The sequence below is a fragment of the Dendrobates tinctorius genome, unplaced genomic scaffold (genome assembly GCF_039654945.1).
Source record: "Dendrobates tinctorius isolate UK_male_01 unplaced genomic scaffold, ASM3965494v1 ptg000202l, whole genome shotgun sequence".
Lineage (NCBI taxonomy): Eukaryota > Metazoa > Chordata > Amphibia > Anura > Dendrobatidae > Dendrobates > Dendrobates tinctorius.
Window position 1 is genome coordinate 7,127,234 of NW_027361869.1, and position 144,179 is coordinate 7,271,412.

Below are 144,179 nucleotides of genomic sequence, written 5' to 3' on the forward strand. Positions count from 1 at the left end.
CCCCACGGCTACTGCTAGTTGTGTTGATAGGTTCAGGGGTCTGCAGTCTGATAGTTGCCAACTTCTCTGGTTTTCTGGACGTAGCTTCTATTTTTGTGTCTGCCTCCTCCTACCGCAGATCCTTGGGTACTCAATAGCAGGAAAGAATTGTAAAAAAAAAAAAAAAAAAGTGTGTATATTTTTTCCTCTATATCTCTGAGGCCGTAGGGGGATTTTTTTTTTTTCTCTCAATGGAGATAAAGCAATTGTCTGATCGTGTGGAGCAGCTCGCTGCGGAAGTGCGGGGAATTTCCGCCTACCTTGCTCATTCACATGCTGCTGAACCAATGATTCCTACACCTGATGTATTTTTTGGGGATCGGTCTAAATTTTTGAATTTCAAAAATAATTGTAAATTATTTTTTGCCTTGAAGCCTAACTCGTCAGGGAGCTCCGCGCAGCAGGTTAAAATTGTCATCTCTTTGCTGCGTGGCGATCCCCAGGATTGGGCGTTTTCTTTGAAACCAGATGATCCTTTTCTGACTAATGTGAACGCATTTTTTCAAGCCTTGGGGTTGTTGTATGACAAACCTAATGCCATTGATCAGGCTGAAAAGACCCTGCTGGCATTGAACCAGGGTCGAGATTCTGCAGAATTGTACTGTTAAAAATTCTGAAAATGGGCAGTACTTACTACCTGGAATGATAATGTCTTGGCTGCTCTCTTTCGGAAGGGGTTGTCAGAAGCCGTAAAAGATACTATGGTGGGATTTCCTGTTCCCTCTGGTCTTGACGATTCTATGTCATTAGCGATTCAGGTTGATCGGCGTTTGCGCGAACGCAAAACTGCACGAGAGGTGTTGCCACCTGTTGAACAAATGTCTGAACCTATGCAATGTGATAGAGTTTTGTCCAGAGAGCAGCGTCAGGAGTTCAGAAGGCGTAATAAGTTGTGTTTTTTTTTCTGTGGAGATGCCTCGCATATTATTTCTGTCTGCCCTAAACGAGAGAAACGCTTTGCACACACGTTTTCTGTTGGTAGTGTTCAACCTAAGTTTCTTCTGGCTATTACTCTGATCTGCTCCCTGTCCACATTTTCCGCCAAGGCTTTTGTGGATTCGGGAGCAGCCCTAAACCTAATGGACTTGGATTTTGCTAAACGTTGTGGATTTCCGATGACACCTCTGCAGACGCCTATCCCTTTGAGGGGGATTGATGCTACTCCTTTGGCTAAAAATAAACCTCAGTTTTGGACCCAGTTGGTAATGCGGGTCGCCCCAGACCATCAAGAAAATTGCAGATTTTTGGTGTTGCATAATCTGCATGATACTATTGTTCTGGGGTTTCCCTGGTTACAAATTCATAATCCAGTTTTGGATTGGAAATCTGTGTCTGTGGTGAGTTGGGGGTTGTCGGTGTGCCTTTAGTGAGGCTCCGGTGTTTTCCACCTCTCCTCAGTCGCATGATGTTCCTGATTATTTGGCGGACTTTTATGATGTATTTAGTGAGAATGAGTCTGCGTCTCTGCCTCCTCATAGGAGTTATGACTGTGCAATTGAACTGAGCCCGGGGTGTAAATTTCCCAAGGGTCGGCTCTTCAATTTATCTGTACCCGAGCACGAGGCTATGCGATCCTATATTAAGGAGGCGTTGGAGAAGGGTCATATTAGACCATCCTCGTCACCCTTAGGTGCCGGGTTTTTTTTTGTAGCCAAAAAGGATGGATCATTAAGACCTTGTATTGATTATCGTGCCCTCAACAAAATTACTGTTAAATATCAGTATCCGTTACCCCTGATTTCTGATCTATTCTCCAGAGTTAAAGGTGCTTGCTGGTTTACCAAGCTTGACCTCAGGGGGGCGTATAATCTTATTCGCATTAAGCATGGGGATGAATGGAAGACGGCGTTTAATACTCCGGAGGGACATTTTGAGTACCTGGTGATGCCTTTTGGGCTCACTAATGCCCCTTCTGTCTTCCAGTGCTTCATGAACGATATTTTCCGAGATTTTGTCGATAAATTTTTGATTATCTATCTGGATGATATTTTGATCTTCTCCAAGGACTGGGATTCTCATGTGGAACATATTCGGACTGTGTTCCGGATCTTGAGGGAGAATTCCCTGTATGTTAAAGGATCTAAATGCCTTTTTGGAGTACAGAGGATTTCTTTTTTGGGATTTATTTTGTCCCCGTCAACTATTGAAATGGACCCGGCCAAGGTACAGGCCATTTACGATTGGGTTCAGCCCACTTCTTTGAAGGCCCTCAGAAGTTTTTGGGTTTTGCTAATTTTTATCGGAAATTTATAGCAAAATTTTCTAGTATTGCCAAGCCATTGACTGATCTGACTAAAAAGGGTGCTGATGTGTTAAATTGGTCTCCGGAGGCTGTTTCTTCCTTTCAGGAGCTGAAGCGAAGATTCACCTCCGCCCCGGTTTTGCGGCAACCTGATGTCTCACTTCCGTTCCAGGTAGAGGTGGATGCTTCTGAGATTGGTGCAGGAGCTGTTTTATCCCAAAAGGATCCTGTAACATCTAAAATGAATCCCTGTGCTTTCTTTTCCCGAAAGTTCTCTCCATCTGAACGTAACTATGATGTGGGGAATCGGGAACTGTTGGCCATGAAAGGGGCATTTGAGGAGTGGAGACATTGGTTGGAGGGAGCTAAGCATCAAGTCGTGGTCCTCACTGACCACAAGAATTTGATTTACCTAGAGTCGGCTAAGCGCTTGAACCCTAGACAGGCTAGGTGGGCCTTGTTTTTTACACGTTTTGATTTTGTGGTTTCTTTTCTTCCTGGAACTAAGAATGTCAAGGCAGACGCCCTCTCTAGGAGCTTCTTTGCTGATTCTTCTGTGGTGACCAAGCCTGCTACCATCTTAGGCGAAGGGGTAGTTCTTTCTGCCATCTTGCCCGATTTGAGACGTGCTCTGGAAGAGTTCCAGGAGGACAAACCTGAGCGTTGTCCCAGTGGAAAGTTGTATGTTCCTGACCAGTGGAAGAAGAGAGTGATGTCTGAAGTTCATTGCTCTGCTTTGGCTGGTCATCCAGGTATTTTTTTTACTAGAGATCTGGTGAGTCGATCTTTTTGGTGGCCCTCCTTGTCTCGTGATGTCAGGAATTTTGTGCAGTCCTGTGGGACGTGCTCCCGGTCTAAATCGTGTTCTCGCTCTAGTGGGTTGTTGATGCCTTTGCCTGTCCCCAAGAGGCCATGGACCCATATTTCAATGGATTTCATCTCTGATATGCCTGTCTCTCAAAGGATGACTGTTATTTGGGTGATTTGTGATAGGTTCTCTAAGATGGTTCATCTTGTACCACTCCCTAAGTTGCCGTCTTCCTCTGAGTTGGTGCCCCTGTTTTTGCAACAGGTGGTTCGCTTGCAAGGGATTCCTGAGAACATTGTATCTGACAGAGGAGTTCAGTTTGTGTCTAGATTTTGGAGAACTTTCTGTTCCAAGCTGGGAATTCAGTTGTCCTTCTCCACTGCTTTTCACCATCAGACCAATGGGCAGACAGAGAGAACAAACCAGACCTTTGAGTCATATTTGAGATGTTTTATTTCTGCTGATCAGGATGATTGGGTTTCATTTTTGCCCTTGGCCAAATTTGCTTTAAATAATGGAGCTAGTTCTGCCACTTTGATGTCACCTTTTTTTGTAACTTTGGGTTTCATCCTCGATTTTCTTCAGGGCAGGTGGAGCCCTCTGCCTGCCCAGGTGTTGACACTGTGGTGGAGAGAATGCACCAGATCTGGGACCAAGTGGTGGATAAGTTATCTCTCTCCCAGGAAAAGGCCCAGCGGTTTTCCAACCGACATAGGACCATTGGTCCCCAGTTTAAGGTTGGTGATATGGTGTGGCTATCATCAAAAAATATTGCTATGAAGGTGGCTCCTCCTAAGTTTAAGCCTAGATTTATTGGACCTTACAAGATTTTGGAGATTATTAATCCGGTCTCTTTTCGTTTGGCTCTTCCTGTCACATTTAAAATCCATAATGTGTTCCATAAATCTTTGTTGAAGAGGTTTGTTGAACCTGTTGTTCCGGGGGTGGCACCTCCAGACCCTGTATTGGTTGAAGGTAACATGGAATATGAGGTAGAAAAATACTGGATTCCCGTCTGGCTAGACGGAGACTCCAGTATTTGGTTAAGTGGAAGGGTTATGGTCAGGAGGATAATTCCTGGGTCTCTGCCTCTGATATTCATGCCAAAAGATTGGTGCGTGCCTTTCATCGGTCTCACCCGGATCGCCCTGGTGGCATGGATGAGGGTTCGGTGACCCCTCCTCAAGGGGGAGGTACTGTTGTGAGTTCATTTTCCCCTTCACTACTGAGGCCCGATGAACTCCCTCTTCTGGTAAAGAAAGGTAGTGAGCCGGATTATCAAGCACCTGAGCCTAATGATGATGACTGGCTGAGTGGAGTTACTGACTGGATATAAGGCCGCCGACGCCCTTCTGCCCTGCGGGTGAATTCTCTGTGGGATCCTTGGAGACCAGTCTGAATTCCTGCTCTTCTAAAGCTAAGTTTTCTGCTCGGCTTTTTGCATTTGTGCTTTGACTTTGTTTTGCTTTGTTTTTCTGGATTTCTGCCATTCCCTGCTGGGGTGAGCTGAATTCCTTTAGCTCTGTCTTCTGAAAATACCTGAGTGCTGATTTAGTTTTTGAAGCCTAGCTGCTTCAGGGTCTTTTTCCATATCAGCTTGTTGGCTTATGTCTTTGATAGGGTTTTGGCAGATTGCAGACAGCAACCTTTCTTTCCTGTTCTGTTTAGTTAGCTTGGGCCCCATCGTTTGCTCAGCCTATATTTCTATCTGTGTGAGTGTTTTTTCATCTTGCTTCAGCGTCATTATATGTTGGGGGCTGCCTTTTACTTTGGGGTCTGCTCTGGGGCAGTTTAGATTTCCTTTTCTGTCTTTAGCCTAATTAGCTCTCTGGCTGTGATCGAGGGGTCTAGGGCACCGTAGGAACCCCCCACGGCTACTGCTAGTTGTGTTGATAGGTTCAGGGGTCTTCAATCTGATAGTTGCCAACTTCTCTTTTTTTCTGGACGTAGCTTCTATTTTTGTGTCTGCCTCCTACGGTGACTCAATCACACCAGTTGGCACTGATCATACAGCTCAGCAGGGAGTAGGTGGTGGCACTGATCATACAGCTCTGCGGGGACAAAGTGGTGGCACTTATGTTACAGCTTTGCGGGGACAAGGTGGTGGCACTGATCATACAGCTCTGCAGGGAGGAGTTGGTGGCACTGAACATACAGCTCAGCGTGGACAAAGTGGTGGCACTGATCTTAAAGCTCTACAAGGATGAGGTGGTGGTACTAATCATACAGCTCTGCAGGGAGGAGGTGGTGGCACTGATCATACAGCTCTGCGGGGACAAGATGGAGGCACTGATGATAAGGCTCTGCAGGGATGATGTGGTGGCACTGATCGTACAGGTCTGCAGGGATGAGGTGGTAGCACTCATCATACAGCTTTGCGTGGACAAGGTGGTGGCACTGATCATATAGCTCTGAGGGGATGACGTGGTGGCACTGATCAAATAGCTCTGCAGGGATTAGGTGGTGGCACTGATCATACAGCTCTGCAAGGAGTAGGCGGTGGCACTGATTCAACAGCTGTGCGAGGAGTAGGTAGTGGTACTGATCATACAGCTCTGTGCTGACCAACTGGTGGCACTGTTCATGCGGTGACAAGGTGGTAGCACTGATTATACAGTTCTGCGGCGACAAGGTGGGGGCACTGATCATACATGTCTGCAGGGAAAAGGTGGTGGCACTGAACATACAGATCAGCGCGGACAAGGTGGTGGCACTGATCAGACAGCTCTACAGGGAGGAGGTTGTGGCACTAAACTGGTTTGCAGGGATGAGGTAGTGGCACTGATTATACAGCTCTGCAGTGAGAGGTGGTGGCACTGAAGATACAGCTGTGCAGGGATGAGGTGGTTGCACTGATCATACAGCTCTGCAGGGAGTAGGCGGTGGCACTGATCATACAGCTCTGCGGGGACTTGGTGGTGGTACTGATCATACAGCTCTGTGCTGACCAACTGGTGGCACTGATCATACAACTTTGTGGTGACAAGGTGGTGGCACTGATTATACAGTTCTGCAGTGACAAGGTGGTGACACTGATCATACACCTCTGCGGCGATAAGGTGGTGGTACTGATCATACAGCTCTTCAAGGACCAGGTGGTGGCACTGATCATACAGCTTTGCGGGGACAATGTGTTTGCACTGATTATACATCTCTTAAGGTATAAGTTGGAGGCACTGATCATGCGGTTCTTCAGGGATGAGGTTGTGGCACTGATCATACAGCTCTGCAGGGATGAGGTAGTGGCACAGATCATACAGCTCTTCAGGAATGAGGTAGTGGCACAGATCATACAGCTCTGCAGAGAGGAGGTGGTGGCACTGATTAAACAGCTTTGCAGGGATGAGGTAGTGGCACAGATCCTACAGACCTGCAGGGACAAGGTGGTGGCACTGATCATACAGCTCTGCAGGGACAAGGTGGTGACACTGATCATACACCTCTGCGGCAATAAGGTGGTGGTACTGATCATACAGCTCTGCAAGGACCAGGTGGTGGCACTAATCAAACAGCTCTGCAGAGACGAGGTGGTGGCACTGATTATACAGCTCTGCAGGGAGGAGATGGTGGCACTGATCATACAGCTCTGCAGGAAGTAGGAGGTGGCACTGATTATACAGCTCTGTGTGGATAAGATGGTGGCACTGATCATACAGCTCTGCAGGGAGGAGTTGGTGGCACAGATCACACAGCTCTGCAGGGATGAGGAGGTGGCACTGATCATGCAGCTCTATAGGTAAGAGGTGATGTCACTGATCATACTGCTCTGCAGGGAAGAGGTGGTGACACTGATCAAACAGCTTTGCGGGGACAAAGTGGTTGCACTGATTATACATCTCTTAAGGTATAAGTTGGAGGCACTGATCATGCGGTTCCTCAGGGATGAGGTTGTGGCACTGATCATACAGCTCTTTAGGGATGAGGTAGTGGCACAGATCATACAGCTCTGCAGAGAGGAGGTGGTGGCACTGATTATACAGCTTTGCAGGTAGGAGATGGTGGCACTGATCATAAAGCTCTGCAGGGAGTAGGTGGAGGCACTGATCATACAGCTCTGCGGGGAGAATTTGATTGCACTGATCGTACAGCTCTGCTCGGACAAAGTGGTGGCACTTATGATACAGCTTTGTGGGGACAAGGTTGTGGCACTGATCATACAGCTCTTTAGGGATGAGGTAGTGGCACAGATCATACAGCTCTTCAGAGAGGAGGTGGTGGCACTGATTATACAGCTTTGCAGGTAGGAGATGGTGGCACTGATCATAAAGCTCTGCAGGGAGTAGGTGGAGGCACTGATCATACAGCTCTGCGGGGAGAATTTGATTGCACTGATCATACAGCTCTGCGGGGAGAATTTGATTGCACTGATCGTACAGCTCTGCTCGGACAAAGTGGTGGCACTTATGATACAGCTTTGTGGGGACAAGGTGGTGGCACTGATCATACAGCTCTGCAGTGACTAGGTTGTGGCACTGATCATGCAGTTCTGCAGGGATGAGGTGGTGGCACTGATCATACAGCTCTGCAGGGAAAATTTGGTGACACTGATCATACACCTCTGCGTCGACAAGGTGGTGGTACTGATCATACAGCTGTGCAAGGACCAGGTGGTGGCACTGATCATAAAGCTCTGCAGAGAGGAGGTGGTGGCACTGATTATACAGCTTTGCAGGGAGGAGATGGTGGCACTGATCATACAGCTCTGTGGGGACAATTTGATGGCACTGATCAAACAGCTCTGCTCAGATAAAGTGGTGGCACTTATGATACAGCTTTGCGGGGACAAGGTGGTGGCACTGAACATATAGCTCAGCGTGGACAAGGTGGTGGCTCTGATCTTAAAGCTCCACAAGGATGAGGTGTAGGTACTAATCATACTGCTCTGCAGGGAGGAGATGGTGGCACTGATCATACAGCTCTGCGGGGACAAGATGGTGGCACTGATCATGAAGATCTGCAGGGATGATGTGGTGGCACTGATGATACAGGTCTGCAGAGATGAGGTGGTAGCACTCCTCATACAGCTTTGCAGGGACGAGGTGGTGGCACTGATCATACAGCTTTTCATGGACAAGGTGGTGGCACTGATCAAACAGCTCTGCAAGGACGAGGTGTTGGCACTGATCATACAGCTTTGCGGGGACAATGTGGTTGCACTGTTTCTACATCTCTTTAGGTATAAGTTGGATGCACTGATCAGGGATGATGTTGTGGCACAGATCATACAGCTCTGCAGAGAGGAGGTGGTGGCACTGATTACACAGCTTTGCAAGGAGGAGATGGTGGCACTGATCATACAGCTCTGCTCGGACAAAGTGGTGGCACTTATGATACAGCTTTGTGGGGACAAGGTGGTGGCACTGATCATACAGCTCTGAAGTGACGAGGTTGTGGCACTGATCATGCAGTTCTGCAGGGATGAGGTAGTGGCAGCGATCATACAGCTCTGCAGGGATGATTCAGTAGCACAGATCATACAGCCCCGCAGGGATGAGGTGGTGGCACTGATCATACAGCTCTGCAGTGAAAAGTTGGTGACACTGATCATACACCTCTGCGGCGACAAGGTGTTGGTACTGATCATACAGCTCTGCAAGGACCAGGTGGTGGCATTGATCATAAAGCTCTGCAGAGAGGAGGTGGTGGCACTAATTATTCAGCTTTGCAGGGAGCAGATGGTGGCACTGATCATACAGTTCTGTGGGGACAATTTGATGGCACTGATCATACAGCTATGCTCGGACAAAGTGGTGGCACTTATGATACAGCTTTGCGGGGACAAGGTGGTGGCACTGAACATATAGCTCAGCGTGGACAAGGTGGTGGCTCTGATCTTAAAGCTCTACAAGGATGAGGTGGAGGTACTAATCGTACAGCTCTGCAAGGAGGAGGTTGTGGCACTGAGCAAACAGCTCTGCATGGAAAGGTGGTGGCACTGAACATACAGCTCAGCGTGTACAAGGTGGTGGCACTGAACATACAGCTCAGCGTGTACAAGGTGGTGGCACTGATCAGACAGCTCTACAGGGAGGAGGTAGTGGCACTGATCATACAGCTCTGCCGGTATGAGGTGATGGCACTGAAGATACAGCTCTGCAGGGATGAGGTGGTTGAACTGATCTTGCAGCTCTGCAGGGAGTAGGTGGTGGCACTGATCTTAAAGCTCTGCGGGGACAATTTGATGGCACTGATCATACAGCTCTGCTCACACAAAGTGGTGGCACTTATCATACAGCTTTGTGGGGACAAGGTGGTGGCACTGATCATGCACTTCTGCAGGGATGAGGTAGCGGCACCGATCATACAGCTCTGCAGGGATGATTCAGTAGCACAGATCATACAGCCTGCAGGGATGAGGTGGTGGCGTGTCACTGATCATACAGCTCTGCAGGGAAAAGTTGGTGACACTGATCATACACCTCTGCGGCGACAAGGTGGTGGTACTGATCATACAGCTCTGAAGGGAATAGGTGGTGGCACAGATCCTACAGACCTGCAGGGACAAGGTGGTGACACTGATCATACACCTCTGCGGCGACAAGGTGGTGGTACTGATCATACAGCTCTGCAAGGACCAGGTGGTGGCACTAATCATACAGCACTGCAGAGACGAGGTGGTGGCACTGATTATACAGCTCTGCAGGGATTAGATGGTGGCACTGATCATACAGCTCTGCAGGCAGTAGGAGGTGGCACTGATTATACAGCTCTGTGTGGATAAGGTGGTGGCACTGATCATACAGCTCTGCAGGGAGGAGTTGGTGGCACTGATCATACAGCTCTGCAGGTAAGAGGTGGTGTCACTGATCATACAGCTCTGCAGGGACAATGTGGTTGCACTGATTATACATCTCTTTAGGTATAAGTTGGAGGCACTGATCATGTGGTTCTGCAGGGATGAGGTTGTGGCACTGATCATACAGCTCTGCTCGGACAAAGTGGTGGCACTGATCATACAACTTTGCGGTGACAAGGTGGTGGCACTGATTTACAGTTCTGTGGCGACACGGTGGTGGCACTGATCATACAGGTCTGCAGGGAGGAGGTTGTCGCACTGAACATACTGGTTTTCAGGGATGAGGTGGTGGCACAGATCATACAGCTCTGCAGAGAGGAGGTGGTGGCACTGATTATACAGCTTTGCAGGGAGGAGATGGTGGCACTGATCATACAGCTCTGCAGAGAGTAGGTGGTGGCAATGATCATACAGCTCTGCGGGGACAATTTGATGGCACTGATCATACAGCTCTGCTCGGACAAAGTGGTGGCACTTATGATACAGCTTTGTGGGGACAAGATGGTGGCACTGATCATACAGCTCTGCAGTGACGAGGTTGTGGCACTGATCATGCAGTTCTGCTGGGATGAGGTAGTGGCACCGATCATACAGCTCTGCAGGGATGTTTCAGTAGCACAGATCATACAGCCCTGCAGGGATGAGGTGGTGGCACTGATCATACAGCTCTGCGGCGACAAGGTGGTGGTACTGATCATACAGCTCTGCAAGGACCAGGTGGTGGCACTGATCTTAAAGCTCTGCAGGGATGAGGTGGTGGCACTGATCATACAGCTCTGCAGAGAGGAGGTGGTGGCACTGATCATACACCTCTGCGGGGACAAGGTGGTGACACTGATTATACACGTCTGTGGCGACAAGGTGCTGGTACTGATCATACAGCTCTGCAGGGAGGAGGTGGTGGCACTGATCATACACCTCTGCAGCAACAATGTGGTGGTACTGATCATACAGCTCTGCAAGGACCAGGTGGTGGCACTGATCTTAAAGCTCTGCAGGGATGAGGTGGTGGCACTGATCATACAGCTCTGCAGAGAGGAGGTGGTGGCACTGATTATACAGCTTTGCAGGGAGGATATGGTAGCATTGATCATTCAGCTCTGTGTGGATAAGATGGTGGCACTGATCATACAGCTCTGCAGGGACAATGTGGTTGCACTGATTATACATCTCTTTAGGGATAAGTTGGAGCCACTGATCATGCAGCTCTGCAGGGATGAGGTTGTGGCACTGATCATACAGCTCTGCAGGGATGATTTAGTGGCTCAGATCATACAGCTCTGCAGGGATGAGGTAGTGGCACAGATCACACAGCTCTGCAGGGACGAGGAGGTGGCACTGATCATACAGCTCTGTGGTGAGGAGGCGGTGGCACTGATCTTACAGCTCTGCAGGGAGTAGGTGGTGGCATTGATCATTCAGCTCTGTGTGGATAAGATGGTGGCACTAATCATGCAGCTCTGCAGGTATGAGGTGGTGTCACTGATTATACAGCTCTGCAGGGAAGAGGTGGTGACACTGATCATACAGCTCTGCAAGGACGAGGTGTTGGCACTGATCATACAGCTTTGTGGGGACAATGTAGTTGCACTGATTATACATCTCTTTAGGGATAAGTTGGAGCCACTGATCATACAGCTCTGCAGGGACGAGGAGGTGGCACTGATCATACAGCTCTGTGGAGACAAGGTGGTGGCACTGATAATACACCTCTGCGGTGACAAGGTGGTGGTACTGATCATACAGCTCTGCAGAGAGGAGGTGGTGACACTGATCATACAGCTCTGAAGGGAATAGGTGGTGGCACTGATCATACAGCTCTGTAGGGATGAGGTGGTTGCACTGATCATACAGCTCTGTAGGGATGAGGTGGTTGCACTGATCATACAGCTCTATGGGGAGGAGGCGGTGGCACTGATCATAAGGCTCTGTAGGGACAAGGTTGTGTCACTGATCTTACAGCTCTGCAGGGGTGAGGTAGTGGCACAGATCACACAGCGCTGCAAGGACCAGGTGGTGGCACTGATCATACAGCTCTGCAGGTACGAGGAGGTGGCACTGATCATACAGCTCTGCAGGGACAAGGTGGTGACACTGATAATACACCTCTGAGGCGACAAGGTGGTGGTACTGATCATACAGCTCTGCAGAGAGGAGGTGGTGGCACTGATCATACAGCTCTGAAGGGAATATGTGGTGGCACTGATCATAAAGTTCTGCAGTGACGAGGTGGTGGCACTAATCATACTGTTTTGCAGGGAGGAGGTGGTGGCACTGATCATACAGCTCAGCAGGGAGGAGGTGGTGGCACTGATTATACAGCTCAGCAGGGACAAGGTGGTGGCACTGATCATACAGCTTTGCGGGGATAATGTGGTTGCACTGATTATACATCTCTTTAGGGATAAGTTGGAGGCACTGATCATGCAGTTCTGCAGGGATGAGATAGTGGCTCAGATCATACAGCTCTGCAGGGATGATTCAGTAGAACAGATCATACAGCCCTGTAGGGATGAGGTGATGGCACTGATCATACAGCTCTGCAGGGAAAAGTTGGTGACACTGATCATACAGCTCTGCTCGCACAAAGTGGTGGCACTTATGATACAGCTTTGTGGGGACAAGGTGGTGTCACTGATCATGCAGTTCTGCAGGGATGAGGTAGTGACACCGATCATACAGCTCTGCAGGTATGATTCAGTAGCACAGATCATACAGCCTGCAGGGATGAGGTGGTGGCACTGATCATACACCTCTGCGGCGACAAGGTGGTGTTAATGATCATACAGCTCTGCAAGGACCAGGTGGTGGCACTAATCATACAGCTCTGCAGAGACAAGGTGGTGGCACTGATTATACAGCTCTGCAGGGAGGAGGTTGTCGCACTGAACATACTGGTTTGCAGGGATGTGGTGGTGGCACAGATCATACAGCTCTGCAGAGAGGAGGTGGTGGCACTGATTATACAGCTTTGCAGGGAGGAGATGGTGGCACTGATCATACAGCTCTGCAGGGACAATTTGATGGCACTGATCATACAGCTCTGCTCGGACAAAGTGGTGGCACTTATGATACAGCTTTGTGGGGACAAGATGTTGGCACTGATCATACAGCTCTGCAGTGACGAGGTCGTGGCACTGATCATGCAGTTCTGCAGGGATGAGGTAGTGGCACCGATCATACAGCTCTGCAGGGATGTTTCATTAGCACAGATCATACAGCCCTGCAGGGATGAGGTGGTGGCACTGATCATACAGCTCTTCAGGGAAAAGTTGGTGACGCTGATCATACACCTCTGCGGCGACAAGGTGGTGGCACTGATTATACAGTTCTGCGGCGACAAGGTGGTGGCACTGATCACACAGGTCTGCAGGGAAAAGGTGGTGTTATTGAACATACAGCTCAGCGCGGACAAGGTGGTGGCACTGATCAGACAGCTCTACAGGGAGGAGGTTGTGGCACTAAACCTACTGGTTTGCAGGGATGAGGTTGTGGCACTGATCATACAGCTCTGCAGGGAATAGGTGGTGGCACTGATCGTGCAGCTCTGCTGGGACAAGATGGTGGTACTGATCATAAAGCTCTGCAGGGATGATGTAGTGGCACTGATCATACAGGTCTGCAGAGACGAGGTGGTGGCACTGATCATACAACTTTTCGTGGACAAGGTGGTGGCACTGATCAGACAGCTTTGCGTGTACAAGGTGGTGGCACTAATCAGGTAGCCCTGAGGGGATGACGTGGTGGCACTGATCAAAAAGCTCTGCAGGGATTAGGTGGTGGCACTGATCATACAGCTCTGCAAGGAGTAGGCGGTGGCACTGATCATACAGCTTGCGTTGACAATGTGGTGGCACTGATTATACAGTTCTGCGGCGAAAAGGTGGTGGCACTGATCATACAGCTCTGCATGTAAAGGTGGTGGCACTGAACATACAGCTCTGCAGGGAAAAGGTGGTGGCACTGAACATACAGGTCAGCAGGGACGAGGTGGTGGCACTCATTATAGAACTCTGCAGGGGTGAAGTGGTGGCACTGATCATACAGGCCAAAAATGGGGGACGGGGTATGGAGTATGGCATGCGGATGGAGAGCACATTGATGCTGGAACCAGCGCGTCGCCTATCACGCTCCCCCATCAGTACATAGGTTTTCATCTGTGCTTTTTTTTTTAGTAATTACAGAAAAGCAGGAGGATTTGTGGTTTATTGGCTTAATTAATTTTCTTCTGTTACATAATATTTGTTCAGTGAACCTGCGGATAATTACACTACACTAATGTGGGGTTAACCCTCTGTGTAGCTCTAGGACTTTTCACCAATGATGGCAATTAGCTCGATCTGCACGTGCCGCAATCTCCTCAGTCACTTACAGTATTATCGGGACTCCCAGCTGTTTCTGCACTGATTACAGGGGGCTATAAGCAGCAGATGTTCTCGAGGAGCCCGATGTGAGATGAAGGTGGCGCATCTGTGAACACTCTGGTAAATAAGAGGGGATCAGCAGGAACAAGGCAAGTAAGAGGTTAAACAGAGGAGGAAAGGCGTCTATGTACATCGCTGAAGGCTGAGGGCGGCGCTTAACCGAGGATTCCCGCTCATTGTCTGATCGCAGGATCCGTTTGGGGATTTGAACTTCCCGCTCTTCTTCCGCCGAGGATTATTAGCGGACATCACAATCCGGTCACACAGAGAACCGCGCAGAGTCCGGCCCTCCAGAGCCGCCATCACGGGATCGCCCTCCGGGAGGAGCAGCAGTCACTGATGTGGACAATCACCGGCCGCCATCCCCCGATACTCCGGGACGTGATAACCGCATGTAATCTCCACAGCGGAGTCAGGGGCCCGAGTATCAAGACATTCACTAATGAGGGACATTTCCTGTGACTATTCGAGGACTCCTCTCCCCACACAGGTCTGAGGCTTCATGTGATAACCCAGACATGGGCATCCTCAGTGTTTTGTGTTGAACCCCGGAATCAAGTGTGTATGGGCACCAACCTACAAACTGGTGGCGGCAGCCCGTGGTGTCTAACGTCAGTCCCATTATTATTATTATTATTTTTATTATTTATTGTTATAGCGCCATTTATTCCATGGCGCTTTACATGTGAGGAGGGGTATACATAAAAACAAGTACAATAATCTTAAACAATACAAGTCATAACTGGTACAGGAGGAGAGAGGACCCTGCCCGCGAGGGCTCACAATCTTCAAGGGATGGGTGATAATACAGTAGGCGAGGGTAGAGCTGGTCGTGCAGCGGTTTGGTCGATCGGTGGTTACTGCAGGTTATAGGCTTGTCGGAAGAGGTGGGTCTTCAGGCTCTTTTTGAAGGTTTCGATGGTAGGTGAGAGTCTGATATGTTGTGGTAGAGAGTTCCAGAGTAGGGGTGATGCGCGAGAGAAATCTTGTATGCGATTGTGGGAAGAGGAGATAAGAGGGGAGTAAAGAAGGAGATCTTGTGAGGATCGGAGGTTGCGTGCAGGAAAGTACCGGGAGACGAGGTCACAGATGTATGGAGGAGACAGGTTGTGGACTGCTTTGTATGTCATGGTTAGGGTTTTGTAATGGAGTCTCTGGGCAATTGGGAGCCAGTGAAGGGATTGACAGAGGGGAGAAGCTGGGGAATAGCGGGGGGACAGGTGGATTAGTCGGGCAGCAGAGTTTAGAATAGATTGGAGGGGTGTGAGAGTGTTTGAGGGGAGGCCACAGAGCATGAGGTTGCAGTAGTCAAGGCGAGAGATGATGAGGGCATGGACTAGGGTTTTTGCAGATTCTTGGGTGAGGAATGAACGGATGCGTGAAATATTTTTGAGTTGAAGTCGGCAGGAAGTGGAAAGGGTTTGGATATGTGGTTTGAAGGAGAGATCAGCGTCAAGGATTACTCCGAGGCAGCGAGCGTGTGGGACTGGGGAGAGTGGGCAGTCATTTACTGTAATTGATAGGTTCGTAGGGGGGGTCACGTGAGATGGGGGAAAGATGATGAATTCTGTTTTGTCCATGTTGAGTTTCAGATATCTAGTGGAGAAGAAGGATGAAATAGTGGACAGACATTGAGGGATTCTGGTTAGTAGGGAGGTGATATCTGGTCCAGAGATGTAGATCTGTGTGTCATCAGCATAAAGATGATACTGAAAGCCATGAGATTCTATGAGCTGTCCCAGGCCAAAGGTGTAAATAGAGAACAGCAGGGGCCCTAGGACTGAACCTTGTGGGACTCCGACAGATAGGGGGCGAGGTGAGGAGGTGGTGTGTGAGTGGGAGACGCTGAATGTCCGGTCTGTTAGGTATGATGAGATCCAGGAGAGGGCCAAGTCTGTGATGCCGAGGGATGAGAGGGTCTGTAATAATAGGGAATGGTCCACTGTGTCAAAGGCAGCCGACAGGTCCAGGAGGAGGAGGACAGAGTAGTGTCGCTTGCTCTTGGCAGTTAAGAGGTCATTGGTGACCTTAGTAAGGGCAGTTTCAGTGGAGTGGTGTGACCGGAAGCCAGATTGTAAGCGGTCGAAGAGGGAGCAAGAAGAGAGATGGGAGGACAGTTCAAGGTAGACGTGTTGTTCCAGTAGCTTGGAGGCGTATGGGAGAAGTGATATAGGGCGATAGCTAGATACAGAGAATGGGTCAAGAGAGGGCTTTTTGAGGATAGGTGTGATGGAGGCATGTTTAAAGCTTGAGGGGAAAACACCAGTTGTTAGTGACAGGTTGAAGAGATGGGTTAGGGTTGGGATGAAGACTGTGGTGAGGTTTGGGATGAAGTGGGATGGGATCGGGTCGAGTGCACAGGTGGTGAGATGTGATCTTGAGAGTAGAGTGGAGAGTCGATCTTCTGTAATGGTGGAGAAGTTGGTTTTGAAGGTGGAGGGCTGGGAAGTCGGGAGGAAGGGCTCTGGGGGTTGTTGACCAAAACTGTCCCTGATGTTATCAATTTTCTGCTTGAAAAATGAGGCAAAGTCTTCAGCTGAGATGAGTGGGGAGGGAGGAGGTGCTGGGGGGCGGAGGAGAGAATTGAAGGTGCTGAATAACTGTTTAGGGTTGTGAGACAGGGAGGATATGAGAGATGAGAAGTAGGTTTGTTTAGCTGTGGCGAGTGTGGTCTTGAAAGTAGTGAGGGACTGTTTGAATGCGATGAAGTGCTCGTTGGAGTGGGATCTTTTCCATCTGCGCTCAGCAGCCCTGGCAGCTCGCCTCAGCTCTTTGGTCAGGCTGGTGTGCCAGGGCTGTCTGTTGATTTTGCGAGTTTTGGTATGTGTAAGTGGGGCAGCGGATTCCAAAGCTACAGCTATTGTGGTGTTATATAGAGCGGCAGCGTCATCCGCATTGTGTAAGGAACTTATATCTGTAAGAGGGAGGAGGGATTCAGAGAATGAGTGTAGGTCAAGGTGTTTAAGATTCCTGCGAGGGTGTGAAAGTTTGTGGGGTGGGGATTGTAGACATGGAGTGAAGAGGGAAGAGAATGTGAGCAGGTTGTGGTCAGAGAGAGGAAGAGGTGAGTTAGAGAGGTTAGATAGGGAGCAGAGGCGGGTGAAGATGAGGTCCAGTGTGTGGCCATCTTTGTGGGTGGCTGTAGAAGACCATTGAGTGAGGCCGAAGGAGGAAGTGAGAGATAGAAGTTTAGTGGCAGCTGAGAGGGAAGTGTCGATGGGGATGTTGAAGTCGCCCATGATGATAGTAGGGATGTCCGCGGAAAGGAAATGAAGTAACCAGGTGGTGAAGTGGTCAAAGAAGGTGGTGGCTGGCCCTGGGGGGCGGTAGATGACAGCCAGTTGGAGGTTGGAGGGGGAGTAGATGCGCACAGAGTGCACCTCAAAGGAAGGGAGGGTAACAGAGGGTGGCAGTGGGATTGGGGCGAAGGAGCAGGTATCTGACAGGAGAAAACCAACTCCTCCACCATGTTTGCTGCTGGGGCGGGGGGTGTGAGAAAGGTGGAAGCCGCCATACGAAAGTGCAGCAGGAGAGGCTGTGTCAGAAGGAGTGAGCCAGGTTTCGGTAATGGCGAGGAAGGAGAGTTTGGTAGTAACAAAAAGATCATGGATGTAGGAAAGCTTGTTGCAGACAGAGCGAGCGTTCCACAGAGCTCCTGTTAGTGGGACTGGGGAAGCGGGGGCTGGGTGAATGGGTATAAGGTTGGAGAGGTTACGGAAGGTTGTGATAGAGTGTGGATGGGAGGTAGAAATGACTGTGGGAATGTGGTGAGGAGGACCAGGATTTGGGGAGATATCGCCAGCAGTGAGAAGGAGCAGAGAAAGTGTCACAGTCCCATGTGAGCACGCAGAGATCAGCGGCGTCAGCTCTTGTGGCGACGGTGTGGGTGGCTCTTAGAAGAGCCTTTGGTGTTGTGGACAGAGATCGGCGGCAGCGCTCACTTGCTCTTGCTCGCCTTGCTGCTCTCGGTCTTCTTGGGCAGCAGCACGGCCTGGATGTTGGGCAGGACGCCCCCCTGGGCAATGGTCACCCCACCCAGCAGCCTGTTGAGCTCCTCGTCATTGCGCACCGCCAGCTGCAGGTGACGGGGGATGATGCGGGTCTTCTTGTTGTCCCGGGCAGCATTGCCGACCAATTCCAGGATCTCAGCAGTCAGATACTCCAGCACAGCGGCCAGATACACCGGAGCGCCAGCGCCGACTCTCTCGGCATAATTGCCCTTGCGGAGAAGCCTGTGCACACGGCCGACTGGGAACTGGAGTCCTGCCCGGGATGAGCGGGTCTTGGCCTTAGCTCGGACCTTCCCTCCTTGTTTGCCGCGTCCAGACATGGTTGATAACAAACAATAAAGAATCTGGGCGAAATGAAGAACTAGCGGCGGCTGCTGTCGCTTTCATAATCGTCTGCCCCGCCCTCCTCTCCTGTCATTGGATGGATCTCAAGTTACCAATGGAAAACAGACTTGTGTAGCTACCAATCAGCTGCAGTGGGCGGAGCGATTGACGGTTCTGTTGGTCACATGACTTTGTCACCCAATAGCACGGCGATCTGACAACAGTGTCATTTGCATGGCGGGCCTATAAATATCGCCGCTCTGGGAGGCTTGGGATCATTATTCTTCTCTCTTTTGAGAACTTTGCTTTCGTTATGGCTGATCCCAAAACTGCGCCAGCGCCCAAAAAGGGCTCCAAGAAAGCCGTCACTAAGACTCAGAAGAAGGACGGCAAGAAACGTAGGAAGAGCAGAAAGGAGAGCTATGCCATCTACGTGTACAAGGTGCTGAAGCAGGTCCACCCCGACACCGGCATCTCCTCCAAGGCCATGGGCATCATGAACTCCTTCGTCAACGACATCTTCGAGCGCATCGCAGGGGAAGCCTCCCGCCTGGCTCACTACAACAAGCGCTCCACCATCACCTCCCGGGAGATTCAGACCGCCGTGCGCCTGCTGTTGCCTGGAGAGTTGGCCAAGCACGCCGTGTCCGAGGGCACCAAGGCCGTCACCAAGTACACCAGCGCCAAGTGATCTGCTCAGTCTGCTGCTCCGCCATCACCCCAAAGGCTCTTCTAAGAGCCACCACCCCATCTCCATCAGAGCTGTGGCTGCTCCTGTGTCCTTTCCCGTCTCCCCGAGTTGTCTGCTCCACCGCCTGGGTCTCTGCGTCTAGTGACGGGAAGTGACAGGTGAAGGAAGTAGGGATGATGAATGCTACCAAGGAGATTGTGAGAACCGAGGACCTTCTAAATAATAACCTGGTCACTTCTCCATAAGTTGCTCTGTGTTCAGGGACTACTCTTTAACCCCTTGCTCCACAGATCTTGATATTCTGGGGTCTCATTCATTTGGTATAACATGATTCGGTTTAGTTCATGATACACCATGATGACTAATAACACTTTCTAAGCCGGGATGCTTTGAGACTGAATTTTCTCCCCCATGCAGCACCAGACAGTGAGCTGACGATTTTCCTCTCTGCACTTAGTTCATGATTCTCGTGTTTTTCTCAAATAACAGGAGACATTTGTAGTCGGTGCAGTTTTATCTAGAGATTATGCTGGAGTCTTCACTGTAAAGGGAAGCGGTGACGACATTTTAGAAGCAGCGGGAAATTCAAACCCCCTAACCGTCCTGTGTTCAGCCAATCCGCAGAGGGAGGGGAGGAGCTAATGTTCCCAATGGTTGACACGTTTGCAGCTCCCGCTTTTTCTGTTCTTTGTCTCCATATAACGCGCGGTCCCAGGACGGAGCGATGTCGGGGAATCTGCAGGTGTTGAGAGGTCGCTGGTCGCTTACATCCCATACAGGAGTCTGCAGCTGTTCCTGGTTAGAGAATGAATCCGCGTTAGGCAGATGCTGTGATGCCCCGTGTGTCTGACCTGCAGGCGATCACATCTCCCTTTCTCGTCATAATCAGTATTGTGGAGACAATATATTGGCTAGAGATGTATCCTACAAGAGACATTTCAGGGGAGACCAATTCTGCTCTTCCAAGCAGATCCCACCTGCAGCTCCAGGCAGGAGGTCTGTGATGGGAAATGTGCGATCATGTAGAGAAGATTGCCGAGAGCTCAGTGCACAATACATTACACTGTGATGTCAGGATCCTCTAGGTCAGACATGTCATGACTAGTGTTGAGCATTCCGATACCGCAAGTATCGGGTATCGGCCGATACTTGCTGTATCGGAATTCCGATACCGACTTCCGATATTTTTTCAATATCGGAATTCGGCATCGGAATCGGAAGTTCAGTTGATTGACGGCCTGACGTCATCATGATGCGCGGTGTGTGCGCATCATGATGCGCCGTCATTTCGGGCCTTCCGGGGGTCTCTGCCGGCCTGCCGGGGGGCTGTGTGGACTGCCCGGGGTCTCTGCCGGCCTGCCGGGGGGCTGTGCCGGCCTGCCGGGGGGCTGTGCACCCTGTGGGGGTCTGTACCGGCCTGCCGGGGGGCTGTGCCGGCCTGCCGGGGGGCTGTGCTGATGTCCGGGGGTCTGTGCAAGCATCGTCCGATGGGACTACAAGTCCCATCGGGCGATGCCTGCTACCATGACAGTGATTGACACATTAGCCAATGATGGGACAGTAGTAGTCCCATCATCCGGCTAATGTGTTAAATGTTAAAAAAAAAATAAAAAAAAATACTACATACATACTACATGCTACATACATACTACATATATACTACATACATACTACATACATGCTACATACATACTACATGCATGCTACATACATACTACATATATACTACATACATACTGCATGCTACATACATACTACATACATACTACATATATACTACATGCATGCTACATATATACTACATGCTACATACATACTACATACATACTACATGCATGCTACATATATACTACATGCATGCTACATATATACTACATACATACTACATATATACTACATACATGCTACATACATACTACATACATACTACATATATACTACATGCATGCTACATATATACTACATGCTACATACATACCACATACATACTACATACATGCTACATATATACTACATGCATGCTACATACATACTACATATATACTACATGCATGCTACATACATACTACATGCTACATGCATGCTACATACATACTACATACATACTACATGCTACATACATACCACATATATACTACATACATACAATACATTCATACAATACATACATAGACATACAGTACATATAACATAGAGTAACATACTTACCAATACTTGTCACATTGTTCCCCGAAGCCATTGTCTTTCCGGAATAAATATTAACATAACAAACCACAAAAATACTCACCCACGATCCGAAGCAGTCCACGAGTGTGTCCCACGACGATCTTGGGTAGAGAACGGCAGCATCAGATGATGCTGCCGTTCTCTACGGGCTGCAGGAATCCAATGACGGAAGGTAGGTATCCTTCCGCACTGTATTCCTCCGCCACTTAAAAAAAAAAAAGTCCCTAGTCTCACTTTATGCCATTGCTGCGTGGGAAATTCCCACACAGCAATGGCATAAAGTGAGACTAGGGACTTTTTTTTTTTTTAAGTGGCGGAGGAATACAGTGCGGAAGGATACCTACCTTCCGTCATTGGATTCCTGCAGCCCGTAGAGAACGGCAGCATCAGCTGATGCTGCAGTTCTCTACCCAAGATCGTCGTGGGACACACTCGTGGACTGCTTCGGATCGTGGGTGAGTATTTTTGTGGTTTGTTATGTTAATATTTATTCCGTAGACGACAATGGCTTCGGGGAACAATGTGACAAGTATTGGTAAGTATGTTACTCTATGTTATATGTACTGTATGTCTATGTATGTATTGTATGAATGTATTGTATGTATGTAGTATATATGTGGTATGTATGTAGCATGTAGTATGTATGTAGTATGTATGTAGCATGCATGTAGCATGTAGTATGTATGTAGCATGCATGTAGTATATATGTAGTATGTATGTAGCATGCATGTAGTATATATGTAGCATGTATGTAGTATGTATGTGGTATGTATGTAGCATGTAGTATATATGTAGCATGCATGTAGTATATATGTAGTATGTATGTAGCATGTATGTAGTATATATGTAGTATGTATGTAGTATATATGTAGCATGCATGTAGTATATATGTAGTATGTATGTAGTATATATGTAGCATGCATGTAGTATATATGTAGTATGTATGTAGTATATATGTAGCATGTATGTAGTATGTATGTAGCATGCATGTAGCATGTAGTATGTATGTAGCATGCATGTAGTATATATGTAGTATGTATGTAGCATGCATGTAGTATATATGTAGCATGCATGTAGTATGTATGTGGTATGTATGTAGTATATATGTAGTATGTATGTGGTATGTATGTAGTATATATGTAGTATGTATGTAGTATATATGTAGTATGTATGTAGTATATATGTAGCATGTATGTAGTATGTATGTAGCATGCATGTAGCATGTAGTATGTATGTAGCATGCATGTAGTATATATGTAGTATGTATGTAGCATGCATGTAGTATATATGTAGTATGTATGTAGCATGCATGTAGTATATATGTAGCATGCATGTAGTATATATGTAGTATGTATGTAGTATATATGTAGCATGTATGTAGTATGTATGTAGCATGCATGTAGCATGTAGTATGTATGTAGCATGCATGTAGTATATATGTGGTATGTATGTAGCATGCATGTAGTATATATGTAGCATGCATGTAGTATATATGTAGTATGTATGTAGCATGCATGTAGTATATATGTAGCATGCATGTAGTATATATGTAGCATGCATGTAGTATATATGTAGTATGTATGTAGTATATATGTAGCATGTATGTAGTATGTATGTAGCATGCATGTAGCATGTAGTATGTATGTAGCATGCATGTAGTATATATGTAGTATGTATGTAGCATGCATGTAGTATATATGTAGTATGTATGTAGTATATATGTAGTATGTATGTTGCATGTAGTATGAATGTAGCATGTATGTAGTATGTATGTAGCATGCATGTAGCATGTAGTATGTATGTAGCATGCATGTAGTATATATGTAGTATGTATGTAGCATGCATGTAGTATATATGTAGCATGCATGTAGTATATATGTAGTATGTATGTTGCATGTAGTATGAATGTAGCATGTATGTAGTATGTAGTATGAATGTAGCATGTAATTTTTTTTTTTTTTTTTTTTTTTACATTTAACACATTAGCCGGATGATGGGACTACTACTGTCCCATCATTGGCTAATGTGTCAATCACTGTCATGGTAGCAGGCATCGCCCGATGGGACTTGTAGTCCCATCGGACGATGCCTGCACAGACCCCCGGAGCCTGCACAGACCACCGGCAGGCCGGCACAGCCCCCCGGCAGGCCGGCACAGCCCCCCGGAGCCTGCACAGACCACCGGCAGGCCGGCACAGACCACCGGAGCCTGCACAGACCCCCTGGCAGGCCGGCACAGCCCCCCGGCAGGCCGGCACAGCCCCCCGGAGCCTGCACAGACCCCCTGGCAGGCCGGCACAGCCCCCCGAAAGGCCCGTACAGACCCCAGAGAGGCTGTACAAGGGCAGGAAAGGGTTTTTCTTATTCCGATACCGGAAGACCCATAGACTTGAATGGGACTTCCGGTATCGGAATCGGCGATACCGATACTTTTTTTAAAGATCGGCCGATACCATCCGATACGATACTTTGAAGTATCGGATGGTATCGCTCAACTCTAGTCATGACATCATCTCCCATCACATCCTCCTCACAGATGTTTTTTAAATAATTACTGCAGGATATGGGGCGATATTGGCGGCTGGGATCAGTCAGGATCACTGCTGAGCTCTGATTTTCAGCCTTTTCTGTCATTATGTTAATAATTGTTTTTCCTAATTAATTGTAGCTGACAGCAGGTCCCTACTCTGCAGCAATGTGAGCTATGATGTGGTGGAAAAAAGAATCATTGCCAGGGGAAGAAGAAAACACAAATATAAGGACAGTAGTGTCATAATTGCCCGAAGTAATGATGACTCCTATCATAGCACAAATGTCCCTAATGCGGGAATATAAGACCTGAATAAAGGCAGAGAGGGCTTAGCCCTGGGGTTAATATAAATGTAATATTCTCTGTGAAAACCGGAGATCCTGTGATTACTGAGGACTGAGCCTTATATCAGGCAGTGTATCTACCGGTGTGAGATCCCCTGGGCGGCTGCCTGTAATATCTGTGGTTACAGTCTGTTCTGTCCTCCTGACATATACTGGGGCCGTGTCTGCTCCCCTCTATTTGTGCTGCCCATTTATCTATAGGCTGAATCTGGAATAATTCTCATCACAGGGGAAGAAGTGACATTATATTACAAGCTGGAAAGAAAAGGGAAACTGAACAATGAGCGGGAAATTCAAACTCTCCAACAGTTCTGTGCTCAGCCAAACAGCAGAGGAAGGGAGGAGCTCATGTGGATTCTGTAAGCCCCGCCCTGGGGCGCGTCATCTCTGCAGTTCTCTCTCTGGTCCGTCTCTCCTGTATATAAAGGAGGGGTCGTTCGGTTTTAGCATCAGTTACAGCTGACTACTTGGAAGATGTCTGGTCGCGGCAAAGGAGGAAAAGGTCTTGGGAAGGGCGGCGCTAAGCGGCACAGGAAGGTGCTCCGTGATAACATCCAGGGCATCACCAAGCCTGCCATCCGCCGTCTCGCTCGCAGAGGAGGCGTCAAGCGCATCTCCGGCCTCATCTATGAAGAGACTCGCGGGGTCCTGAAAGTCTTCCTGGAGAACGTGATCCGTGACGCCGTCACCTACACCGAGCACGCCAAGAGGAAGACCGTCACCGCTATGGACGTGGTGTACGCGCTCAAGCGCCAGGGCCGCACTCTCTACGGCTTCGGAGGTTAATTGTATTCTCTTCTGTGCTGACAACCCAAAGGCTCTTTTCAGAGCCACCCACATCTACCTGAGAGGCTACGATTTCCAATTCCTGCATTCTGGTGCCTGTAAGTATACTAGTTGTCACAGCCTGGCATGTGTCTTGCACTTTCCTCCTTCCATACTGGAGCTGGCACCGCGGACTTGGGGTGATGTGGTTTATTCTCCTTGATCTATAATATACAGCTGCCACGTTCTTGGGGCATACAGTATATCCGCACTGTGCAGCACAGACATCTCTGCACCACAGTACATACCTCGCTGTGATGTGGTCACTACAGAGCAGAAATCCAAGTTCTGCCGTGAGATGAACGTGATTCTGCTACAGGTCTTCCTGATCAGATCAGTGTGTGTGTCAGGAGGCAGCGAATACTCCCGGGGATTGTCGCTGGATAGATGCGCCTCCCCCAAAGGCTCCTATCAGAGCCGCACACATGTGTTCTGGAGAAGCTACAATTCCTGATATTTGATGACTGCGGTGATGGAGTCTGGTCAGATCCTATTTCTCAGGATTGGTGTAAATCCAGTGAGGAGCGGTCACATCCTGTACCGGTAACTGCTCCCCCTTGTTAGTGGCGGCTCCCCGGTATGTCCAGCGCCTGCATCTCATCACTACCACCCTCCTCATTTACCATCTACATGTGGCCACTGATTGTGACCTCCTGACTGCTCCTAATAACATGGACTGGAGCTACAGCCGGCAGCGGTCTCCTGTGCTCGGGCTGATGGATGAAGCCGCTCCCTCCCCGCAGCCGGACATTAGCGGCTCGTTCCCCTCATGACGGGGAGGTTTCTGGTGTCTTATCCTATTTATCAGTAGTCGGAGCCAGAAGAGAGAACAGAGTCCGCACCCCGAATGTACAGCGCCGTCATCCGAGCCCGGCGGACCATAGCGAGGACTGGAGATGAGGCGGCTCCGGAGCCTGTGTATTTCTGAGTGCGGAGAGCGCCATCCCTCCAGAGGAGAAAAAGTCTCGCATACAAGATAACTGCATAAATGTGGTTGGTGAGATAATGAGCAGCGGCCACCGTTCTGGGGATTGAGGGGTTAATACAATCTCACTTTACCACATGATCTGCAGGTATAATGGCCGCTTACTCCTGACAGTGATTGGGAAATGATGTCTCTTCCACAAGCAGAGAACAGTCACTGAAGGGTTAATGATCGAGGGCCGAGAGCACGACTGAGCGGGAGATTCAAATCATCAAACGGTTATAAAGCTCCGCCCACAGGAACCGACCATAGAATCATAGAATCATAGAATCATAGAATCGTAGAGTTGGAAGGGACCTCCTGGGCCATCTGGTCCAACCCCCTGCTCAAAGCAGGATTTGCTAAATCATCCCAGTCAGATGTCTGTCCAGCCTCTGTTTGAAGACTTCCATTGAAGGAGAACTCACCACTTCTCGTGGCAGCCTGTTCCACTCATTGATCACTCTAACTGTCAAAAAGTTTTTTCTAATATCTAATCTGTGTCTCCTCCCATTCAGTTTCATCCCATTGCTTCTAGTCTTTCCTTGTGCAAATGAGAATAAAGTTGATCCTTCTACAATGTGACAGCCCTTTAGATATTTGTAGACAGCAATTAAGTCTCCTCTCAGTCTTCTCTTTTGCAAACTAAACATTCCCAAATCCTGCAACCTTTCCTCATAAGACAGGGTTTGCAGACCGGTCACCATTCTGGTCGCTCTTTTCTGAACTTGCTCCAGTTTGTTGATGTCTTTTTTAAAATGTGGTGCCCAAAACTGGACACAATATTCCAGATGAGGTCTGACCAAAGAGGAGTAGAGGGAAATAATGACTTCACGTGATCTAGACTGTATGCTTCTGTTAATACATCCTAGAACTGCATTTGCCTTTTTTGCTGCTGCATCACACTGTTGACTCATATTCAGTCTGTGATCTATTAGTATACCCAAGTCTTTTTCACATGTGCTGTCACTTAGCCCTATTCCTCCCATTCTATATATGCTTTTTTCATTTTTATTGCCCAGATGTAGTACTTTGCATTTCTCCCTGTGAAAAACCATTCTGTTAGTTACTGCCCACTTCTCCAGTTTATTTAAATCTTTTTGAATCCTCTCTCTCTCTTCTCTAGTATTAGCTATCCCTCCTAGCTTTGTGTCATCAGCAAATTTAATCAGTTTACCCTCAATTCCTTCATCTAAATCATTGATAAAGATGTTGAACAATACAGGGCCCAGGACAGAGCCCTGTGGTACCCCACTTGAGACATTCTTCCAACTGGATGTGCAGCCATTTACGACCACTCTTTGGGTCCGATCACTAAGCCAGCTATGAATCCACCTAACAGTTGCCTTGTCCATTCCATACTTAGTCATTTTTTCAATAAGGATTGTATGAGAGACTTTGTCAAATGCTTTGCTGAAGTCAAGATATACTATATCTACAGCATTTCCTTGATCCACCCAATCAGTGATACCGTCATAGAAGGAAATTAAGTTAGTCTGACATGACTTATTAGTTACAAACCCATGCTGACTCTGTTTGATCACTTCATTCTTATCCAGGTATTGACTTACATGTTGTTTAATAATTTGTTCAAAGATCTTTCCTGGTATAGAAGTCAGACTCACCGGCCTATAGTTGCCTGGGTCCACCTTCTTCCCCTTTTTGAAGATAGGAACAACATTTGCTCTTCTCCAGTCTTCTGGCACTTCTCCTGTTCTCCAAGAATTTTCAAAGATTATGGAGAGTGGTTCAGAAATTTCTTCTGCTATCTCCTTCAGTACTCTGGGGTGTAATTCATCTGGACCTGGAGACTTGAATTCATTTAGGTTAGCTAAGTGTTTCCTCACTATCTTTCTGTTTATAGATATCCTGGATTCTTCTATTCCCTTAATAGGACAGTGAATAACAGTTGGTGTTACATTTCCTTTCTGAGAGAAAACAGATGCAAAATAGGAATTTAAAAGTTCAGCCTTCTCAACATCCTGTCTTACCATTTCATCATTTTCATCCTGTAAAAATCCTATAGCATCTTTGACTTTTCTTTTACTTTTGACATATCCCCAAAATCCTTTATTATTGCTTTTGACATCTCTTGCAAGCCTCAATTCATTTTCAGCTTTAGCTAATCTGATTTGTGCCCTGCAGATTCTGCAGACAGCATTATATTCTTCTTTAGATATGCCTCCCTCTTTCCATTTTATAAACATTTTTTTCTTCCTTTTTAGCATGTGCTTAAGTTCTGTGTTCACCCATCCTGGTTTCCTTAAATGCTTCCTATTCTTCCCTCTTTTCGGAATTGTTAACAACTGTGCTTTGAGAATTTCATTTTTCAAGGTTTCCCATCCTTCCTGGACATTTTTGTCTTTAAGGATATCCAGCCATTGGATCCCTCCAATTATCTTTCTGAATCCCTTAAAATCTGCCTTTCTGAAATCTAACCTTGACGTCTGAGTCTTCACAGGTCTTCCGCCTCTAGTTATCCAAAATTCTAAAATAGCATGGTCGCTACCTCCTAGGGTTCCAGCCACTTTTACCTCCTCAACCATTTCCTCCCTGTTTATAAGGATTAGATCCAAGGTAGCAGTTCCCCTTGTTTTCTCCCCTACCTTTTGGAAGATAAAGTTGTCAGCAAGAGAGGATAAGAATTTCCTTGACCTGTTAGTTTTGCCTGAGAGAGATTCCCAACAAATGTCTGGATAGTTGAAATCTCCCATGACAACTATGTCATATTTTTTGGAGAACTTGGCCATTTGATGCATAAAGAGTTCATCCATATCTTCAGCTTGCACAGGCGGCCTGTAGTAAATGCCTACAATGGTGTCCTTTCCATTGTTCTGTCCTTGTATTCTTACCCAAACAGTTTCCACAGAACTCCCAGTCTCTGAAGCTTCAATCTCTGTGCAGATATACGCGTTTCTAACATACAATGCAACACCTCCTCCTCGTTTATCAAGTCTGTTTCTTGCAAATAAGTTGTATCCTTCTAGTCTTGTATTCCAATCATGTGTATCGTCCCACCAAGTTTCAGTGATTCCAATGACATCATATTTCTTTTCCTGTGTTAGTAGTTCCAATTCTCCTTGTTTGTTGCCCATGCTTTGTGCATTAGTATAGAAACATTTTAGTTTGTGATTGGTTTCTCTTTCTCCAATATTTTTATTAATTAGATTCTTTCGTCTTTGTTCTTCCTTTCCACTTCTATTAGCAGAGTTCTCAATAGCATTTGTCAGGTGTATGGCTTTTTCTGGTCTTTTGCTTCCCTTCCCATGTTGTTCTAGTTTAAAGCTCTCCTTACAAGTGTAGCAAGGCGACTTCCAAATACATGCTTTCCAGTCTTCGTAAGGTGCACCCCATCTCTAGCAAGTAGTCCATCGTATAAGTAGTTCACTCCGTGATCCAGAAATCCAAATCGTTGCTGACGGCACCATCGACGTAGCCAGTTGTTCACCTGCAGAATCTTATTCCACCTCCTTGTTCCATGGCCATCCACTGGGAGGATGGAAGAGAAGACCACCTGCGCTCCCAGTTCTTTCACTTTCTTGCCTAAGTCTTCAAAGTCTCTGCAGATGGTTTCCAGGTCGTTTCTTGCGGTGTCATTTGTCCCCACATGTAGTAGCAGGAATGGGTAGTCATCTGAAGGTCTGAAGAGTCCTGATATCCTGTCAGACACATCTTTAATTTTTGCACCTGGAAGACAGCACATTTCTCTTGAAGTTATATCCGGTCTGCAGATAGCGGCCTCTGTTCCTCTCAACAGGGAATCCCCCATGACCACCACTCTCCGTTTCTTCTTCACAACATTTTTCTTTCTCCATCCAGGAGGACTCTGAAGGCGTACAAGGTTGCTGTTTGTTGGCAAAGTCTTATCCTGATGTATTTCTTCATCGTTTTCCTGCGTGAGAGCCTGGTACTGGTTTCTGAGCAGTATGGGTGCTGACTGCCTCCTGATCCTCCTGCTTCTCTGGGTCACATGTCTCCATTCCTCTGTTTCTTCAGGTGCACTTCGAATTTCTTCTCTTTCTGTAACATGAAGAGATAATTCTGCTCTGTCCAAGAACTCTTCACCTTCCTTAATGATCTTCAACGTAGCCAACCTCTCTTCGAGATTTTGCAACTTTTCCTCCAACAGGGACACAAGCTTGCATTTGTGGCATGTGAAATTTGGCTTTTCCACTGGTAAGTCTGTGAACATGTAGCAAGAAATGCAGCTCACCAAATGGCTCCTGGCCTCTTCCATCTTGAGATTTCTTAAAAAGATGAGCCAAAATTCGCGCGCCGATAGGCGCCGATAGGTTTTCCGATTTCCTCTTTTCAGCTGCAACGGCCAAAACCCAGTGATCGTAGAGCTCGCGGAGACTCTTCACTTATCCCAGAAGGCACTGGGAATATGCAAATGATCTCCTCAAGACTCTTCCCCTGGTTTTCCGATTTCCTCTTTTCAGCTGCAACGGCCAAAACCCAGTGATCGTAGAGCTCGCGGAGACTCTTCACTTATCCCAGAAGGCACTGGGAATATGCAAATGATCTCCTCAAGACTCTTCCCCTGGTTTTCCGATTTCCTCTTTTCAGCTGCAACGGCCAAAACCCAGTGATCGTAGAGCTCGCGGAGACTCTTCACTTATCCCAGAAGGCACTGGGAATATGCAAATGATCTCCTCAAGACTCTTCCCCTGGACCAATCGATAGACGTGCTTCCTCCTCCGTTTAACTCCTTATTGCCCTTCTACCTGCTGCTCCTCATGTACACGTGTTCTCCCGGCAGCGCTCAGCACATCGGGCTCCTCCTGGTAGAACATGTGCGGATTGTATCATCCGATCTGTGCTAGATGCGGCCTCCTGTGATCAGTGCGGACCCCACACGGAGACGCCCAGATATAACGTTACCGGGTCTCCGTGTGGCGTCCGCTCCGATCACTGCTGGAAGTGGAGTTGAGACTGATCAGCCCTGGAGCTGCAGGCAATGTATACACACCCCGTACGGTGCTGCACATCCTCCATACCACCTACTGGGTGGTATACAGCACTACAAAGCCTACGTGTGCTGTATACTCCCCATCTAGTGCTGCAGACACAAATCCGAGAGCATCTGTTTTATATAAGCCTGAATCATGGAATGTTCCAGCTCAGTGCAAGATTCATTAAATCCTCCCAGACGGATGTCTGTCCAGCCTCTGTTTGAAGACTTCCATAGAAGGAGAACTCACCACCTCCAGTGGCAGCCTGTTCCACTTATTGATCATCCTCACTGTCAAAAAGTTCTCTTTAATATCTAATCCGTGTCTCCTCCCATTCAGAATCATCTACAGAATACCCCCATATAGTGCTGTAAACCCCAAATAGCTATTGTATGTATAGGCTCACATAGTGCTGGTTACCCTCCATATAGTGACATGAGCATAAGGTAGTGCTGATACCTACATATTGCTGAATACTCTGCACAAAGTGCTGTGGGCCCTCCATATTGTTCTATATAACATCATATGTGGCTGTATACCCCCATATAGTGCTGTAAGCTGCCAAATACTGTTGTATACGGACACATTGTGCAGTATACCCTTCAAGTAGTATTATATACCTCCATATAGTGCTGATAATCCAACATATAGTATTTTATAGTTGAATATCCTGTATCCATACAGTGCTGTATACTCCCCATATATTCGTGCACACCCTCATGTATTGCTGTATACCCCCATAGAGTGACATGTATGCTCCTGAAAGGGCTGAATAATCCATATATCGGATATTCTGGACTCCGAGCTCCTGATCTACAATCCCCACAACACTGCGCACCACAGAGATGAAGTTACTGCGGGATCTCGTCACTTCTCCTCACGTTTTCTGACCTCATTATTGCGGGTCAGGATGATTTCGGATTAGTGATGGGCGAGCACTAAAATGCTCGGGTGCTCGTTGTTAAGGTCAAGCAAATTAGAATACTCGGGTACTCGGTCAGGACAACGAGCCCCATGTAAGTCTATGGGAGACCTGAGCATTTTTGCAGCGATTCCCCCCGGGGGTCCATTTAAGGTCTAAAAACATCTGAAAATGAAGGAAACACTGCTCAAATGACACGGGGACATAATGCGGATCGCTTCTGGAACCATTCCTGACTCCTAGGTCACAGTTTCAAACAATGTTGTCAGTTTCCTGCCATTGTTACCAGTGCACCAAATAATATACCAAAACGGATTTTGCTGGGATAAATTTTAAGGTACATCCTTTCCAGGTTAAAGACTAGTATATAAGGCAAAATAAATAACCCCAAGTCAAAATGTTCCTCCACCACTTGGTCTATGTTCAGACGCAGCGTTTTTGAAGCGTTTTGCAACTTTAACATTGCTTTCAATCAAAACTAATGCATTCACTTGGAAATGTCATTGTAACATTTAACAACCCTAGCTGGCCATGCGGTGTGTGACACATAAGCAGACACATCTTGTTTTATTTATGAAGGAGGGACTCGGTCACAGAGCCTATTTTTACAGGGGCCTCAGGCGGCATTAATCTACTTAAAGGGCCATTATTAAACAGTGGGTCTCCTAAATGGTTATTGTCTATGCAGTGACTGGATGGGCTACCAAGAATTACAACACACCCAATACCCCTTTCACGAGATGTCCAGGAGGGCCTCCATAAAAAATGTTGCATTGAATGCAAGGCCTGCCCTGCTACCAAGTCATGTGCACCCCAATAAGCCTTTGAACTCACATACTGGTTGGGCCCAGGACAATCCACTTCACATAGAATCAAAGAACATTATTACTTTCGTACTCCCATTCTGTTTTCTTATGGATTCACGGCAAGGCCTGCCCTGCTACCAAGTCATATGCACCCCAATAACTCCAATCCCCCCTTGGAATAAAATATAGAGGGCCTTTTAAAAAATGTCTCATTAAAAAAAGAACCGGATCTCCTAGACTTGTAATGCCCATACACTAAGTGTGTTGGCTGGCAAACATGTTGCCCTGTGGGTTACACCTCAACCTTTTCCATAACCAGTATTTTACGCCCAGCAAAACCACCCACCCTTGTTCGTGTGATTCCAACCCACCCTGGGCGAGCTGACCTGGTAAGGACCACCCAGGGATACAGGAAGCATCAGAACGCCCTGGGAAATAAAGTACCATGACTGCTGGAACCAGGTGGCAGGCTGGAAGGAGGCACAAGAGACAGTGTTTAGCAGGATGAAGTGGTGGATGATATAGTAACTGACCCAAGCTAGCAGGACATGCAAAGTGAGGACAGCAGCATAGGGGGAGGGAGGCATAGCGCCCCAACAGCCAGGAAGAAGCAGTGTGGTTGCCGCAGACAGAAGGCCGGCAACTATTAACAGTAACACCAACATGATGGAAGTTGCCTGTCCATCTGTTAGGCCTTCTCAAGTCTAGTTGTTTAATACTCTGCCCATAACCCCAAAAAAGGTCATTTACACCACCTGCCATGCCAGCATCAGCAGGGGTAGCAAAACTACCAGCCTCACCACCACGAGCATGATCAGGACCATGGTTGGTAGCAAAGCCAGCAGTATTAAAGGTCAGGAATTCGCTCTTCTTGAGGGAGGATTGGGTGGCTCTGAAAAGTCAGTTGCAGTCAGGTGGGCAGGACAGATCTAAGCTCTCTCCCCACGGATCCGGCGGGCCAGCTGGATATCTTTGGGCATGATGGTGACCCTCTTAGCGTGGATCGCGCACAAGTTTGTGTCCTCAAACAGCCCCACCAGATAAGCCTCGCTGGCCTCCTGCAGGGCCATGACAGCGGAGCTCTGGAAGCGGAGATCAGTCTTGAAGTCCTGGGCGATTTCTCTCACCAGGCGCTGGAAGGGAAGCTTACGGATCAGCAGCTCGGTGGACTTCTGGTAGCGGCGGATCTCACGGAGAGCAACTGTCCCTGGCCGGTATCTGTGCGGCTTCTTCACTCCGCCAGTGGCGGGAGCGCTTTTCCTGGCGGCTTTAGTGGCCAGCTGCTTGCGGGGCGCTTTCCCTCCGGTGGATTTCCGAGCGGTCTGCTTAGTTCTGGCCATAGCTCTGTATAGAAGAGAACAGAAGTGATGAGAGGAGCAGAGTGAGCGGCTATTTATACTCCTCTGCCCCTATTCACGCTTCATGAGGACACGCCCCCTGCATTCCATTGGTTATTTTGTAGAATGTGAGCAGCGAATAGCGTTTGATGTCCGCGACCAATCACTGTACAGAGAAGGCTCAACCTGACTCACAGTTCAGCTATCACCCACTGCTCTGATACACAGGGTCACATCCAATCTCCAGGCGGCTTCTACAGCGGAAGCTCCGATTCTATATTCCCAGTACCCAGAGCGGTACAGCAGCTCCTCTATAATCAGTCACTGACGCTCCAACTCTCACATCGGAGTTATAACCTCACACCACTCTTACTAAGATGCGGGTTACAGGTGGTGATAATTAGGATGATGGAAGTAACGTGATTTCTGCTGCACATCGGCCCCTTCCCTCCATTACACAGAACTGTCACCTGAAGGCACCGATCATACAGCTCTGCGGGGAGGAGGTGGAGGCACTGATCATACAGCTCTGCGGGGACAGGGTGGTGGCACTGATCATACAGCTCTGCGGGGAGGAGGTGGAGGCACTGATCATACAGCTCTGCGGGGACAGGGTGTTGGCACTGATCATACAGCTCTGCGGGGAGGAGGTGGAGGCACTAATCATACAGCTCTGCGGGGAGGAGGTGGAGGCACTGATCATACAGCTCTGCGGGGAGGAGGTGGTGGCACTGATCATACAGCTCTGCGGGGAGGAGGTGGAGGCACTGATCATACAGCTCTGCGGGGACAGGGTGGTGGCACTGATCATACAGCTCTGCGGGGAGGAGGTGGAGGCACTGATCATACAGCTCTGCGGGGACAGGGTGGTGGCACTGATCATACAGCTCTGCGGGGAGGAGGTGGTGGCACTAATCATACAGCTCTGCGAGGGACAAGGTGGTGGCACTAATCATACAGCTCTGCGAGGACAGGGTGGTGGCACTGATCATACAGCTCTGCGGGGACAGGGTGGTGGCACTAATCATACTGCTCTGCGGGGACAGGGTGGTGGCACTGATCATACAGCTCTACGAGGACAGGGTGGTGGCACTGATCATACAGCTCTGCGGGGACAGGGTGGTGGCTCAGATCATACAGCTCTGCGAGGACAGGGTGGTGGCACTGATCATACAGCTCTGCGGGGACAGGGTGGTGGCACTGATCATACAGCTCTACGAGGACAGGGTGGTGGCACTGATCATACAGCTCTGCGGGGACAGGGTGGTGGCTCAGATCATACAGCTCTGCGGGGACAGGGTGGTGGCACTGATCATACAGCTCTACGAGGACAGGGTGGTGGCACTGATCATACAGCTCTGCGGGGACAGGGTGGTGGCTCAGATCATACAGCTCTGCGAGGACAGGGTGCTGGCACTGATCATACAGCTCTGCGGGGACAGGGTGGTGGCTCAGATCATACAGCTCTGCGGGGACAGGGTGGTGGCACTGATCATACAGCTCTACGAGGACAGGGTGGTGGCACTGATCATACAGCTCTGCGGGGACAGGGTGGTGGCACTGATCATACAGCTCTACGAGGACAGGGTGGTGGCACTGATCATACAGCTCTGCGGGGACAGGGTGGTGGCTCAGATCATACAGCTCTGAGGGGACAGGGTGGTGGCACTGATCATACAGCTCTACGAGGACAGGGTGGTGGCACTGATCATACAGCTCTGCGGGGACAGGGTGGTGGCACTGATCATACAGCTCTGCGGGGACAGGGTGGTGGCACTGATCATACAGCTCTGCGGGGACAGGGTGGTGGCTCAGATCATACAGCTCTACGAGGACAGGGTGGTGGCACTGATCATACAGCTCTGCGGGGACAGGGTGGTGGCACTGATCATACAGCTCTACGAGGACAGGGTGGTGGCACTGATCATACAGCTCTGCGGGGACAGGGTGGTGGCACTGATCATACAGCTCTACGAGGACAGGGTGGTGGCACTGATCATACAGCTCTGCGGGGACAGGGTGGTGGCTCAGATCATACAGCTCTGAGGGGACAGGGTGGTGGCACTGATCATACAGCTCTACGAGGACAGGGTGGTGGCACTGATCATACAGCTCTGCGGGGACAGGGTGGTGGCACTGATCATACAGCTCTGCGGGGACAGGGTGGTGGCACTGATCATACAGCTCTGCGGGGACAGGGTGGTGGCTCAGATCATACAGCTCTACGAGGACAGGGTGGTGGCACTGATCATACAGCTCTGCGGGGACAGGGTGGTGGCACTGATCATACAGCTCTACGAGGACAGGGTGGTGGCACCGATCATACAGCTCTGCGGGGACAGGGTGGTGGCTCTGAAAAGAGCCTTTGTGTAAAATAACTGGGTCCGCAACTTATTTCTTGGCCGCGGGCTTCTTGGCTTTCTTAGCCGGACTCTTGGCAGCTTTAGGTTTGGCCGCCTTTTTAGCCGGACTCTTCGTCGCCTTCTTAGGCTTGGGAGCGGCTTTCGACTTCTTGGGGCTCTTGGCTGCTTTCTTGGCAGCTGCAGGCTTCTTGGCCTTTTTCGGGCTCTTCTTGGCCGTGGTCAGAGCCTTCTTGGGCTTCTTCGGAGATTTGGCGGCTTTCTTAGCAGCAACGGGTTTCTTGGGCTTGGCTGCTGACTTCTTGGCCACTTTAGTCTCCTGCTTCTTGTTGAGTTTGAAGGACCCGGAGGCGCCGCTGCCCTTCACCTGGAGGAGGGTGCCCTTGGTGACCAGAGACCTGACGGCCAGCTTCAGGCGGCTGTTGTTCTTCTCTACATCGTACCCTCCGGCAGACAGCGCCTTCTTCAGGGCGGCCAGAGACACCCCACTGCGCTCCTTAGAGGCTGACACGGCTTTCACGATCAGCTCGGAGACGCCAGGACCAGAGGATTTCTTGCTGCTCTTGGCGGCGGATTTCTTTGGCTGCTTCTTGGCTTTGGCAGCCGGTTCTGCGGGAGGGGGAGCGGCGGCTGGCGCGGTCTCTGCCATCCTTATGCTACGGAGCCAAAACACAAAAATCTCCCGATAGGAAAACACTAAGGCCGGAGCTGGAGGAGTCTGTTATATGTACAGGCTTACTGTGCACTGATTGGCTGCTGAGCTACAGGCTTACTGTGCACTGATTGGCTGCTGAGCTACACCGTCCTGAGCATCTATTGGCTGACACTGCATACATGCCCCGCCTCTTCCCAGCTGAGAACGAGTGAAGCTCCGCTCTCCCCTTGTGCTTCCCTGCCCGGAATAAAAGCCCTTTACCGGCTGACACCGGACAGCAGAGCGCGCTTCCTCCGCCGCTTCTTCTTCGCCATCTTCTCCACCGACCGTCTGTAGCTGTCACTAGCAGAGACGCCGGGGAAGAGCGGAGAGGAGGTCCCGGGATCATCGCCGTCGTCCTCCAGATCTGCACATCGCTGTGTATCCGGGAAGATACATCTGCTGGGGGAACTCGTTCCTCCTGTTCCCGGCTCCTGTCACCATCACAGGGATCTTTACTACAATGTCTATCGTACAGGACGCTGATTGTACGATGTGGGGACGACCTGGAGCTGCTGAGAGCCCAGAAGGGTAACACAGGCGATGGCTCCGCTGACTGCCGCCTCCCTGACCTGTGACCTCCCTGTACCCCGTATGTGCGGAGTATTGGGGGTGACAGATGCTCCACATCAGGAGATGATCCACATCGGCGGCTGATTGCAATGACCTGCTAAAATCTGGTCTCACCCATTGTGGAGCTGTGACCGCTGAGGCCTGTAATGGTGGAAGAGAACTGATAAGGGGCAGCTTCATAATGCGACTCACTCCCCAACCAGACGCATCTCCGGGGAGAAAACTGTGAGATATTCCTGGATTTATGTGACCCAACTATTGTGCAAAAGGGGAATATTGGGAGAAAAGAGGAGACACAAAATGCAATTTCTACACACAGAGCACAGCTGTATAGGGATGAGGTGGTGGCACTTATCATAAAGCTCTGCAGGGATGAAGTGGTGGCACTGATGATACAGGTGTGCAGGGACGAGGTGGTGGCACTGATCATACAGCTCTGCAGGGAGTAGGTGGTGGCACTGATCATACAGCTCTGTGTGGATAAGATGGTGGCACTGATCATGCAGCTCTGCAGGGATGAGGTTGTGGCACTGATCATACAGCTCTGCAGGGATGAGGTAGTGGCACAGATCACACAGCTCTGCAAGGACCAGGTGGTGGCACTGATCATACAGCTCTGCGGCGACAAGGTGGTGGTACTGATCATACAGCTCTGCAGAGAGGAGGTGGTGGCACTGATCATAAAGTTCTGCAGTGACGAGTTGGTAGCACTAATCATACTGCTTTTCAGGGAGGAGGTGGTGGCACTGATCATACAGCTCTGCAGGAATGAGGAGGTGGCACTGATCATACAGCTCTGCGGCGACAAGGTGGTGGCACTGATCATACAGCTCTGCGGGGACAAGGTGTTGGTACTGATCATACAGCTCTGCAAGGACCAGGTGGTGGCACTTATCATACAGCTCTGCAGAGAGGAAGTGGTGGCACTGATCATACACCTCTGCGGCGACAAGGTGTTGGTACTGATCATACAGCTCTGCAAGGACCAGGTGGTGGCACTTATCATACAGCTCTGCAGAGAGGAGGTGGTGGCACTGATCATGCAGCTCTGCTCGGACAAAGTGGTGGCACTTATGTTACAGCTTTGCAGGGACAAGGTGGTGGCAATGATAATACAGCTCTACAAGGATGAGGTGGTGGTACTAATCATACAGCTCTGCAGGGAGGAGGTGGTGGCACTGATCATACAGCTCTGCGGGGACAAGATGGTGGCACTGATCATAAAGCTCTGAGGGGATGACGTGGTGGCACTGATCAAATAGCTCTGCAGGGATTAGGTGGTGGCACTCATCGTACAGCTCTGCAAGGAGTAGGCGGTGGTACTGATCATACAACTTTGCGGCGACAAGGTGGTGGCACTGATCATACAGGTCTGCAGGTAAAAGGTGGTGGCACTGAACATACAGCTCAGCGCGGACAAGATGGTAGCACTGATCAGACAGCTCTACATGGAGGAGGTTGTGGCACTGAACATACTGGTTTGCAGGGATGAGGTAGTGGCACTGATCATACAGCTCTGCAGGTATGAGGAGGTGGCACTGAAGATACAGCTGTGCCTGGATGAGGTGGTTGCACCATATATATTTTATATATATATATATAATTGTGTGTGTGTGAAACAAACTGGGGCGTTCATCAGGCCCCCCTGTCATAGCCCCCATCAGCACCATGGGATCAAAAGGGCAAGAAAACAAGCAACTGGGAAAATACCCTTACCATAAATATTTGGCTGCGCTAAAGGAGAATTGGGCGCCTGCACCTGGCACCTACAGTGTATGGAGTGGGCTCAGCACCTGAGCCCGCTTCATACATCCACCCCCTCCTTAGTACGACCAGGAGAAGAGTCTTGAGGAGATCATTTGCATAGAATCATAGAATCATAGAGTTGGAAGGGACCTCCTGGGCCATCTGGTCCAACCCCCTGCTCAAAGCAGGATTCGCTAAATCATCCCAGTTAGATGTCTGTCCAGCCTCTGTTTGAAGACTTCCATTGAAGGAGAACTCACCACTTCTCGTGGCAGCCTGTTCCACTCATTGATCACTCTAACTGTCAAAAAGTTTTTTCTAATATCTAATCTGTGTCTCCTCCCATTCAGCTTCATCCCATTGCTTCTAGTCTTTCCTTGTGCAAATGAGAATAAAGTTGATCCTTCTACATTGTGACAGCCCTTTAGATATTTGTAGACAGCTATTAAGTCTCCTCTCAGTCTTCTCTTTTGCAAACTAAACATTCCCAAATCCTGCAACCTTTCCTCATAAGACAGGGTTTGCAGACCGGTCACCATTCTGGTCGCTCTTTTCTGAACTTGCTCCAGTTTGTTGATGTCTTTTTTAAAATGTGGTGCCCAAAATTGGACACAATATTCCAGATGAGGTCTGACCAAAGAGGAGTAGAGGGAAATAATTACTTCACGTGATCTAGACTGTATGCTTCTGTTAATACATCCTAGAATTGCATTTGCCTTTTTTGCTGCTGCATCACACTGTTGACTCATATTCAGTCTGTGATCTATTAGTATACCCAAGTCTTTTTCACATGTGCTGTCACTTAGCCCTATTCCTCCCATTCTATATATGCTTTTTTCATTTTTATTGCCCAGATGTAGTACTTTGCATTTCTCCCTGTTAAAAACTTATTATTATTTTTGGCTCATCTTTCATCGTTTTTAAGAGATCTCAACATGGAAGAGGCCAGGAGCCATTTGGTGAGCTGCATTTCTTGCTACATGTTCACAGACTTACCAGTGGAAAAGCCAAATTTCACATGCCACAAATGCAAGCTTGTATCCCTGTTGGAGGAAAAGTTTGGGAATTCCCATATTCCCAGTGCCTTCTGGGATAAGTGAAGAGTCTCCGCGAGCTCTACGATCACTGGGTTTTGGCCGTTGCAGCTGAAAAGAGGAAATCGGAAAACCAGTGGAAGAGTCTTGAGGAGATCATTTGCATATTCCCAGTGCCTTCTGGGATAAGTGAAGAGTCTCTACGATCACTGGGTTTTGGCCGTTGCAGCTGAAAAGAGGAAATCGGAAAACCAGGGGAAGAGTCTTGAGGAGATCATTTGCATATTCCCAGTGCCTTCTGGGATAAGTGAAGAGTCTCCGCGAGCTCTACGATCACTGGGTTTTGGCCGTTGCAGCTGAAAAGAGGAAATCGGAAAACCAGGGGAAGAGTCTTGAGGAGATCATTTGCATATTCCCAGTGCCTTCTGGGATAAGTGAAGAGTCTCCGCGAGCTCTACGATCACTGGGTTTTGGCCGTTGCAGCTGAAAAGAGGAAATCGGAAAACCAGGGGAAGAGTCTTGAGGAGATCATTTGCATATTCCCAGTGCCTTCTGGGATAAGTGAAGAGTCTCCGCGAGCTCTACGATCACTGGGTTTTGGCCGTTGCAGCTGAAAAGAGGAAATCGGAAAACCAGGGGAAGAGTCTTGAGGAGATCATTTGCATATTCCCAGTGCCTTCTGGGATAAGTGAAGAGTCTCCGCGAGCTCTACGATCACTGGGTTTTGGCCGTTGCAGCTGAAAAGAGGAAATCGGAAAACCAGGGGAAGAGTCTTGAGGAGATCACTTGCATATTCCCAGTGCCTTCTGGGATAAGTGAAGAGTCTCCGCGAGCTCTACGATCACTGGGTTTTGGCCGTTGCAGCTGAAAAGAGGAAATCGGAAAAACCGCGCGCCTATCGGCGCGCAAATTTTGGCTCATCTTTCATCGTTTTTAAGAGATCTCAACATGGAAGAGGCCAGGAGCCATTTGGTGAGCTGCATTTCTTGCTACATGTTCACAGACTTACCAGTGGAAAAGCCAAATTTCACATGCCACAAATGCAAGCTTGTGTCCCTGTTGGAGGAAAAGTTGCAAAATCTCGAAGAGAGGTTGAAGATCATTAAGGAAGGTGAAGAGTTCTTGGACAGAGCAGAATTATCTCTTCATGTTACAGAAAGAGAAGAAATTCGAAGTGCACCTGAAGAAACCAGTACCAGGCTCTCACGCAGGAAAACGATGAAGAAATACATCAGGATAAGACTTTGCCAACAAACAGCAACCTTGTACGCCCTCAGAGTCCTCCTGGATGGAGAAAGAAAAATGTTGTGAAGAAGAAACGGAGAGTGGTGGTCATGGGGGATTCCCTGCTGAGAGGAACAGAGGCCGCTATCTGCAGACCGGATATAACTACAAGAGAAATGTGCTGTCTTCCAGGTGCAAAAATTAAAGATGTGTCTGACAGGATATCAGGACTCTTCAGACCTACAGATGACTACCCATTCCTGCTACTACATGTGGGGACAAATGACACCGCAAGAAACGACCTGGAAACATCTGCAGAGACTTTGAAGACTTAGGCAAGAAAGTGAAAGAACTGGGAGCGCAGGTGGTCTTCTCTTCCATCCTCCCAGTGGATGGCCATGGAACAAGGAGGTGGAATAAGATTCTGCAGGTGAACAACTGGCTACGTCGATGGTGCCGTCAGCAACGATTTGGATTTCTGGATCACGGAGTGAACTACTTATACGATGGACTACTTGCTAGAGATGGGGTGCACCTTACGAAGACTGGAAAGCATGTATTTGGAAGTCGCCTTGCTACACTTGTAAGGAGAGCTTTAAACTAGAACAACATGGGAAGGGAAGCAAAAGACCAGAAAAAGCCATACACCTGACAAATGCTATTGAGAACTCTGCTATTAGAAGTGGAAAGGAAGAACAAAGACGAAAGAATCTAATTAATAAAAATATTGGAGAAAGAGAAACCAATCACAAACTAAAATGTTTCTATACTAATGCACAAAGCATGGGCAACAAACAAGGAGAATTGGAACTACTAACACAGGAAAAGAAATATGATGTCATTGGAATCACTGAAACTTGGTGGGACGATACACATGATTGGAATACAAGACTAGAAGGATACAACTTATTTGCAAGAAACAGACTTGATAAACGAGGAGGAGGTGTTGCATTGTATGTTAGAAACGCGTATATCTGCACAGAGATTGAAGCTTCAGAGACTGGGAGATCTGTGGAAACTGTTTGGGTAAGAATACAAGGACAGAACAATGGAAAGGACACCATTGTAGGCATTTACTACAGGCCGCCTGTGCAAGCTGAAGATATGGATGAACTCTTTATGCATCAAATGGCCAAGTTCTCCAAAAAATATGACATAGTTGTCATGGGAGATTTCAACTATCCAGACATTTGTTGGGAATCTCTCTCAGGCAAAACTAACAGGTCAAGGAAATTCTTATCCTCTCTTGCTGACAACTTTATCTTCCAAAAGGTAGGGGAGAAAACAAGGGGAACTGCTACCTTGGATCTAATCCTTATAAACAGGGAGGAAATGGTTGAGGAGGTAAAAGTGGCTGGAACCCTAGGAGGTAGCGACCATGCTATTTTAGAATTTTGGATAACTAGAGGCGGAAGACCTGTGAAGACTCAGACGTCAAGGTTAGATTTCAGAAAGGCAGATTTTAAGGGATTCAGAAAGATAATTGGAGGGATCCAATGGCTGGATATCCTTAAAGACAAAAATGTCCAGGAAGGATAGGAAATCTTGAAAAATGAAATTCTCAAAGCACAGTTGTTAACAATTCCGAAAAGAGGGAAGAATAGGAAGCATTTAAGGAAACCAGGATGGGTGAACACAGAACTAAAGCACATGCTAAAAAGGAAGAAAAAAATGTTTATAAAATGGAAAGAGGGAGGCATATCTAAAGAAGAATATAATGCTGTCTGCAGAATCTGCAGGGCACAAATCAGATTAGCTAAAGCTAAAAATGAATTGAGGCTTGCAAGAGATGTCAAAAGCAATAATAAAGGATTTTGGGGATATGTCAAAAGTAAAAGAAAAGTCAAAGATGCTATAGGATTTTTACAGGATGAAAATGATGAAATGGTAAGACAGGATGTTGAGAAGGCTGAACTTTTAAATTCCTATTTTGCATCTGTTTTCTCTCAGAAAGGAAATGTAACACCAACTGTTATTCACTGTCCTATTAAGGGAATAGAAGAATCCAGGATATCTATAAACAGAAAGATAGTGAGGAAACACTTAGCTAACCTAAATGAATTCAAGTCTCCAGGTCCAGATGAATTACACCCCAGAGTACTGAAGGAGATAGCAGATGAAATTTCTGAACCACTCTCCATAATCTTTGAAAATTCTTGGAGAACAGGAGAAGTGCCAGAAGACTGGAGAAGAGCAAATGTTGTTCCTATCTTCAAAAAGGGGAAGAAGGTGGACCCAGGCAACTATAGGCCGGTGAGTCTGACTTCTATACCAGGAAAGATCTTTGAACAAATTATTAAACAACATGTAAGTCAATACCTGGATAAGAATGAAGTGATCAAACAGAGTCAGCATGGGTTTGTAACTAATAAGTCATGTCAGACTAACTTAATTTCCTTCTATGACGGTATCACTGATTGGGTGGATCAAGGAAATGCTGTAGATATAGTATATCTTGACTTCAGCAAAGCATTTGACAAAGTCTCTCATACAATCCTTATTGAAAAAATGACTAAGTATGGAATGGACAAGGCAACTGTTAGGTGGATTCATAGCTGGCTTAGTGATCGGACCCAAAGAGTGGTCGTAAATGGCTGCACATCCAGTTGGAAGAATGTCTCAAGTGGGGTACCACAGGGCTCTGTCCTCTGCCCTGTATTGTTCAACATCTTTATCAACGATTTAGATGAAGGAATTGAGGGTAAACTGATTAAATTTGCTGATGACACAAAGCTAGGAGGGATAGCTAATACTAGAGAAGAGAGAGAGAGGATTCAAAAAGATTTAAATAAACTGGAGAAGTGGGCAGTAACTAACAGAATGGTTTTTAACAGGGAGAAATGCAAAGTACTACATCTGGGCAATAAAAATGAAAAAAGCATATATAGAATGGGAGGAATAGGGCTAAGTGACAGCACATGTGAAAAAGACTTGGGTATACTAATAGATCACAGACTGAATATGAGTCAACAGTGTGATGCAGCAGCAAAAAAGGCAAATGCAGTTCTAGGATGTATTAACAGAAGCATACAGTCTAGATCACGTGAAGTCATTATTTCCCTCTACTCCTCTTTGGTCAGACCTCATCTGGAATATTGTGTCCAGTTTTGGGCACCACATTTTAAAAAAGACATCAACAAACTGGAGCAAGTTCAGAAAAGAGCGACCAGAATGGTGACCGGTCTGCAAACCCTGTCTTATGAGGAAAGGTTGCAGGATTTGGGAATGTTTAGTTTGCAAAAGAGAAGACTGAGAGGAGACTTAATTGCTGTCTACAAATATCTAAAGGGCTGTCACATTGTAGAAGGATCAACTTTATTCTCATTTGCACAAGGAAAGACTAGAAGCAATGGGATGAAACTGAATGGGAGGAGACAAAGATTAGATATTAGAAAAAACTTTTTGACAGTTAGAGTGATCAATGAGTGGAACAGGCTGCCACGAGAAGTGGTGAGTTCTCCTTCAATGGAAGTCTTCAAACAGAGGCTGGACAGACATCTGACTGGGATGATTTAGCGAATCCTGCTTTGAGCAGGGGGTTGGACCAGATGGCCCAGGAGGTCCCTTCCAACTCTACGATTCTATGATTCTATGATTGCATCACTCTATGATTTGTTACAAAGGGAAGCATTGATGTAACGAGCCATATATGTTGTATTGGTGAATATTTTTCTTTCTATTCACAGGGGTGACAGCGGGACCCAGTATGTAACTGGTGGAACCAGTATGAGATGATGAAGAGTGCCCAGGATTCAAGGATAAACCTAGAGGAGCAAATGCAGAGCTCGGTGTGGACCCAGATCCGGTCCCTATTCCCTTCTAACCTCGATGAGTTTCTGCATCAGCTGGGCCCGGAGGTGGACGGGGCCATTGTCATGTGTGTGAACGAGGCAGCAGCCTGCGTCTATACGTGTGATCTGGGCCGGTGTGGACACCTGGGGGAGATGATTATGGACTATAGCTGGGAGAAGCTGAATGGCCGTAACTGGAGGGACATGTCCCGGGACTGGAGGATTGCGTATTCTTATGGCTGCCTGTTTAAAGTGGTCGGGCATTGTGGGGAGCCGGTATTCAGTAAGGACGAGGTTCTGCGGGTGTGTGACATGTCATTGCTCCTGGGAGCTGAGATCATGGACAATGTGATAAGTAAAATAATCCAAATATTGAGGGATTCGCTCTCCAAGGACTCTGTGCGGCCTCCAAAGTCCACAACAGGTAATTCATCCATGGGTAATGTGGAGTCAGTGGGAAGCACCTAGCTGCATGCCGTCACCTACTCAGATGGGAAGCCTTTGTAAAGAATTATCCCTAATAATTGAGGGTCCCGTCTCTGAAACCCTTTTCCGTTTGAAGAACATAAGTCCCAGAGCAGGCGCTCTTACCATGTGGATCCATGGGGAGTGCGAACTCTTTACATAACAGTAGTCAATATGGATGACCACAGCTATGGCGGAGCCTTTGCAACTTGACTTATCAGCAGCCATGTAAGAGTTGGGGCCCCCAATTTTTTAGGTGGGATGTACTGTGCTGCCATGCCATGAACGCTAGTGATATGATTATTCTTTTCTAACCCCCCCCCCAGAGGCCACTTTCCAAGAGCCAAGTACATTTTTATTTAATTTTTTTAATTTCATGTAATTTTTTTTTATCCGTCAATACAAATATATGAGGGCATGATTTTTTTTGCAGGACAAATTGAAGTTTTAAATGACACCGGAAAAAAAGGAAAAAAAAAAGTGTAATGGTAGCGGAGAGGAAACAAAAAATCCACCATTGGTTTTATTTTTACAGCATTCATTTTGCGGTGATATGATTCTCCGTGTGACTGTGGCGATACCATCCTTCTAAGTGGAATATATTATTTATTTTATTTCTTTTGAAATTTCTGACTTTGTAAGGTTGGATTGTGTCGCCATTTTCTGACCAGTAACTTTTGTTCCTATGGATGGAGCTGCAGGACAACTTGCTTTTTGCGTGACGAGCTGTAATTTTTATGGGTGACATTTTAGGGTACATAAACCATTGTTATCTTTTTTGGGCAGGGACGAGTGCAGCGACTGGCGCTGATTCTGGGTTAAAAGCATTGTGTGATGGGCCGACGTGCGGCTGATCGGAAGCCCGCACACTGTTCAAACTGTTTTAAATGCCGTTGTTGGAAATTAGTAACGGCATTTAAGGGGTTAAACAGCAGCGAACGGAGCTAGTTTGTTCGCTGCTTTTAGCGGCTCGTGGGTGATTAAGGGGTTAAAGGAGCATGCCTATCTGATACATGAAGACCTATGACAACCAGTGGGACCCACAGCTCCGTCCTGAAAAATAAAAGGGCATACAGCTCTAAATAGGTACTATTGCCGCTCAACCGGTTTTCCCGCTGCAGTATTATGGCCACACACTCTGCAGGGGAGCGGAAGCATAGCTTTATTCAAGGGGAAGGGGGCTGCAATTCTCTGCACGGCAAGTGCAGTAACTCCCCTTCATCCTCTTTTGGAGGGGATCTCAGAGGTCCAGCCCCCTTCAATCATAAATAGATGGCATTTTCTGGTATGTCCACTATGACACCCCATGATTTCTAGTTACGTCCTTAGACAACCCTGGATGTAATTGGTCCCCATGGCCATAAACTTTTTTTTTTTTTGAAAAGTTAAATGGTACAGTTGAAAAAATACACGTTTATTAACAGCGTCGGACTGGTGCACCTTGGAACCCAAGAAGGATTTTCTATGGTGTGCCGACTATGTAGCTGCATAAAAATAAATACAAAACCACCAATTGTGCGGTAAAACACGCTAATATCAGGGTATAATATAAGGTAGTACACATCTTAATGATATAGCAGCTGTTGGAGTAGCCCCCTCATAGAATATAATGCAGCCCTCATAAGGTATAATGTAGCCATCCCCATATAATATAATGCAGCCCCACTAATATAGTATAAAGCAGCCACCTCACAGGGTATAATGAAGTTTCTCCCCCCTAGAATATAATGTAGACCTCTCATACACTATAAAGCAGCGCCAGAGAATATAATGTAGCCCCCCTCTATAAAATGTAATGTAGCCCCTTCATATAGTATAATGCAGCCTCCCCATAGATTATAATGTAGCCCCCTCATTGGGTATAATGCAGCCTCCCCATAGCATATAATGTAGCCCCCTCCATAGAATATAATGCAGCCTCCCCATAGAATATAATTGAATATAATGCAGCCCCCCACCATAGAATATAATATAGCCCCCTCATAGGGTATAACGCATCCCCCCCCTCCATAGAATGTAATGTAGCCCCCTCATAGAGTATAATGCAGCCTCCCCCTCCATAGAATATAATGCAGCCCCCCTTCTATAGAATATAATATAGCCCCCTGCACAGTATTATGACCATCAGTACTCACTCACTAGTTTATATAGCAAACAATAGGTTCAATACTCATCTCTCCTCCTCGTTCCCCCCGCTGATCCCGGTCTGTTTCCGTCTCAGCAGCTGTACTGTAGTCTGCCCGACACACAGCGGTTACACGATGAAGGGACGTGATCGCGCATCAGCTGTGTCAGAGGGGAATGATGGGAGAGGGGAGCGTTATCTGACGCGCTCTCCTCCATTATTGCTTTCAGTTGTATTGGCATCTGCCGATATAGTGGAATGCTGGGGAGCAGCAGCGGGTGGCAGGAGGCAGGCGCGTGAAAAGGAGAGAATATTCACTGCTCTTGAGCATCGGGCACAGGCTTTAGCCGCAGCAATCTGCCCCTGTCACCTTTTGCTCCAACGGCAGCGGGTTCTCCTGACTCGTGCCTTATTGCAGCTGTGTAGTGTGCCGCTATTGGAGACAAGCCACTGACTGGGGCAGCGGGGGTCCTAGGCAGCTGCCGACCTTGTATGCCAGCAAATGTCAGTGCCTGGGCCCACCGGAGAATCCTCTTGTTCTCCGATGAGCCAGTCCGAACCTCTTTATTAATTTCAGTTGAGGGATGGGAAAGAAAAAAGGGAAGGGGTTACGGTGCATAAATAAATGGGGTTATCCTGGACTTTCTATTTATTTTTTCTATTGTGAAGCTAAGATCTTGCAGGTAGTTGCTGATTACCTGCCTGTTCAGTCTGCTGGAAATCTTTGCCGTCTCAGAGTGGTCCGTTACCGCTATGAGCCGGCGCCGGGTAGAACAGGCCTGTTACTACTTACACTCATAGTACAAAAAAGAAATGAAACAGACTTTGATAACCCCTTTAATGCAGCATGGTCCAGGCAGAAGTGCCCCCTTGTGGTGTCTTATTTATTTACATCATATTTTCCTTCTCTTCTCAAGACTTAAATTATTTTAATCTTTCATCATAGTTAATATCCCCCATGCCTCTTATCAGTTTTGTGGCTCTTCTTTTTTTACCTTGGCTATTCTTTCTCTGAACTGGCGCTAAAGGCTATGCTCACACATTGTATTTTTTACAGGATTTTTTTTTTTTTTTAATGGAAATTAAGATCTTCACAGTACTAGCAAAAGCTATGAAATCTCAGAAATCTTATGCACACACTTGCTTTTTTTTTTGCCCTGACTCAATTGGAAAACTGCCGCTTTAAAAAAAAAAAAAAATCTGTAGCGTGTCAATTCTTTTTACCATAGAAAGCAACAAGAGAGTGCAAAAAAGACACAACCGTGTGTTTTTGGTGAATAAAACTAACTTTATGAAACATGTACTGTAGACAAATGACAGCTGTAATGTGCAGCAAGAATGCATCAGAAACACACCAAATCCTGCCTTTTGTAAGAAGTGTCTTTGCTGCCAAGAGATCTTATTTTGCCTGCAGAAAGAAAACACAGCAAAAGCATGCGATCATAGTCTAAAACCTAGTAAACTTGTGATATCCTGTCCCTGTCTCGCGAGTCCATGCCCCCTTTAATACATGACAATATAATGCTACTTGACATTGCAAGTTATATAGCCTGTGATCCACAAATAAATCCAGATCCTTCTCTTCCAGTGACTCTCCTAATTTTACTGTCCCATACATTCAGATCCTTCTGTACCAGAGATTCTCCTAGTCTTAAGCTGGAGTCACACATAGCGACTTACCAGCGATCCCGACAACGATATCAACGTGTCAGGATCGCTGGTGAGTCGCTATGTGATCGCTGGTGATCTGTCAGACAGCTTCACCAGCGATTAGCACAGCGACGCCGAGCGCGCGGCATCACTGTGTTCGTTAGAGCTGATGAAATATTCATGTCAAAAATAAATTAAAATAAAAAAATATTGTTATTCTCACCTTCCGACGTCCCGCGCAGCCTTCCCGTCTCTCTCCACGCTCCGGTCCCAGTAATCCTTTGCGAGAATTATCGCGATGACGTCCGTTCTCGCTGGATGGCAAAGTCTCACGGTCATTCTTGCAAAGGATTACTGGGACCGGAGCGTGGAGAGAGGCGGGAAGACTGCGCGGGACGCCGGAAGGTGAGAATAACAATATTTTTTAATTTTTTTTCATTTCACCTGATCGCTGGTCTCCCGCCTGTCACACGCAGCGATGCGTGCTGGCCAGCAGGAGATCAGCGACGAAAAAAATGTCCAGAGGTTTCTTGCAGCGATCAGCGATACCGGCAGGGGGGCTGGTCGCTGATCGCTGTCACACACGGCGATCTCGCTGGTGAGATTGCTGTTGTGTCACAAAAGTTGTGACTAAGCTGTGTGTGACGGGGCCCTTACTCCCTCCTACACCCAAATCCTTCTCTACCAGTGACTCTCCTAATTTTTCTCTCCCCTACATCCAGATCCTTCCCTACCAGTAACTCTTCTAGTTTTACTCCCTTGCACATCCAGATTCTTGTCTACCAGTGACTCACCTAATTTTACCCCCCCCCCATATTGTTAGTGCCCAAGTTCAAAACTTTACATTTCTCCACATTGAATCTCATCTGACAATTGGATGCCCAAAAATCTAGTTTGTCCAAGCAGCTTATGAACATCTTGCATAGATGGCCCTATACCACATAGTGTGATTTGCAAAAATAAAAAGATGACTAATTCTGTCTTCAGGTAAAACTTTTTTTGTTATTTTATTTTCAAGTTTAACTTAAATCTGATCCATCTTGGTGAAACTTTTCATCTGTTTGTTCATTTGCTGATATTTCCTTCCTCTCTTTCAGTCCTGACCCACAGAAGACAGAAACGTCTGAGAGATACTCAAGGGCATCGGGTGGATGTGGAACCAAACGGCCAAATCCCAGAGGTAGTTTTTCTTAGGGTGGTCTCACACGTCCAGATAATTCCGGTACCGGAAAAAACGTTATCGGAGCTGGCCGTGTGTCCATGTGGATATGTGGTACCTCCATGTGGCAACCGTGTGCCACATCAGGACCACACAGGAGGCCACCGGGGAAGAAGTGCTACAGTAAGCGCTGTTCCCCAGCGGCTGGTGCTGAACGCGGCTGTCATTGTTCTCTCCTGCTCTGCTGGCAACAGCGAGCAGGAGAGAAGAATGAATGAAAACCCTGACGTTGGGCCCCCCTCTGTTTGTAAACCAAGCCGGCAAAACTCACAGCGGGGGGCTGCTATTCTGAGGCTTGTAAGAGGCCATTGATCTTGGCCCCCCCAGCATAAAAACAGCAGCCCACAGCTGCCCAGAAAAGGCGCATTTATTAGATGCTCCTCTTCTGGAGCTTTGTCAGGTTCTTCCCACTTGCTCTGTAGTGGTGGCAAATGGGGTCATAAGGGGTTAATATCACCTTTCTATTGTAAGGTGACATTAAGCCCGGATTAGTAATGGAGAGGTGTCAATAAGACACCTCTCCATTACTAATCCTATTTGTAAGAAAAGGGTTAAATAAACACACACAATTAGAGCAAAGTATTTTAATGAAAAAATACACTACACACATTGTTTAAAGCTTTATTATACTCCTAATTCCATATCGACGCCATCGTTCTGTAAAAAAGTGTAAAATAATAAACTAACAATATCCCATACCTGTCCCACAATTAGTCAACATGTATGTCAATACCTGGATAAGAATGAAGTGATTAAACAGAGTCAGCATGGGTTTGTAACTAATAAGTCATGTCAGACTAACTTAATTTCCTTCTATGACGGTATCACTGATTGGGTGGATCAAGGAAATGCTGTAGATATAGTATATCTTGACTTCAGCAAAGCATTTGACAAAGTCTCTCATACAATCCTTATTGAAAAAATGATTAAGTATGGAATGGACAAGGCAACTGTTAGGTGGATTCATAACTGGCTTAGTGATCGGACCCAAAGAGTGGTCGTAAATGGCTGCACATCCAGTTGGAAGAATGTCTCAAGTGGGGTACCACAGGGCTCTGTCCTGGGCCCTGTATTGTTCAACATCTTTATCAACGATTTAGATGAAGGAATTGAGGGTAAACTGATTAAATTTGCTGATGACACAAAGCTAGGAGGGATAGCTAATACTAGAGAAGAGAGAGAGAGGATTCAAAAAGATTTAAATAAACTGGAGAAGTGGGCAGCAACTAACAGAATGGTTTTTAACAGGGAGAAATGCAAAGTACTACATCTGGGCAATAAAAATGGAAAAAACATATATAGAATGGGAGGAATAGGGCTAAGTGACAGCACATGTGAAAAAGACTTGGGTATACTAATAGATCACAGACTGAATATGAGTCAACAGTGTGATGCAGCAGCAAAAAAGGCAAATGCAATTCTAGGATGTATTAACACAAGCATACAGTCTAGATCACGTGAAGTCATTATTTCCCTCTACTCCTCTTTGGTCAGACCTCATCTGGAATATTGTGTCCAGTTTTGGGCACCACATTTTAAAAAAGACATCAACAAACTGGAGCAAGTTCAGAAAAGAGCGACCAGAATGGTGACCGGTCTGCAAACCCTGTCTTATGAGGAAAGGTTGCAGGATTTGGGAATGTTTAGTTTGCAAAAGAGAAGACTGAGAGGAGACTTAATAGCTGTCTACAAATATCTAAAGGGCTGTCACATTGTAGAAGGATCAACTTTATTCTCATTTGCACAAGGAAAGACTAGAAGCAATGGGATGAAACTGAATGGGAGGAGACACAGATTAGATATTAGAAAAAACTTTTTGACAGTTAGAGTGATCAATGAGTGGAACAGGCTGCCACGAGAAGTGGTGAGTTCTCCTTCAATGGAAGTCTTCAAACAGAGGCTGGACAGACATCTGACTGGGATGATTTAGCGAATCCTGCTTTGAGCAGGGGGTTGGACCAGATGGCCCAGGAGGTCCCTTCCAACTCTACGATTCTATGATTCTATGATTCTAAGTCTCATGGCGTAAATCCATCTCAGGGGTTAATCAATTTACTGGCGGAGTGATGCTAATGCGACCGCTCGGACTGTAAACTACTGGGGAATGAATGGTAGCAGACGGCGCATGCTCATTAACTAGCAGTGACGTCAACGCTCATCACTGCGCCCGCTGCTTCCATTTACAGTGTGAACTGTTCTCCGTGTGCCGTGTTCAGCACGTTTTGCGGACTGTGCGCTCCCACAAGCACTGACATGTCTCCATGTTTTACACACAGACCGTGCGTCCGTGAAAACACGCTGACATGTGCAGAGACATTTTCATGTTAATGTGTCTACGTGTGTCAGTGTCTCCGGTACGTGAGGAAACTGTCACTACACGGACCGGAGCCACTGACGTGTGAAACTGACCTTAGAGATTAGACATATTTGTTTGTGAGATGTTGTAGTTTGTTATAACTGTCTCTGTTCCTTCCAGCCAATCACAGATCAGCTTTGATTTTTCTAAATCTGTTTAAAAAAACAAAATGGAAGCTGATCTCTGGTTGCTATGGGAAACGGAGACCATTATAATAAATGAGTCCCAATGTGTGTTTTATAGAAGATGGTGGCGTAACAATCTTATGGTTATTTCTCTGTGCAGAAAATACCCCGTCCACTCTCCCCGGTCCTGTGTGCCGATACCACAATTCCTACAGTGCGCTGCCCCTCACTGGAACACTTCAGGCGCAATTACCTGATACCCCAGAAAGCTGTAATATTGGATGGGGTCATCGATCACTGGCCATGCATGAAGAAATGGAGGTAAGATGGTACATCGGGGTGTAAGGAGCAGGCCCAGCAGCGTAGAGTGCTATGTACATGGCGGGTGTCAATTAACTTGCTCTGAATGCTGCTGTTAACCATTTAGATGCACCTTTAATTTCTGAAAGACGAGTTTAAATCGTTACCATCTGTGTGAGTGGTAGTTCAGACTCTCATCCCCTCCATTCACCCTACCCGCAACCCTGAAAGCCTTTGTCACCGCCATCTTCGGCCTCGTGGGAAGCCCTGTCTGCGGTGGGGTTATAGGAGACCAGTAGTTTCCAAGTGTACTGAAAAGCAGGGCTGTGGAGTCGGTAAACCAAACCTGCGACTCCGACTCCTCAATTTCCCTTACACCGACTCTGACTCCGACTCCCACATATATTGCTTGTATTTAAGTGAAAAATTTATTGTAGTACAATGTGAACATCAGACATTTAATCATTTTTATGATACAATGATCAAGATATTTAGATAGAACATAATATATATTTATTAGAATACAACTTTAGAACACAAAAAACGAATACATTGTAAATATGCAATACACTATGTAATATCGATTTTATACATAAAATATATATATATATATATATATATATATATATATAGAGAGAGAGAGAGAGAGAGAGAGAGAAACAGAATGCAGCAGCACATGTACGTGAATTCAGGCCATGTGAAAACACAGAAAAACATTATAACGATTCAATTTAGATAATCCTCAAAAATATTTTGTTCAAAAAAACATTTTTTTTACTTAAAGTAATATAAAAATGAAGGTTCTTAGTGCACAAATTGGCCAATTCATGTAAGCCCATCAACCACGGCAAGGTGACCTCCCCTGATGGGTCCCTGCTCTTCCGTACATAAGCCACTTCTGGGCCACCAGCCTACAATTTTGGACAAACATGTCACTACCGGGCTAAGCCTACAATTTATGGGCAGGTATAGCTGATTGCGGCCACCTGCAAGGCCAATGGGAGGGGTGCAAGATCAGGCTAGAGGCAGCTAGCATCCAGCAACTAAATAGAAAAAAAAAAAACCTGACCAGCACCTCCTATTGTGAACATGTGCAAGCTGCAAAAACTGCACAATATAGAGAAAAAGGCTGGTGGCCCAGAAGTGGCTTATGTACGGTAGAGCAGGGACCCATCAGGGGAGGTCACCTTGCCGTGGTTGGTGGGCTTACATGAATTGACCAATTTGTGCACTAAGAACCTTCATTTTTATATTACTGTAAATAAAAAAAAAAAAAAATGGTTTTTGAAAAAAATATTTTTGAGGATTATTATCTAAATTGAATGGTTATAATGTTTTTCAGTGTTTTCACATGGCCTAGATTCATGTACATGTGCTGCTGTATTCTTTTTCTCTATATTGTGCAGTTTTTGCAGCTTGCACGTGTTCACACTAGGAGGTGCTGGTCAGTATATATATATATATATATGTATGTATGTATGTATGTATAATATATATATATATTATACACACACAGTGGCATGCAAAAGTTTACGCACCCCTGGTCAAAATTACTGTTATTGTGAACAGTTAAGCAAGTTGAAGATAAAATGATCTCTAAAAGGCCTAAAGTTAAAGATGACACATTTGTTTTGTATTTTAGGCTAAAAAGTAATACACATTAGTAATTTTTAAAATGTGAAAAAATGACAAACGAAAAATGGTCCGATGCTAAAGTTTGGGCACCTTTGGAGATTTGTGTGCTCAGATAACTTTGACCAAGGTTTCTGACCTTAATTAGCCTGTAAGGGATATGGCTTGTTCACCCTCAATGTTAGGAAAGGCCAGCTGATGCAGATTCCACAGGTTTAGAAACACATAGCCTCCTCCAACCTTGTGCGAAAAAACAGCCACCATGGGTTCTTTTAAGCAGCTGCCTAGCACTCTGAAAATGAAAATGGTGGAGGCCCACAAAGCAGGAGAAGGCTATAAGAAGATAGCAAAGCGTTTTCAAAACAGTGGAGGTCAAGATAAGGTCTGGAAGGCCAAGCAAAATTTCAGAGAGAGCTGCTTGTAGGATTGCTAGAAAGGCATATCAGAACCCCCACTTCACTGCAAAAGACCTTCAGAAAGATTTAGCAGATTCTGGAGTTGTGGTAATTGTTCTACTGTTCAGAGGCACCTTATCAAATATGGCCTTCATGGAAGAGTCATCAGAAGAAAACCTCTCCTGCACCCTCACCATACAATTTAGCATCAGAAGTATGCAAAAGAACATCTAAACAAGCCCAATGCATTTTAGAAACAAGTCCTGTGAATCGTTGAAGTTAAAATAAAACTCTTTGGTCGCAATGATCAAAGGTATGTGCAGAGAAAAAATTGCATAGAATTTCAGGAAAAGAACATCTCTCCAACCATTAAGCATGGGGATGGATCAATCATGCTTTGGAGTTGTGTTGCAGACAATGGCACAGGGAGCATTTCACAGGTAGAGGGAAAAATGGCATCAATAACAAATTCTTGATGCAAACATAACACCATGTGTAAAAAAAAAAGCTGAATTTGAAAACAGGATGGCTTCTACAAATGGATAATGATCACACACATCAAAATCCACAATAGACTACCTCAAAAGGCGATAGCTAGAGGTTTTTCTATGGCCCTCACAGTCCCCCGATTCGATCATCATTGAAAATCTGTGGCTAGCCCTCAAAATAGCAGTGCATGCAAGACGACCCAGGAATCTCACAGAAATGGAAGAATTTTCCAAGGAAGAATGGATGAAAATCCATCAAACAAGAATTGAAAGACTCTTGGCTGGCTACTAAAAGCGTTTACAAGCTGTGATATTTTTAAAAGGGAGTGCTACTAGGTACTAACTATGCAGGATGCCCAAACTTTTGCATTGGCCTATTTTCCTTATTGTAATTTTTAAAATGTAAAAAATGACAATATATAATTTTTTTGGCCTAAAATACAGAGAAAATGTGTCATCTTTAACTTTAGCCCTTTTAGAGATCATTCCATCTTCAACTTGCTTAACTGGTTACAATAACAGTAATTTTGACCAGGGATGCCCAAACTTTTAAATGCCACTGTGTGTGTGTGTGTGTGTGTGTGTGTGTGTGTGTGTGTGTGTGTGTGTGTGTGTGTATATATATATATATATATATATATATATATATATATATATATATATATATATATATATATATATTATATACACACACACACACACTATTTAATAAACTATATAAGTGGCAAAAAAACAGTTTTCAACAAAAACATACTAAATAACATTTGTGCAGTCTATTAATTTTTTCTAAGACATAGAATTGCCTCCATCAGATCCTCCTTCATAGATGACCTCAAATCTGACCTAATAATTTTAAGGCTAGAGAACAACCTCTCTACAGTAACTTGGGTTGGAGGCAAAGCCGTAACCACATGGACAACATCTCTAACAATTTACGGGTATAAAGGAATTGCCTTATGCACAGTCAGTTTTGATGAAACATTTTGCTGAAATATGGTCAATCTGCTTGCTATAGGAGACGGAGTGAAATCTTTTTCCTTGCGGCAACGCTTTGGCTGCTCCATGTCATCAAAATACATGCCAAAGTCAAACTCCTCATCTGATGAGAACATATGGCAGCAGTAGCACTCTCAGGACCCAAGTCCTCTTGCGCCTGGCAGTCCTCCTGTAGGCCACTCTTCCTAACTGCTACCTCAGTCAGAGCTTCTTTTCCTTTAGTAAGCTGTTGATCATCAAGCAATATACGATAACTTGGGTCCACATAAACAGCTGCCAGAAAAAAATTATTTTCCAACAGCTGTGTCTGTCTCCATTTCATTGAAGCAGAAATGCCATCTGCGATTAAACCTCCTCTTTGGGACAGGCAAAATAGCAAGTTCTTCCACTCCCTTATGAAAATGCCAGGAGTTAAATCCTCAGCTTGTAATTTTTTAGTCACGGTAAATAGGTGATTAAGCAATTCCTTCAATTCAGCCACCTGTGTCCATTGACCTTCATTTAGGGTTACCTGAGGGTTCGCCATATCTATAAGAAACGGTTTTAGTTCAAGCAATCGCTCAATCATTAAATAAGTGCTGCCGCACTGAGTGGCTTGATCGACAATTGCCCCTTTCCCAACACGTCTCCTCAAAATGGAATTTTCCAATCAGATTTCCAGCATGTCCCTCTTGCAGACTATCTCTTATTGCCAGCTGCAGCGTGTGCACAACTTTCTCACTTTCTCCAGCTCGGGGCCCAGGAATCAGATCCTGTGCAGGGCAGGCACCCCTCCTCTCTCTGGTGAAGACGGCAGAAGACAGGACAGAGGAGGGGAGATTGCCCCCTGCAGTCTGGAGCCGGTGCAGGACGGGAGCACTGCAGCATACAAGTGAGTTTTGATAGGTTCCCCCCCGCCCCTCGATGGCTACGGCCATGATTCACACACAGCGTGTTTGCGGATCCGTTTTTTGCAGTAAAATGCAGTGACTGGGCATCCCAGCAAAGTCAATGGGTTTCAAGATATGACATTCAGACACATCGTTTTGTGAGGATCCGTTTTTGGGCTGAATGAGCATGTCAGTTTGGGTGGCGTTTTTCTAATCTGCTTTTGCTATTGAAAAACATTATCTATGAGCTCAAAAACCTTTCAGGTGATAAGTTTTTTTTGAAAATCTGATCTGCTTTTGCAGCTGAAAAACGTATCCTCAAAAAACGCTGTGTGTGAATGTAGCCTTAGATCAGGAATAGAACAGCCATTCATAGGATATTTCATAACTTTCCCAAATTCCTATGAAAAAATATTCAGCACATTCTGCACTGAATTACTGTACCCAATTTATTATATACTAGCTGAAGAGCCCGGCGTTGCCTGGGCATAGTAACTAACTGTGGTTAGTTATAGCAAATTATAATGATTATATTGCACATAAAAACATTTCACATCATATATTCAACACTACAGATTTGCAACACAAATTAACTAAATGATTACCCAATTATTGACAGTATTTTTTTTCAACTCATTCAAGAGCCTTTTGATAAACGTGTATCTGTGTATCTAACCCTATCCTGTGTGATAATGTCTGCTGAGAGGTGTGTACCTAATCCTCTCCTGTGTGATACTTTCTGCTGAGCTGTGTATCTAATCCTATCATGTGTGTTACTGACTGCTCAGCCGTGTATCTAATCCTTTCCTGTGATACTGACTGCTGAGCCGTGTATCTAATCCTATCCTGTGTGATACCGTCTGCCGAGCCGTGTATCTAACCCTATCCTGTGTGATACTGACTGCAGAGCTGTGTATCTAATCCTGTCCTGTGTGATACTGACTGCTGAGCCATGTGTCTAATCCTCTCCTGTGTGATACTGACTGCTGAGCTGTATATCTAATCCTATCCTGTGTGATACTAGGCTCCCCCTGCAGTCTGTGTCAGAGGGTGGTCTGTGTTGGCACGGTAATAAATTGTGTTATTTCCAGCTTTACAGAAGGACGATAACACCATAGAAATGTTAAGAATAATAGGCAAAATTGTTTGGAGAATTGGAACGCGCTGGGTTAAAATTTCGCCTCACAACATAGCCTGTGACGCTCTCGGGGTCCAGACGTGTGACTGTGCCAAATTTTGCGGCTGTAGCTGCGACGGTGCGGATGCCAATCCCGGACATACACACATACATACACTTTTTTTTCTTTCCCCATGACAGCACCGCAGACATGAGAGATGGTATCTGCCCCCAGGAAACAGGAAACCTGTAGCAGAGACATAAGAAGGGGGCGGCACCTCTCTTCCTCAGTTTGGTTTCCTGTTTCCCGCAGGCGGATGCCGGTTGCAGAGTCCGTACCTCCGGAGGGATCCCCCTCTGATGTCGTCCGGTCAGGAGGCCGAATTCCGCGGGGAGAGGCAGCGAGGCGTGGTGGCGCGCGCCTGTCAGACCAGCTCGGTGGGCGCTGTGAGTGGTGTCCTCCTCGTGAGACTCCCTGGTGGCCGCTCCAGTGGGAGGCTGGGCTGGGGGAGGCGTGGCCACCATGACGCTGGCGCCGACTGAGTGGCGACGGCTTCTGGGGTCTCACCGGAAGTGACGTCACACGACGGGGGAGCGGTGTACTGGGCTCTTCCGGGCGGGAGCAGTCCCAGAAGCGCGCACCGCTCCTCCATAAAAAGGAGGCAAGGCAGGTGCCACTGGTCCCTGAGAGGCTGCACACAGGCTTCGGAGTTGTAGAGCCAGATCAGCAGCGGAGCGCAGATATGGATCCTGAAGGCGAGATGCGCGCGCAGGAGGAAGAGCCACCTGCTACCGGGGTACCCAGAGGGCCAGGTGAGTGCCTTTTGTAAGGCAGCACAATATATTAACAACTGCCCTATGTATGTATTCTGTAGGGAAAGGCCACATCAAAGCACAACAAGGAATCTGCATTATGCAAAACGGCACTAGCTAAATCTTATGAGAAGCGACTTTGTCGCTCGTGCATTAAAAAAAACAGTGGCCGAAGAGTCACCATCCCTGCTCCAGAGCATTAAAACTATGATCCGGGATCAAGTAAAGTCGACGGTAAAAGATGAATTAAAGGAGCAGACTACACTTGGCTCCGATATAACTACTGCTTCACCCCCGCCCCCACCTCCTCCTCTCCCTCCCACAGAAATAACTACAGACATAGAGTCTGAGGAAGAACAAGGGGAGATAGGGCCCTCGGACTCGGACCTAGACTCCTCGGACGAGGAAAATGGTCGTCCATATTTCCTTTCTGAGGACATTGGGAAATTACTAAAGCTTGTAAGGTCCACAATGGGACTTCAAACACCAAAAGAGCCAAAGTCAACTCAAGATGCTATGTTTAGCAATCTTGACGGGACAATACAAAGGTTTTTTCCTTCCATGATAACCTGTTAAATTTGATCAAGAGGGAATGGAAGAAACCCAACAAAAAAATGTCCATACCGCAGGCGCTCAAACGTAAATACCCGTTTGATGAGGAGGTATGCGATAAATGGGAAAAAGCTCCCAGGCTAGATGCCGCCATTGCTAGTACATCCAGGGGAATAGCATTGCCATTTGAGGACATGGGCACCTTAAAAGATCCCCTTGACAAGAAAGCAGACGCTTTTCTAAAATCTGCTTGGGAAGCATTGGCTTAGTCATTTAAGCCGGGGGGTGGCTGCCACTTGTACAGCGCACGCTATGGTCAAGTGGTTAGACGAATTAAGTGACCAAATTAAGAATAAATGCCCTAGGGAGACACTACTGGAGGCAATACCTTCCCTACAGAAGGCAGCGGGATTCCTGGCTGATGCCGCAGTAGATTCTGTCCGAGGTGCCGCCCGTGCATGCGCCCTTTCAAATTCAGACCGCAGAGCACTTTGGTTAAAGAACTAGTCGGCAGACTTCCAGTCAAAGGTTAAACTCTGCGCCGTCCCTTGTGAGGGTCAATACCTGTTTGGGAAAGCATTGGACGAAATTTTAGAAAAAGTGTCAGATAAGAAAAAACGGTTTCCACTCCCCTTCCCTAGGCGTCGGTGGACTGAAGCTCGCTCGTCCTTTCGTGGAGCAGGGAACAGAGGGAGCCGAGGGCGGCCAGACGATAGAACCACGCGGGGCAGACCCTGGAGGGGAGAAGAGAAAGGATTCCCCTTTAGTAAAACCACACCGAGACCCGATACTAAGCAATGACGCCAGGGCGGTTGGGGGAAGGCTTCGGTTCTTTGTCCATCAATGGGTAGCATTGCCCGCCTCAAAGTGGGTAACCGACCTGTTAGCCGAGGGCCTATGACTAAGTTTTCTAAGCCTTCCACCTCAAAGAGTAAAAGTGACCCGGGTAGCCAAAAAGAATCAGGCCACGCTAGAAAAGGAGATTCAACTCCTCATGCAAAAGGAGGTACTAATAAAAGTACCGTGTTATCAAGTAGGGAGAGGATTGTACAGCACTCTGTTCCTCACGCCAAAACCAGATGGGTCACTAAGAACAATATTCAATCTCAAAGCCCTGAATCAATACATCAGAACAGAGAAATTCAAAATGGAGACCATGGGGTCAGCAGTGAAGCTACTCGACCCGGGTTGCTACATGGCAGTAATAGATCTTACCGACGCCTATTACCATGTCCCAATATGGGGGGGAACACCAACAATATCTAAGATTGGTAGTAGAGATTGCTAAAGTCCCCACTCATCTACAGTACCAGTGCCTACCCTTCAGGGTATCAGTGGCCCCTCGTATATTTACAAAAATCGTCGGGGAAGTAGCGTCCTTTATAAGAAGGGAAAATGTCCTGTTGGCACCCTATCTAGACAATTTCCTCGTCATAGCAAACGACAAGCAAAATTGCAAAAATGCAGTTAAAAAGGTCCTGGAAATATTAACCAGGTTAGGCTGGATGATCAATCTAAAAAAATCCAAATTAACTCCAGTGCAGTCACAAGAATTCCTTGGAATTCAATTGGACTCATTAAAACAGCAGTGCATTCTTCCAGAAAGGAAAGTTGGGGCTATCCAACAAAAAATACCAAGGATACAATCCGGTCGAGCCATATCAGTAAGAGAGGCAATGTCGGTCCTGGGCACGTTAACAGCAACAATCCCAGCGGTCCGGTGGGCACAAGCCCATACGAGAGAACTACAGTGGCAGATCCTATCCGAACAGGAGAAGGGTCCTTCCAATTTAAATCGGGAGATCATTCTCTCACCTCAAGTGCAGGAGTAATTAAAATGGTGGCTGAGCACTGAAAACTTAAACAGATCAGTGCCCTGGACTACTCAAAACTTGGTGGTACTGACCACGGACGCAAGTCCGAGTGGTTGGGGGGCACACATAGAGAAACGAACCCTACAGGGCCAGTGGGAACCCAGAATGAGGGATGCATCCTCAAATCTAAAAGAACTGGCGGCTGTGAGGCGAGCCCTTCCCCTAGTAAAGCGAGAAGTGCAAGGGAGACATGTCACCATATTATCCGACAACAACACGGTCATAGCATACATAAACAGACAAGGGGGTACAAGGTCGGCAACCCTTATGGCAGAGGCCAGGGAATTATTCACATGGGCTTATTGGGTACACATTTAAAGGGGGCAGACAATTATTTGGCCGACTATTTAAGCCGTCATGTACTACATCAGGGAGAATGGTCCCTAAGTCAAAAAATATTTGGGGAAATCTGCGCTGCCTGGGGCACACCAGAAGTAGACCTGTCTGCTACCAGGGAAAATCGAAAAGTGGACAGGTTCTACTCCCTAAATCCAAGAGAGCAACCAGAGGGGGTGGATTCGCTACTACACCGGTGGAAATTTCATCTGGCCTATGCATTCCCCCCCATTTCCATTGATTCCAGTAGTCTTGAAAAAGAACAGACAGGACAAAGCTCGAATAATCCTGGTTGCGCCCTTCTGGCCGAAAAGGGCATGTTCACATGGCTCAGATGCATGTCTATCTCGGACCAATGGATCCTCCCAGATACCCCGAATCTGCTATACCAGGGCCTAGTAGAACACCCCAGGGTTCACAGGCTGCACCTCACTGCGTGGAACTTGAGAGGGGACTCCTTCTAGCAAAAGGGTTCTCAGTCCCGTTAGTAACCACCCTGCTCGCTAGCAGAAAGGAGGTAACTTCACGTAAATACCAAAAAATTTGGGAAAAATTCTTGCAGTTCACGGGCCGACAATGGACTGGGGCAGCCCAGAAAATACCAATAAAAGAGATCCTAGAGTTCCTCCAGAAAGGACTGGATAAAGGTCTATCCACAAGCACAAGTTTAGGTATCGGCCCTGGGTGCGTTGTTTGATCAAAAACTGGCTGATCACCCATGGATCTATAGATTCATTCGGGCCTCCTTTACATCCAGGCCCACAAAATTAACATCTAAGGTATCTCCCTGGGATCTAAATTTAGTATTAAGGGCACTGACAGCATCTCCATATGAGCCTATTGCTTCCATCTCAATAAAGGTGCTAACGCTAAAAACAGTACTCCTGGTGGCCCTAACCTCATCTCGTCGTGTCTGCGAGCTGCAGGCAATATCTGTAAATCCACCATATACCACCTTTTTGGATGATAGAGTGATCATAAAAACTGATCCAGCCTTCCTACCGAAGGTAAATTCCAAATTCCACAGGGAGCAGGAGATAATTTTGCCCTCGTTTTGTCCAAACCCCAAATCCCAGGGAGAGAAAACCTTCCATTGCTTAGATGTCAGACGTTGCCTGCTTCAATATATAGAAGCCTCAAAATCATGGCGACAGTCTTCAGCCCTTTTTGTCTCCTTTCAGGGGACAAACAGGGGTAAGAAAGTTTCAAAATCAACAATTGCGCGATGGCTACGTATGGGTTTTGCACTGGCTTATTCTTCTTTAGATCAGACTCCCCCACTGGGTGTAACAGCTCACTCTACAAGAGCCATAGCCACGTCCTGGGCTGAAAGGGCAAATGCTTCGGTTGAGCAAATCTGTAAAGCAGCAGTATGGTCCTCACCATCCACTTTCTTCCGACACCTATAGACTAGACCTAGGGCCCTCAAATCTGGCCTTTGGGAGAAAAGTGTTGTCTGCTGTTTTCCCACCCTAGGAGTCTATTCTATCTTTCCTCTCATGTCTGCGGTGCTGTCATGGGGAAGGGAAAAAATGATGATTACTCACCGGTAGAGTTGAGCGATACCGTCCGATACTTCAAAGTATCGTATCGGATGGTATCGGCCGATCTTTAAAAAAAGTATCGGTATCGCCGATTCCGATACCGGAAGTCCCATTCAAGTCTATGGGACTTCCGGTATCGGAATAAGAAAAACCCTTTCCTGCCCTTGTACAGCCTCTCTGGGGTCTGTACGGGCCTTTCGGGGGGCTGTGCCGGCCTGCCAGGGGGTCTGTGCAGGCTCCGGTGGTCTGTGCCGGCCTGCCGGTGGTCTGTGCAGGCTCCGGGGGGCTGTGCCGGCCTGCCGGGGGGCTGTGCCGGCCTGCCGGGGGGCTGTGCCGGCCTGCCGGTGGTCTGTGCAGGCTCCGGGGGTCTGTGCAGGCATCGTCCGATGGGACTACAAGTCCCATCGGGCGATGCCTGCTACCATGACAGTGATTGACACATTAGCCAATGATGGGACAGTAGTAGTCCCATCATCCGGCTAATGTGTTAAATGTAAAAAAAAAAAAAAAAAAAATTACATGCTACATACATACAACATGCATACTACATACATGCTACATTCATACTACATACTACATACATGCTACATTCATACTACATGCAACATACATACTACATATATACTACATGCATGCTACATACATACTGCATGCTACATACATACCACATATATACTACATACATACTACATGCATGCTACATGCATGCTACATGCTACATACATAACACATATATACTACATGCATGCTACATACATACTACATGCTACATACTACATATATACTACATGCATGCTACATACTACATGCTACATACATACTACATATATACTACATGCATGCTACATACATACTGCATGCTACATACATACTACATACATACTACATACATACTACATGCTACATACATACTACATATATACTACATACATACTACATACATACTACATGCTACATACATACCACATATATACTACATACATACTACATGCATGCTACATGCATGCTACATGCTACATACATAACACATATATACTACATGCATGCTACATACATACTACATGCTACATACTACATATATACTACATGCATGCTACATACTACATGCTACATACATACTACATATATACTACATGCATGCTACATACATACTGCATGCTACATACATACTACATACATACTACATACATACTACATGCTACATACATACTACATATATACTACATGCATGCTACATACATACTGCATGCTACATACATACCACATATATACTACATACATACTACATGCATGCTACATGCATGCTACATGCTACATACATAACACATATATACTACATACATACTACATGCTACATACTACATATATACTACATGCATGCTACATACTACATGCTACATACATACTACATATATACTACATGCATGCTACATACATACTGCATGCTACATACATACTACATACATACTACATACATACTACATGCTACATACATACTACATATATACTACATACATACTACATACATACTACATGCATGCTACATGCATGCTACATACATACCACATACATAACACATATATACTACATGCATGCTACATACATACTACATGCTACATACATACCATATACATACTACATGCATGCTACATACATACTACATGCATGCTACATATATACTACATGCATGCTACATACATACTACATGCTACATACATACTACATATATACTACATGCATGCTACATACATACTACATGCTACATACATACTACATATATACTACATGCATGCTACATACATACTGCATGCTACATGCATGCTACATACATACTACATACATACTACATGCTACATACATACCACATATATACTACATACATACAATACATTCATACAATACATACATAGACATACAGTACATATAACATAGAGTAACATACTTACCAATACTTGTCACATTGTTCCCCGAAGCCATTGTCTTTCCGGAATAAATATTAACATAACAAACCACAAAAATACTCACCCACGATCCGAAGCAGTCCACGAGTGTGTCCCACGACGATCTTGGGTAGAGAACTGCAGCATCAGATGATGCTGCCGTTCTCTACGGGCTGCAGGAATCCAATGACGGAAGGTAGGTATCCTTCCGCACTGTATTCCTCCGCCACTTAAAAAAAAAAAAAGTCCCTAGTCTCACTTTATGCCATTGCTGTGTGGGAAATTCCCACGCAGCAATGGCATAAAGTGAGACTAGGGACTTTTTTTTTTTTAAGTGGCGGAGGAATACAGTGCGGAAGGATACCTACCTTCCGTCATTGGATTCCTGCAGCCCGTAGAGAACGGCAGCATCATCTGATGCTGCAGTTCTCTACCCAAGATCGTCGTGGGACACACTCGTGGACTGCTTCGGATCGTGGGTGAGTATTTTTGTGGTTTGTTATGTTAATATTTATTCCGGAAAGACAATGGCTTCGGGGAACAATGTGACAAGTATTGGTAAGTATGTTACTCTATGTTATTTGCACTGTATGTCTATGTATGTATTGTATGTATGTAGTATATATGTGGTATGTATGTAGTATGTATGTAGCATGCATGTAGTATATATGTAGTATGTATGTAGCATGCATGTAGTATATATGTAGCATGTATGTAGTATGTATGTGGTATGTATGTAGCATGTAGTATGTATGTAGCATGCATGTAGCATGCATGTAGTATGTATGTAGCATGCATGTAGTATGTATGTAGTATGTATGTAGCATGCATGTAGTATGTATGTAGTATGTATGTAGTATGTATGTAGCATGCAGTATGTATGTAGCATGTATGTAGTATGTATGTAGTATATATGTAGTATGTATGTAGCATGTAGTATGTATGTAGCATGTAGTATGTATGTAGCATGCATGTAGTATATATGTAGTATGCATGTAGCATGCATGTAGTATGTATGTAGTATGTATGTAGTATGTATGTAGCATGCAGTATGTATGTAGCATGTATGTAGTATGTATGTAGTATGTATGTAGCATGCATGTAGTATGTATGTAGCATGTAGTATGTATGTAGCATGCATGTAGTATGTATGTAGCATGTATGTAGTATGTATGTAGTATATATGTAGTATGTATGTAGCATGTAGTATGTATGTAGCATGCATGTAGTATGTATGTAGTATTTTTTTTTTTTTTTTTAACATTTAACACATTAGCCGGATGATGGGACTACTACTGTCCCATCATTGGCTAATGTGTCAATCACTGTCATGGTAGCAGGCATCGCCCGATGGGACTTGTAGTCCCATCGGACGATGCTTGCACAGACCCCCGGACATCAGCACAGCCCCCCGGCAGGCCGGCACAGCCCCCCGGCAGGCCGGTACAGACCCCCACAGGGTGCACAGACCACCGGCAGGCCGGCACAGCCCCCCGGCAGGCCGGCAGAGACCCCGGGCAGTCCACACTGCCCCCCGGCAGGCCGGCACAGCCCCCCGGCAGGCCGGCAGAGACCCCCGGAAGGCCCGAAATGACGGCGCATCATGATGCGCACACACCGCGCATCATGATGACGTCAGGCCGTCAATCAACTGAACTTCCGATTCCGATGCCGAATTCCGATATTGAAAAAATATCGGAAGTCGGTATCGGAATTCCGATACAGCAAGTATCGGCCGATACCCGATACTTGCGGTATCGGAATGTTCAACACTACTCACCGGTAATTTGATTTTCCAGAGCCATGACAGCTCCGCATTGATCCTGCCCTATCTTGGTGATGGTTGTGTGGTGCACCAGAAAATTTAAAATTGTATCTGGATATGTAAATCTATGTGGAAAAAATATATTAAGGAAATAAATAAATAATAAAGGAAAAAGATGGTGAATATTAGTGACACTGTTATATAACATGTATGTAAACTAATAAGGCAGTTACCCTTGCATACTCTGAAACAAACTGAGGAAGAGAGGTGCCCCCCCCCTTCTTATGTCTCTGCTACAGGTTTTCTGTTTCCTGGGGGGGGATACCATCTCTCATGTCTGCGGTGCTGTCATGGCTCTGGAAAATCAGATTACCAGTAAGTAATTATCATTTTTCCCGATTATGTACATAGGGGTAAAATTGTTTGGTGAATTGGAACGTGCGGGGTTAAAATTTCGCGTCACAACATAGCAGATCCCAATCCCGGACATACACACACACACTCATTGAGCTTTATATATTAGATTTTAGGAGTCGGTCCATTTTATACCGACTCCGACTCCACCAAAATGAGCACGACTCCGACTCCACAGCCCTGCTGAAAAGTATATAGTGCAAACTATAAAATTGTTGCAGGTTAAAACGGGCTAAAAAACGAAGTGAGAATAGATAAAAAAAAATGTTTTTAAAAATGAACATATATTGGGTATCACAAGACTGATCTGTGAAAATATAATTACCATATTTTTCGTATTATAAGATGCACCAGACCATAAGACTCGCCTCAAATTTTCAGAAGGAAAATAGGAATAATGTGCCAAATGGGGATCTGTCTTAGTCTACAGTCCGAATTCAGTTTACTGGGGTGGGTTGGGGGATCAGCAGCTTTGGTGGAGCGGGATCACAGGGGGTGTACAGTGGTCCGGCGATATGACTTCCATCCCTGGATGGTGCGGCAGGTGCGGTGGCCTCCGGGAAATCTCATCCCAAGCTGGTGCGGCAGGTTTGGCGGTGGTGCTCGAGGCTTTGGCGGCATCTTGGGGAAAGCTCGGAGGCCCCGCATATCCATTGCTGTGATGGCGTGGCCTCCGAGAAATCCCATCCTAGGCTGGCGCGGCAGGTTCGGCGTTGGTTCTCTGTGGTGCGGTGGGCTCTGCCGGCATCTTGTGAAAGCCCGGAGGCCCCGCATTTCCATTGCTGCGATGCGGTGGCCTCTAGGAAAATGGCTAAAATTGAGATATCAGCAACCAGATCTCATCCCGAGATCTCAATCTGAGCATGCGCCGCCACTGGCGGCCATTTTCCCGGAGGCCACCGCATCGCAGCAATGGATACACGGGGATTCCAGGCTTTCGCAAAATGCCGGTGGAGCCCCCCGCACCACATAGCACCACCGCTGAACCTGATACACAAGCCAGCAGCAGCCTGGGAAGAGAATGTGATCAGCCTCGGACCGCCACAGAAACGCCCGACTCCTGCTGCCGCCACAGTATTTGTAAGTATAAAATAGATATGACAGGCTCAAACCCCAACTTAGGTGCTCTGGGAAAAAACAAGACTAAAGTATAGGAGTAACCCCGGCACACTAATAACATGAAAGTAAAGTCTTCTCAACGACAGTCTTTAATTGTTGTGATTTTATTGATTGTGAAAAAAAGGGTGGTGTTACAATCCAAAAAAGGGTTGTGTTACAATCCAACGTTTCAGCTCTACTTCTCGAGCTTTCATCAGGGATATGACTAGATCCTTGGTTTTGAGGTGTGTATACACACCTTATACAAGTGGTATAGGTTTGCCTTTGTAATCCAGCTGCTGGAACGGTACCTATAGTAACCACGATGTGTAGGGTCAGCACGTGACTCCCGTCCTTGTGTCCTAAATCTAGTCAGGTGTGGAGGAGGCCGGCCTCCTCCACACCTGACTAGATTTAGGACACAAGGACGGGAGTCACGTGCTGACCCTACACATCGTGGTTACTATAGGTACCGTTCCAGCAGCTGGATTACAAAGGCAAACCTATACCACTTATACACACACCTCAAAACCAAGGATCTAGTCATATCCCTGATGAAAGCTCGAGAAGTAGAGCTGAAACGTTGGATTGTAACACCACCCTTTTTTGGATTGTAACACCACCCTTTTTTTCACAATCAATAAAATCACAACAATTAAAGACTGTCGTTGAGAAGACTTTACTTTCATGTTATTAGTGTGCCGGGGTTACTCCTATACTACAGTATTTGTAAGGACTGCATAAAGAAAGATGATCAAAGGGCAAACTAGTCATGTATAAAACACAATTTTATTAATACAAGATTAAAATCATATTACCAATTACTGGTACAGATAGAGCAGTGTAAAGTGTGAATCGCTCAAAACACTCAAAGACTCTTAGGTCCGGGGTAACAGGCACCACAGGTGAAACAAATGGGCATAGTGGGTACTACAATACATTTTATAACATATAATTATTAAGACTTCAGCACGCATTATATTACTAAGTGTTACTATACACACCACGCTAATTAGTATGTCCCATATATGGCTATATTTGAGGAGAGCACACAGTTTAGGCACCGTTTTTTTAAAAAGTCTATATACTCAATGTCCCTGATATTAATAAAAAAAAAAAGCAAGCTAAGTCACAGAAAACCAGAGAGTTTGGTAACTATGCAGATTGCAGATCCCTGATCCTAAACACACAACTAGCAGCAGCCGTGGAGCGTACCTACGATGAATCTAGACGCCTCGTCACAGCCGGAGGACTAAATCACCCTAAAGCAAGAAAAGGGGAAAACTAACTGCCCCAGAGCAGACCCCAAAGGAAAGACAGCCCCCACACATGTATTGACGGTGAAACAAGATGAAAGCACAAACACAGGCAGGAAAATAGGCTGAGCAAACGATGGGGCCTAAACTAACTAGAAAGGAAAGGAAAGACACTGTCTGCAAACTGCAAAAAACCCTACAAAAATAATGTCCAACACTTCTGATAGCAAAATTAACCCTGAAGTCACTAGACTTCTCCCACTATATCAGCACTCTGAAATATTCTGAGACAGAGCAAAAAGAGGCCAATCTAATAAGGGACAAAAAGCAAATTGGCAAATACAGGTAAATAAGAGTGGAAATTCAGCACAGCCCCAGCCGGGGCTGGCTGACCACACAAAGAACTGAATAGACCAACAAAATCAAGTGTGAACATTAGCAGAAAAACTTAGCTTTAAATGACTGGAACAGAGCTGAAAAACAAGACCTGACAAGCCAGAAGGAATCACCAGCACCAGAATAGGGAGTCGGCTGTCTTAAATCCAGTCTGAGATTCCTGAGGTCCAATCGTCATCCTCAATATCAGGTGGCAAATCTCTACTGATTAAATCAGCCTCACTACCTCCTGTTACCACCAGAGGGAGCCTGGCAGGAGAACTCACAACTGGTGGATCAGAAAATGAACTCACAACACATGGCATAGTGCCTATACCCTGTGTCATGCACTCACACATGGTTAATTAGCCTAGTAGTAGTACCCTGTGAGTCCCTCATACCTATGACTATTAAGGAATTCATAGCATATTGCGTGGTCATTACCTAATGGCGTCGGCGGTACAGGGTGCCGTGGTCCCAGGGCCAGCGCGTCCGCCCCGACGTGCGTTTCAACTCCTTTCTCAAGGGGCTTGACATTCAAACTGTGTCTCTCCATTATATATCCCACGGCTGTAGCGTGCATAGCCGCCCGGCCGGAAGTGACGCTCACCACCCGGAAATGACGCACTCTGTTGCTCGGATACCGGCGACGTCACGTGGTGGGCTGAGCCTGGTCGGGTCTAGTCCACTAATTGACGTCGAGAGCCAGCGGGCATGGCGGCAACCGAGCCGCATGCGCGTACAGGATGAGAGCGCGGAGACACACATCTCCATACATACTGTGAAAAGACAGTGCACATCTTATTAAAAGAACCGTTCATAACGGGACCTGGAATGGACTTAGCCACACAATGTAATAACACTGAACTAGTAAATATGATATCAAAGTAACTAGTCACCTATCGAAACAGGATAATTAATAATATAGATAAAACCTGATCACCATACCAAACAGCATAAGACAAGGTATATTAATATTGGCAAAAAGTATAGATATTACAAAATTTCACCACAAAATATATATACACATTTTAATATCACATATATACATATATATATCTATCATATCCTGAAAAGTTCAAAAGAAGGTGTACCGGGATTTTTCGCTCACGCTGTATTTCTTCATCAAAGCTGGTGTACAGCCTACAGGGACTCTACGTCACCTGTCGCCAGCATCATATCATCCTCCAATTGCAGGCCATCTACCCGCCTTAGCAACTCCAGTGTCTTTCAAAAAAGATGGCAACCCCTCTACCAATGGCTGTAACTTGGAGTCTATCCATCGATTAACATGTTCAAGGTAGTTCCCACTGCCCGAAATAATCGGGCGACCAGGGGGCGTTTGCGCGTCTTTATGGATTTTAGGTAATAAGTAGAAGATCGGGTTGGTCGGCTCCTGTGCAACCAATGCCATAGCCAGCTCTTTTGTTATTGCACCCACCTCGCACGCCCGATTAATAATGCAGACTAATTTAGTAGAGAAAGCAGACAAGGGGTTAAATGTCAATTTTTTGTAACAGATGCTGTTGTTGAGTTGTCGAAAGGCCTCCTTCTCATAGTGTCTTAGGCCAAACTACATTTCCCCCCTTGTCTGCGGGTTTGTAAACAACATCAGATAGATTTTGTAAGACGCGCTGACGACCCCGCTCCTCCATAGATAGATTATCTTTAGAAATATATCGTGGAATTTCCAAGAATCCTTTGGCTACAATCTGCACAAAGAGATCCACATTAGGGCAGGATGATAGCAGGGGAAATTTCTTAGTATTTGTAAGTATATTCCGACTATCAGACGTACCCCCATTTTCCCAAAAAAATTTTTGGGAAAAAAGTGTCTTATAGTTAAAAAAAATACCTATACAGTGAACCACTAAAAAAAATAAAATATATCTGAAAGCCAGAATTTATATTTTTCAGTAATCATATCTCCCTCTGAAAAAAACAAAAAAAAATTCATTGCAACACGATCAAAATGTCCTAAATGATAATGATAAATATGTACCGTATATACTCGGGTATAAGCCGACCCATGTATAAGCCAACCCCCTAATTTTGCCACAAAAAACTGGGAAAACGTATTGACTCGCGTATAAGCCTAGGGTAGAAAATGCAGCAGCTGCTGGTAAATTTCAAAAATAAAAAGATACCAATAAAAGTAAAATTAATAGAGACATCAGTAGGTTACATGTTTTTTGAATATCCATATTGAATCAGGAGCTCCATATAATGCTCCATACAGTTCATGATGGGCCCAATAAGATGTTCCATACAAAATACGCCCCATATAATGCTGCACAAAGGTTAATAATGGCCCCATAAGATGCTTCATAGAATATGCCCCATATAATGCTGCTCCATAAAGGTTATGGCCCCATAAGATGCTCCATAGATTATGCCCCCATATGCTGCCCCCATAAGATGCTCCATAGATTATGCCCCCATATGCTGCTCCATAGATTATGCCCCATATGCTGCTGCTGCTAATTAAAAAAAAATACATACTCACCTCTGTTGCTGGGGGACAGGTGCCAGGGCCCTGAGCAGGCTGGGACAGGTGCTGGTATTGCTTCTGGCTGAGGACCCTGGCACTGGCGATATTCACCTGTCCCCGGTCCATCGCTGCGCCCGCTCTGTCTCTTCCGGGTCCCTCTGTCAGTGACTGTACAGGCAGAGGGCGCGGCACACACTAACTACGTCACCGCGCCCTCTGACCTAACATCACAGCCAGAGGATGCGGAGGACAGATTAGCGCACAGTGATGGACCGGGGACTGGTGAATATTGAATATACTTACCCCCTCCAGGTGCGGTCTCTGCAGCCCCGTTCTCCCACGGTCTCCCTTCCTCCCTTCAGCAGTCACGTGGTACCGCTCATTAAATGCATGAATATGCGCATATTCATGTCTTTAATGAGCGGTACCACGTGACCGCTGAAGGAGCCTGAGACCGGGAGAAGCAGGGGGCTGCAGAGACACGCCGGGGGGTAAGTATGATCTGGCACCCCCGCTTTTCCTTCGCCGCAAACCCGGTTTATGACTTGCGTATAAGCCGAGTGGGGGACTTTCAGCCCCCCAAAAAATGGGCTGAAAATCTCAGCTTATACGCGAGCATATACGGTAACTACAGCTTGTCACGCAAAGAAAAATGAAACACTTACGGGTCTCAGAAAATGGTTCAGCAGAATGAGCCTGTGAGTCCTGCTTTCCCTGGCCACACGGGTTGACTGTATACAGGTAGAGCTGTCAATCATTCTGCGTGGGTGGGGAAAGCAGGACTCCACAGGCTTTTATTTCCAGGCAGTATTTGCATAATACCGAATAAAATAGTAAACCTGATCGTAGGCTGCATCAGGAGAAGTCTGGCTCCCTTTTATTGTGTTTATACCTACAGTGTAGAGTATATCCAGAAGGTGGCTGGTTGTCGGACTGTACCCGTAGAGCTGGGATCCAGATACACTGACGCAGAATGGTCGCAGAGTCTGATGACTGTCAATGAATTCATCACTAATTATATTCTGGATCAGGTAGGTAACGGAGCATATAAGTGTGATCCAACATACACTGACGGGCTACTGGCCCTGATCCATCACCAGAAGGACATGTAGGGCTGCTGGAAAAGCTCTGGTTACAGCCATGACTTCTCTAGGGCTTTGTTATTGATGGTCTATTCTGAGGATAGATACATGAAATGGAAAAGGAGGGGTGCACTACTGTCATATCTCAATCTCCAGTGGCGTGCAATACCTAGCCTGTGAGCAGAGAAGCAAAAAAAAAATGGAGACAAAGACTAGGCTAATGATGGTATGCACATCCCAATAGACAATAAAAAAAACCCTTTATTTCATATTGGATACAATAAGCTAAAAACATTTAAAATACAAACAAAGAACCAATGACCCAGACACCCCCAAAAAACAGGTAATATGAACCTAAGATGTGGCCCATATTGGACTATTCATAGCCACCCATAAGCAGGTACATATCATGCAATTCTATATAGCAAGACAGCCATGTACATTGCAGGCAAAGATAAGGCAGAAAGACAGACTTGATATCAAGCATATAATGTAAGAAAAATTGTAAATCCTAACTGCCCTAAAGCATGTGGAACTAACCACAGAATGAAATTGCCTAGTGTAAAAGACGCCCAAGAATGGTTATACCATGGCTGAAATTGCAAAGTTGCAGTGGATGCATAATGAGCAAATTAGAACCACCTGACACAGGTCAGAGCAGCAAGAGTCCCAAAGGGGTTAAAGAAAGGGGGTGGTAGGCAGGCCCCACGCGTATAAAAGAGTAGGTTTAAATACCTGTACCAGTGATCAGAGAGGCGGAGCGATGCACAGCAAAGACACTGGAACTCGTGGACACACCAGCGTTACAGCTGTATCGCTGGAAGTAATAATCAGACATCCTAACAGCAGCACATGCGCACTGTATGACACTGGTCAGAAAGTTTATCATGGTGGCCATAGTAACGGCCGCACGTGCGCGTATCATGCCACAGACTGCAAACAAGGCTGCCTGCAAAACACAAAAATATGGACAGACGCAGAAGTTTATTTGTAGTGGTCTAGGTAACGGCCATGAGAAAAAAAAAAAGTTTATATAAATGTAGGAGGCCGGAATGACGGCCATGCTGTCACCGTCGCAATAGCGCATGCGCGCTACGTATTAATGGCCCAAAGCTAGTATCAGCCATGCTTACACTGGTCAGAGATTTTACTGTGGCAGTAATAATGGCGGCCGTGCGTGCACACAATGCCACAGGCGGCAATCCATGACCCAAAGGTAGTGACAGCCGTGCATAGACTGGTCAGAGCGTTTGCTGTAGCGGTCATAGCAACGGCCGCACAAAAAGGCAAGCGGCAAGCAGGGCTGCCCCCAGAGCAAAAATCCAGAAATGCTCAGAAATCTGTGCAGCTATATCATCAAGATGGTAATCAGTCATCATGCACATTATGCATAGATAACCCAGGAGTTTGTTGGAAGGAGGCATAATAGCCATGCATGCATACAAAGTGCCACCAGGGGCAGTCAAGCCACCTTCAACAGAAATCTGCAGCTGTGTGCAGAGTCTAACAGCGGCCACATTCACATGATTTGGAATTGGTTCGGTTCCTGGTGAATTTCTTGGCCGGATTAATCCTAGCATTTTATGGACTTTCAACCCTGGACAGATAGATGTGTGTGTGTGTGTGTATATATATTTAGTTAAATTATCCGATTCATTAGTTTAACAATTTTCTTGAATACTAATCTTTCACCGGCTGTTCACTTCCAGGTTATTCACCCATCGTCTGATTTTTTTTTTTTATGTTTATGCACCTTGATATATCTTTGCTTGTAATATAACAGGATTATAGGGGTATTAGGAATGGTTGGTTACCTATGCATTACAGGGATATCTTAGTAGGACTTGTTGCCCCCCTTTTGAGATTGTGGGTTTATTTATTATTTTTTCTTTTGGATTTATTCATCTTACTATATTTCTTTTGGTATTTGCTCACATCATGCAAAATGTAAAAATAAAAGGGTCTTGCATTGTTCATATCTATTCCCTTGCTTACTGCTGGTACCAGCGCGTGCACAAACGCTGCCCTTTCATATATTATCCATTAAGCACTTCATAAGTGGTGATCATTATGCATATTAGTGAGTATGGGTGAACAAATGCACTTTGTCATGATTTTATATCCAGATTTTTTTTTTTTTTTTGAGGCGGATATAAAATACATGTGTGACATTCATATGTTGGGGGCAGCCTTATTGTCTGCACATGCCACTTTATGTTCATTTTGTGCTGTGACTTTGGTCACCGCCAAGCAATTTTTGGTTATGACCATATAATTGTGTTTCATTTTATGCGGCTTCATATGTGCATGTGTGGTCGAGAATGTGGCCGCTGTTAGACTCTCTGCACACAGCTGCAGATTTCTGTTGAAGGTGGCTTAACTGCCCCTGGTGGCGCTTTGTATGCATGCATGGCTATTATGCCTCCTTCAACAAACTCCTGGGTTATCTATGCATAATGTGCATTATGACTAGTGTTGAGCGATACCACCCGGTATTGAAAAATATCGGATTGGATTGGATCGGCCGATATCAAAAAAGTATCGGGTATCGCCGATACGGATCCCAGAAGTCCCATTCAAGTCAATGGAACAGAAATATCGGAATTAAAAAAAACCTTTCTTTCCTTGTAGGTTAATTCTACATGAAGAAAAACAACTAATAATAATGTAGAATGTATTGTGGGAGGTGTAGGAGACATTAAAGGCATAGAGGTTTAGCCCAATCAAATGGAATAGCAGGAATTATTTTTTTTTTCAAGATGTTCGGAGTTACAAAGATATTGACTATGTTAACCTCTTTTATATTTTGTCAGATATGTATGTTTCACTACTTCCATGCTCTTCACCTTCTTTTTTACTTCTCCCACACTTTCTCCTTCATGATCCTCAGTAGCAGCATCTTTTTCATCAACTTCTTCTTCACCTTATTCATCTTCTTCTTCTTCACCTTCTTCCTATTATTCATTTTTTGTACATTATTCATCTTCTTATTCAGCGATTATTCTTCTTCATATTCTACTTCTTCGTCTTCTTCCTATTCTTCTTCATCATATTCTTATTTGTGTCAGGCATTCCTGTAGTTGTTATCTATAAAAGTTTGAAGATTACACCTTCCGTTCTGCCTGTCACAAAAGATTTACAACAGGATTTGTCCGCGTTCAGTTTGGCCTGCAGCAGCAGGCATTTTCCAGGGGCACCACGAGGAGGAATGGACTCACCCCCATACACTGCTTAGTCTTCTTCTGCTTATAATTTAGATAATATTTTTTGCTCTGATTTTTAGTCTTATGCTTAATGTTCTTCTGCTTTTGGTTCTTCTGCTTCTTCGTCTTCTGACTCTTGTTGTTCTGCATCTTGGTGGTTGTCTTCATGTTCTTTGTCCTCTTGGTCATCTTCTTCAGGGTCATCTTTTTGTTCGTCTTCGGTGTGGTCTTCAGGGTCGTCGTCTTCAGGGTCATTGTCAGGGATATCCAGAGTGAGAACCAAAAACCATTTCCACAAGCTTGAACTTGGAAATGTAGCAGAAGGTACAAGAAGGCTGAGTAACTGCCAAGAACCAGCTGACGGTACTGGAACCCGGATGGGTAGCAGAAGGAACAAGAGCCAATGGAACTAGCGAGGACCAGCTGACGGTGCTGGAACCCGGAGGGGCAGCAGAAGGAACAAGAGCCAATGGCACAACCGTGGACCAGCTGACAGTGCTGGAACACGGTTACTAAGCAGGAGGTACCTGTGCTACAAAGCGCTACCAAGGACCAGCTGACATAGCTGGAACTCGGATACCGAGAAGGAGGCACCTAGGCCAAAGGCACTGCCGAGAACCAGCTGACGGTGCTGGAACCCGGATGGGTAGCAGAAGCTGCAAGAGCAAATTAAACTAGCGAGGACCAGGTGACGGTGGTGGAACCCGGAGGGGCAGCAGAATGAACAAGAGCCAATGGCACAACCGTGGACCAGCTGACGGTGCTGGAACACGGTTACTAAACTGGAGGTACCTGTGCTACAAAGCGCTACCAAGGACCAGCTGACATAGCTGGAACTCGGATACCGAGAAGGAGGCACCTAGGCCAAAGGCACTGCCGAGAACCAGCTGACGGTGCTGGAACCCGGATGGGTAGCAGAAGCTGCAAGAGCAAATTAAACTAGCGAGGACCAGGTGACGGTGGTGGAACCCGGAGGGGCAGCAGAATGAACAAGAGCCAATGGCACAACCGTGGACCAGCTGACGGTGCTGGAACACGGTTACTAAGCTGGAGGTACCTGTGCTACAAAGCACTACCAAGGACCAGCTGACGTTGCTAGAACTCTGATACGGAGAAGGAGGCACCTAGGCCAATGGCACTGCCGAGAACCAGATGATGGTGCTGGAACCTGGATGGGTAGCACAAGGTACCCATAATAAACAAAGTTGCAAGGCCGCGAGCAGGCCACAGTTACCGAAACACACAGTCCAACAGGGGGTGCTTGTCCTATTGGCACTACGGAACCAGCCTTTATTACCAGAACCCGCACAGCCCACATAGGAAGCACCTAAACGGCAGGCATCATAGACTCAGCTAACCCGACCGCAACACGACAGGACAACGTATTGGTGGCTCAAGTGACGTTGACACTACCCGGAAACAGCAGGCATGCTGGAACAAGGCTGGGCAGAAGGGAGTACCCGTGCCAAAGACACTGCCGAGAACCAGCTGACGGTGCTGGAACCCGGATGGGTAGCAGAAGCTACAAGAGTCAATAAAACTAGCGAGAACCAGCTGACGGTGCTGGAACCCAGAGTGGCAGCTGAAGGAACAAGAGCCAATGGCACAACCGTGGACCAGCTGACGGTGCTGGAACATGGTTAATAAGCAGGAGGTACCTGTGCTACAAAGCACTACCAAGGACCAGCTGACGTTGCTGGAACTCGGATACCGAGAAGGAGGCACCTAGGCCAAAGGCACTGCCGAGAACCAGCTAACGGTGCCGGAACACGGATGGGTAGCACAAGGTACCCAGAATAAACAAAGTTGCAAGGCCGCGAGCAGGCCGCAGTTACCGAAACCCACAGTCCAACAGGAGGTGCTTGTCCCATTGGCACTACGGAACTAGCCTTTATTACCAGAACCCGCAGCCCACATAGGAAGCACCTAAACGGCAGGCACCATATACTCGGCAAACCCCACCGCAACACGACAGGACTATGTATTGGTGGCAAAGTGACGTTGACACTACCCGGAAACAGCAGGCATGCTGGAACCAGGCTGGGCAGGAGGGAGTACCCATGCCAAAGACACTTCTGAGCAGCATCAGGCGATGTTGGAGCCCAGGGTCAATCATGCAGCAGGCTGAGGCCTAGTTGGAGCGAGTAGTAAATAAGATGTAGTGTGATTTTGGAGGCAGCAGGAGACTTTGTCGTCCACACAGCAGGGGAGCAGCTGGCGTTACCGAACCCCACTAACACTGGAGCATGTGTTTTTCTCTGTGCAGACGGCACTTCCGAGGAACAACTGGCTGTGTTTAAGCCCAGGATCAATCATGGAGCAGGCTGAGGCCTACTTGAAGCAAGTTTTATATCGGTTGTACACTACTACTGATTGTAACCGTGCTCCACTACTAGTAATGGGAATGTGGACAGAGCAGGAGACATTGCCGGACACACATCAGGGATCAACTGACGTGACTGAGCCCCAGTAACACAGGAACAAGTGTGGATTGTGCAGACGCCACTTCAGAGCAGCAACTGGCAGGGTTGGAGGCCAGAGGTAATACTAGAGACAGTGGAGCCAGAGGCATAAGTGGAGCACGGTTAAAAATCAGTAGTAGTGTGACTGTGTAAGCAGCAGGAGACTTTGCCATCCACACAGCAGGGGAGCAGCTGGCGTTACTGAACTCCACTGACACAGGAGCTAGTGTTTCACTCTGTGCGGACGGCACTTCCAAGCAACAACTGGCTGTGTTGAAGCCCAGGATCAATCATGGAGCAGGCTGAGGCCTACTTGAAGCATGTAGAAAATAAGATGTAGTGTGATTTTGGAGGCAGCAGGAGACTTTGTCGTCCACACAGCAAGGGAGCAGCTGGCGTTACTGAACCCCATTAACACTGGAGCATGTGTTTTTCTCTGTGTAGACGGCACTTCCGAGCAACAACTGGCTGTGTTGAAGCCCAGGATCAATCAAGGAGCAGGCTGAGGCCAACTTGGAGCAAGTAGAAAATAAGATGTAGTGTGATTTTGGAGGCAGCAGGAGACTTTGTCGTCCACACAGCAAGGGAGCAGCTGGCGTTACTGAACCCTACTAACACAGGAGCTAGTGTGTTTTTCTCTGTGAAGACGGCACTTCTGAACACCAACTGGCGTTGTTGGAGCCCGGGATCAAGCATGGAGCAGGCAGAGGCCTGATGGTTTTTGAATGTGGAGGCAGCAGGAGACATTGCCATTACTAGTAATGGGAGTGTGGACAGAGCAGGAGACATTGCCGGACACACATCAGGGGATCAACTGACGTGACTGAGCCCCAGTAACACAGGAACAAGTGTGGATTGTGCAGACGCCACTTCAGAGCAGCAACCGGCGGGGTTGGAGGCCAGGGGAAATACTAGAGACAGTGGAGCCAGAGGCCTAAGTGGAGCACGGTTAAAAATCAGTAGTAGTTCAATTGTGGAGGGAGCAGGAGACTTTGCCGTCCACACAGCAGGGGAGCAGATGGCGTTATTGAACCCCACTAACACAGGAGCTAGTGTTTTTCTCTGTGCAGACGGCACTTCTGAGCGACAACTGGCTGTGTTAAAGCCCAGGGATTACAGTTCAGGTGGTAGAAACATGAACACAACAGGAGACCTGGATACTCTTGCCAACCAATTATTTATTCTGGTAGAGGACTGGCAAATTCTAGCGAGATCCAGGCCTTGTTCATTTTCAGAAAGGTAAGCCGGTCAACGTTATCGGAGGATAGTCGCTTGCGACGGTCTGTTAGTACACCACCTGCGGCACTGAAGACGCGTTCCGATAATACACTGGCAGCAGGGCAAGCCAGCACTTCCAATGCCTCCTGGCTAAGCTCTGGCCATGTATCCATCTTTGAGACCCAAAACTTGAAGGGGGAAGAGCCATCTGGGAGTACACTGACAGGGCAAGACATGTAGTCTGTCGCCATCTGACGAAACGTTGCCTCCTGCTGATTGGAGCCGTCTGTGATGGTGTAAACATTTGTAGACATTTGTGGCGGACACACAAAACTTTGCCACATTTGGGCCATTGTGGTCTTGCCTTGTGCTGAGACGCTGCCTCTGCTCCCTCTTTGTGCAGAGCTTCCTCCACTGCCTCGATGCACAGAGCTGCTTTGTAAAGCACTAGCAGCACTGCTGTCGGTTGGAATGGAGAACATGATGGACTGCACCAGTGTGTCTTGGTACTCCCGCAGTTTACGCTCCCCTTTCAACGGTGGTATGAGGCTTTGTAAGTTGCCCCGGTAGCGAGGATCTAGGAGGGTGTACACCCAATAATCAGTCGTGTTGAGAATGTGGGCGATGCGGCGGTCGTTTCTCAGGCACTGCAGCATGAAATCAACCATGTGCTGCAGACTCCCAACTGCCAAAGAAATGCTGTCCCCTTCTTGCGTTGTCATCTCTGCCTGCTCTGCATCACCCCACCCTCGCTGTACATACTGACTAGAGCATTGTGTACCTCCCTCCTCTGGAGAGATGTCTTCCTCCTCCATTGACTCGTCCTCATCCTCCTCACAAAGTGTCCCCTGCCTAGGCCTTTGTGAGGAACCACGTAGCGCAGACTGTCCAGAAGCAGATGGCATTTGTGACTCCTCATCCTCCACCTCTTCTAAAACCTCCTCCCTTAGTGCTTGCAGTGTTTTTTGAAGCAGGCAGAAAAGGGGGACAGTCATGCTGACTAGTGCATCATCTGCACTCGCCATCCGCGTGGAATCATCGAAGGCACGCAAAACGTGGCAGATGTCCTTCATAGAGGCCCACTCAGTGGTGCTGAAGTGTGACCGGCGCACAGTGTGACTTGTTTGCGCCTGATGCAGCTGGTACTCCATGACTGCTGCCTGCTGCTCACACAACAGTTCCAACATATGTAACGTTGAATTCCACCTGGTGGGTAGGTCACATATGATGCGATGTTCCAGAAGGCGTAATCAGTGCTGCAGAGCAGCAAGGCGCGATCTTGCCGTGCTGGAACGCCGCAAGTGTTCTATGCGGACCTTGTGCAGCAGTGCATCAAGATCCGGATAGTCCTTCGGAAAGCTCTGCACGACCAGTTCAGCACATGTGCCAGACATGGGATGTGAGTGAGGTTGCCTAGGCCCAGAGCTGCCACCAGATTTCGGCCATTGTCACACACTACCAAGCCCGGCTGGAGACTCGCTGGCACAAACCACACGTCGCTCTCCTGCTTGATGGCATTCCAGAGCTCCCGCTCTGTGTGGCTTCTATTCCCCAAAGAAATTAGTTTGAGTATGGCCTGTTGACGTTTGGCCACGGCTGTGCTCATATCGGTCTTAACAGGCTCCTGCAGCGCTGTTTCTGAGGAACTTGAGTAGGAGAAGGAGTCAGTGTACAGACTGGATTCCTGCAATCCATGGAGTTGGCAGAACACGTACAGCGCCACTCTCCAGATCTGTACCCGGCTCCACAACATTGACCCAATGGGCAGTGAGGGAAAGGTATCGTCCCTGTCCATGGTTACTGGTCCACGCATCGGTGGTCAGGTGGACCTTGCTACTGACGGCGTTTAGTAGCGCATGTTTTAGTTTTCCCTCCACATGTTTTTGCAGGGCAGGGACGGCTTGCCTGCTGAAATAAAAGCGGCTGGGCACGGTGTATTGTGGGACTGCCAATGCCATGAAGTTCCGGAATGTGTCAGTCTCCACCAGCCTGAATGAGAGCATTTCAAGGGCCAGTAGTTTGGCAATGCCAGCATTCAGAGCCTGTGCTCGGGGATGGTTTGCCGAGTATGGCCGCCTTTTATCCCATGCCTGTGCTACCGATGGCTGTAGAGTGGCCTGGGAGTGTGAGGATGACTGGGAACGTGTTGCTGTGGGTGGAATGTCACTGGGTCTCCGGACAACAGTGCCAGAGGTTCTTCCTTGGCGATCCTGTGAGGAAGCCGAACCAGCTGTGTGTGAGCTGGAGGAAGAGGCCTCAACATGAGCTGAAGAGGTGGTAGGTGGTGCTGTACGTTGGCCTACGTCTTCAGTGTGTCTGTGTAACTCCACCTCGTGCTTGGTCCGCACATGTTTCCACATATTTGTGGTATTGAGGTTGCTGACATTTTTCCCTCTTGACTTTCTGATGACACAGCTTGCATTTGACAAAGCAAATGTCATCTGACACTGTCAAAAAAGGACCACACACTGCAAGTCTTGGGAGCGCCCGTTTTGGCTTTTGAAAGAGGAATGCTCCTTTCAGGTGCCAAAGTGGAGGCTACAGGCAAACAAGTCTGCCCCCTCCCTCTCCCTCCCGTTTTGGCCGTTCGGGGAATCTCTTCCTCAGAGCTGCTCCCACCACCTTCCTGTTCCTCACGCCATGATGGGTCAAGGACCTCATCATCTACACTCCCCTCTTCAAACACCTGCTTCTCCTGGGTTGTCTCGCCAGCACCCTACGCACCAGAAAGTGGCACCTGAGTCTCGTCATCATCTGATGCGTACTGAGGTGTGCTAACCATAGGCACTGGCCCACCCACCTCTTCAGATTCAGAGGGACAAAGAAGCTGCGCATCACTGCATACTCCCTCTTCTTCACATTCTTGAATGCTGCTTGGCTGGCCCCCTCTTTCCAAGCCAACAGATTCAGAGAACAGAAGTAGAGACTGTGATGGCTCCTGTCCAGGGCTCTCTGACTGCCTGGGCACTTTTGCAGGTGGTGAAGAGACATATGGTTGCTGTTCAGTGCTCTGGCCCTGAGAGGACATGGAAGTCATTGAAGTCGATGTGTTAGCTGCCATTCATCCGACAATGGCTTCAATTTGTTCCTCCCGCAGCAGTGGGGTACGGCGAGATCCTGCAAAGCTGCGCATAAAGTACTGTTGCCTGCTAAAACTGGGGATGCTGACTCACTGGTGTCCGCAGCAGGCACAGAATCCCCACGTCCTCTCCCTGCAGAATCCCCACGTCCTCTCCCTGCAGAATCCCCACGTCCTCTCCCTGCTGAAACTCCACACCCACGTGCCTTACTCCCTGCCTTCTTCATCTTGGTAGACTGACAAAGATAGGCAGAAAAGTACAAAGGGGGGCCTTAGTGTGCTTATTCCTGAACAGCTGGTAACAGGTATAAGAAACACTAATTTTATGAAGTGTGTGTGTGGAGCTAATGTGGCCTACACAACTATCAAATGGAGTGTTTGGTGAACTTTATTTTGTTTTTGATTTTTTTTTAAATACTAAAAGGATGTGACCAAAGATTTGTTTGCGATAGTATCACAAACTTTTTGGAGCTATTACAATGCAGGAGGGTAACCTACAATGCAAAAGATGAGGCTCCAAAAATTAGGGTAATACTAATCTGGCTGCAGCTGAAGGGCACAAGCCAGAAAAAAGGCTCCTCTATCTACTCCTATATAGTGTTTGCAACCAACCAATGTAGATGATACGGATGGATTCACACTAATAGGAGAATAAAAAAAATGAGATGCAAGAAAAGAAAAATATGTGTGAGGCAGTGACGCACGCTGAGCAGCCTACAACCAGACGTAGCTGAAGGACACACTACTCAGCGTGAGCTGCACTCACACACAGAGACCTCTCAGACAGCCGTGAACAGTGCAGCAAACTGGGCACTAGCACTGAAAGGCTGCAGAGAGGCTCCGCTGTCTACTCCTATAGTGTTTGCAACCAACGTATATGGATACGGATGGATGCACAGTGCACACTAATAGGAGAATGAAAAAATGAGCAGCAAAAAAAGGAAAATATGTATGAGGCAGTGACACACGCTGAGCGGCCTACAACCAGACGTGGCTGCAGGACACACTACTCAGCGTGAGCTGCACTCACACAGTCCTTGCAGACAGCTGTGAACACTGCTGCAGGGCGAAAGAAAGCTACAGTGGTGGATTATGTAGCCTGGGGTAAAGCACACTATGATTATGAAAATCGCTATCTCTAACTGTCCCTCACAGTCTTGAACAGCAGCCTGTCCCTAACGGAATTCACAGCAGAGTGACCAGAAATGGCGGCGGCTTTTATAGTGCATCATGACATCATTTCAGCAGCCAATCACAGCCATGCCATTAGTTAACATGCCTACATGCCTAACAGGATGTGCCCACACTTCTGAGGATTGTCATTGGCTGAATCAAATCAAACTGGCTCATAGCATTATGGGAACTTCCGATTCCGGTATTCGATATGCTAAAAGTATCGGAACTATATCGGCCGATACCCGGTACTTGCGGTATCACAATGCTCAACTTATTACCATCTTGATGACATAGCTGCGACCCTGGTGTCTTATTATTTTTTCATGCGCACCTGAGGCCGTTATTATGGCCATCACTTGGGCCATCATGCACAGATTTCTGAGCATTTCTGGATTTTTGCTCTGGGGGCAGCCCTGCTTGCCGCTTGTGACTTTTTGTGCGGCCGTTGCTATGACCGCTACAGCTAACGCTCTGACTAGTCTATGCACGGCTGTCACTACCTTTGGGTCATGGATTGCCGCCTGTGGCATTTTGTGCGCACGCACGGCCACCATTATTACCGCCACAGTAAAATCTCTGACCAGTGTAAGCATGGCTGATACTATCTTTGGGCCATTGATACGTAGCGCGCATGTGCTATTGCGACGGTGACAGCATAGCAGTGATTCCGGCCTCCTACATTTATATAAACTTTTTTTTTTTTCTCATGGCCGTTACCTGGACCACTACAAATAAACTTCTGCGTCTGTCCATATTTTTGTCTTTGGAGGCAGCCTTGTTTGGAGTAGACTTGAATGACATGCATGATGTAAAAGCATGTTCACACTGGCCATAAAAGCAAGCAAAACCAAAGGAAAAAACAATGTGTGTATATAGCCTAATGAAAATAAATAAGTAAAAAAGCAAGTGCATTAAATAACATAGGGTACTTGGCAAACACTTTTTTGATCAAAAAAGTATAAAGCTGTCCCACCACGGCAAGGTGTACCCATTTGAGACAGTAACTACACTAACGGTTAAAACCTTTACTTTTTTGATCAAAATAGTGTTTACCAAGTACCCTGTGTTATTTAATGCACTTGCTTTTTTGCTTACTTATTTTCATTAGGGTATATTCACACATTGTTTTTTCCTTTGGTTTTGCTTGCTTTTATGGCCAGTGTGCACATGCTTTTACATCATGCATGTCATTCAAGTTTACTCCAGTTCAGTTTTTTTGGTTTTTCTTCAGCATTTTTGTATTCAGTACAAATAGGGTATGGCCTCCTTTCTACTGAGCTGTGTAGTTCACTTAGACCCTCTGAAGCTGGGTGTCCGTTTGGGACCCAGAGACTCTGCCACTATTCACACTAGGTAGGTTTTAACCGTTAGTGTAGTTGCTGTCTCAAATGGGTACACCTTGCCGTGGCGGACAGCTTTATACTTTTTTTGATCAAAATAGTGTTTACCAAGTACCCTATGTTATTTAATGCACTTGCTTTTTTACTTATTTATTTTCATTAGGCTATATACACCCATTGTTTTTTCCTTTGGTTTTGCAGGCAGCCTTGTTTGCAGTCTGTGGCATGATATGCGCACGTGCGGCCGTTACTATGGCCACCATGATAAACTTTCTGACCAGTGTCATACAGTGCGCATGTGCTGCTGTTAGGATGTCTGATTATTACTTCCAGCGATACAGCTGTAACGCTGGTGCGTCCACGAGTTCCAGGTGTCTTTGCTGTGCATCGCTGATCACTGGTACAGGTATTTAAACCTACTCTTTTCAATATTGGACTCGCTTCCCCTGACGAAGTCGCTAGTCGCAGCAGCGATACGCGTGGGGCCTGCCTACCACCCCCTTTCTTCAACCCCTTTGGGACTCTTGCTGCTCTGACCTGTGTCAGGTGGTTCTAATTTGCTCATTATGCATCCACTGCAACTTTGCAATTTCAGCCATGGTATAACCATTCTTGGGCGTCTTTTACACTAGGCAATTTCATTCTGTGGTTAGTTCCACATGCTTTAGGGCAGTGGTCCCCCACCTTTTTTGCACCAGAGATCGGCTTCAAGCAAGACCATTCTTCCATGGCCCGGCAGGGCGGGGATGGAGGTGTGACAGGGGCGGGGATTTGGTCATAAGGGGGCGGGGCTATGGACGCGGTTGTAGTTTAGCAGTGCATACTTATCGTTTAATTATAACATTTATAATGTGACTCAACTCACCATAGGTTTTGAATGAGTGGGAGCACCTGGCTTGTTTCTCTGTTTCAGTGGGAGAATCGGGCTACTTCTACTGATGACCATCACTGCTAATGATGATTGGAACCTACAAGGAAATGGAGCATTGAGCACTTTAGAAAATAATCAGCATGTACAGTACTCCACTACAATTTTTCTTATCATCAGAAAAGGTATGTGTGGTTCCCCCCGTCCTGTCCAGCTCTATGTGGCTCCCCCTGTTGTATGCATGGCTCCCCTGTCCCATCCTTGTATACATGGCTCTGCTCCCATCCTCCCATCCTGTATACATGGCTCCGCTCCCACTCTCCCATCCTGTACACATGGCTCCGCTTCCACTCTCCCATCCTGTATACATGGCTCTGCTCCCACTCTCCCATCCTGTATACATGGCTCTGCTTCCACTCTCCCATCCTGTATACATGGCTCTGCTCCCATCCTGTATACATGGCTCTGCTCCCACTCTCCCATCCTGTATACATGGCTCTGCTTCCACTCTCCCATCCTGTATACATGGCTCTGCTCCCATCCTGTACACATGGCTCCGCTTCCACTCTCCCATCCTGTATACATGGCTCTGCTCCCACTTTCCCATCCTGTATACATGGCTCCGCTCCCTCCCTCCCATCCTGTATACATGGCTCTGCTCCCATTCTCCCATCATTGTATACATGGCTCCGCTCCCTCCCTCCCATCCTGTATACATGGCTCCGCTCCCTCCCATCCTGTATACATGGCTCTGCTCCCACTCTCCCATCCTGTATACATGGCTCCGCTCCCTCCCTCCCATCCTGTATACATGGCTCTGCTCCCATTCTCCCATCATTGTATACATGGCTCCGCTCCCTCCCTCTCATCCTGTATACATGGCTCTGCTCCCACTCTCCCATCCTGTATACATGGCTCTGCTCCCACTCTCCCATCCTGTACACATGGCTCCGCTCCCACCCTTCCATCCTGTATACATGGCTCCGCTCCCTCCCTCCCATCCTGTATACATGACTCTGCTCCCACTCTCCCATCCTGTATACATGGCTCTGCATCCACTCTCCCATCCTGTACACATGGCTCCGCTCCCTCCCTCCCATCCTGTATACATGGCTCCGCTCCCTCCCTCCCATCCTGTATACATGGCTCTGCTCCCACTCTCCCATCCTGTATACATGGCTCTGCTCCCACTCTCCCATCCTGTATACATGGCTCTGCTCCCACTCTCCCATCCTGTATACATGGCTCTGCTCCCACTCTCCCATCCTGTATACATGGCTCTGCTCCCACTCTCCCATCCTGTATACATGGCTCTGCTCCCACTCTCCCATCCTTTATACATGGCTCTGCTCCCACTCTCCCATCCTGTATACATGGCTCTGCTCCCACTCTCCCATCCTGTATACATGGCTCTGCTCCCACTCTCCCATCCTGTATACATGGCTCTGCTTCCACTCTCCCATCCTGTATACATGGCTCTGCTCCCATTCTCCCATCCTGTATGCATGGCTCTGCTCCCACTCTTCCATCCTGTATACATGGCTCCGCTCCCACTCTCCCATCCTGTATACATGGCTTCGCTCCCACTCTCCCATCCTGTATACATGGCTTCGCTCCCACTCTCCCATCCTGTATACATGGCTCTGCTCCCACTCTCCCATCCTGTATACATGGCTCTGCTCCCACTCTCCCATCCTGTATACATGGCTCTGCTCCCACTCTCCCATCCTGTATACATGGCTCTGCTCCCACTCTCCCATCCTGTATACATGGCTCTGCTCCCACTCTCCCATCCTGTATACATGGCTCTGCTCCCACTCTTCCATCCTGTATGCATGGCTCTGCTCCCACTCTCCCATCCTGTATACATGGCTCTGCTCCCACTCTCCCATCCTGTATACATAGCTCTGCTCCCATTCTCCCATCCTGTATGCATGGCTCTGCTCCCACTCTCCCATCCTGTATACATAGCTCTGCTCCCACTCTCCCATCCTGTATGCATGGCTCTGCTCCCACTCTTCCATCCTGTATATATGTCTCTGCTCCCACTCTCCCATCCTGTATACATGGCTCTGCTCCCGCCCTCCCATCCTGTATACATGGCTCTGCTCCCATCCTGTACACATGGCTCCGCTTCCACTCTCCCATCCTGTATACATGGCTCTGCTCCCACTTTCCCATCCTGTATACATGGCTCCGCTCCCTCCCTCCCATCCTGTATACATGGCTCTGCTCCCATTCTCCCATCATTGTATACATGGCTCCGCTCCCTCCCTCCCATCCTGTATACATGGCTCCGCTCCCTCCCATCCTGTATACATGGCTCTGCTCCCACTCTCCCATCCTGTATACATGGCTCCGCTCCCTCCCTCCCATCCTGTATACATGGCTCTGCTCCCATTCTCCCATCATTGTATACATGGCTCCGCTCCCTCCCTCTCATCCTGTATACATGGCTCTGCTCCCACTCTCCCATCCTGTATACATGGCTCTGCTCCCACTCTCCCATCCTGTACACATGGCTCCGCTCCCACCCTTCCATCCTGTATACATGGCTCCGCTCCCTCCCTCCCATCCTGTATACATGACTCTGCTCCCACTCTCCCATCCTGTATACATGGCTCTGCATCCACTCTCCCATCCTGTACACATGGCTCCGCTCCCTCCCTCCCATCCTGTATACATGGCTCCGCTCCCTCCCTCCCATCCTGTATACATGGCTCTGCTCCCACTCTCCCATCCTGTATACATGGCTCTGCTCCCACTCTCCCATCCTGTATACATGGCTCTGCTCCCACTCTCCCATCCTGTATACATGGCTCTGCTCCCACTCTCCCATCCTGTATACATGGCTCTGCTCCCACTCTCCCATCCTGTATACATGGCTCTGCTCCCACTCTCCCATCCTTTATACATGGCTCTGCTCCCACTCTCCCATCCTGTATACATGGCTCTGCTCCCACTCTCCCATCCTGTATACATGGCTCTGCTCCCACTCTCCCATCCTGTATACATGGCTCTGCTCCCACTCTCCCATCCTGTATACATGGCTCTGCTCCCGCTCTCCCATCCTGTATACATGGCTCTGCTCCCGCTCTCCCATCCTGTATACATGGCTCTGCTCCCGCCCTCCCATCCTGTATGCATGGCTCCCCTGTCCCATACTGTGTGCATGGCTCCGCTCCCACCCTCCCTTGTATATATGGCTCTGCTTCCACTCTCCCTCCCTTGTATTTATGGCTCCGCTCCCACTCTCCCTCCCTTTTATATATGGCTCCGCTCCCACTCTCCCTCCCTTTTATATATGGCTCCGCTCCCACTCTCCCTCCCTTGTATATATGGCTCTGCTCCCACTCTCCCTCCCTTGTATATATGGCTCCGCTCGGCTCCCCCATCATACTTACCCTCACATCGTTGAACTTCCCTCCCTGCATCTCGCGGCACTTCAGCTCCTTTGCGGAGCGGTCACATGCTACCGCTCATTAAGGTCTATGAATATGGACGCCACGCCTATGGGAGATGAGTGGCGTCCATATTCATGACCTTAAATGAGCGGTACACTTGACCGCTCAGCACTGGATGAAGCCGCCGCCCCGACAGGGACCGCTAGGTGAGTATCAGCTGCTGCACCGCCGCTGGCTCCCCAAGGGCACTGCAACTGCCCGGTGCTGGGCCGCGGACCAGTGGTTGGGGACCCCTGCTTTAGGGCAGTTAGGATTTACAAATTTTCATTACCTGTTTTTTGGGGGTGTCTGGGTCATTGGTTCTTTGTTTGTATTTTAAATGTTTTTAGCTTATTGTATTCTATATGAAATAAAGGTTTTTTTATTGTCTATTGGCATGTGCATACCATCATTAGCTTAGTCTTTGTCTCCATTTTTTTTTCTCCCTCACCCATGACAGCACCACGGAGAGAGGGGGTCCGCCCATCAAGGACAGGAACCTACAGACAAAAGAGCGGCACCTCTCCTCCGCCCCCAGTTGGGTTCCTGTCCTTGACGGGTGAACCACGGCAGCAGGAGTGGTCCCTCCCTAAGCTACCAATCTCTGAAATTCTCTCCGTGGTACTGTCATGGGTGAGGGAGAATAGCTTAGTTACTCACCGATAACGGTGTTTCTCGGAACCCATGACAGCACCCGCTTAATTCCCCCCCTTTTTTCACGTGTGCGGTGAGCACGATTTAATGTGTGTAGAGTGTGTTCTTAGACACGAGGCTTCTCTATAAGTATACAAATTATAATGTTATGTATATACTTTTGTTGTTAATTAACTGGGAGACCCTCTGATGCTCTGTAACCAACTGGGGGCGGAGGAGAGGTGCCGCTCTTTTGTCTGTAGGTTCCTGTCCTTGATGGGCGGACCCCCTCTCTCCGTGGTGCTGTCATGGGTTCCGAGAAACACCGTTATCGGTGAGTAACTAAGCTATTTTGCTATCCTGAGGATAGGACATAGAATCATAGAATCGTAGAGTTGGAAGGGACCTCCTGGGCCATCTGGTCCAACCCCCTGCTCAAAGCAGGATTCGCTAAATCATCCCAGACAGATGTCTGTCCAGCCTCTGTTTGAAGACTTCTATTGAAGGAGAACTCACCACTTCTCGTGGCAGCCTGTTCCACTCATTGATCTCTCTAACTGTCAAAAAGTTTTTTCTAATATCTAATCTGTGTCTCGTCCCATTCAGTGTCATCCCATTGCTTCTAGTCTTTCCTTGTGCAAATGAGAATAAAGATGATCCTTCTACAATGTGACAGCTCTTGAGATATTTGTAGACAGCTATTAAGACTCGTCACTGCATCCTGCGTACCTGCAAATACCATATTGATACTGTAAAAAGCAGCTTAAAATTTGCATTTGAAAAAAAACCCTAAAACTCAGTGTGTGAACATAGCCTAAGCGGGTCAGGTTAAGGATGCTGCAGTTAGATCCAAAGATAATTAAAAAGTAAGCATGGGAATAACAAAGGTCTGCTGAAAACTGCAGGTGTCAAGTTCATTGGTAACAATACAGGGAGTCCCTGACTTGGGGGCATCTAACTTCTGTATGATCCCCTAATTATGAAATATAAAATAATAGACTGCAGAAAACCAGAGGAAAGAAAAAATGATGTGGCAGGACTTCACTCGACACAACAGAAGGAAGATGCTAGGTAATGGCTAGGAGATACAAAATAAGTGTAAATAATTAATATTATACAGTACTGGTCTGCTATAGAGATGAATGATATATATAAAAAAACAACTTTAAAAGCTATAGAAGGCCTTGTAAGGATACCCTGGATTATTCCTATTCTTCAGCAGCACTTTGTTACTCCCACTCTTTTTAATTTTCCGACCTCCTCACATTCAGTTTTTAGCATTGTACTCGTTTCAGGTTTTTCTTTTGTGGGAGTGTCCTTCCCAGTAATACAGGCTGGGTATGAGATCTGTGAGGATCCAGGGTGCTGTTGTCTTCTATATCTCAAATGGCAGCAGTCTATTTTCTGCGCTTATTTCCTCTCCTTGTGCTTTCTCTGCCTTCTCTGACTCTGTACAAGCTTTTTTTTCTGCCCATTCTGTGGAGATCTGCGTACAACCCTCTCGCTGCTGCTATATCTTGGTATCCATTCTGATGTTTTTTGTTTTTTTTTCTTTTTTTGTTCTTTGTGGACAACTGCCCACACACAGATTTAATATTAAGTCTATGTTCTAGATCTGGTGCTATTTTTCACACAGACCTCTGGTCCAGGTGAGCACATTTGCAGCATTCTCAAGTCTGACCTGATTTCCGATTTGTGGATGGACTGGCCTGAGTTTTATAACAGCCCAACGCTCAGACTTCGAAGGGGATAGGCCAGAGTGTTCATAACCGAGCAGTAGATCTGACTGACCTGTTTCTTTTTCTGCGACTCTATCAGCTGGATAAAGGGCTTACTGACTCTCTGCCGCAGCAAAATGGTAGAAAATTTTTAATGAAAACTGTTTAGACTGCTTCACTTTTTATTTATGAAAGAAATAAGTGGGAAACAAATTCTGTGCCAGGGTGTATGTAACCTCTATAGTAATCAGGCCCTTAATAACACAATTGCAGGGAGCCAATGTGTTATCATGCCAGCTGGAGCACCCATGTTGGCTATTCTGTAATACTTTTGGATGGCACTATATAGAACAAATGATTGACTAAAAAAAAATGCAAAAAAAGCAATTGCAAATTATGTTTTTTGTGTTTTTTTTTGTTGTTGTTTTGCACTGTTTTGCCGCATTTGGATTTTTTCTTTTTCTTGTTTATTGTATAGTGAACAAAACTAGATCTCTTCCTGCAAAACAACCTGTCATTTGACAGAGGAAAACGAAAAAAAAGAAAAAAAAAAGCTCTTGGCAGAATGGGAGGAAAAAAATGCAAAATGCGTAAATATTGCCTGGTCGCGAAGGGGTTAGGCTACGTTCCCACAAACTTATTACTTAATGGGTCCAGAAATGTTGCAGAATTTCTGCAACATCAAAAACTCGCCAAAAAGCTCATCTTTGGAATGTAGCCATCAAGGGATCGTCCATTACTATAACATCCCCTTTTTGATCGAAATGTTTGGCCCTGAGAAAATAGAGACACTTATACTCACCTCCTGTGCCAGCGCCGTTCCAGCGGTGTCGGCACTCGCGGTCCTGGAGCTCTCATTCATTTGCATGACAGGTGGTGTCCTGCAGCCAATCAGCGCTGGTGTCACTGTCTCCGCCTTCTGTCGAATTGAACATGAAGAGGAAGTCCGGGCTGCAGCTGATCTCTGACGTCTTCATTTTTAATTTGCACAAAGGTGGGGACAGTGACACCAGCCCTGATTGGGCCGCCGGATGATAGCTCCGGGACCGCGGGTGCTGACACCGCTGGAACGGCGCCGACACGGGAGGTAAGTGTAAGCTCTCTTGTTATATGGGCACCCAACATTTAGATCAAGAAGGGAGTTGTCCTAGTAGTGAATAACCCTTTTAATGTTTATTTCCATTAAAAAAAAACCTCCAAGACAAACCCCGGACCAAATGCAATAATAAATGTGTGACCGGTCTGTGTTGTAATTGCTCTGATTCATTGCTGTCTGCTCTCAGGAGCCGGCCCGCAGGGGATACCTCGCTCAGCATCAACTGTTTGAACAGGTAATTAGATTTAATTGTTTTTATTATCCTAATATGGAAGATGTCCAAGTCCCAGCAGACAGGACCACGACGGCTGGGGCAGGGAGCAATCGCTTTTTCATAGTTAAATGGCTTGTTAAGGATTAGAAAAAAACATTTTTCCTTCTGTCCAAACCAGCGTCATCCCATCTACAGCCCAGCTCTATAAATGAAGCAGAGCTGCAATACCACACACAACCTGCAGGACATGGGTGGCGCTGTTTTTAGACAGAAGTTGATCATGTTTTTCTAATACTGGAAAACTTTTATCCTCTTGCATAATTTTCTGTACAAAGTTGGTAAGAAGATGGCAGATTTTGGGTTAAAGGCAACTGAAGTCTCTTTAATTTTGTGACTTTTATAATCGCAAGACCTGCTGATAACTGTCAGTTCAACAACGGCAGCGGCAGCTCTGGGTGCAGGCGCAAGAGACACCAGATCATGGGTGAAGAGAGCCCCATTATTTTCCCAGAATATTTCTATAAAGTGTTGTTTTTTTTTTTTTTTCTTTAATTTTTATGAGAATTTGGTTTCTCATATGTTTGCACAATACTGTAATAACATTAAGGCCACGTTCAGTATTTGGTCAGTATTTTACATCAGTATTTGTAAGCCAAAACCAGGAGTGGGTGATAAATACAGAAGTGGTGACGTACTTCTATTCTACTTATTATCTATTTGTTCCACTCCTGGTTTTGACTTACAAATACTCACAGTGTGAACGTGGGCTAAGAGTTTTTCATTAATGGCTATTGTCAGATAGTAATTCCAAGCACTATCAATTTGCTAATTGTTAAAGTTTTCAGCCGTTCTTGATAGATAGTTAGTTTTTTTTTTTTCTTCTTTTGTTTACAGCCGGTTGCCTTGGCGACCGACCACCACTGCTAGCTGAACTTGTAGGCTCTGCTTTAAATCAAGCTGGGATCGTGCGAGCTGGCTGTTACCTCTGAATCCTGGCAATCTTCAGCACCGTGCTTAATGAGCTAGATATCAGTGGTGGTCAGTCTCCTAAGCAACGACCTATAAAGAAAAATATTAATATCTCTGGAACAACTGAAAATTTCAATAAATGGAAAATCGCAAATGTGCTTATATGCACGATCTGTGAAGATGGGAATAACCTTTTTCTAGGAAACCTTTTAAAATATGAAATCGAGCACAGACACATGAGAGCAGATCAGTCTACGATATTGGACCAAATCTCCACAATGACCAGATCTCTATGGAGAGATCAAACCCCTTTGGCACTGCTCGGAGATTGCAGACGGATAGTTGTAGATATCGTTGTGACTTTTTCTTGTGTCGTCTGAACAGATACATGAACTTAAGGAGGATATTAGTATTCCGGATTATTGCTGCCTCGGGGAAGGAGATGAAGAGGAGATCACCATCAATGCTTGGTTTGGGCCAGCAGGGACTGTATCTCCACTTCATCAGGACCCTCAGCAAAACTTCCTGGCACAGGTGGGTTCCAAACTTTTTTTTTTTTTTATCTATCTATCTTTCCATAACTCGTAAAGTTTTAGCCACCTCCATCTGTAGCTGGATCACTCTTCCCCTTTTTTGTTGATTACTGTGGCTGCTCACCGTGATCCGAGCTGGGCGTTGGTTGGCCTGGGGAACGTGCCGATACCAGTCAGCTGACTCTTACCTGATTTTTGTATATTTTTTCTGTGCTACAGATTGTAGGAAGGAAGTATCTCCGTTTATATGCGGTGAGTGAGACGGAGCGCCTGTACCCATTCGATAGCTCTCTTCTCCACAACACCAGCCAGGTAGGTGACCACCACCACCTCCTCCTCTTCCACCATGACCACCACCAATAACTTTCTAGTTTTATATTACAGCTCTGATCACGGCCTTTTCTCCATCGCAGGTGGACATTGACAACCCAGATACAGACCAGTTCCCTGACTTTGCTCAGGCAGCTTATCAAGAATGTATCCTGTGCCCGGGGCAGATCCTGTTCATCCCGGTGAAATGGTGGCATTATGTCAAGGCTCTGGATATCAGTTTTAGTGTCAGTTTTTGGTGGTCTTGACAATAAACTTTCCTATTTGTGCATTTAATGAAATAACCGCCCCCCTTGCCTTTGTCATCTTATAGTTACGTGTCCTTTTCCTGTGCATCATAAATGTGCACATTCAGGCTCATATAGTCACAGGGAGTCTGCCCAAGCCGAATGAAACCAGGACAGTAAAACCCAGGTACAATACTCCTGTCTGAATGAGGCCTAATGTTTATACACCACAGCCTTACCTATGGCAAATCATATGTATTGTACAAGAGGACCTACAGCAGAAATTCAGAATTAATCCATTAACGATTTGTGACATACACATATATGTGGGTGTATGGAGCGGGCTCAGGGGCTGAACCTGCTCTTTAGTGCAGGCACTAGGAGCCAGCTCACATTGCTGCTATTTAATCATTAAAATGTTGCTGTGACAATGGCCCAAAAATTATTACTCCTACCCCAACAATGTACTTCCAGGGTGCTGATGTGTTGGCCACTAACTGTGGGCTAAAGAAAAGAAGTTCATGCTAGACAGCCCAGGAATTTACAGGAACTGGAGGCTTTTTGCCAAGAAGAGTGGGCAGTTTTACCATCTGAGAAAATAAAGAACCTCATTCACAACTACCACAAAAGACTTCAAGCTGTCTGTTAGAGAGGGCAATACACGGTATTAAGAAATGGGGTATGTAAACTTTTGATCAGGGACATTTGGATGTTTTGGGTTGTCATGATTTAAAAACAGGAAACACAGTAGTTTGACAATAAATGGCTTCCCCCAACCACTAACCATTAGTGGAGAAAACACCAAAACGTTATCATTCATATTCTCAGAAAAAGGGCCAAGAAAGAAAAAATTCTGCTGGGGTATGAAAACTTTTAGGCACAACTGTATATATGTAGCTTTGTCTCCATAAAAGGAAGGCGGCCCAGACACGCTTTTTGCACTGGGGGGCACAAGCTCTCAGTGTCCGCCCCTGACCAGACAGCAGAGCGCGCTTCCTCCGTCGCTTCTCCTTCTCCAATATCTCCACCGACCGTCTGTAGCTGTCACTAGCAGAGATGCCGGGGAAGAGCGGAGAGGAGGTCCCGAGATCATCGCCGTCGTCCTCCCGATCTGCACATCGTTGTATATGCGGGAAGATAAATCTGCTGCGGGAGCTTGTTCCCCCTATTCCCGGCTCCTGTCACCATCACAGGGATCTTTACTACAATGTCTATCGTACAGGACGCTGATTGTACGATGAGGGGACGACCTGGAGCTGCTGAGAGCCCAGAAGGGTAACACAGGCGATGGCTTCGCTGACTGCTTCCCTGACCTGTGACCTGTACCCCGTATGTGCGGAGTATTGGGGGTGACACCTGCTCCACATCAGGAGATGATCCACATCGGCGGCTGATTGCAATGACCTGCTAATATCTGGTCTCACCCATTGTGGAGCTGTGACCGCAGTGGCCTGTAATGGTGGAAGAGAACTGATAAGGGGCAGCTTCATTATGCGACTCACTCCCCAACCAGACGCATCTCCGGGGAGAAAACTGTGAGATATTCCTGGATTTATGTGACCCAACTATTGTGCAAAAGGGGAATATTGGGAGAAAAGAGGAGACACAAAACCCAACGTCTACACACAGAGCACAGCTGTATACAGAGCACAGAGTGCACCACATCACATCTGTACAGCCCAGACCAGCAGCCTAATAAGTGTCACTTCCATAGAATAGAATCCTAGAGTGTTAGAGTTGGAAAGGACCTCCTGGGCCATCTGGTCCAACCCCCTGCTCAAAGCAGGATTCGCTAAATCATCCCAGAAAGATGTCTGTCCAACCTCTGTTTGAAGACTTCTAGTGAAGGAGAACTCACCACTTCTCGTGGCAGCCTGTTCCAATCATTGACCACTCTGTCAAAAAGTTTTTTCTAATATCTAATCTGTGTCTCGTCCCATTCAGTGTCATCCCATTGCTTCTAGTCTTTCCTTGTGCAAATGAGAATAAAGTTGATCCTTCTACAATGTGACAGCCCTTTAGATATTTGTAGACAGCTATTAAGTCTCCTCTCAGTCTTCTCTTCTGCAAGCTAAACATTCCCAAATCCTGCAACCTTTCCTCATAAGACAGGGTTTGCAGACCGGTCACAATTCTGGTCGCTCTTTTCTGAACTTGCTCCAGTTTGTTAATATCTTTTTTTAAATGTGGCGCCCAAAACTGGACACAGTATTCCAGATGAGGTCTGACAAAAGAGGAGTAGAGGGAAATAATAATAATAATCTTTATTTTTATATAGCGCTAACATATTCCGCAGCGCTTTACAGTTTGCACACATTTTCATCACTGTCCCCGATGGGGCTCACAATCTAAATTCCCTATCAGTATGTCTTTGGAGTGTGGGAGGAAACCGGAGTGCCCGGAGAAAACCCACACAAACACGGGGAGAACATACAAACTCCTTGCAGATGTTGTTCTTGGTGTGCAGTATATAGAGCAGTGTGTACAGTGTATAGAGCAGTGTGTGCTGTATATAGAGCAGTGTACAGTATATAGAGCAGTGTGTACGGTATATAGAGCAGTGTGTACAGTATATAGAGCAGTGTGTACGGTATATAGAGCAGTGTGTACGGTATATAGAGCAGTGTGTATAGTATATAGAACATTGTACAGTATATCGAACAGTGTGTACGGTATATAGAGCAGTGTGTACAGTATATAGAGCAGTGTGTACAGTATATAGAACATTGTACAGTATATCGAACAGTGTGTACAGTATATAGAGCAGTGTACTGTATAAAGAGCAATGTGTACAGTATATAGAGCAGTGTACAGTATATAGAGCAGTGTGTACAGTATATAGAGCAGTGTGCAGTATATAAAGCAGAGTGTGCAGTATATAGAGCAGTGTACAGTATATAGTGCAGCATGTACAGTATATAGAACAGAGTGTACAGTATATAGAACAGTGTACATTATATAGAGCAGTGTGTACAGTATATAGAGCAGTATATAGAGCAGTGTGTACAGTATACAGAGCAGAGTACAGTATATAGAGTAGTGTGTACGGTATATAGAGCAGTGTGTACGGTATACAGAGCAGAGTACAGTATATAGAGTGGTGTGTACAGTATATAGAACAGTGTGTACAGTATATAGAGCAGTGTGTACAGTATACAGAGCAGTGTGTACAGTATATAGAGCAGTGTGTGCTGTATATAGAGCAGTGTACAGTATATAGAGCAGTGTGTACGGTATATAGAGCAGTGTGTACAGTATATAGAGCAGTGTACAGTATATAGAGCAGTGTGTACGGTATATAGAGCAGTGTGTATAGTATATAGAACATTGTACAGTATATCGAACAGTGTGTACAGTATATAGAGCAGTGTGTACGGTATATAGAGCAGTGTGTACAGTATATAGAGCAGTGTGTACAGTATATAGAGCAGTGTGTACAGTTTATAGAACATTGTACAGTATATCGAACAGTGTGTACAGTATATAGAGCAGTGTACTGTATAAAGAGCAATGTGTACAGTATATAGAGCAGTGTACAGTATATAGAGCAGTGTGTACAGTATATAGAGCAGTGTGCAGTATATAAAGCAGAGTGTACAGTATATAGAGCAGTGCACAGTATATACAGCAGTGTACAGTATATAGTGCAGCATGTACAGTATATAGAACAGAGTGTACAGTATATAGAACAGTGTACATTATATAGAGCAGTGTGTACAGTATATAGAGCAGTATATAGAGCAGTGTGTACAGTATACAGAGCAGAGTACAGTATATAGAGTAGTGTGTACGGTATATAGAGCAGTGTGTACAGTATACAGAGCAGAGTACAGTATATAGAGTAGTGTGTACAGTATATAGAGCAGTGTACATTATATAGGGCAGTGTGTACAGTATATAGAGCAGTGTGTACAGTATATAGAGCAGTGTGTACGGTATATAGAGCAGTGTGTACGGTATATAGAGCAGTGTACGGTATATAGAGCAGTGTGTACAGTATATAGAGCAGTGTGTACGGTATATAGAGCAGTGTACGGTATATAGAGCAGTGTGTACGGTATATAGAGCAGTGTGTACAGTATATAGAGCAGTGTGTACAGTATATACAGCAGTGTACAGTATATAGAGCAGCATGTACAGTATATAGAGCAGAGTGTACAGTATATAGAACAGTGTGTATAGTATATAGAACATTGTACAGTATATAGAGCAGTGTGTACAGCATATAGAGCAGTGTACAGTATATAGAACAGTGTGTACAATATATAGAGCAGTGTGTACAGTATATAGAGCAGTGTGTACAGTATATAGAGCAGTGTGTACAGTATATAGAGCAGTGTGCAGTATATAAAGCAGAGTGTACAGTATATAGAGCAGTGCACAGTATATACAGTAGTGTACAGTATATAGTGCAGCATGTACAGTATATAGAACAGAGTGTACAGTATATAGAACAGTGTACAGTATATAGAGCAGTGTGTACAGTATATAGAGCAGTATATAGAGCAGTATGTAAAGTATATAGAGCAGTGTGTACAGTATACAGAGCAGAGTACAGTATATAGAGTAGTGTGTACAGATTCAAATTCAAAGAAGCTTTATTGGCAGGACTAAATACACATTAGTTTTGCCAAAGCAGTGAACAAAAGGGAATGGGGATAGGGACTGTAGGGATGTTGGGTAGGGGTTATAGAAGTCCATTTCATAGGGAAGGTGGATGGGAGGATGGGGCAGATCCAGGGTGGGGCTATAGAAGTCAATGGCATAGGGAAGGTGGACGGGGGCAGATCCAAGGTGGATGGCTATAGAAGTCCATGGCATAGGGAAGGTGGATGGGGGGGATGGGGCAGATCCAGGGTGGGGGCCATAGAAGTCCATGGCATATCATAGTTCTCTTTCTCGCAGTCTATGACATTTGCTCACATATTGTGCTGCTATCTCCACTGCTCTCTCTTCTTCCCCCAGCAGGATGTATGTTTTCTCTTACTCCTTCATGGTGATGAAATCTCCGGAAGAGATGTGAGAGTCTCCTGAAGTGAGTGTCCCTCACTGCTGAGTATTTGGGGCAGTGTAGCAGGAAGTGGGTCTCATCCTCCAGGGCCTCCTGGTCACAGTGTTGGCACAGTCTTTTTCCTCCCTGGGCTTGTAGCTCTGCCTGTGTCAGCCGGATTCGATGGCCAGACTGTGGGCACTGAGTCTATATCGGCTCAGGATCTTGCCGTCTCTGGGGTGCGGAAGTTTCTCCAGGTATGGTGCCAGTCTGTAGTCTCTCTGTAGACTCCGGTACATGATCAGTTTCTGTGAGCTGATGATCTCGTTCTTCCAGTCGCTGACATACCTCTCCTGGCCTTCGTCTACCATCTTCCTGATTCCGGCTTTTGTCAGGTTGTTTGTGATTAGTGTTCTGGTCAGGTTGGGTTTGTGTGGGCTATTCCGAGGATCCTTGTTTTTCTGTTTCACCTACATGTGTCAGGGCTTTATGGTGATAGGAGCTTTGTTTGCTCCTTTGAAGGTGAGCCCGGAATGACAGTGCCCTCTTTAGAACCGTTAGGTGTACAGGGAATCTGCCCAGCTCGGCCCGGCAAGCACAGTTGGAGGTACTCCGATGGACTTGGAGAAGGTGCTTGCAGAATTCCAGGTGGAATATTTCTGTTGGGCTGAAATCCCACCTTGACCAGTCTGGGTAGGTGTGAGGGCCCCAGACTTCGATGCCATATAGGAGGATTGGGGCGATGGTAGAGTCAAAGATTTTTAACCAGACCCTCACTGGTGGCTTCAGATGGTAGCGTTTCCTTCGGATGCCATAGAAGGTTTTGCAGGCCTTGTCTTTCAGGGTCTTCATGGCTTGTTTGAAGCTCCCTGAGCAGTGAATCTCTAGGCCCAGGTAGGTATATTTGTCTGTTGTAAGGGCGCAGTTGTTGAGGACAAATGAAGGGTGCTGGTCTGATTTTCTCTTTCTCTTCTGGAACACCATGATGTTGGTTTTCTTTAGGTTGACCGGTAGTGCCCAGGTGGAGCTGAATTTCTCTTAGATTTTCAGGTTTTCTTGGAGGCCTTTCTCGGTTGGTGACAGTGCTTCTGTCACAGTTCATCTGCGTACAGCAGGAATTTCACCTGTGCGTCGTGGTGGGTGAGACCTGGTGCTGTGGAAAATTCTAGAGCGGTAGCCAGCTCGTTGATGTAAATGTTGAAGAGCGTTGGGCTTAGGCCTGTTTCACACATCCGTTTGTCACTATCAGTCAAAATCCGCCGTTTTGAAAAAAAAATGGATCCGCCATTTTTCTTGGCGGATGCGTTTATTTCCCCATTGACTTGCATTATCGGCGGATTTTGACTGACTCTTGTCTGTTGCATCCGTATGTCAGCGGATCCGCCAAAATTTTGGTGTCCGCTGACATCACCAGACTGACAATGCAACGTTTTTTTTGTGGCCGGATCCGCATTTTTGCCTTTTGCCACATATTTAACCCTGAATCCACTTTGGCTGCTGGAGAAAAAAATCTCTCTCTCTCCCCCCCCCCCCCGCAACATTGCCCGCTCCCCGCGAGATCTCTCCTCCACTCCCCGCGACATTGCCCGATCCCCGCGAGATCTCTCCTACAGTACCCGCGAGATGCCGACTCCCAGATACCGCCAAATGTCCGCTCTTGGATACCGCTACATCGCCAGTGTTTTTTTTTCTCAGGCGCAGTTCCTTTAACTTTGCCATATCGGCGGATCCCGGCGCACCAACGGTCCGGTGGCTCCTGTTGGTGTTTCATCAGCCACGGATCCGTTCTCCGCCTTTTTGGCGGCTGCCAACGGACACGAAAAGCATATGTGTGTCACGGGCCTTAGGCTGCAGCCTTGTCTGACTCCCCGACTCTGCTGGAAATAGGCCGTACTTCTGCCGTTCACACTCACGCTGCAGAGGTTCTCGGTGTAGGAGTTTTTGATAACATCGTAGGTCTTTCCTCCTATTCCGCTCTCCAGCAGTTTCAGGAGTAAGCCTGGGTGCCACACAGAATCAAAGGCCTTTTTAAAGTCCACGAAACAGGCGTATATCTTCCCGTTCTTTGTATTGTGGACGTGTCTCTGAATGAGGCTGTGCAGGGTGTAGATGTGGTCAGTAGTGCGGTGGTTTGGCAGGAACCCTGCTTGGCTCTTGCTGAGGACGTTGTGCTCAGTGAGGAAACTGAGGATCCTCTTGTTCAGGATGCTGTTGAACAGTTTTCCCAGGTTGCTGCTGTAGTTGGCAGGGTCGTACCTGTCACCATTCTTGTGGATGGGTGTGATGAGGCCTTGGTTCCAGGTAGGAGGGAAGTAGCCGGCACTTAGCACAATATTGAAGAGTTTACCCATTGCAGCCTGTATTTCTGGTGGGCTGTACTTCAGCATTTCTGGTAGGATTCCATCCAGGCCACCGGCTTTTCTACATCTTATGGAAGAGATTCTTTCTGCTACTTCCTGTAATGTAATTGGTGTACTGTATATAGAGCAGTGTGTACTGTATACAAAGCAGGATGTACAGTATATAGTGCAGTGTACAGTATGTAGAGCAGTGTGTACAGTATATAGAGCAGTGTGTACAGTATATAGCGCAGTAACTACAGTATATAGAGCAGTGTGTACAGTATATATAGCAGTGTACAGTATATAGAGCAGTGTGTGCAGTATATAGAGCAGTGTGTACAGTATATAGAGCAGTGTACAGTATATAGAGCAGTGTGTACTGTATATAGAGCAGTGTGTACTGTATATAAAGCAGGATGTACAGTATATAGTGCAGTGTACAGTATGTAGAGCAGTGTGTACAGTATATAGAGCAGTGTGTACAGTATAGAGAGCAGTATATAAAGCAGTGTGTACAGTATATAGTGCAGTAAGTACAGTATATAGAGCAGTGTGTACTGTATATAGAGCAGTGTGTACAGTATATAGGGCAGTGTGTACAGTATATAGAGTAGAATGTACAGTATATAGAGCAGTATGTACAGAATATAGAGCAGTGTGTACAGTATATAGAGTAGAATGTACAGTATATAGAGCAGTATGTGCAGTATATAGAGCAGTGTGTGCAGTATATAGAGCAGTGTACAGTATATAGAGCAGTATGTACAGAATATAGAGCAGTGTGCACAGTATATAGAGCAGTGTACAGTACATAGAGCAGAGTGTACATAATATAGAGCAGTGTACAGTATATAGAGCAGTGTACAGTATATAGAGCAGTGTGTACAGTGTATAGAGCAGTGTGTACGGTATATAGAGCAGTGTGTACATAATATAGAGCAGTGAGTAGAGTATATAGGGCAGTGTGTACAGTATATAGAGCAATGTGTACAGTATATAGAGCAGTGTGGACAAAATATATATATATATATATATATATATATATATATATATATATATATATATATATATATATATAGTAGAATGTAGAATATATAGAGCAGTGTGTACAGTATATATAGTAGAATGTACAGTGTATAGAGCATAGTGTACAGTATATGGAGCAGTGTGTACAGTATATACAGCCAAGTGTGCAGTATATAGAGCAGTGTGTACAGTATATATAGTATAGTGTACAGTATATAGAGCAGTGTACAGTATATAGAGCAGAGTGTACATAATATAGAGCAGAGGGTACAGTATATAGAGCAGTGTATGCAGTATATAGAGCAGTGAGTACAGTATATAGGGCAGTGTGTACAGTATATAGAGCAATGTGTACAGTATATAGAGCAGTGTGTACAGTATATACAGCCAAGTGTGCAGTATATAGAGCAGTGTGTACAGTATATATAGTATAGTGTACAGTATATAGAGCAGTGTACAGTATATAGAGCAGTGTGTACAGTATATAGAGCAGTATGTACAGTATATAGGGCAGTGTGCAGTATATATAGCAGAGTACAGTATATAGAGCAGTGTGTACAGTATATAAAGCAGTGAGTACAGTATATAGAGCAGTGTACAGTTTATAGAGCAGTGTGTACAGTATATAGAGCAGTGTGTACAGTATATAGGGCAGTGTGCAGTATATATAGCAGAGTACAGTATATAGAGCAGTGTGTACAGTATATAAAGCAGTGAGTACAGTATATAGAGCAGTGTACAGTATATAGAGCAGTGTGTACAGTATATAGAACAGTGTGCACAGTATGTAGAGCAGCGTGTACAATATATAGAGCAGTGTATATAGTATAGTGTACAGTATATAGAGCAGTGTACAGTATATAGAGCAGTGTGTACAGTATATAGAGCAGTGTGTGCAGTATATAGAACAGTGTGTACAGTATATAGAGCAGTGTGTACAGTATATAGAGCAGAGTACAGTATATAGAGCAGTGTGTACAGTATATAAAGCAGTGTGTAAAGTATATAGAGCAGTATGTACAGTATATAGGGCAGTGTGCAGTATATATAGCAGAGTACAGTATATAGAGCAGTGTGTACAGTTTATAAAGCAGTGAGTACTGTATAAAGAGCAGTGTACAGTATATAGAGCAGTGTTTAGTTTTTACAGCAGTGTGTACAGTATATAGAACTGTGTACAGTATATAGAGCAGTGTGTACAGTATATAGAGCAGTGTGTACAGTATAGAACATTGTACAGTTTATAGGGCAGTGTATACAGTATATAGATCAGTGTAGTTTATAGAACTGTGTACAGTATATAGAGCAGTGTGTACAGTATATAGAGCAGAGTGTGCAGTATATAGAGCAGAGTGTGCAGTATATAGAGCAGTGTGTGCAGTATATACAACAGTGTGCACAGGATATAGAGCAGTGTGTACAGTATATAGAACAGAATATAGTATGCAGAGCAGTGTATACGGTATATAGAACAGTGTATACAGTATATAGAACAGTGAGTACAGTAGATAGGGCAGTGTACAGTATATAGAGCAGAGTGTACAGTATATAGAGCAGTCGGTACAGTGTATAGATCAATGTGTACAGTATATAGAGCAGTGTACAGTATATTGGGCAGTGTATACAGTATATAGAACAGTGTGTACATTATATAGAGCAGTATACAGTATATAGAGCAGTGTGTACAGTATACAGAGTAGAGTGTACAGTATATAGAGCAGAGTGTACAGTATATAGAGCAGAGTATACAGTATATAGGGCAGTGTACATTATATAGAGCAGTGGGTACAGTATAAAGGGAAGTGTACAGTATATAGAGCAGTGGGTACAGTATATAGGGCAGTGTGTACAGTATATAGAGCAGAGTATACAGTATATAGAGCAGAGTGTACAGTATATAGAGCAGTGGGTACAGTATATAGGGCAGTGAACATTATTTAGAGCAGTGGGTACAGTATATAGGGCAGTGTACAGTATATAGAGCAGTGGGTACAGTATATAGGGCAGTGTACTGTATATAGAGCAGTGCGTACAGTGTATAGAGCAGTGTACAGTATGTAGAGCAGTGTGTACAGTATATAGAGCAGTGTGTACAGTATATAGAGCAGTGTGTACAGTATGTAAAGTAGGATGCACAGTATATAGGGTAGTGTACAGTATATAGAGCAGAGAGTACATTATATAGCGCAATGTGTACAGTATATATAGTAGAATGTACAGTATATAGAGCAGTGTACAGTATATAGAGCAGTGTGTACAGTATATAGATCAGTTTACTGTATATAGAGCAGTGTACAGTTTATAGAACTGTGTACAGTATATAGAGCAGTGTGTACAGTATATAGAGCAGTGTGTACAGTATATAGAGCAGAGTGTACAGTATATAGAGCAGTGTGTACAGTATATATAGTAGAATGTACAGTGTATAGAGCAGTATGTACAGTATATAGAGCAGTGTGTACAGTATATAGAGCAGTGTGTACAGTATGTAAAGTAGGATGCACAGTATATAGGGCAGTGTACAGTATATAGAGCAGAGAGTACATTATATAGTGCAGTGTGTATAGTATACAGAGCAGTGTGTACAGTATATAGCACAGTGTGTATAGTATATAGAGCAGTGTGTACAGTATATAGAACATTGTACAGTATATGGAGCAGTGTGTACATTATATAGAGCAGTGAACAGTATATAGAGCAGTGTGTACAGTAGATAGAGCAGTGTACGGTATATTGGGCAGTGTGTACAGTATATAGAGCAGTATACAGTATATAGAGCAGTGTGTACAGTATATAGAGCAGTGTACATTATACAGAGCAGTGTGTACAGTATGTAGAGCAGTGTGTATAGTATATAGAGCAGTGTTAGCAGTATATAGAGCAGTGTGTACAGTATGTAAAGTAGGATGCACAGTATATAGGGCAGTGTACAGTATACAGAGCAGAGAGTACTGTCATGATTTGTAGTTTTGCCCTGTCCTGTATTTTGTATAATATGTCATGTAACTTTCCTCTGGTTGTATTTGCTGTAAATTAACCGTGTCTCCTTCCCCCAATACTTTGCAATGTCTTGTGATGTACCTGGACCATAATCTAATTTAGGCTTGTGTCAACAGCTAGTGGAACTTTGGCTATTGTTTTCCTAAGCAGAAGATAACCTACAATACACATCCTGTAGACTAAGTGGAGCCCTTACATTTCTAGAATCTTCTGATGGACCAAACCATTGAATAGTAGGTGTGACCCCTACCCCCCTTCAGATGGACTGATCCCAGGAGCCCTGACAATACATTCTTGCTTTAAGATCAGATGTGAGTTGGATGCTAAAAGAGAAGGACGAGGCTGTCTGAGGAAGCTTCGGCCTCTGTGCGATCGTGGTGGATTTCTGGGACTCTTAAAGGACTATGGTTTTGTGATCTGGCACAAGGATTGTCGGGAGGTGACCCCGAATCAGTTTCCTGTGGACTTATTTTGGGACTCTGCAAATTACCTTCGTGTTGTTCCTGTTTTTTGGTCAATAAATCTGTTGGATTATTCCCAGGCCTGTTGTCCCTCCTTGCTCTGGAGAATACTCCCGTCACAAGTACATTATATAGCGCAATGTGTACAGTATATATAGTAGAATGTACAGTGTATAGTGCAGTATGTACAGTATATAGGGCAGTGTGTACAGTATATAGAACAGTGTGTACAGTATATAGAGCAGTGTGTACAGTATATAGAACAGTGTGTACAGTATATAGAGCAGTGTGTACAGTATATAGAGCAGTGTGTACAGTATAGAACATTGTACAGTACATAGAGCAGTGTGTACAGTATATAGAGCAGTGTGTACAGTATATAGAGCAGTGTGTACAGTATATAGAGCAGTGTATAGTATATAGAGCAGTGTTAGCAGTATATAGAGCAGTGTGTACAGTATGTAAAGTAGGATGCACAGTATATAGGGCAGTGTACAGTATACAGAGCAGTGTGTACAGTATATAGAGCAGTGTGTGCAGTATATAGAGCAGTATACTGTATATAGAGCAGTGTATACAGTATATAAATCAGTGAGTACAGTATATAGGGCAGTGAGTACAGTATATAGAGCAGTGTTACCAGTATATACAGCAGTGTGTACAGTATGTAAAGTAGGATGCACAGTATATAGGGCAGTGTACAGTATATAGAGCAGAGAGTACATTATATAGTGCAATGTGTACAGTATATATAGTAGAATGTACAGTGTATAGAGCAGTGTGTACAGTATATAGGGCAGTGTGTACAGTATATAGAGCAGTGTACAGTATATAGAGCAATGTGTACAGTATATATAGTAGAATGTACAGTGTATAGAGCAGTGTGTACAGTGTATAAAGCAGTGTTTACAGTGTATAGAGCAGTGTGTACAGTATATAGAGTAGTGTATGCAGTATATAGAGCCGTGTACAGTATATAGAACAGTGTGCACAGGATATAGAACAGTGTACAGTATATAGTGCAGTGTGTACAGTATATAGAGCAGTGTGTACAGTATATAGAGCAGTGTACTGTATATAGAGCAGTGTGCACAGTGTATAGAGCAGTGTGTACAGGATATAGAGCAGTGTGTACAGTATGTAGAGCAGTGTGTATAGAGTTGTGTGTACAGTATATAGAGCAGATAGTACAGTATATAGAACAGAATATAGTATGCAGAGCAGTGTATACGGTATATAGAACAGTGTATACAGTATATACAACAGTGAGTACAGTAGATAGGGCAGTGTACAGTATATAGAGCAGAGTGTACAGTATATAGAGCAGAGTGTACAGTATATAGAGCAGTGGGTACAGTATTTAGAGCAGTGGGTACAGTATATAGAGCAGTGGGTACAGTATATAGATCAATGTGTACAGTATATAGGGCAGTGTACAGTATATAGAGCAGTGTGTACAGTATATAGAGTAGAGAGTACATTATATAGCGCAGTGTGTATAGTATACAGAGCAGTGTGTACAGTATATAGCGCAGTGTGTATAGTATATAGAGCAGTGTGTACAGTATGTGACGGGAGTATTCTCCAGAGCAAGGAGGGACAGCAGGCTTGGGAATAATTCAACAGATTTATTGACCAAAAAACAGGAACAACACGAAGGTAATTTGCAGAGTCCCAAAATAAGTCCACAGGAAACTGATTCGGGGGCACTGTCATGATTTGCAGTCTTGCCCTGTCCTGTATTTTGTATAATATGTCATTTAACTTTCCTCTGGTTCATTTGCTGTAAATTAACCATGTCTCCTTCCCCCAATACTTGCAATGTCTTGTGATGTACCTGGACCATAATCTAATTTAGGCTTGTGTCAACAGCTAGTGGAACTTTGGCTATTGTTTTCCTAAGCAGAAGATAACCTACAATACACATCCTGTAGACTAAGTGGAGCCCTTACATTTCTAGAATCTTCTGATGGACCAAACCATTGAATAGTAGGTGTGACCCCTACCCCCCTTCAGATGGACTGATCCCAGGAGCCCTGACAATACATTCTTGCTTTAAGATCAGATGTGAGTTGGATGCTAAAAGAGAAGGGCGAGGCTGTCTGAGGAAGCTTCGGCCTCGGTGTGATCGTGGTGGATTTCTGGGACTCTTAAAGGACTATGGTTTTGTGATCTGGCACAAGGATTGTCGGGAGGTGCCCCCGAATCAGTTTCCTGTGGACTTATTTTGGGACTCTGCAAATTACCTTCGTGTTGTTCCTGTTTTTTGGTCAATAAATCTGTTGGATTATTCCCAGGCCTGTTGTCCCTCCTTGCTCTGGAGAATACTCCCGTCACAAACTGGTGGCAGCGGTGGGATCAGAGCAGAAGGAATGGAGGACAACGGCCCATCAACATCTGGAACCAGCACCGCAGAGTACAAGAACTGGACTGCGGTGAACCTACAAACAAAGGCCCGTGAACTGGGAGTCAGCTACAAGGGACTCTCCAAGGAGCAGCTGATTGAGGCTTTGGAAGCAGTTCACCTGCAAGATGATGCTGAGGAAGGATCCTCACAGCAAAGAGAGGAAAGGCGGCAGTCGGAGGTAAATACCCAAAAAAGTCAGTGGGTTGTGTGGTACGAGGAGGAGATGGCCTTGCTGGGAGAAGAGGCTACCATAGAAGATAAGAGGGAGGTCATGCGCACAGCCAAGGAGAGGCAGCGCAGGATGGAGGAGAGGGCAATGCTGGAGAGGGAGATCACTTTGGAGGCAGCGAGAAGCTCCAGACAGACTGTACCCACAGCATCCCCCATGAGGGAACTCCCCAGAGTGTCCCGCAAAGACTTCAAGCCGTTTAATGAGGCTTCCGGTGACATTGAGGGCTTCTTCCTGGACTTTGAGCATCAGTGTCGATTAATGGAAGTCCCGGAATGGGAGCGCGTCCGACATCTTGTGGGGCTCTTAGAGGGTGGAGCTGCTGCAGCCTATAGAGCTATGGACCCTCGGTTGAACTGTGAGTATGCGGAGATTAAACAGACTATTCTAGAACATTATGCTGTGACCCCAGACACTTACAGGACTCAGTTCCGTACTTTAGCCTGTGATGAGGAAGTGTCCTTCAAGATGTATGCTCACAAACTCAAACATATATGTCATCGCTGGCTGGAGGCAGAGGAGGCAATAACCTGGGAAACGTTCCTGCAGGTCATCCTAAAAGAGCAGTTTTATTTTAAGTGCCCCGCTGAGATCCGGGAATGGGTGCGTGAAAGGAGACCAGCAACAGTGGAGGAAGCTGCAGCTCTAGCTGATGAGGCTCTCACCATCAAGCCTCAGTGGAAAAAATTACTACTCAGGGAGAAAAACACTACCAGCCCCCCAACGCTGGCGGCCCCTGGTCCTTCTGCCTCCAATATTCACCATCCCACTAGACCATCAACTCATGGTGACCTTCGTGTGACTGTGCCTCGCATTACTCCTGCTCCACCTTTGGGACTACGACGTGGAGGAAGAATCCCAGAGCGCAGATGCTATGGATGTGGGCAGCCCGGGCATATGCAATTCCAATGTCCAGGTGTACGGAGGCAGAACACCTACAGACCGCCTTTGCCTGTTCATTATCTACAGACCCCCTCACCTGGAGAAGAGATGGATTCAGTGCCTGATGACTTGCCAAGTGACTCTGATATCCTGGCTTCCCTACCAGGAGTCTATGGGGTGCGAGCCCCAGCCACCTGTTCTTCTGATCTTCAGCACAAACATCTACAGGAGGTCATGCTGGATGGTCAAAAAGTTGTTGGCTTCCGTGACACTGGGGCTTTTCTCACCATAGCCGATCCCCGAGTAATTCAACCAGAAGCAATTCAAAAGGGACCAGGAATTGCCATTGAATTGGCTGGAGGTACCCAGAGATATATTCCAAGAGCGAGTGTGACCCTGGATTATGGCTTTGGGGCCAAACAATGCATGGTCGGTGTGATGAGCGGCCTCCCTGCAGACGTTCTTCTAGGAAATGATGTGGGGAATCTTCATTGCCACTTTGTCGGTGCGGTAACCCGAAGTCAAGCCAAGAGAGCAGCAAATGTGGACGTGTACAACCCATCCATGGAAATGAGGCCACCAGAACTGCCGTCACAGCCGGTGAGTGATTCTTCTTGTGGGGATAATATGAATGTTACCTGGGATAAAGTTCAGTTTAGACAAGAAGTGGAGACTGACCCCACCCTAGCTAGTTTTAGAGCTCGAGCTGAAATAGGGCAGCTAGGGGAGAATGGAGAAAGAATTATCAGAGAAAATGGACTTCTGTATCGGGTTACCAATGCCGACTCCCTAGATAAGCCCTGGACTTATAGCAAACAGCTGATTGTTCCTCAGAAATACAGAATTCCCCTATTACACCTTGCTCATGATATTCCTACTGCTGGCCATCAAGGCAAAACCCGCACCGAGAGGCGATTGACTCAATCTTTCTATTGGCCTGGGATTTCCCAAGCAGTGGCGCATTTCTGCCGAACTTGCGACATATGTCAGCGTAGAGGGCGACCCGGAGATCACCCAAAGGCACCCCTGCAACCGCTCCCTATAATAGAAGAACCCTTTCAAAGAGTAGCTGTTGATATCATTGGACCTCTGGCTAAACCAAGTAAATCTGGAAAGCAGTACATTCTCACTGTTGTGGACTATGCCACCCGATATCCAGAAGCGGTGGCCTTGTCAAGTATTTCTGCAGCCAAGGTGGCCGAGGCCCTGGTTACCATTTTCACCAGAGTAGGATTTCCCAGTGAGATCTTGTCGGACCAAGGCTCCCAGTTCATGTCAGAGCTGGTCCAGTGTCTGTGGCGCACCTGTGGAGTACGAGCGATCCGCACGACCCCGTATCATCCCCAAACAAATGGACTTTGTGAACGATTTAATGGCACTCTGAAGAATATGCTGAGGGCCTTCACTGACAGAGATTCAAACTGGGAGAAGTACCTACCCCATCTCTTGTTTGCCTATCGGGAAGTTCCCCAGGAGTCCACTGGGTTCTCCCCCTTTGAACTACTCTTTGGAAGAAAGGTCCGAGGACCCTTAACCCTGCTCAAGGAATACTGGGAGGGGCAAGTTGAAGATACAGGGGCCCCTGTTGTCCCTTATGTCCTAAAGCTGCGAGAAACCCTGGCCCAACTTGCTAGTTTTGCCCAGAGTCATGTGCGGATGGCTCAAACCAGACAGAAGACATGGTATGACCGTAAAGCACGCTACCGGGAGTTTGTAGAAGGACAACAGGTCTTAATGATTGTTCCCCATCGGCAGAATAAACTGCAGACAACATGGGAGGGTCCCTTCCGGGTTCTCAGAAAACTGAATGACACCAATTACCTTCTTGCTTTAGATGATCAGGGGCTAAGACAAAAGACTGTCCATGTGAATATGATTAAGGAGTACCATGACCAGACCCTTCTAATGATAGCAAGCTGTCGGCTAGCTTCAGAGGACGGTCAAGAGGATGAGGACTCCCTACCTGATCTTGTGGAAGCAGCGAGAGCCCCATCCACTGTGGAACAGGTTCCTCTGGGAGATCACCTGGATTCCTTACAGAAAAACCAGATGCTGGGAGTGCTTCAACAGAGACGTGCTGCTTTCTCATCCCAACCAGGTCGAACCACCGTCAACCAACATCATGTGGACACTCAGGGCATCCGTCCCATACAACAGGCTCCTTACCGGGTACCTGAATCAGTTCGAAACACCATGCAGCACGAACTGGAGGAGATGCTACAGCTGGGGGTAATCCAGGCCTCCCATAGCCCTTGGGCCTCTCCTGTGGTGTTAGTACCCAAGAAGGATGGGAGTACTCGATTTTGTGTGGACTATCGACGACTAAACGACCATACCGTCAGTGATCCTTACCCAATGCCTCGTATTGACGAACTTCTAGACCGACTGGCTGGATCCCGATATGTCACTATCTTTGATCTCAGTAAGGGATACTGGCAAATCCCTCTGACGGAGGAGGGGAGAGAACGGTCCGCTTTTATAACCCCCTTTGGTCTGTATGAATTCCTAAATATGCCCTTTGGAATGAAGAATGCCCCGGCCACCTTCCAGAGAATGGTGGACCAGATCCTCCGGGGATGTGGTGACTTTGCTTGTGCCTACTTGGATGATATCGCTATCTTCAGCCAGACGTGGGAGGAACATCTGAACCAAGTAGCCGTTATTCTTGACCTGCTTCTTGCAGCAGGCCTAACCATTCGACCAGATAAATGCCAATTGGGGATGGGTGAAGTCCAGTACCTAGGGCATAGAGTAGGAGGAGGGAAGCTCCGTCCCGAACCTGCCAAAATCCAGGCTATTAGAGACTGGCCTGTACCCCAAACTAAGAAACAAGTTATGGCTTTTTTGGGCACTGCCAGTTATTACCGAAAATTTGTTTCGCATTTCAGCACTGTGGCCAAGCCTCTTACCGACCTGACCAAGAAAACGATGCCCCGGCTGGTGATCTGGACTCCAGCCTGTGATGAGGCTTTTAACCAGCTGAAGGACGCTCTGGTCTGTGACCCTGTTCTGGCTGCTCCAGACTACAAGAGGAGATTCATTGTGCAGACGGACGCCTCTGCTTATGGACTGGGAGCTGTCCTCAGCCAGGTGAATGCAGCTGGGGACGAGCACCCCATTGCCTACCTCAGCCGGAAACTGCTGGACCGAGAAGTGGCCTATGCAACTGTTGAAAAAGAATGTCTGGCTGTAGTGTGGGCCCTTAGGAAACTAAGGCCGTATCTGTATGGACGAGAATTCACTGTCATTACTGATCACAATCCCCTCACCTGGCTGAACAGAGTCTCTGGGGACAATGGACGCTTACTACGATGGAGCCTGGCACTGCAGCCCTATAACTTTACCATACAGTATAGAAGAGGCAGCCAACACCAAAATGCAGATGGACTGTCCAGGCAAGAGGAGCCCTGAGTCCTGTCAGCCATGCCTGTGTGTACTTAACCAGTGACCTGTAGAGGTCCCTAGTACGTACACAAATTGGGAGGGGAAGGGATTGTCATGATTTGCAGTCTTGCCCTGTCCTGTATTTTGTATAATATGTCATTTAACTTTCCTCTGGTTCATTTGCTGTAAATTAACCATGTCTCCTTCCCCCAATACTTGCAATGTCTTGTGATGTACCTGGACCATAATCTAATTTAGGCTTGTGTCAACAGCTAGTGGAACTTTGGCTATTGTTTTCCTAAGCAGAAGATAACCTACAATACACATCCTGTAGACTAAGTGGAGCCCTTACATTTCTAGAATCTTCTGATGGACCAAACCATTGAATAGTAGGTGTGACCCCTACCCCCCTTCAGATGGACTGATCCCAGGAGCCCTGACAATACATTCTTGCTTTAAGATCAGATGTGAGTTGGATGCTAAAAGAGAAGGGCGAGGCTGTCTGAGGAAGCTTCGGCCTCGGTGTGATCGTGGTGGATTTCTGGGACTCTTAAAGGACTATGGTTTTGTGATCTGGCACAAGGATTGTCGGGAGGTGCCCCCGAATCAGTTTCCTGTGGACTTATTTTGGGACTCTGCAAATTACCTTCGTGTTGTTCCTGTTTTTTGGTCAATAAATCTGTTGGATTATTCCCAGGCCTGTTGTCCCTCCTTGCTCTGGAGAATACTTCCGTCACAGGCACCTCCCGACAATCCTTGTGCCAGATCACAAAACCATAGTCCTTTAAGAGTCCCAGAAATCCACCACGATCACACAGAGGCCGAAGCTTCCTCAGACAGCCTCGTCCTTCTCTTTTAGCATCCAACTCACATCTGATCTTAAAGCAAGAATGTATTGTCAGGGCTCCTGGGATCAGTCCATCTGAAGGGGGGTAGGGGTCACACCTACTATTCAATGGTTTGGTCCATCAGAAGATTCTAGAAATGTAAGGGCTCCACTTAGTCTACAGGATGTGTATTGTAGGTTATCTTCTGCTTAGGAAAACAATAGCCAAAGTTCCACTAGCTGTTGACACAAGCCTAAATTAGATTATGGTCCAGGTACATCACAAGACATTGCAAAGTATTGGGGGAAGGAGACATGGTTAATTTACAGCAAATACAACCAGAGGAAAGTTACATGACATATTATACAAAATACAGGACAGGGCAAAACTACAAATCATGACAATCCCTTCCCCTCCCAATTTGTGTACGTACTAGGGACCTCTACAGGTCACTGGTTAAGTACACACAGGCATGGCTGACAGGACTCAGGGCTCCTCTTGCCTGGACAGTCCATCTGCATTTTGGGGTTGGCTGCCTCTTCTATACTGTATGGTAAAGTTATAGGGCTGCAGTGCCAGGCTCCATCGTAGTAAGCGTCCATTGTCCCCAGAGACTCTGTTCAGCCAGGTGAGGGGATTGTGATCAGTAATGACAGTGAATTCTCGTCCATACAGATACGGCCTTAGTTTCCTAAGGGCCCACACTACAGCCAGACATTCTTTTTCAACAGTTGCATAGGCCACTTCTCGGTCCAGCAGTTTCCGGCTGAGGTAGGCAATGGGGTGCTCGTCCCCAGCTGCATTCACCTGGCTGAGGACAGCTCCCAGTCCATAAGCAGAGGCGTCCGTCTGCACAATGAATCTCCTCTTGTAGTCTGGAGCAGCCAGAACAGGGTCACAGACCAGAGCGTCCTTCAGCTGGTTAAAAGCCTCATCACAGGCTGGAGTCCAGATCACCAACCAGGGCATCGTTTTCTTGGTCAGGTCGGTAAGAGGCTTGGCCACAGTGCTGAAATGAGAAACAAATTTTCGGTAATAACTGGCAGTGCCCAAAAAAGCCATAACTTGTTTCTTAGTTTGGGGTACAGGCCAGTCTCTAATAGCCTGGATTTTGGCAGGTTCGGGACGGAGCTTCCCTCCTCCTACTCTATGCCCTAGGTACTGGACTTCACCCATCCCCAATTGGCATTTATCTGGTCGAATGGTTAGGCCTGCTGCAAGAAGCAGGTCAAGAATAACGGCTACTTGGTTCAGATGTTCCTCCCACGTCTGGCTGAAGATGGCGATATCATCCAAGTAGGCACAAGCAAAGTCACCACATCCCCGGAGGATCTGGTCCACCATTCTCTGGAAGGTGACCGGGGCATTCTTCATTCCAAAGGGCATATTTAGGAATTCATACAGACCAAAGGGGGTTATAAAAGCGGACCGTTCTCTCCCCTCCTCCGTCAGAGGGATTTGCCAGTATCCCTTACTGAGATCAAAGATAATGACATATCGGGATCCAGCCAGTCGGTCTAGAAGTTCGTCAATACGAGGCATTGGGTAAGGATCACTGACGGTATGGTCGTTTAGTCGTCGATAGTCCACACAAAATCGAGTACTCCCATCCTTCTTGGGTACTAACACCACAGGAGAGGCCCAAGGGCTATGGGAGGCCTGGATTACCCCAAGCTGTAGCATCTCCTCCAGTTCGTGCTGCATGGTGTTTCGAACTGATTCAGGTACCCGGTAAGGAGCCTGTTGTATGGGACGGATGCCCTGAGTGTCCACATGATGTTGGGTGACGGTGGTTCGACCTGGTTGGGATGAGAAAGCAGCACGTCTCTGTTGAAGCACTCCCAGCATCTGGATTTTCTGTAAGGAATCCAGGTGATCTCCCAGAGGAACCTGTTCCACAGTGGATGGGCTCTCGCTGCTTCCAGGAGATCAGGTAGGGAGTCCTCATCCTCTTGACCGTCCTCTGAAGCTAGCCGACAGCTTGCTATCATTGGAAGGGTCCGGTCATGGTACTCCTTAATCATATTCACATGGACAGTCTTTTGTCTTAGCCCCTGATCATCTAAAGCAAGAAGGTAATTGGTGTCATTCAGTTTTCTGAGAACCCGGAAGGGACCCTCCCATGTTGTCTGCAGTTTATTCTGCCGATGGGGAACAATCATTAAGACCTGTTGTCCTTCTACAAACTCCCGGTAGCGTGCTTTACGGTCATACCATGTCTTCTGTCTGGTTTGAGCCATCCGCACATGACTCTGGGCAAAACTAGCAAGTTGGGCCAGGGTTTCTCGCCGCTTTAGGACATAAGGGACAACAGGGGCCCCTGTATCTTCAACTTGCCCCTCCCAGTATTCCTTGAGCAGGGTTAAGGGTCCTCTGACCTTTCTTCCATAGAGTAGTTCAAAGGGGGAGAACCCAGTGGACTCCTGGGGAACTTCCCGATAGGCAAACAAGAGATGGGGTAGGTACTTCTCCCAGTTTGAATCTCTGTCAGTGAAGGCCCTCAGCATATTCTTCAGAGTGCCATTAAATCGTTCACAAAGTCCATTTGTTTGGGGATGATACGGGGTCGTGCGGATCGCTCGTACTCCACAGGTGCGCCACAGACACTGGACCAGCTCTGACATGAACTGGGAGCCTTGGTCCGACAAGATCTCACTGGGAAATCCTACTCTGGTGAAAATGGTAACCAGGGCCTCGGCCACCTTGGCTGCAGAAATACTTGACAAGGCCACCGCTTCTGGATATCGGGTGGCATAGTCCACAACAGTGAGAATGTACTGCTTTCCAGATTTACTTGGTTTAGCCAGAGGTCCAATGATATCAACAGCTACTCTTTGAAAGGGTTCTTCTATTATAGGGAGCGGTTGCAGGGGTGCCTTTGGGTGATCTCCGGGTCACCCTCTACGCTGACATATGTCGCAAGTTCGGCAGAAATGCGCCACTGCTTGGGAAATCCCAGGCCAATAGAAAGATTGAGTCAATTGCCTCTCGGTGCGGGTTTTGCCTTGATGGCCAGCAGTAGGAATATCATGAGCAAGGTGTAATAGGGGAATTCTGTATTTCTGAGGAACAATCAGCTGTTTGCTATAAGTCCAGGGCTTATCTAGGGAGTCGGCATTGGTAACCCGATACAGAAGTCCATTTTCTCTGATAATTCTTTCTCCATTCTCCCCTAGCTGCCCTATTTCAGCTCGAGCTCTAAAACTAGCTAGGGTGGGGTCAGTCTCCACTTCTTGTCTAAACTGAACTTTATCCCAGGTAACATTCATATTATCCCCACAAGAAGAATCACTCACCGGCTGTGACGGCGGTTCTGGTGGCCTCATTTCCATGGAAGGGTTGTACACGTCCACATTTGCTGCTCTCTTGGCTTGACTTCGTGTTACCGCACCGACAAAGTGGCAATGAAGATTCCCCACATCATTTCCTAGAAGAACGTCTGCAGGGAGGCCGCTCATCACACCGACCATGTATTGTTTGGCCCCAAAGCCATAATCCAGGGTCACACTCGCTCTTGGAATATATCTCTGGGTACCTCCAGCCAATTCAATGGCAATTCCTGGTCCCTTTTGAATTGCTTCTGGTTGAATTACTCGGGGATCGGCTATGGTGAGAAAAGCCCCAGTGTCACGGAAGCCAACAACTTTTTGACCATCCAGCACGACCTCCTGTAGATGTTTGTGCTGAAGATCAGAAGAACAGGTGGCTGGGGCTCGCACCCCATAGACTCCTGGTAGGAAAGCCAGGATATCAGAGTCACTTGGCAAGTCATCAGGCACTGAATCCATCTCTTCTCCAGGTGAGGGGGTCTGTAGATAATGAACAGGCAAAGGCGGTCTGTAGGTGTTCTGCCTCCATACACCTGGACATTGGAATTGCATATGCCCGGGCTGCCCACATCCATATCATCTGCGCTCTGGGATTCTTCCTCCACGTCGTAGTCCCAAAGGTGGAGCAGGAGTAATGCGAGGCACAGTCACACGAAGGTCACCATGAGTTGATGGTCTAGTGGGATGGTGAATATTGGAGGCAGAAGGACCAGGGGCCGCCAGCGTTGGGGGGCTGGTAGTGTTTTTCTCCCTGAGTAGTAATTTTTTCCACTGAGGCTTGATGGTGAGAGCCTCATCAGCTAGAGCTGCAGCTTCCTCCACTGTTGCTGGTCTCCTTTCACGCACCCATTCCCGGATCTCAGCGGGGCACTTAAAATAAAACTGCTCTTTTAGGATGACCTGCAGGAACGTTTCCCAGGTTATGGCCTCCTCTGCCTCCAGCCAGCGATGACATATATGTTTGAGTTTGTGAGCATACATCTTGAAGGACACTTCCTCATCACAGGCTAAAGTACGGAACTGAGTCCTGTAAGTGTCTGGGGTCACAGCATAATGTTCTAGAATAGTCTGTTTAATCTCCGCATACTCACAGTTCAACCGAGGGTCCATAGCTCTATAGGCTGCGGCAGCTCCACCCTCTAAGAGCCCCACAAGATGTCGGACGCGCTCCCTTTCCGGGACTTCCATTAATCGACACTGATGCTCAAAGTCCAGGAAGAAGCCCTCAATGTCACCGGAAGCCTCATTAAACGGCTTGAAGTCTTTGCGGGACACTCTGGGGAGTTCCCTCATGGGGGATGCTGTGGGTACAGTCTGTCTGGAGCTTCTCGCTGCCTCCAAAGTGATCTCCCTCTCCAGCATTGCCCTCTCCTCCATCCTGCGCTGCCTCTCCTTGGCTGTGCGCATGACCTCCCTCTTATCTTCTATGGTAGCCTCTTCTCCCAGCAAGGCCATCTCCTCCTCGTACCACACAACCCACTGACTTTTTTGGGTATTTACCTCCGACTGCCGCCTTTCCTCTCTTTGCTGTGAGGATCCTTCCTCAGCATCATCTTGCAGGTGAACTGCTTCCAAAGCCTCAATCAGCTGCTCCTTGGAGAGTCCCTTGTAGCTGACTCCCAGTTCACGGGCCTTTGTTTGTAGGTTCACCGCAGTCCAGTTCTTGTACTCTGCGGTGCTGGTTCCAGATGTTGATGGGCCGTTGTCCTCCATTCCTTCTGCTCTGATCCCAGCGCTGCCAACCAGTTTGTGACGGGAGTATTCTCCAGAGCAAGGAGGGACAACAGGCCTGGGAATAATCCAACAGATTTATTGACCAAAAAACAGGAACAACACGAAGGTAATTTGCAGAGTCCCAAAATAAGTCCACAGGAAACTGATTCGGGGGCACCTCCCGACAATCCTTGTGCCAGATCACAAAACCATAGTCCTTTAAGAGTCCCAGAAATCCACCACGATCGCACAGAGGCCGAAGCTTCCTCAGACAGCCTCGTCCTTCTCTTTTAGCATCCAACTCACATCTGATCTTAAAGCAAGAATGTATTGTCAGGGCTCCTGGGATCAGTCCATCTGAAGGGGGGTAGGGGTCACACCTACTATTCAATGGTTTGGTCCATCAGAAGATTCTAGAAATGTAAGGGCTCCACTTAGTCTACAGGATGTGTATTGTAGGTTATCTTCTGCTTAGGAAAACAATAGCCAAAGTTCCACTAGCTGTTGACACAAGCCTAAATTAGATTATGGTCCAGGTACATCACAAGACATTGCAAAGTATTGGGGGAAGGAGACATGGTTAATTTACAGCAAATGAACCAGAGGAAAGTTAAATGACATATTATACAAAATACAGGACAGGGCAAGACTACAAATCATGACAGCGTCCGTCTGCACAATGAATCTCCTCTTGTAGTCTGGAGCAGCCAGAACAGGGTCACAGACCAGAGCGTCGTTCAGCTGGTTAAAAGCCTCATCACAGGCTGGAGTCCAGATCACCAACCAGGGCATCGTTTTCTTGGTCAGGTCGGTAAGAGGCTTGGCCACAGTGCTGAAATGAGAAACAAATTTTCGGTAATAACTGGCAGTGCCCAAAAAAGCCATAACTTGTTTCTTAGTTTGGGGTACAGGCCAGTCTCTAATAGCCTGGATTTTGGCAGGTTCGGGACGGAGCTTCCCTCCGCCTACTCTATGCCCTAGGTACTCGACTTCACCCATCCCCAATTGGCATTTATCTGGTCGAATGGTTAGGCCTGCTGCAAGAAGCAGGTCAAGAATAACGGCTACTTGGTTCAGATGTTCCTCCCACGTCTGGCTGAAGATGGCGATATCATCCAAGTAGGCACAAGCAAAGTCACCACATCCCCGGAGGATCTGGTCCACCATTCTCTGGAAGGTGGCCGGGGCATTCTTCATTCCAAAGGGCATATTTAGGAATTCATACAGACCAAAGGGGGTTATAAAAGCGGACCGTTCTCTCCCCTCCTCCGTCAGGGGGATTTGCCAGTATCCCTTACTGAGATCAAAGATAGTGACATATCGGGATCCAGCCAGTCGGTCTAGAAGTTCGTCAATACGAGGCATTGGGTAAGGATCACTGACGGTATGGTCGTTTAGTCGTCGATAGTCCACACAAAATCGAGTACTCCCATCCTTCTTGGGTACTAACACCACAGGAGAGGCCCAAGGGCTATGGGAGGCCTGGATTACCCCAAGCTGTAGCATCTTCTCCAGTTCGTGCTGCATGGTGTTTCGAACTGATTCAGGTACCCGGTAAGGAGCCTGTTGTATGGGACGGATGCCCTGAGTGTCCACATGATGTTGGGTGACGGTGGTTCGACCTGGTTGGGATGAGAAAGCAGCACGTCTCTGTTGAAGCACTCCCAGCATCTGTTTTTTCTGTAAGGAATCCAGGTGATCTCCCAGAGGAACCTGTTCCACAGTGGATGGGGCTCTCGCTGCTTCCACGAGATCAGGTAGGGAGTCCTCATCCTCTTGACCGTCCTCTGAAGCTAGCCAACAGCTTGCTATCATTGGAAGGGTCCGGTCATGGTACTCCTTAATCATATTCACATGGACAGTCTTTTGTCTTAGCCCCTGATCATCTAAAGCAAGAAGGTAATTGGTGTCATTCAGTTTTCTGAGAACCCGGAAGGGACCCTCCCATGTTGTCTGCAGTTTATTCTGCCGATGAGGAACAATCATTAAGACCTGTTGTCCTTCTACAAACTCCCGGTAGCGTGCTTTACGGTCATACCATGTCTTCTGTCTGGTTTGAGCCATCCGCACATGACTCTGGGCAAAACTAGCAAGTTGGGCCAGGGTTTCTCGCAGCTTTAGGACATAAGGAACAACAGGGGCCCCTGTATCTTCAACTTGCCCCTCCCAGTATTCCTTGAGCAGGGTTAAGGGTCCTCTGACCTTTCTTCCATAGAGTAGTTCAAAGGGGGAGAACCCAGTGGACTCCTGGGGAACTTCCCGATAGGCAAACAAGAGATGGGGTAGGTACTTCTCCCAGTTTGAATCTCTGTCAGTGAAGGCCCTCAGCATATTCTTCAGAGTGCCATTAAATCGTTCACAAAGTCCATTTGTTTGGGGATGATACGGGGTCGTGCGGATCGCTCGTACTCCACAGGTGCGCCACAGACACTGGACCAGCTCTGACATGAACTGGGAGCCTTGGTCCGACAAGATCTCACTGGGAAATCCTACTCTGGTGAAAATGGTAACCAGGGCCTCGGCCACCTTGGCTGCAGAAATACTTGACAAGGCCACCGCTTCTGGATATCGGGTGGCATAGTCCACAACAGTGAGAATGTACTGCTTTCCAGATTTACTTGGTTTAGCCAGAGGTCCAATGATATCAACAGCTACTCTTTGAAAGGGTTCTTCTATTATAGGGAGCGGTTGCAGGGGTGCCTTTGGGTGATCTCCGGGTTGCCCTCTACGCTGACATATGTTGCAAGTTCGGCAGAAATGCGCCACTGCTTGGGAAATCCCAGGCCAATAGAAAGATTGAGTCAATCGCCTCTCGGTGCGGGTTTTGCCTTGATGGCCAGCAGTAGGAATATCATGAGCAAGGTGTAATAGGGGAATTCTGTATTTCTGAGGAACAATCAGCTGTTTGCTATAAGTCCAGGGCTTATCTAGGGAGTCGGCATTGGTAACCCGATACAGAAGTCCATTTTCTCTGATAATTCTTTCTCCATTCTCCCCTAGCTGCCCTATTTCAGCTCGAGCTCTAAAACTAGCTAGGGTGGGGTCAGTCTCCACGTCTTGTCTAAACTGAACATTATCCCAGGTAACATTCATATTATCCCCACAAGAAGAATCACTCACCGGCTGTGACGGCGGTTCTGGTGGCCTCATTTCCATGGATGGGTTGTACACGTCCACATTTGCTGCTCTCTTGGCTTGACTTCGGGTTACCGCACCGACAAAGTGGCAATGAAGATTCCCCACATCATTTCCTAGAAGAACGTCTGCAGGGAGGCCGCTCATCACACCGACCATGCATTGTTTGGCCCCAAAGCCATAATCCAGGGTCACACTCGCTCTTGGAATATATCTCTGGGTACCTCCAGCCAATTCAATGGCAATTCCTGGTCCCTTTTGAATTGCTTCTGGTTGAATTACTCGGGGATCGGATATGGTGAGAAAAGCCCCAGTGTCACGGAAGCCAACAACTTTTTGACCATCCAGCACGACCTCCTGTAGATGTTTGTGCTGAAGATCAGAAGAACAGGTGGCTGGGGCTCGCACCCCATAGACTCCTGGTAGGGAAGCCAGGATATCAGAGTCACTTGGCAAGTCATCAGGCACTGAATCCATCTCTTCTCCAGGTGAGGGAGTCTGTAGATAATGAACAGGCAAAGGCGGTCTGTAGGTTTTCTGCCTCCGTACACCTGGACATTGGAATTGCATATGCCCGGGCTGCCCACATCCATAGCATCTGCGCTCTGGGATTCTTCCTCCACGTCGTAGTCCCAAAGGTGGAGCAGGAGTAATGCGAGGCACAGTCACACGAAGGTCACCATGAGTTGATGGTCTAGTGGGATGGTGAATATTGGAGGCAGAAGGACCAGGGGCCGCCAGCATTGGGGGGCTGGTAGTGTTGTTCTAATAATATAATAATAATAATAAATTTTATTTTTATAGCGCCGACATATTCCGCAGCACTTTACATTTCAGAGGGGATTTGTACAGACAATAGACATTACAGCATAACAAAAATCACATACAGTAGATTATAACAAATAACAAGAGGAGTGAGGGCCCTGCTCGCAAGCTTACAGTCTATGAGGAAAGAGGTAGACACGAAAGGTGGGTGGTAACAGTTGCTCTGATTGTATGGACCAGCCATAATGTTAAGTGTGTAACAGTACAGACACAGAGGGCTAATGGATGCATAAAGCATGTGGGAACATGATGCTGGGAACCTGGTTATGGTAAAACTTTTGGCTCTGCCACACAGGGATAGGTTAGGTTAATGTGTTGAGGCGATAGGCCAGTCTGAATAAATGCGTTTTCAGGACACGCTTAAAATTGTGGGGATTGGGGACTAATCGTATTGACCTGGGAAGTGCATTCCAAAGAATTGGCGCTGCACGTGTAAAGTCTTGGAGACGGGAGTGGGAGGTTCTGACTATTGAGGATACTAACCTCAGGTCATCAGCAGAACGGAGGGCGCGGGTAGGGTGGTATACTGAAACAAGGGAGGAGATGTAGGGTGGTGCTGAGCCATGGAGGGCTTTGTGGGTGAGGGTAATAAGTTTATACTGAATTCTGGAGTGGATGGGTAGCCAGTGTAATGACTGGCACAAGGTAGAGGCATCGGTGTAACGATTGGTGAGGAATATGATCCTGGCTGCAGCATTCAAGACAGATTGGAGAGGGGAGAGTTTGGTAAGAGGGAGACCGATTAGAAGAGAGTTACAATAGTCGAGACGAGAATGAATAAGAGAAACAGTAAGAGTTTTTGCAGAGTCAAAAGTAAGAAAAGGTCGAATTCTAGAAATGTTTTTGAGGTGCAGATGACAAGAGCGAGCCAGTGATCGAATGTGGGGGGCAAAGGAAAGCTCGGAATCAAGTATGACCCCAAGACAGCGGGCATGTTGCTGGGGAGTAATAGTGGAACCACACACAGAAATAGCAATGTCGGGTATAGGTGCATTAGTAGCGGGAGGAAACACCAGGAGTTCAGTCTTTGACAGGTTCAGTTTCAGATATAGTGAGGACATGATATTAGACACAGCGTTTAGACAATCGCCAGTGTTTTCTAGAAAGACTGGCGTGATGTCAGGAGAAGAAGCGTATAATTGGGTGTCATCAGCATAGAGATGGTACTGGAAACCAAATCTACTGATTGTTTGACCAATAGGGGCAGTGTACAAGGAGAAGAGGAGGGGGCCTAGAACCGATCCTTGAGGAACCCCAACAGTAAGGGGAAGGTGAGAGGAGGAGGAACTGGCAAAAGAAAGAGTAAAGGAGCGGTCGGAGAGATAGGAGGAGAACCAGGAGAGAACGGTGTCCTTGAGGCCAATGGAATGGAGCATAGTGAGGAGGAGCTGATGATCCACAGTGTCGAATGCTGCAGAGAGATCCAAGAGAATTAGCATGGAGTAATGACCATTTGATTTAGCTGTTAGCAGATCATTAGAGACTTTAGCGAGGGCAGTTTCAGTGGAGTGTAAAGAGCGGAAACCGGTTTGGAGAGGGTCGAGAAGAGAGTTTTCTGAGAGATAGCGGATAAGACGGGAGTGGACCAGGCGTTCCAGGAGTTTAGAGATGAAGGGAAGATTAGAGACAGGTCTATAGTTAGCGGCACAGTTTTGGTCGAGGGATGGTTTTTTTAAGTAGTGGATGTATGATGGCATGCTTAAATGAGGAGGGAAAAATACCAGAAGAGAGAGAGAGGTTAAATATTTTAGTTAGGTGAGGGGTGACAGCAGGGGAAAGGGACTGGAGGAGATGTGACGAAATGGGTCACTGGTACAAGTAGTTGGGCGAGAAGATGCAAGGAGCCTGCTTACTTCTTCTTCTGTGACTGGTTCAAAATCAGAGAGTGAGTTAGATGCAGTGGGGGAGGGAGGACAGTGCATGGTATGAGGGGATTTGGAGATAATTTCCTGTCGGATCTGGTCAATTTTTTCTTTGAAGTAATTGGCCAGATCGTCAGCTCGGTGCTCCGTGGTTGGGGCCTGTACTCTTGGATTGAGTAAAGAATGAAAAGTGTCAAAGAGACGTTTCGGGTTATTGGACAGTGAGGTGATGAGGGTGTTGAAATAGGTTTGTTTGGAGAGGTGAAGGGCAGTGTTGTATGTTCTAAGCATAAACTTAAAATGGATGAAATCTTCGTGTAGATTGGATTTTCTCCACAGACGTTCGGCGCACCTGGAGCACCGCTGCAGGAGACGTGTTTGCACCGTGTGCCAGGGTTGTCGCCGTCTGTGTTGTGGTGTTCTATTTATAGGGGGTGCAAATTCATCCAGGGCAGTTTGAAGTGTTTCATTGTAATGCTTCAATGCAGAATCAGGACATGAGAGGGAGGAGATAGGGGCCAATGAAGACTGCAAGTTCTTCAGAAGTTTCTGGGTGTTAATGGCCTGTATGTTTCTATAAGTCTGGACAGTGGGGGTGACCTGAGCAGCCTGGCAGTTCTTTATAGAGAATGAAAGAAGATTGTGGTCAGAGAGCGGGAGAGGGGAGTTTGCAAAATCATCCACTGCACAAAGCCGAGAGAAGACCAAGTCGAGGGAGTTTCCGTCTTCATGCGTTGGAGAATTAGTAAGCTGCGAAAGGCCAAATGAGGAGGTTAGAGATAAAAGGTGAGTAGCAGATGGTGAGAGGGGAAGAGCAATGGGGATGTTGAAATCTCCCATGATGAGGGTAGGGATGTCACAGGAGAGAAAATGTGGAAGCCAAGTGGCAAAATGATCCAGGAACTGATGGGAGGGGCCGGGAGGACGATACACCACCGCCACTTGCATGGAGAAGGGGGTGTAGAGTCTGACGGCATGGACCTCAAAAGAAGGGAAGACAAGTGAGGGTACTTGAGGGATAACCTGAAAGGTACATTTTGGTGATAGGAGCAGACCAACGCCTCCACCAGCTCTATTGTCTGATCTTGGGGTATGAGAGAAGTGTAGCCCCCCATATGAAAGAGCAGCAGCAGCGGTAGTATCTGACTGCTGGATCCAGGTTTCAGTAAGAGCCAGGAGGTTAAGAGAATTAGAAAGGAAGAAGTCATGGATGAAGGAGAGTTTGTTACACACTGAGCGAGAATTCCAAAGTGCACAATTAAGAGAGACAGATGGCATGCAGGGAATATTAGTAAGATTAGAGGGGTTTCTGAGTGTAGCAGTGGAGGGGTTTGACTTTCTATAACATGGGGGACCAGGGTTGGGAGCAATGTCTCCTGCGACTAGGAGAAGGAGGATAGAAAGAGTGAGCAGATGGTTAAGTGATTTGTGAGAGCGTCTCTGGTGTTGAATGGTGGGACTGCCTGGATCTGTGCAATTTAACAATGTGAAAAGAGCGTGAGTGCTATACATAGGAGAGGAAAGAAGCGAGGGGCCAATATGGATGGAGTGTGGAGAGTTAATGCCAGGGCGGTGGATGTGTGTGAATGCAGCGGCCAGGATATAAATTACACAAATGCATATGGTATATATTTGTTGTACTCCAAATGTACAGGGAGTAGATGTATATAAATGTCTTACCTGTCTAACTGCCATGTTATAACTGCCAGAAGTACTTTGATACATGTACTTCGATTACATGTGCATAAATGCCACCCCTGCATAAATGCTCCCCCTAGCTAGGTCTGAATATATAGGAGGTTAAGGCTAAGTTTTTTTTTTTTTTTTGGCTCTCTCTTCTCGTTAATCAATCACACTAAATTGAGACACCAGGACCCAATAAAATGTTGTGGTCAAATAAACACATGTCCAGCACTACATGGATCATAAAGCACTTTGAAAAGTTTCTTGACCTCACAACATAAGGGCACTAGCAGAGTAAGTTGAAAAAAACTAAAAAACTATATACCAGATATAAGTTTGCAGAGTTGAAAACACATAGATAGCATTCAGGATTAACTGCTTGCTGACATTGAATGGAGACACAGGAGTGGATTCAGAGCAGAGATTGGAAAAGCTGGTTACCAGATATAAGTTTGCAGAGTTGAAAACACATAGATAGCATTCAGGATTAACTGCTTGCTGACATTGAATGGAGACACAGGAGTGGATTCAGAGCAGAGATTGGAAAAGCTGGTTACCAGATATAAGTTTGCAGAGTTGAAAACACATAGATAGCATTCAGGATTAACTACTCCCTGAGTAGTATTTTTTTCCACTGAGGCTTGATGGTGAGAGCCTCATCAGCTAGAGCTGCAGCTTCCTCCACTGTTGCTGGTCTCCTTTCACGCACCCATTCCCGTATCTCAGCGGGGCACTTAAAATAAAACTGCTCTTTTAGGATGACCTGCAGGAACGTTTCCCAGGTTATGGCCTCCTCTGCCTCCAGCCAGCGATGACATATATGTTTGAGTTTGTGAGCATACATCTTGAAGGACACTTCCTCATCACAGGCTAAAGTACGGAACTGAGTCCTGTAAGTGTCTGGGGTCACAGCATAATGTTCTAGAATAGTCTGTTTAATCTCCGCATACTCACAGTTCAACCGAGGGTCCATAGCTCTATAGGCTGCGGCAGCTCCACCCTCTAAGAGCCCCACAAGATGTCGGACGCGCTCCCTTTCCGGGACTTCCATTAATCGACACTGATGCTCAAAGTCCTGGAAGAAGCCCTCAATGTCACCGGAAGCCTCATTAAACGGCTTGAAGTCTTTGTGGGACACTCTGGGGAGTTCCCTCATGGGGGATGCTGTGGGTACAGTCTGTCTGGAGCTTCTCGCTGCCTCCAAAGTGATCTCCCTCTCCAGCATTGCCCTCTCCTCCATCCTGCGCTGCCTCTCCTTGGCTGTGCGCATGACCTCCCTCTTATCTTCTATGGTAGCCTCTTCTCCCAGCAAGGCCATCTCCTCCTCGTACCACACAACCCACTGACTTTTTTGGGTATTTACCTCCGACTGCCGCCTTTCCTCTCTGTGCTGTGAGGATCCTTCCTCAGCATCATCTTGCAGGTGAACTGCTTCCAAAGCCTCAATCAGCTGCTCCTTGGAGAGTCCCTTGTAGCTGACTTCCAGTTCACGGGCCTTTGTTTGTAGGTTCACCACAGTCCAGTTCTTGTACTCTGCGGTGCTGGTTCCAGATGTTGATGGGCCGTTGTCCTCCATTCCTTCTGCTCTGATCCCAGCGCTGCCAACCAGTTTGTGACGGGAGTATTCTCCAGAGCAAGGAGGGACAGCAGGCCTGGGAATAATCCAACAGATTTATTGACCAAAAAACAGGAACAACACAAAGGTAATTTGCAGAGTCCCAAAATAAGTCCACAGGAAACTGATTCGGGGGCACCTCCCGACAATCCTTGTGCCAGATCACAAAACCATAGTCCTTTAAGAGTCCCAGAAATCCACCACGATCGCACAGAGGCCGAAGCTTCCTCAGACAGCCTCGTCCTTCTCTTTTAGCATCCAACTCACATCTGATCTTAAAGCAAGAATGTTTTGTCAGGGCTCCTGGGATCAGTCCATCTGAAGGGGGATAGGGGGTCACACCTACTATTCAATGGTTTGGTCCATCTGAAGAGTCTAGAAATGTAAGGGCTCCACTTGGTCTACAGGATGTGTATTGTAGGTTATCTTCTGCTTAGGAAAACAATAGCCAAAGTTCCACTAGCTGTTGACACAAGCCTAAATTAGATTATGGTCCAGATACATCACAAGACATTGCAAAGTATTGGGGGAAGGAGACATGGTTAATTCACAGCAAATACAACCAGAGGAAAGTTAAATGACATATTATACAAAATACAGGACAGGGCAAAACTACAAATCATGACACATATAGAGCAGTGTGTACAGTTTATAGAGCAGTGTGTACAGTATGTACAGTATATAGAGCAGAGTGTGCAGTATATAGAGCAGTGTGTACAGTATATAGAGCAGTGTACAGTATATAGAGAAGTGTGTACAGTATATAGAGCAGAGTGTGCAGTATATAGAGCAGTGTGTACAGTATATAGAGCAGTGTGTACAGTATATAGAGAAGAGTGTGCAGTATATAGAGCAGTGTGTACGGTATATAGAGCAGTGTGTACAGTATATAGAGCAGTGTGTACAGTATATAGAGCAGTGTGTACGGTATATAGAGCAGTGTGTATAGTATATAGAACATTGTACAGTATATCGAACAGTGTGTACAGTATATAGAGCAGAGCGTGCAGTATATAGAGCAGTGTGTACAGTATATAGAGCAGTGTGTACAGTATATAGAGCAGTGTGTACAGTATATAGAGCAGAGTGTGCAGTATATAGAGCAGTGTGCAGTATATAGAGCAGTGTGTACAGTATATAGAGCAGTGTGTACAGTATATAGAGCAGTGTGTACAGTATATAGAGCAGAGTGTGCAGTATATAGAGCAGAGTACGGTATATAGAGCAGTGTGTACAGTATATAGAGCAGTGTGTGCAGTATATAGAGCAGTGTACAGTATATAGATCAGTGTGTACAGTATATAGAGCAGAGTGTGCAGTATATAGAGCAGAGTGTATAGTATATAGAGCAGTGTACGGTATATAGAGCAGTGTGTACAGTATATAGAGCAGTGTGTACAGTATATAGAGCAGTGTACAGTATATAGATCAGTGTGTACAGTATATAGAGCAGAGTGTATAGTATATAGAGCAGTGTACGGTATATAGAGCAGTGTGTACAGTATATAGAGCAGTTTGTGCAGTGTATAGAGCAGTGTGTACAGTATATAGAGCAGTGTACAGTATATAGAGCAGTGTGTACAGTATATAGAGCAGTGTGTACAGTATATAGAGCAGAGTGTGCAGTATATAGAGCAGTGTGTACAGTATATAGAGCAGTGTGTACAGTATATAGAGCAGAGTGTGCAGTATATAGAGCAGTGTGTACAGTATATAGAGCAGTGTACAGTATATAGAGCAGTGTGTACAGTATATAGAGCAGTGTGTACAGTATATAGAGCAGAGTGTGCAGTATATAGAGCAGTGTGTACAGTATATAGAGCAGTGTACAGTATATAGAGCAGTGTTTACAGTATATAGAGCACTGTGTACAGTATATAGAGCAGTGTGTTCAGTATATAGACCAGTGTACAGTATCGAGAGCAGTGTGTACAGTATATAGAGCAGTGTGTACAGTATATAGAGCAGAGTGTGCAGTATATAGAGCAGTGTGTGCAGTATATAGAGCAGTGTACATTATATAGAGCAGCATGTACAGTATATAGAGCAGTGTGTGCAGTATATAGAGCAGTGTGTGCAGTATATAGAGCAGTGTGTACTGTATATAGAGCAGTGTATACAGTGTATAGAGCAGTGTGCAGTGTATAGAGCAGTGTACAGTATATAGAGCAGTGTGTACAGTATATAGAGCAGAGTGTGCAGTATATAGAGCAGTGTACAGTATATAGAGCAGTGTGTACAGTATATAGAGAAGTGTACAGTATATAGAGCAGTGTTTACAGTATATAGAGCACTGTGTACAGTATATAGGGCAGTGTGTTCAGTATATAGACCAGTGTACAGTATATAGAGCAGTGTGTATAGTATATAGAGCAGTGTTTACAGTTTATAGAGCAGTGTGTACAGTATATAGAGCAGTGTGTACAGTATATAGAGCAGTGTCCAGTATATAGAGCAGTGTGTACAGTATATAGAGCAGTGTACGGTATATAGAGCAGTGTACGGTATATAGAGCAGTGTACAGTATATAGAGCAGCATGTACAGTTTATAGAGCAGTGTGTACAGTATATAGAGCAGTGTGTACAGGATATAGAGCAGTGTGTCCAGTATATAGAGCAGTGTACGGTATATAGAGCAGTGTACAGTATATAGAACAGAGTACAGTATATAGAGCAGTGTACAGTATATAGAGCAGCGTTTACAGTATATAGAGCAGAGTGTACAGTATATAGAGCAGTGTGTACAGTATATAGAGCAGTGTACAGTATATAGAGCAGTGTACGGTATATAGAGCAGTTTACGGTATATAGAGCAGTGTACAGTATATAGAGCAGTGTGTACAGGATATAGAGCAGTCTACAGTATATAGAACAGAGTACAGTATATAGAGCAGTATGTACAGTATATAGAACAGTGTGTATAGTATATAGAGCAGTGTACAGTATATATAGCAGAGTGTACAGTATATAGAGCAGTGTACAGTATATAGAACAGAGTACAGTATATAGAGCAGCATGTACAGTATATAGAGCAGTGTGTACAGTATATAGAGCAGTGTACAGTATATAGAACAGAGTACAGTATATAGAGCAGTGTGTACAGTATATAGAACAGTGTGTATAGTATATAGAGCAGTGTACGGTATATAGAGCAGTGTATGCAGTATATAGAGCAGCATGTACAGTATATAGAGCAGTGTATGCAGTATATAGAGCAGCATGTACAGTATATAGAGCAGTGTGTGCAGTATATAGAGCAGTGTATACAGTGTATAGAGCAGTGTGCAGTGTATAGAGCAGTGTACAGTATATAGAGCAGTGTGTACAGTATATAGAGTAGAGTGTGCAGTATATAGAGCAGTGTACAGTATATAGAACAGAGTACAGTATATAGAGCAGTGTGTACAGTATATAGAACAGTGTGTATAGTATATAGAGCAGTGTACAGTATATAGAGCAGAGTGTACAGTATATAGAGCAGTGTGTACAGTATATAGAACAGAGTACAGTATATAGAGCAGCATGTACAGTATATAGAGCAGTGTGTACAGTATATAGAGCAGTGTACAGTATGTAGAGCAGTGTGTACAGTATATAGAGCAGTGTGTACAGTATATAGAGCAGTGAACAGTATATAGGCACCCGCCCACCAGACCAGGAGTAAGCCGCACTGAACATGAGCTCCTGAATTTTCATCTCTTTATACCTTGTAATGAGGAAACTTTAGGACACAACCTGGAAAAATTCATCCCCGTGGAATACAGAAGTGAGCAGGACGGAGCCGGACTAAAGATTTTTATGAAAAAGGAGTAAAAATATGTTCTAAAGGACAAAACAAGAATCTCCTGGAGCACAGACAGCAATCACCAGGCAGCACCAGGTCTGACATCCAGAGGACACCAAGCACTCTCAGGTAGGACCATCCTCAGCCTCACTACACTCAGAATCTTGCTAGAACTTAAAACTATAGTTGAGTGAAACGGGTCAAACAAATTCAAAAGTCGCCGACTTTCGCCAAAGTCGGGTTTCATGAAACGAAACCCGACCTTAGAGTGAGGTCGGCCACGAGGTCGGCGACTTTAGCGCCAAAATCGAGTTTCAAAAGATGCCTTAGCGCCCTTTTGCAGCCAATCAGGAAGAACGGACACTGTGGGAAACGTGATGACATAGGCAGCGGTCACCACCATCTTGGAAAAGGGCTTGCTTTGTGGGGTGTCACAAGGGGTAAAAAAGGGCGAGGACGCCGACCGCCATGTTACTCATGCTGATCTTAGAATAGGGAGAGCTGCTGCAGCTGCTGATTCTGTAGGGAGAGCGTTAGGGAGGCAAAAAGAAAAAAAAACAGCTTCTGCTGCTACTGCTTTTCACTGTAATTACTGTGCAGTGAAAGGTGAAGATTTTTGCTTTTGTGCAGCAGCGCTGGTGGTGATTAGCCTGCCTTTTAAGGCTAGCTGCATTGCTGTGTGCACACTGGTGTTCAAACTGCTTTTTTAAAAGCAATCCAAATGGTATTGTTTTGTCCTGGTGAGGTAGTGAGCATTCATTTTTTCACACACCGTACAGCGGTGTACGCTCCTCACACAGTACCGTGTAACGGCTGTTATCACGGCCAAATTGAAGCTATCTACGTGTGTGACTCTGTAAGGAAAAGCCGAGGAGTTTGTCTGTTCTTACAGACCTACACCTTATAGTTTTGTCCGTTTTTCAAACAGTTTAGTATATTTGCTGTTTGATTACATTCAAAACTAGAGAGAGACAGCGTGCGTCAGTCCATATGCAAAAACACGGAGCTTGACAGTTTTACATACACCGTACAGCGGTGTACGTGTACTATCCTCTCTCAGTACCGTGTAACGGCTGTTATCACGGTCAAATTGAAGCTATATACGTGTGTGACTCTGTAAGGAAAAGCCGAGGAGTTTGTCCATTCTTACAGACCTACACTCTAGGGAGATTCCAATTCTGCCCAATTCTATATACACCTTGTAGTTTGTCATACACTAGGCAATTTCTGCTTGTCACATTGCGGTGTAATATACACAGGGCCTGACAGAATCCAACTGTGTTCTGAAGTCTACAGAGATTCCAATCCTCACCAGTCCTCTATACAGCTTTCTAAGACCATCCAGAATCTGACTGTCACATTGCGGTGTAATATAAACAGGGCCTAACAGTATCCAACTGTGTCCTGAAGTCTAGAGAGATCCCAATTCTCAACAGTCCTCTATACACCTTTCTAAGACCATCCAGAATCTGACTGTCACATTGTGGTGTAGTATAAACAGGGCCTGACAGTATCCAACTGTGTCCTGAAGTCTTGAGAGATTCCAATTCTCAACAGTCCTCTATATACCTTTCTAAGACCATCCAGAATCTGACTGTCACATTGCGGTGTAGTATAAACAGGGCCTGACAGTATCCAACTGTGTCCTGAAGTCTAGAGAGATTCCAATTCTCAACAGTTCTCTATACACCTTTCTATGACCATCCAGAATCTGTCACATTGCGGTGTAGTATAAACAGTGCCTGACAGTATCCAACTGTGTCCTGAAGTATAGAGAGATTCCAATTCTCACCTGTCCTCTGTACACCTTTCTAAGACCATCCAGAATCTGACTGTCACATTGCGGTGTAATATAAACAGGGCCTGACAGTATCCAACTGTGTCCTGAAGTCTACAGAGATTCCAATTCTCCCCACTACTATATACACCTTGTACCTTGTTTTACAGGACCATAGAGTTGTTGGTTTTTTGGGGACATTTTCCCCAAAAATGAGGAAGTGTGGAAGAGTCCGTGGAAGTGGGGGGGGGTTGGCAGCTGGTAATGATGGTGTTGGTGGTGGATCTGCTGGTAGTGGCAAAAGCAAAATAGCACCTAATGCAGGAGGTGTTGAGCCTGCGTCATCGTCTGCCTCCACAAGGCCTCGAAGGCTCCCTTTTCTGGGAGTAGGAAAACCGCTTTTAAAGCCGGAGCTTCAAGAACAAGTTTTGGCTTACATTGCTGACTCAGCCTCCAGCTCTATTGCCCCCTCTTCTGAAATTTTAAAAAACAAAAGCACTGAGTCATCATTGGAGGCTCATGGTCATGAACCACAACTTTCCTTGTGTCCTTCACCCCAACCATAATCGAAGGATGAGGCAGGCCACACTACAGATCACTCCATGGAGCTGTTTTCACATACCATGCCTGGGTTATCAAGTCAAATCGTGAATTACCCAGGCCAAAATGAATCTGACATGGAGTGCACTGATGCACAGCCACTGATAGATGATTCTTCTGGTACTTTCACTCAGAGCACTACATTGTCCTCGCGGTGTACTGAGCCAGAATCTGACCCTGATGAAACTCAGGTGCCCCTTCCTATACCACCATACACGGTGACACAGAGGAAAGTGTACATGATATTGAAGAGGAGGTGATGGATGACCCAGTTGTTGACCCAGATTGGCATCCATTGGGGGAAGAGGGTGCAGCTACCAATAGCTCAGAAGAGGAGGAGGAGCATCTGCAGCAGGCATCAACATCGCAACAGCTGTTATCTGGCAGGCCCGGAGCAGTCCAAAAACAGTTTACAATAACCAAAAGATTTGCAGGACAGCTTGGCCAGACGGTCAAAATAGCACAGTGTGCAAGGCCTCAAAATGTCTTCTGTTGTGAGTTCATTTTTCCCTTCACTGTTGAGGTCTGATGAACTCCCTCCTCTGATGAAGGAAGGTAGTGAGGCTGATTACCAAACACCTGGGCAGCTAGATGATGACTGGGTGGCTGGAATTGAGGACTGGATATAAGGCAGTCGACGCCCTTCTGCCTTGCTGGTGATCCTGCTGGATTCTTGGAGACCAGCCTGATTCCTGCGTCTCAAAGCTAAGTTTTTCTGCTCTGCTTTGTACACTTCAGTTTTGTTTTTGTTTTGCCTTGTTTTTTGGGAGTTCTGCCATCCCCGGCCGGGGGTGAGCTGAATTCCATTTTTGTCTCTGATCTGTTGATCTTTTGCTCTGTCTTCAGAATATACCTGAATGCTGATTTAGTCTTTTGAAGCCTAGCGTCTTCAGGGCCTGTTTTTCCTATCAGTCGGTTGGCACATTTTGGATAGGGTTTTTGCGGATGGCAGACAGCAGCTTTCCTATCCTGTCCTATTTTAGTTAGCTTGGGCCCCATCATTTGCTCAACCTATCTTTCTATCTGTGTTAGTGTTTTCATCTTGCTTCACCGTCATTATATGTTGGGGGCTGCCTATTGCTTTGGGGTCTGCTCTGGGGCAGTTTAGTTTTTCCCCTTTCTGTCTTTAGGCTATGTAGTTCTCCGGCTGTGATCGAGGGGTCTAGGGCACCGTAGGAACCCCCCAAGGCTACTGCTAGTTGTTGTGGATAGGTTCAGGGGTCTGCAATCCGATAGCTGCCAACCTCTCTGGGTTTTCTGGACTTAGCTAGTATTTTGTTTTTTCCTCCTTCGGTGACTCATCATAACAGTCTTCCCTAGTAGCAAGAGTGCAGTGTGACACTTTTTTGAACAAAATCCAAATGATCAGGCAAAGGTTATCTGTAAGAAGTGCACAAAGACCTTTAGCCGAGGGAAAAATCTGAGAAATTTGAATACCAGTTGCATGCTAAGACATTTAACCACCATGCACTTGCAAGCGTGGACTGTCATGATATGTATTTTTCCCCAATACTTTGCAATGTCTTGTGTATACCTGTAACAATATGTTTCCTTTCCCCATTGCCTGTGTCTCTGGGACTATAATGTAATTATGTAAGTAACCTGTCTCCTTTCCACAAGACTTGTGTATCTAGACCATAATTGAATTCAGGCTTGGGTCAACACAGCTAGGGGAATCACCATTGTTCTCCTCAGCAGGGGGAGGACTCACAATACACATCCTTGTAGACACCTCGGAGCCCTGCAATGGACCAAACCATTGACTAGGAGGTTGGAACTTCTACTCCCCTACACTTGGGCTGATCCCAGGAGCCCAAGACAATGGACTTATGTGTGACCCAGCAGATGTGAGTTGGATGCTAAAAGAGAAGGATGAGGCTGTCTGAGGAAGCCTCAGCCTCTGTGTGATCGTGGTGGATTTCTGGGACTTTTAAAGGACTATGGTTTTGTGATCTGGCACAAGGATTGTCGGGAGGTGCCCCCGAATCAGTTTCCTGTGGACTTATTTTGGGACTCTGCAAATTACCTTCGTGTTGTTCCTGTTTTCTGGTCAATAAATCTGTTGGATCGTTCCCAGGCCTGTTGTCCCTCCTTGCTCTGGAGAATACTCCCGTCACAAACTGGTTGGCAGCGGTGGGATCAGAGCAGAAGAAATGGAGGACAACGGCCCATCAACTTCTGGAACCAGAGCCTCAGAGTACAAGAACTGGACTGCAAAGATCCTACAAACAAAGGCCCGTGAACTGGGAGTCAGCTGCAAGGGACTCTCCAAGGAGCAGCTGATTGAAGCTTTGGAAGCAGTTCGCCTGCAAGAAGATGCTGAGGAAGGATCCTCACAGCAAATAGAGGAAAGGCGGCAGTCGGAGGTAAATACCCAAAAAAGTCAGTGGGTTGTGTGGTACGAGGAGGAGATGGCCTTGCTGGGAGAAGAGGCTACCATAGAAGATAAGAGGGAGGTCATGCGCACAGCCAAGGAGAGGCAGCGCAGGATGGAGGAGAGGGCAATGCTGGAGAGGGAGATCGCTTTGGAGGCAGCAAGAAGCTCCAGACAGACTGTACCCACAGCATCCCCCATGAGGGAACTCCCCAGAGTGTCCCGCAAAGACTTCAAGCCGTTTAATGAGGCTTCCGGTGACATTGAGGGCTTCTTCCTGGACTTTGAGCATCAGTGTCGATTAATGGAAGTCCCGGAAAGGGAGCGCGTCCGACATCTTGTGGGGCTCTTAGAGGGTGGAGCTGCCGCAGCCTATAGAGCTATGGACCCTCGGTGGAACTGTGAGTATGCAGAGATTAAACGGACTGTTCTAGAACATTATGCTGTGACCCCAGACACTTACAGGACCCAGTTTCGTACTTTAGCCTCTAATGAGGAAGTGTATTTCAAGATGTATGCCCACAGACTCAAACAAATATGTAATCGCTGGCTGGAGGCAGAGGAGGCCTTAACCTGGAACACCTGTCTCCAGGTTATCCTAAAAGAACAATTTTTTGCCCAGTGCCCCGCTGAGATCAGGGAATGGGTGCGTGAGAGGAAACCTGCTACAGTGGAAGAAGCTGCTTCTCTCGCTGATGAGGCTCTCACCATCAAGCCTCGGTGGAGAGTTCTGTTGGAGGATGGAGAGGCCTACCAGCTCCACAACACCGGTGGCCCCCAGTTCTTCTGTCCCCATTGTTCCCCGTTCCTCTGAGCCACCACCTCGTGTTGATACCTGTGTTAATGTGCCTCCTGTTGCTTCCACTGCGTTTTCTGGAATACGACGAGGAGAGGAAGTAGCAGAGCGCAGGTGTTATGGTTGTGGGCATCCGGGGCATCTGCAGGCCTCAAGTCCAGCCAGCTCATGGAGGAATCGTCCTCAAACCCCTACAGCACCTTCAGGTGGGAGCCGACCGGCAGGTTCCCTTACTCCTCGCCCAAGAGGACGCATTGGATGGAGTGAGACACAGCACAGATGCTATCGATGTGGGCAGCCGGGGCATCTGCAAGCCTCCTGCCCAGCTGTTCAAATGAGGATTGATCCTGTACCCAATCATATTATTAATTATGTACAGCCAAGTGCCATGGAGGAAGACGTGTCACCACTATGTGAGGACTGGCCTAGTGCCTCACCCACCCATGTTGCACCACTAGGAGTTTATGGTGTGCGACCCGCAGCTATGACGACTTCAGCTCATCGAGGTAAGCACTTGCAGGAGGTCGTGCTGGATGGACAAAGACTTGTTGGATTTTGTGACTCAGGGGCTTTCCTCACGCTGGCTGATCCCCGAGTGGTTCGGCCTGAGGCAATCCATAGAGGACCTGGGATTGTCATTGAACTGGCTGGTGGACAATGGAGGACTATTCCCACAGCCACTGTGGATCTGAACTTTGGTTTTGGGGTCAGGCGATGTTTGGTTGGGGTGATGGGTGGTCTGCCTGCAGTTGTTCTCCTGGGCAATGATGTGGGAAAGCTACGATGCCAATTCGTGGCTGCATGAAGCCACATGTAAGTTACGCCATGCCTGTGTGTACTTAACCAGTGACCTGTAGAGGTCCCTAGTACGTACACAAATTAGGAGGGGAAGGGATTGTCATGATATGTATTTTTCCCCAATACTTTGCAATGTCTTGTGTATACCTGTAACAATATGTTTCCTTTCCCCATTGCCTGTGTCTCTGGGACTATAATGTAATTATGTAAGTAACCTGTCTCCTTTCCACAAGACTTGTGTATCTAGACCATAATTGAATTCAGGCTTGGGTCAACACAGCTAGGGGAATCACCATTGTTCTCCTCAGCAGGGGGAGGACTCACAATACACATCCTTGTAGACACCTCGGAGCCCTGTGATGGACCAAACCATTGACTAGGAGGTGGGAACTTCTACTCCCCTACACTTGGGCTGATCCCAGGAGCCCAAGACAATGGACTTATGTGTGACCCAGCAGATGTGAGTTGGATGCTAAAAGAGAAGGATGAGGCTGTCTGAGGAAGCCTCAGCCTCTGTGTGATCGTGGTGGATTTCTGGGACTCTTAAAGGACTATGGTTTTGTGATCTGGCACAAGGATTGTCGGGAGGTGCCCCCGAATCAGTTTCCTGTGGACTTATTTTGGGACTCTGCAAATTACCTTCGTGTTGTTCCTGTTTTCTGGTCAATAAATCTGTTGGATCGTTCCCAGGCCTGTTGTCCCTCCTTGCTCTGGAGAATACTCCCGTCACAGACGGACTACCAAAACTCATGTACCACATGTGCAACTGCTCCCAAAGAAAGTAGTCAGCAACACTACTGTACATTGTTTCCCAGTAAGCCCACCGGTTAGCACACCCCAAGCAGCAAATGTTGAGTTGTCGTCGCAAGGGCAAATCAGTCAGGGAATCACACTGTTATTGCAACGAAAGACTGAATCTAGGCCATCAGAAAGAACACCAACTCCATCACCATCATCAACCCTCTCTCAGTCCGCCATGTCCACCGCTAATTCCACCATATGCAGCTCTCAAGTCCAGCTCACCCTACCAGAGACTATGAGTAGGACAAGAAAGTACTCATCCTCTCATCCGCGTACACTGGGTTTGAACACCCACAGTGCCAAACTAATCTCATTAGAGATGATGCCCTATTGCTTGGTTGAAAGCGCAGCTTTCCGCGAACTCATGTCCTACGCTGTACCACGCTATGACCTACCCAGTCGCCACTTCTTTTCGCGCAAACCCATCCCAGCTCTCCACCTTCGTGTGAAAGACCGCATTGTCCATGCACTCAAGCAATCAGTGAGTGGAAAGGTGCGCCTCACAACTGATGCATGGTCCAGTAGGCATGGCCAGGGCTGTTACGTGTCCATCAATGCGCACTGGGTTAATGTGGTGGATGCAGGGTCCACAGGGGAAAGCTGTGGTGGGACAGTGCTGCCTAGCCCACGGTATAGGAAGCAGTTGGCTGTAGGCATTCGACCCTCCTCCTCCTCCTCCAGAAGCGAAAGCTCGTCCACAAAGCGCAGTCGCACGAGCACTCCATCCGCAGCTGCCAGTGTTGCACACGAGGTGTGTCCCTATCGATCAGCTAGTGGAAAGCGTCAGCAGGCTGTGTTGAAGATGATGAGTTTGGGCGACAGACACACCGCGGAGGTACTGGCCGACTACTTTCAGCGACAAACTGAGTCATGGCTGGGCAGTCTACATCTTGAGGCAGGCAAGGTAGATAGTGATAACGGCCGGAATTTTGTGGCAGCAATAGCCCTTTCAAAACTCAGACACATACCTTGCTTGGCTCACACCTTGAACCTTGTGGTGCAGTGCTTCCTCAATAGTTATCCAGAGTTAACAGGCCTGCTCCGTAAGGTTCGAAGACTGTGCTCGCACATCCGCCGGTCACCCGTACACTCCAATCGTATGTAGAAGCTGGAGCGATTGCTCCACCTTCCCATGCACCGCCTAATTATCGATGTTGCAACAAGGTGGAACTCCACCCTGCACATGGTGGAGCGGCTGTGCGAACAGAGGCAGGCTGTAATGCATTTGTGGGAGGATACACGGGCAGGCACTTTGAGGGCAGACATGGAGTTGTCAGGTGTGCAGTGGTCGAAGCTGAAAGACCTCTGTAAAGTCCTTCAGTGTTTTGAGGAATGCACACGGCTGGTAAGCGCTGATGACGCCATCATAAGCATGAGTCTGCTAATGCAAACCTTGACGCACATTAAGGAGCAGGCGTCTGCAGCCGAGGATGATGAAGAAGAGGAGGAGGGAAGCCTTGATGACAGTCAGCCATTGTCTGCTCAGGGACCTCTCCTGGACCAGGTGGAGGAAGAGGAGGAGGAGGATGATGATGGGGATGATTATTTAGGGGAGGAGGATGCTTCTCGTGAGGCAAGAGAAAATGTTGGCGTGGCAAGGTCTGGTACAGGCTTTGTGCTTGACTGGAGGGTGTGGATTTGCCAGAAAGTGCTCCTCCACCCAGCACTCGCAGTGCATCATTGACACCAGGAACATTGGCCAACATGTCAGATTATGCCTTGCAGATCCTAAAAAGGGACCCCCGCATTGCCAAAATGATGAACGATGACGAATACTGGTTGGCCAGCATCCTGGATCCACACTATAAAGACAAATTCCAAAACATCATGCCACAGGAGAACCTTGACCTAATATTGGCTAACAAACAAGCAACTCTGGTAAACCGGTTGGTTGAGGCATTCCCAGCACACAGCAGCGGTGATGGTTCTCACACGAGCCGTAGGGGCCGGGGGCAACTTGGAAGAGGTGTTCGTGGTGCACACATCAGAAGTGGTGTTGGAGACAGGGGTTTCATGACCATGTTGTGGACTGATTTTTCAAGTCCCGCTCACACGACTGGTAATACTGCATCGATTGAAAGTGACAGG

At 46.6% G+C, this 144,179-nt stretch overlaps 6 protein-coding genes across 6 annotated transcripts; 3 read left to right on the forward strand and 3 right to left on the reverse strand.

Annotated features, from left to right (window-relative positions):
• Positions 1–18,194: 18,194 nt before the first annotated feature.
• On the reverse strand, positions 18,195–18,652 carry LOC141057126 (histone H2A type 1-like). Its single transcript, XM_073553672.1, has one exon. It carries the CDS (start codon positions 18,637–18,639, stop codon positions 18,247–18,249), a length of 393 nt encoding a protein of 130 aa, XP_073409773.1. The 5' UTR covers positions 18,640–18,652; the 3' UTR covers positions 18,195–18,246.
• Positions 18,653–18,941: 289 nt separating this feature from the next.
• On the forward strand, positions 18,942–19,388 carry LOC141057127 (histone H2B 1.1-like). Its single transcript, XM_073553673.1, has one exon. The coding sequence runs from the start codon at positions 18,957–18,959 to the stop codon at positions 19,332–19,334; it is 378 nt and encodes a 125-aa protein (XP_073409774.1). The 5' UTR covers positions 18,942–18,956; the 3' UTR covers positions 19,335–19,388.
• A 5,520-nt stretch (positions 19,389–24,908) lies between these two features.
• Positions 24,909–25,220, forward strand: LOC141056993 (histone H4). Its single transcript, XM_073553467.1, has one exon. It carries the CDS (start codon positions 24,909–24,911, stop codon positions 25,218–25,220), a length of 312 nt encoding a protein of 103 aa, XP_073409568.1.
• Positions 25,221–33,381: 8,161 nt separating this feature from the next.
• Positions 33,382–34,318, reverse strand: LOC141056985 (histone H3). Its single transcript, XM_073553461.1, has one exon. The coding sequence runs from the start codon at positions 34,244–34,246 to the stop codon at positions 33,836–33,838; it is 411 nt and encodes a 136-aa protein (XP_073409562.1). The 5' UTR covers positions 34,247–34,318; the 3' UTR covers positions 33,382–33,835.
• Positions 34,319–36,587: 2,269 nt separating this feature from the next.
• On the reverse strand, positions 36,588–37,305 carry LOC141057128 (histone H1.5-like). The gene has a single exon (XM_073553674.1). It carries the CDS (start codon positions 37,250–37,252, stop codon positions 36,635–36,637), a length of 618 nt encoding a protein of 205 aa, XP_073409775.1. The 5' UTR covers positions 37,253–37,305; the 3' UTR covers positions 36,588–36,634.
• Positions 37,306–45,530: 8,225 nt separating this feature from the next.
• Positions 45,531–97,508, forward strand: LOC141057129 (lysine-specific demethylase 8-like). The gene is made up of 8 exons (XM_073553675.1): positions 45,531–46,089; positions 51,003–51,085; positions 53,766–53,926; positions 74,759–74,891; positions 95,366–95,413; positions 96,746–96,895; positions 97,114–97,206; positions 97,308–97,508. The coding sequence occupies exons 1-8, from the start codon at positions 45,606–45,608 to the stop codon at positions 97,470–97,472; spliced, it is 1,317 nt and encodes a 438-aa protein (XP_073409776.1). The 5' UTR covers positions 45,531–45,605; the 3' UTR covers positions 97,473–97,508.
• The last annotated feature ends 46,671 nt before the right edge of the window (positions 97,509–144,179 follow it).

Excerpts from the sequence above, each read along its gene's own strand:
- LOC141057126 (XM_073553672.1), bottom strand. The coding sequence starts at position 18,639 with ATGTCTGGACGCGGCAAACAAGGAGGGAAGGTCCGAGCTAAGGCCAAG.
- LOC141056985 (XM_073553461.1), bottom strand. The coding sequence starts at position 34,246 with ATGGCCAGAACTAAGCAGACCGCTCGGAAATCCACCGGAGGGAAAGCG.
- LOC141057128 (XM_073553674.1), bottom strand. The coding sequence starts at position 37,252 with ATGGCAGAGACCGCGCCAGCCGCCGCTCCCCCTCCCGCAGAACCGGCT.
- LOC141056993 (XM_073553467.1), top strand. The coding sequence starts at position 24,909 with ATGTCTGGTCGCGGCAAAGGAGGAAAAGGTCTTGGGAAGGGCGGCGCT.
- LOC141057127 (XM_073553673.1), top strand. The coding sequence starts at position 18,957 with ATGGCTGATCCCAAAACTGCGCCAGCGCCCAAAAAGGGCTCCAAGAAA.
- LOC141057129 (XM_073553675.1), top strand. The coding sequence starts at position 45,606 with ATGATGAAGAGTGCCCAGGATTCAAGGATAAACCTAGAGGAGCAAATG. Across the intron at positions 95,414-96,745 it reads AGCATCAACTGTTTGAACAG|ATACATGAACTTAAGGAGGA; the intron begins GTAATTAGATTT and ends TCGTCTGAACAG. Across the intron at positions 97,207-97,307 it reads TTCTCCACAACACCAGCCAG|GTGGACATTGACAACCCAGA; the intron begins GTAGGTGACCAC and ends TCTCCATCGCAG.